The 144,179-nt window shown below is 38.9% G+C and overlaps 4 protein-coding genes, 1 long non-coding RNA gene and 5 other non-coding genes across 15 annotated transcripts in view; 9 read left to right on the top strand and 1 right to left on the bottom strand.

Moving 5' to 3' along the window:
• Positions 1-12,364, top strand: part of LOC108265946 (sushi domain-containing protein 3) — a 13,348-nt gene extending 984 nt beyond the window's left edge. The window contains exons 2-5 of the mRNA XM_017468826.3: positions 3,635-3,823; positions 8,656-8,800; positions 10,269-10,421; positions 10,610-12,364. Coding sequence (XP_017324315.1) covers positions 3,635-3,823; positions 8,656-8,800; positions 10,269-10,421; positions 10,610-10,700 — 578 coding nt within the window. The 3' untranslated portion in view covers positions 10,701-12,364. The remainder of the gene's footprint in view (positions 1-3,634; positions 3,824-8,655; positions 8,801-10,268; positions 10,422-10,609) is intronic.
• Positions 12,365-15,102: 2,738 nt separating this feature from the next.
• trnaa-cgc (transfer RNA alanine (anticodon CGC)) lies at positions 15,103-15,174 on the top strand. Its single transcript has one exon. It is a non-coding gene; the product is annotated as a tRNA-Ala (tRNA).
• Positions 15,175-15,673: 499 nt separating this feature from the next.
• Positions 15,674-15,745, top strand: trnaa-ugc (transfer RNA alanine (anticodon UGC)). The gene has a single exon. It is a non-coding gene; the product is annotated as a tRNA-Ala (tRNA).
• A 2,021-nt stretch (positions 15,746-17,766) lies between these two features.
• trnaa-cgc (transfer RNA alanine (anticodon CGC)) lies at positions 17,767-17,838 on the top strand. Its single transcript has one exon. It is a non-coding gene; the product is annotated as a tRNA-Ala (tRNA).
• A 1,627-nt stretch (positions 17,839-19,465) lies between these two features.
• Positions 19,466-19,537, top strand: trnaa-cgc (transfer RNA alanine (anticodon CGC)). Its single transcript has one exon. It is a non-coding gene; the product is annotated as a tRNA-Ala (tRNA).
• A 907-nt stretch (positions 19,538-20,444) lies between these two features.
• On the top strand, positions 20,445-20,516 carry trnaa-ugc (transfer RNA alanine (anticodon UGC)). The gene has a single exon. It is a non-coding gene; the product is annotated as a tRNA-Ala (tRNA).
• A 4,339-nt stretch (positions 20,517-24,855) lies between these two features.
• Positions 24,856-86,427, top strand: LOC108265865 (serine/threonine-protein kinase WNK2). Of its 3 annotated transcripts, XM_017468653.3 has the most exons (27): positions 24,864-26,446; positions 41,468-41,640; positions 42,600-42,820; positions 43,500-43,657; positions 44,958-45,046; positions 46,960-47,179; positions 52,018-52,282; positions 52,397-52,503; positions 52,844-53,626; positions 54,262-55,086; positions 58,042-58,140; positions 59,213-59,614; positions 59,816-59,859; positions 60,271-60,430; positions 63,708-63,824; positions 64,876-65,043; positions 68,643-68,694; positions 69,070-69,153; positions 70,430-71,067; positions 71,583-71,640; positions 71,815-71,888; positions 72,562-72,768; positions 73,296-73,681; positions 75,180-75,397; positions 75,639-75,842; positions 79,861-80,168; positions 83,226-86,427. In XM_017468653.3, exons 1-27 carry the CDS (start codon positions 25,787-25,789, stop codon positions 83,583-83,585), a joined length of 7,080 nt encoding a protein of 2,359 aa, XP_017324142.2. In that variant the 5' UTR covers positions 24,864-25,786; the 3' UTR covers positions 83,586-86,427. The 3 variants fall into 3 exon arrangements, with proteins under 3 accessions (XP_053536145.1, XP_017324142.2, XP_053536146.1); XM_053680170.1 differs by lacking the exons at positions 79,861-80,168; positions 83,226-86,427 and adding an exon at positions 76,501-77,622 and having other exon boundaries at positions 24,856-26,446; XM_053680171.1 differs by lacking the exon at positions 52,844-53,626 and having other exon boundaries at positions 24,867-26,446.
• Positions 86,428-87,702: 1,275 nt separating this feature from the next.
• On the top strand, positions 87,703-120,431 carry brpf1 (bromodomain and PHD finger containing, 1). Of its 2 annotated transcripts, none has more exons than XM_017468669.3 (16): positions 87,703-88,750; positions 96,402-97,153; positions 99,892-100,081; positions 102,973-103,260; positions 103,957-104,444; positions 105,739-105,913; positions 107,964-108,095; positions 108,197-108,325; positions 110,412-110,811; positions 110,915-111,205; positions 111,412-111,690; positions 113,109-113,256; positions 113,571-113,704; positions 113,779-113,894; positions 115,873-116,027; positions 119,639-120,431. In XM_017468669.3, the coding sequence occupies exons 2-16, from the start codon at positions 96,432-96,434 to the stop codon at positions 119,820-119,822; spliced, it is 3,831 nt and encodes a 1,276-aa protein (XP_017324158.1). In that variant the 5' UTR covers positions 87,703-88,750; positions 96,402-96,431; the 3' UTR covers positions 119,823-120,431. The 2 variants fall into 2 exon arrangements, with proteins under 2 accessions (XP_017324158.1, XP_017324160.1); XM_017468671.3 differs by lacking the exon at positions 87,703-88,750 and adding an exon at positions 88,885-89,015.
• Positions 88,535-88,951, bottom strand: LOC124628180 (uncharacterized). Its single transcript, XR_006982533.2, has 2 exons — positions 88,867-88,951; positions 88,535-88,778 (listed from the first exon to the last, which is right to left on the bottom strand). It is a non-coding gene; the product is annotated as an uncharacterized LOC124628180 (long non-coding RNA).
• A 13,535-nt stretch (positions 120,432-133,966) lies between the features above and the next one.
• LOC108265628 (interleukin-17 receptor E) overlaps positions 133,967-144,179 on the top strand; it is a 21,906-nt gene continuing 11,693 nt past the window's right edge. Inside the window, exons 1-4 of one of the 3 annotated variants that reach the window (XM_017468181.3) lie at positions 133,967-134,317; positions 142,379-142,394; positions 142,535-142,627; positions 142,778-142,878. In XM_017468181.3, the coding sequence (XP_017323670.1) occupies positions 134,213-134,317; positions 142,379-142,394; positions 142,535-142,627; positions 142,778-142,878 (315 nt within the window). In that variant the 5' untranslated portion in view covers positions 133,967-134,212. The remainder of the gene's footprint in view (positions 134,318-142,378; positions 142,395-142,534; positions 142,628-142,777; positions 142,879-144,179) is intronic. The other 2 variants (XM_017468180.3, XM_017468179.3) reach the window with 2 other exon arrangements.

Here is a 144,179-nt window from a genome sequence, read left to right as displayed (position 1 = left end):
GTTAGTTTCAATGACTTTAGACAGATTTCAGTATTGTAGCTGGGCGCCTTCATACAGCAGCCACTCAGACCCAGTGGTTTCCAGTTAATATAGTTTTTGTTTTTTGTTTTATTAAAATAAATGTTTAGTGTTACAAGATGAATATGGGCAAAAAACTAACAAACACATAACTTATGATCTATACAACTATCCCTTAGGTCATTCTACAAAAGTGGAAATTGAAAATGTATATAAAATTCAGATTAGAAATATTTTCTAAAATACTGTCCAACTGTAAACTTTTATGGTGATTATGAACATGGCTTATTTTCAGGGAACAGAAAGTAAAATGCATCAACACATTGTTTAACCAAGTAACAGGATTTATGTATGCAAGTTTTTTGTTCATATTTATTAAGGGGAAAAAAATAAATAAAATAAAATGGGGGGTCAACTTCTTGATGGATATCAAAAGAGGAAAGAAAAACATGAAAAATAGGAGAGATCAATACGGGGAAGACAGCCAGTCACCCAGTTTTTCCAAAAAATAAGGTGATTTATGTTCCCTGTTTTGTGCTATGATTCTGAAGCTAGCCAGTATAAAGGTGTTAAAATTAACATCAAATAGAAAAAAGACATTCAAAAAGGACAGAAAAGCACCAAGCGACCATAAAACTAGTCCAGTGTTGTATGTATATTCAAGCTTTCCGAAGCCTTGCAACAGCTTTCTGTGAGGAATCGAAATTTAATGTAATCATATAAATCTGGTTGGATTGTCCCGAGTGAGTTTATGAGAGAAGTGTAATGATGTCCAATTCGTGAGTGAATCGTTTGTTTGAGTCGGTTCAATAAAACCTGTTGATAAAACCAGTCTGAATGATTCTTTCATGAATAGAACTGATTTGATTCTCAAGTTCAACTTACTGATTCAATGATCCCGTCACTGTTTTAGCTAATTTCCGCATTTCTTTCTGGAGCTGCTGGTGTGTGAAACTTATTATTCACTCAATGAATAATAATAATATTAGTAGTAGTAGTAGTTGTAGTAGTAGTAAAGTTCATTGTTCTTGGTACTTGGGGTATAAGTAATTACAAGTCGACAACTTAAAAAGACATCCAGACAGAGTTTCTATAGTGTCTGTGTATGAGAGAGAGAGAGTACAATGGTGTTAATGACTTGTACTGTATATAGTTATAAATGCATAATTTCAGTTATTTTAATAAAATGTTCAAATTTAGTTCTTTATAGTCTCTTATTGAATATGCAATAATTGTTATGCTTATTGATAATGATTGTTTTTACACGTAGCAATAAGAAAAAATAATTGGAGGTTGGGGGCTTGGGAGTACAAATTAGCCAGGGGGCCCAGAAACACTATCGGCACCCCTGGATGTGTTTGCCATGTTTTCTCTTAAAGTCCATTGTAACCTTGTGAAAGATTCCTAATCCAGACATGACAATGATTTCAGTATGTTATTTTTTTTTGTCAAAGCCATTCTTAAAGGCTATTTGAAAAAAGTATATAATATAAACTAAGTAGGAAAAATTTTAGAAGACATTTTGCTTAAAAAAAAGTGTTAATTTCCTCTATATATGGAGACTGGTAGTTCAACAGTTTGGTAAGACTTCAGAATCTGTACGGACGCCCAGCCTAACCAACAAAATAATTAGTGTCATTGGAGTCAGCCAATCCTATATTTATTTCAAATCGTGCAAACAATAAAAACTCTATTTTTACAGACACATGTCTTTGCTGAGAGCCAAATTTAGGAAGGACAACCATATTTCCCTGTATTTTTCTTTGTTAATGAAGAAAAAGGTTAGATCATTGGGATTTGGCCAGTAAGGCCAATAGTTGCATCCTCAACTCCTGAAATGGCTAAATTTCTTAGCTATATTTGAAGGATCTTTCAAAATGGCCAAGAAATGTAGCTCAGCTGCAGTCTTATCTTTGGGACACAACTGAAAATTCAGCTTTTGTTATCACTCGCTTTCAGCTTCCTGCTTCCAGCATTTTCAAATAGATTAAATGGCATATAACATTGTTTTCAACCAAAATATTGAATGATTTGGTGACGTAACACTCAAATTTTCATGGTATGTTTGATCTTTATAAATAGGCTAGCCTCCTTTAAAATATATATATATTTTTCAGGTTTCTCCTGTGTATACATAACACAAGTGTTTTGTCTGAAAAGTGCTCTCTTCTGTAATATGCTGCTTTCTTTACTGACATACAGAAAAATGTTCATAACATTTAATTTTGTGCTGGAGAACTAATGTTTGGAAATCTAAAATATTTTTTATTTTGTATTGACTCGGCAATGTAGGAGTCATAAAATAAAAATCTACAACAAAGTTTGTACTCAAAAACATAGGGTGCCTAAGAATTTTGCACAGTACTGTATGTATTATTCTGTTATTTGCTATGCTGTTATGTATATGAAATTACATAATGTATCAATCTTTTCATTATATGATTAGTTTCAGTGTCGTTTCAATATATGGCTCTGTATTCTGTGTTTCCCACGGGTGATGATAGTGTATGGCTCCTGCTTTTGCAACTTCCTGTGGGCAACCATTTTAAAGAGCATGTGAGGTGGCAATGAGCTGTGGGAAAGGAAACCGTTTTTTGACTTGCATATCAGAGTACCCCTGAATGGCTTAACTCCCTTGTTTTTAGCTTTGTGAAATCTTTAGTCCAATAAAATGTTAAGATTTTCTCTATTTGTTTCAAGTAACGTCAGATACTCTGTCCCACATGGAAGTGGTGATATTTCACTGAAAGGAAATCATAATAGTTGTGCATGAAGAAAATCTTTTATGCTAACCAGTCACTGTATTGGGAACATCTATATACCTGTTCATTCATTCATGCAGTTATCCAGTCTGCAAATGCCATTCATGTGGCTGATTGGATAGAGTAGAGAAGAGCAGTATGACCAGACTGATTTGCGCTGACAGGAAGGCTAAGGTACTCTTGCAATGTTGGAATGGCACAGACTATCTAAGTATTGTTGCTCATTATGTGCATCTCTTTACGGCCACAATTTACTCATCTTATAATGGTTAATTCCTGCATGATAATGTGCCATGTCACAAAGCTTAAACTGGTTCCATGAAAATAAAAGATAGCTGCAAGCGATGAACAAATAATTTGTTTAATTGTTCTTGATCTAAACTTTAGACTAGATCAAGGATAAAACTTTGGATAAATTATTTGGATATTATTATTATTAAATATTACATTACAATTTTTATTTCTCATTGTTTAAGAAACTAGTTTTGTTTATTTGTAGATCACTGATCACTTAAAAAAAAAAAAAAAAAAACTTTCCTAGAATGAATCAAAATATATGGTCACAATTACTTCAAATTTAATCCACTCTTGTGATTGTATCTAAGGATTTATTATTTATTCTATAATTCTTGACGTCAACAGGTGATTTGACATGATTTCATTCGAAAATGTTTAAGCTGCCTGCAAGCTGACATCTTTGAACATTGTATATTCCTCTAAAATGCTTTACTTTCATGTCTCTCCAGAACTGTGGTGATGTAAGAGTTTTAAACGCAGTTAATGTTTTTCAAGAAACTCTAATCTACAGCACTGTTCATTGTTTCATTTGTTTTGATCTGTGTGTCATTTTCTAGGTCTGTGCACTCCTATGCCTACTCCACGTTTGGGGACATTTAAAATAGAGGCAGGAAATGGAACAAATGTGGGCACAGTGATGACTTTACAGTGCCCTTTTCTGTACCGTGCTGTCAGTGGTGGCTTGATTTCCTGTGAGCAGGGAAATAGCGGCGCACAATGGACTGGGAGTATCCCTGATTGTAAACGTAAGACACACACTGAAGCCATGACACAGTTCTCTAATTTACCTTAGATATTCATGAGACAACAGCTATTGGTAATTATGCAGCTATGATATGATAATTATGACGAGTGTTAACTACAGTGCTCATTTCTTCTGTTTTTGTGTATATCTCTTACTAAATTGTTTCAGAAATTAAAACAAAATCTAAGATAAAACAAAGGCAAGTCTGTGTATTTAAATAACATATTTAGGACCTGCTACTTGTCTAAGAAAGAGGACACAGCACTGCTTGAGTTCAGTATAGTTGCTTGATCTGTGCCTGTAGCATTTACATATAAACTAGGAAGAGACAGATCTATTATGTGTCAACTTGACCAAATAGCTTCATTTTGTCAAAAACAATTTTACACCTATTGCTACTCTAACATTTTTTGACAGACATTTTGGGGCCATGAGGGGGCAGTGGTGGCTTGGTAGTTAAGGCTCTGGGTTACTGATCGGATGCTCCGGGGTTCAAGCCACAGCACTGCCAAGCTGCCATTGTTGGGCCCTTGAGCAAGGCCCTTAACCCTCTCTGCTCCAGGGGCGCTGTATCATGACTGACCCTGCGCTCTGACCCCCGTTTCCTGACAGGCTGGGGTATGCGAAGAAAACAATTTCACTGTGCTCGACTATATATGTGACCAATAAAGACTCATTATCATTAAAAAAATCTCCTCATACTCTGCAAGTAAAGGTTTTAAAGCACAACACGGGCCCCATCTTCAATGACAAAAAAAATAGCTTGTGCATGTTTTTACTGCTCCATTGTATTTCAGGTTGAATGTCTGTGCCAAAAATCTAGAACTGTTTACTTCCTCTCACTTCCTGTGAGTCTTAGGAGACTGTGCATATACAGAATGTTGATTTCGTTTGACAAAATGATTTGCCTTTCACACTCTTCAAACAGTCACCATAATATATAAATACAGACTGGTGCATAAATATTTGGTTTATCACAGTATATTGGAGTTGAAATTAAATAATGATTATGAGCTCAAAGTGCAGAGGGGTATTTACATCCAAATCAGGTGAACAATGTAGGAAATGCCTCACTTTTTATATACAGTGCTGTGAAAAATTATTTGCCCCCATCCTGATTTCTTCTGGTTCAGAAATTAAAACAAAATTTAAGATAAAACAAAGGCAACCCGAGTAAACACAAAATACGGTTTCTAAATGATAATGCTATTTATTGAAGCAAAAAAAGTTATCCAATAACAACTGGGCCTGTGTGAAAATGTATTTGCCCCTGTAGTTACTAATTCCCCAAATCTATGAAACTGCATTCATAATGGGGTTGAGCTGGTCTGGACACAACCAGGCCTGATTACTGCAAACCCTGTTCAATCAAATCAACACTTAAATAGAATGAAGCCTGACGTCATGAAGCATGAAGTCATGAAGTTGGTTAAAAGGTAACACACTATGCCACAATTGAAAGAAATTCCACAAATGATGAGGAAGAAGGTGATTGAATATATCAGTCTGGGAAGTGTTACAAGGCTATTTCAAAGGCTCTGGGACTCCAAAGAACCACAATGAGAGCCACTATCTAGAAATGGGAAAACTGCACAGTAGTGAACCTTACCAGAAGTGGCCGACCTTCCAAAATTCCTCCGAGAGCACAGCAACGACTCATCCAGGAAATCACAAAAGAGCCAAGGACAACATCAAAGGACCTATAAGCCTCTCTTGCATTAATAAAGGTCACTGTTTATGACAGTGATGACAAAATGGCATCCATGGAAGATTAAGGACATTAAGGCTCGTCTGAATTTTGCCAAAACACCCCTTGATAATCCTCAAACCTTTTGGGAGAATGTTCTGTGGATTGATGAGTCAAAAGTGGAACTGTTTTGAAGACAGGTGTCCCGTTACATCTGGTGTAAACCTAACACAGAATTCCACAAAATGATCATCGTACCTACAGTCAAGCATGGTGGTGGAAGTGTGATGGTGTGGGGATGCTTTGCTGCTTCAGGGCCTGGGCAATAAATTGAGGGAAGCATGAATTCTGCTCTCTACCAGAAAATCTTAAAGGAGAATGTCTGGTCTTCAGTCTGTAAGTTGAAACTCAAGCATAACTGGATTATGCAGCAAGACAATGATCCAAAGCATAGTATTATGTCCTTAGTCCTAGAAGTAAGTGAAAAACTGATCTGCAGTTATTGGAAGCATTTGCTTTCAGTTATTGCTGCTAAAGGTGGCACAAACAGACTTTAAGTCTAAGGGGGAAATTAGCTTTTCACATGGGTGATAGGTGTTGGATAACTTTTTTTTTGCTTAAATAAAAATAAATGAAAACTGTTTTGTGTGATTACTCAGGTTGCCTTTGTTTTATGTTGTATTTAGTATGAGACACAAAAACAGAAGAAATCTGGATGGGGAAAATACCTTTTCACAGCACTGTATATTGGTAAGAATTCACCTTTGAGAAAAATACACTGATGCAAAACGCAGCAGCCTTCCTTATGGTTTTTTTTTGTCTGAAAAGTGGCCTTTTACATAATATGCTGCTTTCTTTACTGACATACAAACATTTTTCTGTAACCTTTCATTTTGTGCTGTAAATCTAATTTTTTAAAATCTAAAATGTTTTTTTTTTTGTACTAACTCAATAATGTAGAAGTCATAGATGGATACATAGATGGATGGATGGATATAGAGCAGATATAGACCCCTTTGGTAGTTGTAAACAAAAAGAGAGGTGCAAAACCTGGTTGCAAAAAGAATCGAGTAGCCTAGTAACCTGATGCTACACTCTATCAAGAATTTTATTTAAAAATCAGATTTACATTTGATAAAATGTTATCCACGTATTATTATAGATTACCACTAAAAGACAGTGAGTGCTACTGGGCTGAACTAACCCTTTCAAATGGTGTGACTCCAGAAGATAATTATAGCTTAGCACCCTGTCAGTCGCTTAGCAATGGTCTAGCCTGTAAGACCAGATATACACTTACTATTCATTTTATTAGGAACATCTGCACATTCATGCAGTTATCTAATCAGCCAATCATGTGGCAGAAGTGCAATGCAAAAAATCATGCAGATATAGGTCAAGATCTTCAGTTAATGTTCACATCAAACATCAGAATGAAGAAAAAAGTGATCTCTGTGACTTTGATCAAGGATGTTGATACGAGTTGGCCTGGGTTGAATATTTCATAACCGGCTGATCTGCTGGCATTTTCCACACACAACATTCTCAAGAGAAAAGGTGCGGAAAAAAAACAAAAACCACTGAGTGAGTGACAGTTCTGTGGCTGGGAACACATAAGAGAGGTCAGAGAAAAATGGCCAGATTGGTATGAGCTGCCAGGAAGGACTCATATAAGCACTCTTTACAACTGTGGTGAGCAGAAAAGCAACTCGGCATGCACAAAACATTGAACCTTGCGGTGGATAGGCTACAACAACAGAAGACCACATCAGGTTGCACTCCTGTCAGGCAAGAGCAAGAATCTGAGTCTATCCCTTACAGGCACAGTCTTACCCAAACAGGACAGTTGAATATTAGAAAAAAAATCACCTGATCTTTTTCCAGTCCAGTTTTGGTGAGCCTGTGCACATGATAGCCACAGATTCTTGTACTTGGCTGACAGGAGTGAAAACTGATGTGGTTTTCTGCTGTTGTAGCCCATCCACCTCAATATTTGACATGTTGTGCATTCTGAAATGCTTTTCTGCTCACCATGATTGTAATGAGTGCTTATTTGAGTTAATATAGACTTCCTGTTAGCTCAAACCAGTCTGGTCATTCTCCTGTGACCTTGCTCATCAACAATCTGTTTCAGCCTGCAGACTCTCTGCACACAGGATGTTTTTTGGTTTTTGCTCAATTCTGTGTAAGGTCTTGTGACTGTTGTATGTGAAATTCCCAGGAGATCAGCAGTTTCTGAAATACTCAAACCAGCCCATCTGACACCACGGTTAAAGTCACAGACATCACACTTTTTCTTCATTCTGATGTTTGATGTGAACATTAACTTAAGCTCTTGACCTGTATCTGCATGATTTTATGTATTGCGCTGCTGCCACATGATTAGATAACTGTATGAATGTATAGGTGTTCCTTGTAAAGTGGAATGTGAGTGTATATACATCTCATATATCTCATAGAAACGGTGAGCCTTTGTACTAGAGAGAAATTGATGGCATACCAGTCTCTTGATGCTTACAATTTAGTTTTTTGGTTTTTTTTGCATGTTCAAGTGTTTAGCACGGTCGCCTCAAACCTCCAGGGTTAAGGGCTCGATTCCTGCCTCTGCCCTGTGTACGGAGTTTGCATGTTCTCTCCGCTGCAGGGGTTTCCTCCCGGGACTCTGGTTTCCTCCCCCAGTCCAAAGACATGCATGATAGGCTGATTGGCATATCCGTAGTGTGTTTATGTGATTGTGCCCTGCGATGAATTGGCACTCCGCCTTGCCTCCCATGCTCCCTGGGATAGGCTCCAGGTTCCCCATGTAGGATAAGCGGTACAGAAAAAGGATGGAACTAAATTAATTAATTTTTGTTTTGTAACATGGAAATTAAAGCCAATTTACAAGCTATATAGTACAATAGAGTACAATAGATATTTGAATTAACAGCCTTTCATAATAGTATGAAAATTATTGTTATATGGAATTTTATATTATAACTGAAATGTGGTGATATTCTCATTGTTTTCTTTACAAAAATATTTAATTGTTATTAACAATGGTATTTTTTTATGAATGACACTTCTCTTTTGGTTCTTTATTTATTTCACATATTTTCCCTCTTCCCTTCTCTTATTTTTATGTTCTCCTAAATATCTTCTATTAGCACTCCAATATGATGAAAAGAACTTACGCCTGGCTCTGCTTTTGTCTACTGTAAGCATAGCCATCATACTGTTTATGAGCATAATCTTCATCGTTCCGTGTTTGCTGAAGCATGTGAAGAGAGACTATATGAGACAACTAGAAAGGTGAGATTAGGGAACAGAACATGAGTGGGGAAATGAGGAGGGGCCTGTATCCCAGAATTCATATAACTTGTACAAAACACATTTTGTACATATGCACAATTTATTCTTATACATATGGGTAAAATCTCGTGCTAAATTTGCCCTCACTGCAAAAACGCAGTAGAACGCACAAACTTCTACGTACATATAGGTTCTGATAGTAAAAGTAATTGGACATAATGGCTGCTTTTAAATAATGGCTTTTATTAAACGCCTTATTGAAAGTACATTAACCTACCTCATTCAGTCAGATAGAAATTTCCCTGGCCTCAATTGCTTTGTTCTATTCTAGTTTAGGTGTACACATGGACATTTTCTATTCTTGAGCTATTGAGCTGTCAGTGGGATTATTAATGGAATATTAAGGTGCATGTAAAAAAAACAAACACAAAATAAAAACCGCTGATGTTGTGGATAAGGCCTGACTAGCAGACTTCATCCCAAAGATGACTCTGTCATGTCTAGTCATGTTCTTTTAACTATTCTCTGTACTATACTCTTATACTATACGCTTTCAACTATTAAAATTGTTTTAAACATGTTTTTGTGAAAAATTAACCTAAGAGAAGTCATGTCAGATCTTCTTCCACCTTTAATGTAATATAACAACCAACAAAATTCAAGTAAAAAAAACAAATAGAGACATTTTAGGAAAAAAAAATTCATCTTCTTTTGAAGCCAAGAAATGGATTTGTGGTTTGGGTCGTTATCCTGCTGGAAGATGAAATGTTTCTTCTTCTTCAACTGTCTAACAGAGGCCTGCAGGTTTTGTGCCAAAATAGATTGGTATTTGGAGCCATCCATTATTTCCTCTACCATGATTAGAACCCCAGTCCTGAAGAGAAGCAGCACCTTAACATTATGCTGCCAGCACCATGCTTCACAGGCGTATGGTGGTGTTTGGCTGATAAGCTGTCCTGATTTTGCACCAAACATATCATTTAGAATTATACCCAAAAAGTTCTACATTGGTCTCATCAGAACATAACACATTTGCCACACGGTTTGGGGTGATTTAAGCTGGGATGTTTTCTTTTTGTTTGTTTGTTTTTTTCTTCCTTCTGGCCAAGATTATGTCAATAAAATCCAGAGAAACTTTATTTGGGGTTAAGCGGAATCACTTAATTGACGACAAGTGTATGATAATTACTTCTGAACATGACTTTGAATGTGATTGGTTAATTCTGGCACAGTCACATACCCAGTTATAAAAAAGTCTTCACACTTATACAACAAGATTATTGTACGTTTTTTTTCTTTTTCTTTTTTTTTCTCCATAAAACATTTGGATGTATTTTTCCACTTGAATTTTGTTGGTTGCCATATCACATTAAAGGTGATTATGACTTATCATTGTTTCTTGCAATTTTAATAGTGGTTTGTTGACTTTTTATATCTACTGTATGTGACTGGTTGTGCATGTTTATAGGGAAAGGAATAGGGAAGCAGCCAGACTTTGGCACCAATTAAATGAAGAGGAACAGAGAGAATCTTTCTATAATCAGAATGGCAGAATCAACAACAACAACAACAACAACAACAACAACAGCAGCAGCAGCAGTAGACAGGAGCAACATCAAAGGTACTGTTTAACTCAGTCTGTACCTAGCATTTGGCTTTTCACATTTAGGGTTCTGTGAGCTGCATGCAGGTATGGCACTATCCATTAAAACACACAAACCCTAGTAGACACAACACCAACAATAATTTTGCTAACAATTCTATAACAGTCAGACCAGCTCTCATTGAGTGTATCTCTCTGTTTCATAGGTGTTGTCAGAAAAACTACCCTGATCCTGTAACCATCCACCACTTGCAGCCTACCCTGAAAAAAAGCCCCCCCCAACTGCCCTGTGTATAACCAGATATATTAGCTGTACCATACAACCTCATATATCACACTTTCCACCCATTTTCTATGGTGGGATATGATTCTAACTTTGGACAATCACCATGGAACTGAGCCATACCATCAGCACACAGGCGGGTCAGGTCTCTGCTGAGACTGGGCAGAGAAACTTTGAAAAGGGAAACATCCGCATGCCCCACAAATCTGGGCTGTATCTGTATCTGTTCTTCAGCAATTATAGATGAACCATTAATATAGTTAATGAGATTATTAAAAAAAAACAAAAAAAAAACAAACAAACTTATAGCTATGAGCCAGCAGACAGCTTGAACTTGACCAAGAATGAAATGTGCATTAACACAGTTGTTACATGATGTTCTTGTAGCCTAAGGAAGTTGGACAACCTGAAAAAACCTCCAAAAATCTGAACAAATGTCCATATTATGTGTTGCTTGCCCCAATCTGAAGAAATATTCAACTGCTATAATGACAATTTTACTTATGTATTTTTGTTCCTAATTATTTTATTTTGAGAATCATTTAAATGTTCCCTATTCTTAAACTACACTTTTCTGTACAAAGTTCTGTACAGTTATGACATGAATCGACATTGCTATGTTGTTACAGTGACCTTTCAGTCCTTTACTTTATAATTGTTGTACCATGTTGCAGTGTTATTGTTCCAAAATTCCAGTGAGAAACAAAGCTGTTTTGAGAAGCGTTTGAAATTACACTATATGGCCCATATGTGCTTGCTGAACACCCAGTTCCAATTATTATGGACTTGGGGCCCTATTTGCCGCTATTAAAACCCTTTACTCTTCTGGGAAGGCTTTCCACTAGATTTTGGAATGTTGTTTGGGGATTTGTGCCCATTAACCCACAAGAGCATTAGCAAGGTTGGGCACTGATGACCGGCAAGAAGCCCTGGTGTGGAGTCAGTGTTCCACTTGAGCCCAAAGGTGTTCAGTGAGGTTAACCCTTGTGTGTCCTAATGGACATTTTTATCTCTTTCATTTTTGTTGTGTTAATGCAAACAGCACAACTTTTGCAAAGGGTGGTTTTTATATTGGAATTTTAATATTTCACTCTCATTTGCTTTCATAAATCTATTTTAAAGTAGGTACACAAAATAGTTACACTTGAGGACTAAAATGTCCTCAATGAAACCCATTCAAACTGCAATATTTAATCCCTGTGACATTTAAGCGTATGTAACTGGTTGTTGTCTGCGTTGTGTTTTCTTTTAACCAAATAAATAGGTGGGCGGCAACTGGGTTGACTCTCCATTTACTCTCTGACAAAGAGATAACATACAGTATGTCTCATTCGCCCTCAACATTTCTCTCCCATGCAAAAATTTCTGCAGTCAGAAAATTAAAGGGGAAGATGCACACATACAGACAGTCACTTCAGGTATACATTTTTTGTGTAATTCTATATATTTAATGTATAGAATAATTTCCATACCTGTTACACATAAAATCATGCATTCTGTATTAATAGGCTTTTATTTTGTTGACAAGGTTTCAAAACATTGAATTTTTAAGAAATTTCTGAAATGTTTACTATTTTCTCAGGTTTTGCCTCTGGGGAAAATCCATGCTTTTCCTTTTTTCTGATTCTGCTGTATTATAGAGCACTGCAGACCAACTGAATAAATGATGCAGCTATAATTGTGTGGGTGTGTTTGTATGGATATCAGAGTTGTGGTCTGTATGTATGTAGATATTTGAACAGTTTGAAAGAAAGAAATTATATTGTACTGGAAATCACAAATCACACCACATGTACATGAGTCAAAGGTTACTGCTCTTTGATGATTTTTGTATCATGTGAACAAACCAGGATTAATAAAATCTACATCAGTGAAAGTGGAAAAAAAATATTAATATTTTTATGACAGTTTTTGGACATGTACATTTTTGTCCTCTATGTATCTATGTGTAACTTTTTAAATTGACGTACAAGGGTTAAGGTCAGGACTATGCAGGCAACTTGAGTGCTTCTAAATGAACCTTGGCAAACAATGTCTTTATGGACCTCACTTTGTGCTGAATGAACATGTTTGGTTCCAGCGAAAGAAAATCATAATTCTACAGCATGCATTGACATTCTAGACAATCAGGTGCCTCCAGCTTTGTGGAAAGAGTTTGGGGAATGCTCACATATGCTGTAGGGGTCATTGTCAGGTCTCCACATACTTTTAGTATGTGGACATATACTTGTAGTGTAGTTTTGCATTTTACTTTTTGAAAGTCATCAATCACCAAAATGAAATAAGGGGAAACGTAGTGTAATACTATCAATGCAAAGGTGCAGGATCCTGATAGATATGAGGTCTTAATAATAATTCCTTTATACAACATAAATTTTAGACAGGAAGAAAGAAAACAGTGAAAATGTCAGCTGCAGCAAGAAGACTAACAGATTAATTTATACTTTTTTGTGCATAATATACAATACATGTACATTACACCGGTGCAAACCTTCAACTTTCAGATTAAAGACTGGAAAAAGCAAAAAGTTTTCTGGTTCATTTTGCCCTCATTCACTACAGGGAATCATGAATCAGGAGGTTAGGCTCATTTGGGGCTCTACTGAGGCATGATGGCCAAGTTGTAATTAATCAGTCTCATAAACAGAATAAGCAAATAGCTTTTTGTGGTTACTTTTCCACTCAGTAAATAAGTCAATGTGATATTTGCAGACTTGATCAAATTACTTGCATAGGGGATGTAGCTTAGTGGAACAGTGCATGCTTTGCATATATGAGGCCAAGGGTTCAGTCCCCTGTATCTCCTGTGTTTTGGCCTACTACTGGTCAGCCAGAGTGTGGTGCTACTGAACGAACACTTTTGTCTTGCCCTTATTGCCCTTATTCCTTCAATTTAAAACCCATAGGGCAAAGGCTCAGGTAACTTCTGTCATCCTTATTAGCACTTGCTTGGCATATTGATGTAGTGGCTGTAACTCAGTGGTAGGGCGCTTGCTTGTCATGTATAAAGTCGAGGGTTCAATTCTCTTCCTCTCCAATTGTGAGTTTGGCCAAAGGGTGGTTAGGTATCCAGCAAGAGTCTGGTGCTAGTGATGAAGTACTTCTCTTCTGCCCTTGTTGCATGTGGCCATCTTCAATTTAAAACCAATAGGGCAAAATCTGTGTTCCAAGGTGCAAAACGTAAGGGTGCTGCAAGGCTTTTTCTTGTTTACTGTTGATGAACATCTATGGAAACCCAGTAGGCAAGGCGTGTTAGATGCCTTATGGCTACAAGTTTCATTGACACCCCATTGTGTGCAGTTAATATCAAACATACTGAATATTGTTTGGTTTTATATCACCGTATCTGTATGGATTGTGAAAATTGTTTTGCTGTACTATGATATGCTAGTGCTGGGACATTTTCAACCAGATGGCTCAATTAAGTCCACTGTGTCAAACAGCGTGTCATGAACCCAAAGTTAAGGCCCAGGTGACCTGTGTCATCCTTCTTAGCACTTGCTTGTATTGTTTGTGTACGGGATGTAGCTCAGTGGTAGAGTGCTAGAGGTTTTATCTCATCGCATCTGTATGGATTGTGAAAACTGTTTTGATGTACTATGATGTGCTAGAGCCGGTACCTTTTGAACCAACTGCATCAATTTCGTTGTGTCGGAAAGGGGGTCATGGACCTGAAGGTAAGGCTCAGGTAATACTCTAAGGTAAGGCTCTATCATACTTATTAGCACTTGCTTGGTTTGCTGGTGTAGTGAATGTAGCTCAGTGGTAGAGCACTTGCTTTGCATGTATGAAGTCTAGGGTTCAATCCCCTGTATCTCCAAACAGTTTTGTCCTGCCCTAGTTGCATGTGGCCCTCTTCAATTTAAAACCAATAGGGCAAAAGGCTGTGTTCCAAACAAACAAACTTTCTAAACAAAGCCCCCTAAGCTTGTAAATCAGTGTCAAAAGAAGAGATAAGAATTCCAGGAGGAAAGAACCAGATGAGGTTATAGGGTGAATTATGTGACACAGTAAAAAAAACAGGTCTGGTAAAACTTTGAAAGAAAATACAACTGACTACACATGCGCCACAAATAAAGGTATCATATGGGTGTGAATAATTAGTTAAGGCGATGGACATTGGTTTGTTTCCAGAAAGAAAAGGTGAATGCCCCACCTAGGGATAATTTTACTGCTTCAGAGAGGTATAAAAAGACATGTATGTGTATGTATGTCAGACCCTCTGTAGACTGTCTCACTTTATTGTTTCAATAAAGTTCATTTACTTTTTGACATCTACAAACCCTCTGTCTCTGAAGTTTTTTGAGTTAAACTGGAAGGATTGATTTTCCTCGACAAACGGGGGTCATGAAACAGAAGGTAAGGCTCAGGTAACTTCTGTCATCCTTATTAGCACTTGCTTGACTTGCTGATGTAGGGGATGTAGCTCAGTGGTAGAGCGCTTGCTTCGCATGTAAGAAGTCCAGGGTTCAATCCCCTGCATCTCCACTTGTGAGTTTGGCCAAACAGTGGTGAGGCATCCCAGCATTTATAGGTGTCCAGCAAGAGGCTGTTATTACTGAAGAAGTACTTTTGTCCTACCCTTATTGCATGTGACCTCCTTCAATTTAAAACCCATAGGACAAAAGCTGTGTTCCAAGGTACACAACAGAAGTATCCTACAGCTGGTCTCAGCTGCCTTATGAGTACAAGTTTCATTGACACCCCATTGTGTACTGTTCTTCTAAGCATACTGATTATTGTTTGGTTTTATCTCATCACATCTGTATGGCTTGTGAAAATTGTTTTGATGTACTATGATATGCTAGAGCCAGTACCTTTTGTACCATCCATCCATCTTCTATACCGCATATCCTTCCGTCAGGGTCACAAGACCTTTTGTACCAACTGCCTCAATTAACTCCGTTGTGTCAGAACGGGGGTCATGAATCAGAAGGTAAGGCTCAGGTAACCTCTGTCATCCTTATTAGTGTTTTTCTTGGTGTAGGGGGATGTAGCTCAGTGGTAGAGCACTTGCTTTGCATGTATGAAGTCCAGGGTTCAATCCCCTGCATCTCCAATTGCAAGTTTTGGCCAAATACTGGTCAGCCAGAGTGTGGCACTAATGAACAAACAGTTTTGTTCTGCCCTTGTTGCAATCAATTTAAAACCAACAGGGAAAAGCTGTGTTCAAAGGTGAAAAACGTAAGGGTGCTGCAAGGCTTTTTCTGGTTTTCTGTTGATCAACGTATATGGAAACTCAGTAGGCAAGGCGTGTTAGTTGCCTTATGACCACAAGTTTCATTGACACCCCATCGTGTGCAGTTCATTTCAAACATTCTGATTATTGTTTGGTTTTATATCACAGCATCTGTATGGATTGTGCAAATATTTTGATGCACTATGATGTGGTACAGCCGGTACCTTTTGTAACAACTGCCTCAATTAACTTGGGGACATGAACCAGAAGGTAAAGCTCAGGTAAGATCTGTCATCCTTATTAGAACTTGCTTGGCATGCTAATGTAGGGGATGTAGCTCAGTGGTAGAGTGCTTGTGCTTCATGTAAGAAGTCCAGGGTTCAATCACCTCATCTCCAATTGTGAGTTTGGCCAAACAGTGGTGAGGCATCCCAGCTTTCATAGGTATCAAGCAAGAGTCTGGTGCTAGTGATGAAGTTCTTCTCTTCTGCCCTTGTTGCATGTGGCCATCTTCAATTTTAAACCAATAGGGCAAAATCTGTGTTCCTAGGTGCACAACAGAAGGGTGCTGCAGGTGTTCTCACCTGCCTTATGAGTACAAGATTCATTGATACCCCGTCGTATACTGTTCCTTCTAAGAATACTGATTATTGTTTTGTTTTATCTCATCGCATCTATATGGATTTTGAAAACTGTTTTGATGTACTATGATGTGCTAGAGCCGGTACCTTTTGAACCAACTGCATCAATTAATTCCGTTGTGTTGGAAAGGGGGTCATGGGTTCCAAGGTGCAAAATTTAAGGGTGCTGCAAGGCTTTTTCTTGTTTACTGTTGATGAACATCTATGGAAACTCAGTAGACAAAAATTGTTTTGATGTACTATGATGTCCTAGAGCCGGTACCTTTCATACCAACTGCCTCAATTAAGTCTGTTGTGTTGGAACGTATAGGATATAAAGTGTAATCAATGTGTGTAACTACAAAGTTTACTAATGTTTGGATATGTTCATCAGGTATAATCTGTTATGTATACCAAATGTGTACCCAACAGTTAAGAATTACTTGTGGGAAGCATTATATAAACTCATAGTACACTTGTTGATCAAGTTATAAGTGTGTATTGAGTTAGAAGACTTATGTCTTACTAAACAGTAGGCCTAATTGTTTTCTGTGTCAATCCGTACCTCTCTACAGCAAGCATAGTCTAAAACTATAAAACACTTCTAACAAGTGGTATTCGAGATGTGTACATTAAGTGCTTTGTGTTTGTCTAAAGCAGCTTCACTCTATGGCAGTAAATTAAGAACCTTATGTTTGCCCTTGTTGCATGTGGCCTCTTTCAATTTAAAACCCATAGGGAAAAAGCTGTGTTCCAAACAAACAAACAAACTTTCTAAACAAAGCCCCCTAAGCTTGCAAATCAGTGTCAAAAGAAGAGATAAGAATTCCAGGAGGAAAGAACCAGATGAGGTTATAGGGTAAATTATGTGACACAGTAAAAAAACAGGTCTGGTAAAACTTTGAAAGAAAATACAACTGACTACACATGCGCCACAAATAAAGGTATCATATGGGTGTGAATAATTAGTTAAGGCGATGGACATTGGTTTGTTTCCAGAAAGAAAAGGTGAATGCCCCACCTAGGGATAATTTTACTGCTTCAGAGAGGTAAAAAAAGACATGTATGTGTATGTATGTCAGACCCTCTGTAGACTGTCTCACTTTATTGTTTCAATAAAGTTCATTTACTTTTTGACATCTACAAACCCTCTGTCTCTGAAGTTTTTTGAGTTAGACTGGAAGGATTGATTTTCCTCGACAAACGGGGGTCATGAAACAGAAGGTAAGGCTCAGGTAACTTCTGTCATCCTTATTAGCACTTGCTTGACTTGCTGATGTAGGGGATGTAGCTCAGTGGTAGAGCGCTTGCTTCGCATGTAAGAAGTCCAGGGTTCAATCCCCTGCATCTCCACTTGTGAGTTTGGCCAAACAGTGGTGAGGCACAAAATTTGGCCAAATATTGCTCTGCCAGAGTGTGGTGCTACTGAACAAACACTTTTGTCCTGGTGTTGTTGCATGTGGGCCTCTTCAATTTAAAACCAATAGGGCAAAAGCTGTCTTCCCGGGTGCACAACATGAGGGTACTGTCAGGCATTTTCTTGTTTTCTGTTGATGAACATCTATGGAAACTCAGTAGGCAAGGCATGTCAGCTGCCTTATGACTAAAAGTTTCATTGATACCCCATCGTATGCAGTTCATTTCAAACATTCTGATAATTGTTTGGTTTTATATCACCGCATTTGTATGGATTGTGAAAATTGTTTTGCTGTACTATGGTGTGCTAGTACGTTTTAAACCAATTGGCTCAATTAAGACTGTTGTGTCGGACAGGGGGTCGTGAACCAGCAGGTAAGGCTCAGGTGACCTCTGTAATCCTTGTTAACACTTGCTTGAGCTGCTTGGCTATGGGATATTGCTCAGTGGTAGAGTGCTTGCTTTGCATGTATGAGGTCCAGAGTTCAGTCTCCTGTATCTCCACTTGCTTGTTTTGGCCTAATACTGGTCAGCCAGAGTGTGGTGCTACTGAACAAACACTTTTGTCTTGCCCTTGTTGCATGTGGCCTCCTTCAATTTAAAACGTATAGGATATAAAGTGTAATCAATGTGTGTAACTACAAAGTTTACTAATGTTTGGATATGTTCATCAGGTATAATCTGTTATGTATACCAAATGTGTACCCAACAGTTAAGAATTACTTGTGGGAAGCATTATATAAACTCATAGTACACTTGTTGATCAAGTTATAAGTGTGTATTGAGTTAGAAGACTTATGTCTTACTAAACACTAGGCCTAATTGTTTTCTGTGTCAATCCGTACCTCTGTACAGCAAGCATAGTCTAAAACTATAAAACACTTCTAACAAGTGGTATTCGAAATGTGTACATTAAGTGCTTTGTGTTTGTCTAAAGCAGCTTCACTCTATGGCAGTAAATTAAGAACCTTATGTTTGCCCTTGTTGCATGTGGCCTCTTTCAATTTAAAACCCATAGGGAAAAAGCTGTGTTCCAAACAAACAAACAAACTTTCTAAACAAAGCCCCCTAAGCTTGCAAATCAGTGTCAAAAGAAGAGATAAGAATTCCAGGAGGAAAGAACTAGATGAGGTTATAGGGTGAATTATGTGACACAGTAAAAAAAACAGGTCTGGTAAAACTTTGAAAGAAAATACAACTGACTACACATGCGCCACAAATAAAGGTATCATATGGGTGTGAATAATTAGTTAAGGCGATGGACATTGGTTTGTTTCCAGAAAGAAAAGGTGAATGCCCCACCTAGGGATAATTTTACTGCTTCAGAGAGGTATATAAAAAGACATGTATGTGTATGTATGTCAGACCCTCTGTAGACTATCTCACTTTATTGTTTCAATAAAGTTCATTTACTTTTTGACATCTACAAACCCTCTGTCTCTGAAGTTTTTTGAGTTAGACTGGAAGGATTGATTTTCCTCGACAAACGGGGGTCATGACACAGAAGGTAAGGCTCAGGTAACTTCTGTCATCCTTATTAGCACTTGCTTGACTTGCTGATGTAGGGGATGTAGCTCAGTGGTAGAGCGCTTGCTTCGCATGTAAGAAGTCCAGGGTTCAATCCCCTGCATCTCCACTTGTGAGTTTGGCCAAACAGTGGTGAGGCACAAAATTTGGCCAAATATTGCTCTGCCAGAGTGTGGTGCTACTGAACAAACACTTTTGTCCTGGTGTTGTTGCATGTGGGCCTCTTCAATTTAAAACCAATAGGGCTGTGAGGGATATTACTCATTTTTACTTTATAATAATTTAGTTCTTGTTCTGTTCATGTTTATCTGAGGATAACGCCTAAGAAGGCCATGTCATGTCACTGAGATCAGTACAGAATGTTTATATGCTTACAGAGACACAAACATGTTATTCTGTTCAAGGTTCGTCTGCACATCTACTAAGACCCTAAAACAAAGCCTGTTTGAACTGCCTCAAACTGCTTCTTATCGGTACACAGAAGTGCGTCATGCTCTGCATTTCATATATATAGTACTGGTTCAGCACAAGCACTTTAGAGTGCTCTCATTATTCTATCCTGCTTTATTCTATCCTGTATTAACCATCTTTCTGTAATAAACCTTTTTACCTTCAGAGTTCGAGTCTGGAAGTATTGTCTAAGTTCCATGACAGGGCAAAAGCTGTGTTCCAAGGTGCAAAACATAAGGGCGCTGCAAGGCTTTTTCTTGTTTTCTGTTGCTAAACATCTATGGAAACCCAGTAGGCAAAGCATGTCAGCTGCCTTATGGGGTTTCATTGACACCCCATCATGTGCAGTTCATTTCAAACATACTGATTATTGTTTGGATTTATATCACCCCATCTGTATGGATTGTGAAAATTGTTTTGCTGTACTATGGTGTGCTATCGCTTGTACTTTTTCAACCAACTGCCTCAATTAAGTCCGTTGTGTTGGAAAGGGGGTCATGAACCTGAAAGCAAGGCTCAGGTAACCTCTGTCATCCTTATTAGCACTTGCTTGGTTTGCTGGGGTAGGGGATGTAGCTCAGTGGTAGAGCGCTTGCTTTGCATGTATGAAGTCCAGGGTTCAATCCCCTGCATCTCCAATTGCAAGTTTTGGCCAAATACTGGTCAGCCAGAGGGCAGTGATAGTGGTATGCAGGTAGAACATGGAGGACATGCTAGTAACATGAATAAGCAAAACCTGACATGATCTTCAAGATCATGTCTTGTTTAAGGGAGGAACACTACAAGAAGCCCACTCCTAGGACAGAGTGAGCTACTGGGGTCTTAGTGACATCGAGCTGCTAGTATAGGACAAATATATGGGGAGAGGCCCAGCTCACAGCAGAACAGATGTCCTGAGACTCAATGAAACAGACCCAACGAGGCAGTCACACCCCTAGTAAACTGTGCTCTGAGGCCCTCTGAAGGCTGCACTCCCTTCAATTCATATGACAAGGTGATAGGTTCCACAAGCCAATGGGATAGGCATTGCTTAGAAATGGAGTTCCCCATCTGCAGGTAGGGCAGGAAAGGAATAGCTGGTCACTCCTACTGAAAAGGCTAGACACAGAGCATTCAACCTCTGATCCTCCACAGAGGAGGATGAAAAGCGGAATGAATATGAATGCCCCAAGGGTAGTGCCATGAGCATAAAACCCAGCGTTCCTCCAGTGGTGCAGGGGTTCTGAACATGACACTGTGATGGAGTAGTTGAAGTCGCGTACAAGACTGAAGTGAAGTGATAAAACCCATTACATGAATGCCCTCATTCTCAGAAGGCCCAGAGGCAAAACCTGAATGGCTGATGCCATAAGTCCCTGTAGTCTCAGACATGTGCGATAATGCACCCTCGCCCCCTCCCTGAACTGTGGAATACAATTCATTAGGGAGCGATTGCACGCTCATTATGTCTGACACATTATGTCCTTTTTGTGTGTTTATTTCTTGAGAAATAGAAGAGAGAAGCTCAAATGTACAGCAAATGTCCAATATAAACCCAACCCAACTTTAACACGGTGTGCGCGATTTACAAAACTGAGGGTACGGATTGCAAAACCGAGGGCACGGATTACACACGGCTGTTTTTTTGTTTTTTTTTCTTACCTGACACTAGGGGGGCTTGGTATATTTCCTTAAATGTTTGTTTAATACTCTGAGATCCAGAAGAACACGAAGTGAGCCGTCTTTTTTTGGAACCAGGAAATAACGAGAGTAGAACCCCTGATGATGTAGGGGAATCACTCAAATCGCCCCTTTCTCGAGGACGGAGGAGATTTTGTCTTTCAGAATGTGAGTGGTACTCTCCTCTGTTTCAGAAGAGATAGCTCCACTGAAATGTGGGGGTTTATTTGCAAACTGAAGTCTGTAACCTTTGTTACAGTTCAAATCACCCACTTGGGGCCTGGCTCACACTGCCAAGCTGTTATATGACTCAAGAGTGTTGCCACCTAAGCCAGAGAATCGCTCAGAATTGCGCATGCGCCCAGTTCGCCCATTTGTGATATAATGGCACCATCTAGCGGACAGCTTGGGAGCGACATCTGGGGCTGCCGTCTCACGGAAATGAATTCGTCTGATTTGTTTGATTTTTTTGTTTTTTTGTTTTGTTTTGGAGAACACTGGGGCCGAAGACTTTATTAAATGCATGGAAGCTGTGTGTGGGAAGCTGTGTGGGGGAACTGTGTGGTCACACTGCTTGTGCACAACTCCCTGGATGCCCAGCCGATGCAGGGACTCCCTCCACCATTAACTGGGAGGGGAAAATCAGACTGGGCAACACAGGGAATGGTGAGGCCATTAAGAACACTGAATGGGCCCCCACTTATGGGGGCTGACCCCACTGACAGAAAGCCTCCTTTTCTTGGACGGGTGGGATAGGAGGGCAAAACTCGAGTCAAGAGCAGGGCTAGGGCTTTCTTGGATGCAGCTGTGGTGAAACACATTCTCCCCCAAGGCCTGGCAGAAGGGGGATTACCCTGCTAATCTGGTGGTTTGTTACCAGGTTTCGGCCTGCCGGCATTCTGGAAATGGTTTCCCGCGGAGGGATTAGGTAGCTGCACAAGGAGGCCTGGCACAGTACGGATTTCCTCAGCAGACACAGCTTGAGAGCTTCGTCCTCCTTATTTTTGTCATCACAGCGTTGTTGCATCAAAGTGACTGTGGGACAAAAGAGGGCCAGCCGTGCTCCACCGGCACTCCTGCAATGCGCTGCTTCTCGCTATCGAGGAGAGCCGATAAATTAAGCCAGAGCGCATGCTTGCCAATCACCGAGAGGGCCATGCAACACCCGCTCACCTGGCCTTCTTGGAATGCATTGCAGAGGACAAAGTCATTAATGGTGACTATCTCCTTCTAGAGCGAGGGCGAGGGACAATCATTCTCTAGTTGCTGCCCCATTTCAACCAGTAGCTCAGCTTGGTAAGCTGATAGAAGTGAGGAAACATTGAGGGCCCTGACAGCCAAGGCCGAGGCCTCATCAGAGGCCTGGTGGATGGATGTGGAAAAACTGTCCATTTTGCTGGGGAGAATGGGCTTTGGGTGTGCGGAGCAGGCTGTCTTGGGAGGGGTTACGGTATCTGCCGATGGAGCGCTCAATGGTGGTGGTGGTGGGTGGGGTCAGGCGCGCGACTGGTTATCCTTGGTGGGAGCCGAAGCCGGTTTAGTGTGCACCATGGTGGCGAAGCACAGAGCTCATTTGGGTCCGTAAGGTTGGCAGCCGTGGGACAGGGGGAAAAAAAGGGGGAGGTGGGTAGCCTAACAAGCAGTGTGAGTGTGGGTGGCATGCAGCGAGTGACACAGCTAACCTGGCTAGCAAAACAAACTTATTGTTTATGATTGACATACAATAGCTTATGCTTGTCAATGAGGTCTAAAATATTGCTACATTTGATTGCAACAGTGAAGCCTGATCTATCACAGGGTTTTTCTAATCAGAGATGAGCTCCAAACTCCAAACTTACCTGTCTGTTATTTTCAGGCTTGGTGCAATTGGATCCTTCTGCAGAGGTCAGGGATCCTCTTCCCATAGGTGGATCTCGAAGATGAGATGATGAAAGGGAGCATAATTACTGCAAAATACTATTCATTTTCATTATTTGTTATATTATATCTGTTAATTTCTCAAAATGTATGAATAAAGTAGGCTTTTCCCCAGATTTCTACCAGCTCTAGCTCTGTAACCAGTGGAATGTAATTTTTTATTTTTATTTTACAGCAGAATGGTACTATAGAGGACTTGTTTCTGTCAAAATTTCAAGCTTGCATTTTTGTCCCCCACCAGAGATATTCAACCCGGAAGTGAAGGGATTTTTTTTTCCAATGCACTCTCACCTCCATAAAAAAGAGAGAAGTCTCAAATATGAAATGCTGTGCATGCACACTACACTTACCTAGGTACCACCTAAAAAAAAGGAAGACTGAAACTCAAACCCTTCCCATTATAAATTGACCTTAAAAGTGGAACTGAGAGCAATCTTCAGCATTACATTTAGACTTTAGTTCTCAGTCTAAAGAACAAGAATATGCTAAATGTTTATACATGTCTATGTACCATGTAATGTTTTGCACTGCCGATAAAGGTAATCACTCAAAACTTTTAAAAATTACAAAAAGGTCAAGCATCCAGCTTTACAATTATTGGACCACTTGGGCTGATCCTCCAAAACAAACAACAACTAAAAGAAGCTGTGGTAAAAGCCTGGAAAAGCGTCACAAAAGACAGTTTGTTAATGTCAGTGAGTCGCTGGCTTGACACAGTTATTGAAAGCAAAAGATATGCAACAAAATTTGTTATTTACCTTAACACGATCTGTTCCAATACTTTTGCTCACCTAAAAATTGGGTGGTCTGCAACCAAAGGTGCCATGTTCCAAGTTGTTTAACACATCTAGATGTAAATAACAGGAAATGAAAACTGAAATTCTCATCTATCATCTTATATTCGAGTTTTGATCTCAAACCCAAATGTCCTCAGTGTATAACAAAAACATAAGAATCGTCTTTGCTGTTTCAATACTTTTGGAGAGGACTGTGTGGATATATTGGAAAACTGACTGCACAGCTGTCCCATGCGCCAGGTGTATGTTATTCCTGCATTATTTCTTATACAAACAAGCAGATAAAGGGTCTAGAGTTGATTTTTAATGTGAAATGTTACATGCTGTATTTCATTATTGAAATTATATTGTAACATATAGCTGTACTGTTTGATGTATAAGTGAAATTTAATAGTATTTAAGTGCACCCTGCTTAATGTAATGCAAAATATATTGTGTTAATTAATTCATTAATTATATAATTCATTTTATTTCAAAGACTTTAGAACTGGAAATGAAATGTCAAATTTGTTTTTGTAGGCCTACATGCGTTTAAAATGAATGGGATTAGTTTAGATTGTCTTAGTAGCAATTTTCTCCCTAGTCATTCACAGGTTAATTTTTCCTCATCTCCCGCCTCACCTCTGCTGTTGTCACCGAGTCGCAAGTCTAGCGTGCTTTCCTATTGGATTATTTCGCCACATCGTTATTATGGGCGTGGAGGCGATAGAGCCCTAGAAACCCCTTGCTTGGCTAGAAATAAAGAAGGTTTTGCGTAAGAAAATTCGAGGGATCTCGAAGCACAGCGAAACAGAAATTGTAGACTATTTTATCGCATACACACGGAATGAACACGCAAAAATTCATGTTCAGCCGCGGGTTCGGACAAATGAGGTCTCTCACAAAAAGACAACGCAAAGCGTTATTTATTCTTTAAGGACGCCAGGAGACAAATCGAGGCAAATGGTGGTCTACTGATCTGTCGAGATGGCTTTCCAGGGAAAAGAGCAACGGTGTTAACTTCAGATGACATCAGATGGAAAGTGGCATTTGATTTATGGTTATTAGTAGCAGACTAGCTGCGGATGTAATTACAAGCCATTTCATTGAAGTCGGCGAACTGAAAAGGCTACAGATTCTGGCCGTCATCTTCATTTCATTAGCTTAGGCTGGCAGCTTGAACGTTTGCCGGTGCTGACTGGGCATTAGAGGTAGACTGTGCGCGTGCATGTACGCACCTGCCTAAATTAAGCTAGCTGTAATTGCGCCAAATTATCACTCATTTATTTTTGCGCAGGCAGCGTAAGCGAAACGATAGCTGCGTGCGTGTATATACAGCAAGGCGTTCCGTGCTTATTGAGTACATTTCCAGATCAATTCAAGTTGTTAAGCCTAGATATTGTTCCTTGGGAAAGTGCGAAATCGTCCCATGTTGCACTGCGCCAGAGCGCGCACGCTGCATGAACTCGGCCGCTGCGCCTCCATGGTGGAAACGACGCTGCTTCACGTGAACTGGAAACGCTGTTAGAAACACGCTTCGGAGAAGCTCAATTAGCATGGAGACCGGCAGCGGACCCAAACCCGCTGACGGCCCCTCGATCTCCAAGTGTCCCTCCGTTCCCAATTCGCAGTGCGAGCTCAACGGGAACATTTATGAGTCCGTCAGCGAGGGCAACGTCAATATGATGGACGGCTCGGGCGCGGTGCGCGGTGGAAGCGACCCGAGCGCTTATCCGCCGCCCTCGAGCTACCTGCGAGTCTCCGGTCGCCAGCGCTTCATCCGGAGGAGTTTGTGGTTTGCCGACGACGAGCAGGCGCACGAGGCTCCGGAATACGACGTGCGGAGTGACATGGCCACCGTATGTCTGCGAACAATCGTGGACCGGACCAGGGGCGCTTGGTCAAGCTTGCAGGAAGGCTCGAGCACTGAGAGTCAGGCTGGACAAAAGGACAGCGCCACGGAAAGCACGAGCGCAGACGAGGATAAGGACAGGGCCGGTTCTAGTGTGATTACAGGTGCACCAAACGGCGGAAAAAGCAGCATGAAGACCGCGAGCGAAGAGAACGAAGAAGAGGCCGAGATGAAGGCTGTCGCCACCTCTCCCAGTGGCCGTTTTCTCAAATTCGATATCGAGCTCGGTAGAGGCTCTTTCAAAACCGTCTACAAGGGCTTAGACACGGAGACCTGGGTGGAAGTGGCGTGGTGCGAACTCCAGGTAGGTAAAAGGTGGATTTGATGGCAATAAAATGTATACAAACCCATTGCATTTGACGGTTGCAACCTTTTATTTAGCTATTTAAATGTTTTTTCAGAGGATAAATCATTAATCATAAATCATTATGCTTCAGGCAGGCAGCTGGTTTCTGCCTAGAAACTAAATATGCTTGCATTGGTCATGATCTACCTGTTGCAAAAAGCAATCAGGATTAAAAGATTTATTATCTTAAAAGATTTATCCAGCTACAGTGTAGAAAATATGCCATGATAACTTTATCCACAAACACTGCCAAACCCTGCATTTGTCAGACAACGCATAATCTCAGTAGTAATAAAAAGAACTTCACAGCAAGGATTTGTTCTGGGGCTCAGCCAACAGCTCATTAGCAGTCCATGGTCAGGACCAAAAAAGGTAAGTAACTTTTCTTGCTTTTGCTTGCACGTCAATGCCGAAAGACCTGTGGGTGCAGAGGGGAGACGGCAGAAATGTGTGAAGCAAAATGCCATGTAAAAGACACAGTTTCCATTCTGGACCATTTTCATTATGATCTTATGACGTATTGTATAGCAACTGTTCTCAAACCAGTCACCATTTAGTGCCACCAGAAGGAATTGGGTTAGCACAAAATCAGTAGATAAATACGCAAAGTATTAGACGCACCTGTTCCTAATTTCCAGAAGTTGTTTAACCAATATGCATGCATTCATAAGTGAAAACTGTTGATCTGGTGTTGTAATATGCTGTAACATGCAATGCTGTGAAGCAGTCAGGAAGGGGAAATTATTTGGTAATATTTCCATAATCATTGATGCGTTCATGGTGTGGTAATACTTCAAAAAAAAAAAAAAAAAATGTCATTCCAACAATGGTACGATTAGCATCCCTGCTGGAAAAAAACAATTAGGAACACTCATAGAATTTGCACTGGTTATAATTGAAACTGTAATGGGCCCTGTGGGTCTCTACTTGTAATTTTATTGCCTTCTATCGGTGGCATGTTATGTCTAGTGGATACCATTAAGGATCAGTAATGGTTAGCTGATGGCTTCCATTACAAATACCATTACAAACCATTAGAATTTCTGTGATGGTTTCTATATTTTTTTTATTTTTTATTTTTTTCCAGCGGGGATGTATTAAATACAATAGGCTACAGTAGGGCTGGATGAGACTGATGGGTAAGATTGCTATTGTGACAAACTATCACAGTAACTTTTGAGATAATGTACATATTGGGATTAATAAAGACTGGAAGCTGCTGATCTGATGTTAATTTTGTACTCAATCTTTAAAATGCAAATTGTGGATCCCCCCCCCCCCCCCCCCGCTTTTTCACCATTTAATACACTATATGGCCAAAAGTACAGTATGTGAACATAAGACCATCACACCCGACAACCCTACTGAACACTTTTGGGATAGACTGGAATGCTGACTGCACCCCAGGCCTCCGCACCTGACGTCAGTGCCTGACCTCACTAATGCTCTTGTAGTTGAATGGGTAAATCCCTGCAGCCACACTCCAAAATCTAGTGGAAAGCCTTCCCAGAAGAGTGTAGGTTATTATAACATTACAGAGAAGACTGGATCTGTAATGGGATGTTCAAAAAGCACATATGAGTTTGATGGTAAGTTGTCCACAAACTTTTGGCCATGTAGTGCGAATTTGAAAATGTATTTTATAAATAAATATTTTTGTAGAAATTAATAAAGCATAATTAAAAAATGCAACACTTTTTGTTAGCAGCCTTATGTTGTAATACATATAGTGTATCGCAGAAATTTCTGAGAATCTTGATGTGAAATTTTGTCACATCACCCACCCCATGCAGTAGAGTGGAGAATGTTAATTCAGGCTCTTAACAGCTGAAACTGCAGCCAGTACATTGCTGGAGAAAGGAGTAGAATGGACAGTTGGCAGGAAATCAATTTATCAGCTGTTGAGAACAGGTTGAAACAAATGTACAGCTAATTGTTTACTATTGTTGCTATAGTGATATGAATGAATTTGCAAATGTCCAATCTCGTAAAAAAAAAAAATTACATTTAAAAATATTTTGTAAAGTGCTGGGAGGAAAAAAGAGGGCAGTGCCTAACATAGTAACTGTAAACAATAAGGAACAGGTTCACATTATTAATTGTATTGTAAAGAGATTTACACATGCAGTATTCTATTATCATAATACTATTCAAACACTAAATATGAAGCTGCCCATGTCCTAGAGATGTTAGCTTCGACCGAAATTTTTTTAGTCATCGGTTTTAAATCTATATATAAGCCTCCAGTATTAATTTATGAATGTATTAATCCTTACCTGATAGAACTTTCGGCCAGAGAGCTGAGTGCAGAAATCAGTACATTTTGGTGTCACCTCCATAAGTGTTTTTTTTTAAATGGGATTGCGGTTCTGTGATTTTGAAAGCCTAGTCAAAATGTCCCCAAGTTTTCTCATCATGCTCGGTGAGATCATACACAGATTTTTGTAGCCTACATTTGTTACCTAAAAGCTGTTATTAGGAGATGGGACTAATTTTATATTAGGGGGAGCTTATAAATCCATATACTTGGAATGCTGATGTACTTTTCCCCTGCCTTCATAACATCCACATGTTTTTTGACCAAGCCTCAAAGCCATACAAATAGACTGAAGGCCTGTGTGGTGCATGTTTTTGTTAATACACCAAACAAGAATTTTACATGCCTACTCCATAAGCCAATTCAATTTCAAAATCCTCCTTTCAGTTTAGGCCAAACTTTAATTATGAACACACACACACACACACACACACACACACACACTCTGCAATTTGATAATCTGGGTTATAACTCTCTGGGCTAAAACATGTATATTGCCTGAATACATGAGTCTGGTGATCACCATTTGGCTTGTGGTAAACAACACTGTTGATTCATGTCCAAATGCTTGTCAGGAAAGTTGCACACTGTATCTTGATGATCATAATGCCAAGGTATTTAGAATGGTCGATTAAATCTTCACTTTTTTTTTAACGGGAGAAAAACAACTTGTGCAATATTTCCATTTATAGTACGTAAGATTTGAGTAGTTTCTTTGTTCAAGATGAACTAAAAATATTATTGTTCATTCAGGGGCCAAAATACTTAATTTTATTTCTATGCATGATAGAATGCCTCTGAGTCACCCTGACAATCTTTGTAATAGTAATTTACAGTCAGCTCTGTGTCAAGGGTGTTGTGTTGGATTTGGCTAGAAATTTGTACACATACACCAAAAAGCAGCTCAGACACGTCAGATGACCTCCTACTTTAGCCATGAAAAAGTTCCACTACACAATGATGGGCATGAGATGGCATCAAGGGACAGTGAGTGAATCAGTAACAAACCCCTGGGTTCAATTTCCTCCTACCTCCCAAATACATACTGATAGGGGGCTTGGCCACGCTAAATTGCTCATAGTTGTGACTGTGTGCGCGCATGGTGACATGATGGAACGGCATCCGATCCAGGGTGAATTCTCGCACCTTGTGCACAGCGTTGAGGCATTTCATGCAATATTTGAAGAGATTCACAATTTACCAAAAAAAGTGTCCTTTCCTTGGAAGTGTTGTCTTCCAAGATAAAGAGCTTATTTACAGGTGTAATTGCCATGGTTGGATATGACCCTTGATCCATTGACTTGGTTAGATTCTGAATTTCTGATGGTGGAATTCTTCTTGCTGATGAAATGGCATACCACAGTTCATCATTTGAAGAAAATTCATATCAAGAGGCATAATTTCTTTGCTTGATGATGCTCCATAGGTTCTTAATGAGATTCAAATTGGGTTAAAATGCTGGTCACACCATCAGATAGCCATTTTCAAGCACCAAAAAAACCTTGTTTATTTTTTGGTTTCAGTGCTAGTGGCTTACTTTTTTCCATGGAGCATGGATTTTATTTGTTGTTGGAAATTCAGTGTAAGCATCTTGTAATCAATTTTTTATACTTTCAGGAGCACTTATCAATCAATTATTCCATGCCAAAACATTATTGTCGTAGCAGTCTGGCCCAACCCTTGTTCCTTCCATCAGGTCCATAAAGAGTTTTGAAAGCCACCTTTACGTATGTCTGGGCCCATTCACCTTGGGGATGGCCTTCAGTGGACGTTGAATATCTGCCTTTACACATTTTGTAAAGTGTCGGAGCATCCTGCACATTTTGATCTGTACACTCTGCATACATGTGCTCACAGATACCCATGGTTATCTAGTGTTGCTTTGACAGTGGAGAGAGAGTGTGCCATTCTTCCCAAACAAAACTATGGACAATTTTGCTGCCTTCCTGGCCACTGATGACTGTGGCATTGTAGGCGGTTCACAATCTTCTGACAATGGGGCCAATGCTTTTCTGACAATGGGGCCAATGCTTTTCTGACAATGGGGCCAATGCTTTTCTGTTGTGCCTCTTGAGATCCACCTGCATGTATCCTTAATGGATTATGCAGCAGTAACCAGATATCAAATGATTGATGGCCTGTGGAATAACTGAATCTAGTGGCCATAACAGCAATATCTTGACCATTTAAAATCCAAAAAAATAAACAGCTGAGAAAGTGTGAATGTGTGAGTTAGTCTCGCATACTGATGGGTTTGTTTAAGCTATGCTTATGTGTGTAAATGTCTCATGCTTTCTTTCTCTTAATTCCGATCACTATGACTGATCTCTTGCACTTTATCTGCCAAGATGCCAGACTGCTTTATAATATAAAGTAAATGGTAAATTCTTTTAGCCTGGGAGAAACGCAGTTGGGGTCTTGCAAGATTTTCTTCAAAAATTAATTTTGGTCCTGATTGAATTGCTAGTTTGAGAGTTATAAGAGCACTGCAGGAGATGATATTTGAAATGGCAAAAATATGTTCCTATATTTTTGGTTATAGGAAAGCAACTTTTGCTCAAGTCATAAAACCTTTTATCTTCTTTCTGTATTTCTTGCCTGTGGCTTTGTTCATGACTTATGAGTTCTTAAACCTCTGTTGCTCGTTTCTCATGCTTTTTATTATGTAGTATGTTGTAGTGGACTGTGAATTATGCTCATAAAGTACTGTCCAGAGAAATGCTGCACAGTGGAATGCTGCTGATACTGATATTGGTGCAAACAGGTTGAACATGTGGATGTAAACTAACATATAGCTTAGGATATGTTGTAAACACTAGGAAATTCCTAACTTTTTAAAGAAAATGTATCTCTTAATAATAATTTCCGATGGGAGTGTTCTATATTGTCCTAATTTTAATTTTAAAAGGTCATTTAAAGTAATTGTAGCAACATGCTGTCCCACAGCAGTGCACCATAGCAAATAAGTTTCTTGTCATACAAAAGTATGCATACATCACTGCTAAGGCATTCCTCATGAAGGTGTATTGGAGGGCTGTTATCTGTGACTTGTTTGGCCTGTTGAATTGTAGTTGTCTCTCTCTGTGAATACTAGCATGCACTCGGTATGAAGATGGCTTTCCACTTTCACTCACATTCAGCTTCCATATGGTTGTCTTCTCATTCATATTCTTCACTTGTTAATACCCACTTCTGTTATCTCAGTACAGAGTTTGAATGACCTGTTAAGATTAAACTCTTGGCATGTGGAAAGGAAGAATTTATAGCGGAATTCAGAGAAATGTTCTCATTGTTGCTTTTGCCTACTAGCAATAGGTCATATTGTTAAAGCCTGGCTAAGGACCATTTTACAATTTTGTGGTTAAACTGTAGTTCACATAGACATGATGCAGAAATGTAAGTATTTTTAAACATTTTCTTTATTTGGCAGCTGTTTCTTAGTAGAATCCAATTCAACCTGGTAAATGCAAACAGCAATACATGGACTTCAATAAGCCTATAAGAAACCTGTTTTAGAACATATTAAAAATTTATCAAACAAAACTATTTTAACGTTTAAAATTACAAGATCTTCAGATTGCATGGATTCTCAAGTATTGCCCCATCCCATATGTTATATTTGACCCTTATGTTTGGGCATGGTTTGGACTTTTGACATTTATTTGCTTCACCCCATCTTTTAAATAAATAAATAAATAAATACACACACACAACAAAAAAAAACCCTCCCTGAGTCCCACCATTAAAGATTATCATGTTTCATTTTGCTTTATTGCTAAATCTTAAGGCCGATCCTTATAACATGATTATAGTAGTGCTACACTTGGCAGAGTTTATTATTTTGATCGATTGGATGTAATTTGGCTTCTTGTCCATAGAGTACTTATTGGATGGTCTTCATATTTATTTTTGAGAGCGTATAGGCTTGCATATTGGCCAGGGGTACTTGGTTACTGCAGGGTGCACGTGAGGAAAGTGGAAACTGACATTTAGGAATATATCACGAAAATAGGCATTTGTAACTTTTTAAATATAAAATTAGGACTAAACTAATATACATTGAAAATGAATTCATCAATTGAAAATGTATTTCAATTTATTAGTTATTTATTGAGCACTGGATATATGGCATCAGGAGCAGAATCTGTACAGCAGTATTGTAGGAGAGATTGGGACAAAATGGACAGGTGGCTTCTTAAAAGAGGACAATTTCCTCAGATAGGAGACAAACATACTAAAAACCAAACTAGAGCCTCAAAAATACCGCCAGTTTTGTGATGAATACATAGGGATGGGATTTACATCTACTTCACATGACCCTCCCTCAGCACAGTGCTTTTCATGCGGTGAGCTGCTAGCTAACGGCGCCATGAAGCCATCTCATCTTCAACGGCGTCTCCGGAATAAACATCCACTTCAGGTCAGGAACTCGATGGGGTTTTTCAGAAGAAAACTCATACATTCACATCATGTCGAGAACATGAAAAAAACCACAAGTACATCAGCAAAAGCACTCGAAGCATTGTATGCTGTTTCTTTACTTTTAGCGAAAGCTAAAAAGCTATTTAGTCTAGCTGAGGAACTGATCATTCCTGCTGCAGCTGTTCTCACTGAAACCATGGTGGATAAAACGTCAGCAGACAAGATCAAAACTGTACCGCTGTCAACTGACACCATTTCGCCTAGAATTGACTAGAAGGACATTTGATATTGTTGAGAAATTGGTGGATAACCTCAGGGCTGGCGAGTCATTTTCACATAAATTGGATGAATCGGTTGATATCAATAGACCAGTGCAACTGATTGCTTTTGCAAGATATGTGGAGACTAGTGACATTTGTGAACACATACTTTTTTTGCAAAACTCTGGAGTGGAGAGGAACTGGACGGGATATTTTCAACTTGTTAGTTCGTTTTTCTCTGAACATGGAGTCCACTGGAAATCCTGTACCAGTGTGCGTTCCGACGCAGCATCAATAATGACTCGTATGAAAGGCCTCATGGCGCACATAAGAGAGGAGAATCCTGAAGTTCTGTGGACACACTGCAATATACACAGAGAAGCCCTGGCATCAAAGATGATGAGCCAAGAGCTTAATTCCGTATTTGAATGACGCTCTCAAGGCAATAAACTTAAAGTCGAGACCACTGGCTTTCGAGGGGCAATGTATGGAACAGGCTGTTTGAGCTGTGAAATGAGGTATTATGTTTTTTGTCAGACAATATGCTTTGTTTAAGGACAATAATATGATTACCAAACTAGCATATCTAGCAGACATTTTTACTAAATGGAATGAGTTGAATCTCAGTCTGCAAGGCAATGAGGCTACAATTGTGAAACTTTATGACCGTGTCAGTGGTTTTCTCAAGAAAGTGGAGCTGTGGAAGAGACTGTGTGTAGAGGGTGATTTTTATTTATTTATTTATTTATTTATTTATTTATTTATTTATATTATTTTAAAATCATTCTTTAGCTGTTTTCCCGCAGTCTGATGCTTCCTCGTCAGTGAGAATATAGTTGTAGACAAATTTAAAAACCTTTTTGGATAGACACTTGGCCAACGTGATTTTTTTTTTTTTTGTTTGTTTGTTTGTTTGTTTCAAATCATACTTCCCTGATGTTGGAGAGAAGTCTGAGCAACTGGATTTTGTTAGAAATCCATTTACACTTTCACAAAACAACTGTATCACACTACCTGTTCACCTGAGGGAGGATCTATTGGATTTATCCACAGACCGTGGGTTGCAGACTACTTTTGAAAACTGTTCCCTGACAGAGATTTGGGTGTGTGTGAGGAGAGAGCACCCTGAGCTAGGGAAAAAGGCTTTGGAACACCTACTACTATTTGGCTGTACCTACCTCTGTGAAACTTCATTCTCAGTAATGATTTTTTAAAAAAAATTTTTTTTTTTTTTTTTAAATAGTCTGATAACAACTGCAGCTTCCCTGCCACTAAGAATGTCAAAGATCTTAAGAGAAGAACAGGCCCATGTATCCCATTGAAAAATTGACAAATTGATACAAATAGGCATACTTGTATAGAGACATGTATGAATACTGAACTGTTAACACATTTAACACTTAGTTGAATCACACAGGAAAAAAACGACTCACAATTAACTTTTTATGGATTGAACTGAAAATAACTGAATTACCTTTTACTGTTGTACCTAACTTTTAATTACATAAAACTAGAGTTGTGTAAGGCTACTGAAACATTTATAACAAAAAACCTTCTCAGGAGGCATCAGATATAATAACTGTCTGTTATTCTTAGTCAGGACACAAATTGGCACCTACACGTCCTCTCCACCCTCCAGGGTATTTTAATACAAACCGTTATCTGGTCAAGCGGTACTTAGCTTGAAAAATCAGAAAAAGGGGGTACTTAAGCCAAAAATGTTTGAGAACCACTGTCTTGATACATTCTATAAAACTATTTAGTGTTCACACACTATTTAATTTTTTTTTTTTTAAATATACATGGGTAGTATCATTTTAAGCTTGCTTATTCTAGATCATTTCCCCATATTTTTTGCATGCTGCATTTTTAGGAGTGACCCATTTAGAACCATTGCTCTCACTTGTAATTTAGCTTTAGCACAGTACAGGGTATTCTGTGAGCACTGCTGTCTTTAGTGCTCATTTGATGAAACAAAGATTTTGTGTGAGGGGTGATGAGGCAGGGTGGGCTTTGACCTTGACTTGTGTTGTACTCTTGTTGGCCTCAGTGTTGACTTGAACTTAATTGCTTCCACTGGGTACTTTTGCTTTGATTTTTTTTTTTTTTTTTTTTTTTTTTTTCTTTTTCAGCAACATATCCAACACACATTTTGCTTAGTTTATTCAGTAATCAGAAGAATGAGGTTTTCATTGAAGGAGACTTTAGTCTTTTTACTGAAAGACTAAAGTCCTGCTCAGTTTTAATAGGGCATTTGATTTTCAGTGACACAAAAGTGATTACAACAGAAAAATATCATAACGATATTTTTGTTGTGATTATATTAGAACTTTTTTTTTTGTTGTTTTTTGCATATAGTGACCTGTGCAACATAAACAAGGCATCTAACTGACAAATTACTAAAACACAAAAGGAAATACACATTCTTGATGAGAGAGTGGGGCTATCTCCTCTGTACTATCCGGTTCCACTGCGGTTTGCAAAAATGGAGGGCTACAGCATTGTCGGCTTCTTATCTTTCCATTGTCTGAGTTACTTTAGAGCAGAGAATCCCACTTCGCATATATCTGTAGTTGTAAAGAGCAGAAGCAATAAATCACATGCTATACTCAGCATTGGGTAGTCACCAGAGAGGCCAATCCAAAATTTGGACAGTTTCTCATTTTTGTGGAGAGTTTTCAGCATGCTGTCACTAGTGAGCTGCAACATTTCTGATTCCTCCCTAAGGATTAGGTTTAGTGATGCTATTGATTCTGGGGTTTCAACCTCGAAAGGATATTTAACCACCTCTCATTATTTAAGTCATCAAACTTCCCTGGCAGAAAATGGTGAATAAAATTCTGTTAGTCAAGATGTTCCTCATGCCAGGTCAATGTGTTTATTCACTGTGGGAAACGTAATAAGATGGGGGGGTTTTATATGTACAGTTGCCACAGCTTTAGTCAGTATGTTTACGTGGACAACAATAATGCAACATTAACCCGATTAAGACAATACTCTAGCATATAAACTAGCATGTAAACAGCGATTATTGATGACCTTAATCCGATTAAGGTCATACTCGAAGTAAACACAAATTGAATTAAGACATGTGGAGTACTCCTGTTTTAGTCGCATTATCGATGTGTATTACAGACATGTACATATCTTAATCACACTATTAATGTCATGCAGGAGTTTTCACCGCATTTTGTGACAGGACACGTTCACACACACGGCAGTGCTCAAGCGTTTTACGGCAAACGAGAGCACGGCTGCGTCCCAAACCGCATACTTACCTGCTATATAGTAGGCGAGATGCATGTATTTCAGCTACTATATAGTAAGTAAGTACGCGGCTTTGGATGCAGCCCACAGCTTCAAGCAGTTGTCTATTTGCACGTACAGCATGACAAATAATTAACCGCACTTGAAGCTTTCGTAAAAATTTAAAATAAAAACACCCAAAATTGTATACGGTAGCATGTCGATACGTGAAATTCTGGAGGGAACGTCGGATGGCGTGACACAGTGACGTAATGCTGAGTGCTGTTAATAGCTCTATGTTCTATAACACGGAAAACAGGAACATGAAAGGAGTATTCTAAATGCGACTCATGTAAACACATTAATCACAATATTGTCTTACTCCGATTAAGGTCAATAATTAGATTACTGCTGTCCATGTAAACGTGGTAAGTGACTTCTGGAAACTTTGAATTTCTTCCCAGCCTGTTCAATGACTCTCTATTTACATACAATAAAGAACAACTTTAACATTTAATTAACCACTTCACCTGGGCTAGCCAGATTTAAACTATTCTGGATTGCAGCAACATTAAACGTTTTACATAAATCAAAACCCACTGAAGTGGGTGGTCACATGGCACTTTATTTTGTGGTTATGACTGACATGCATAATGTCCAGATGACATGTTATCTTTGCATTAATAAATGCAGCATGGGTTGTTGACATGAGTTGAAGATCCATTAGGCCAGAATAGGCTTGACAAATTGTTTTTTGCTTTCTGATGGAAGTTGTCTTTGTTTTTTGGACAGATCTACATATACAAGGTCCTTAACGATTAAAAGCGGATCTCTGGGAAATAGCAATTTAACTTTACATCACATCAAACATTACACAAAACTCAATGAAAGGCAGTCACTGTCAGCTTAGAAGTTTAATCAAAGCTCAGTGTGCATGTTTAAGATGGTGCAGCTTATTTGCCTGCTGCGAAATATATGGTCATTTAAACCCCCCCACCCCCACCACCACCACCACCACCCCACCCCGCCTACATTTTTTAAGTTTGGTCTAGTATGTTCACTTTTTGTCCATATACTGAGTATAGAATGGGGAGAAAAATCAGTGTGTGTGCTTTTATTCAATAATGTTCCAATTGGGTGAGCAGATGACTTGGTCAGAAAGCCCAGAACATGCTGTTAATGCAATGGATTGTATAGTATTCATAATGTGTGTCACATGGTCAGCTTGTCTTCTCATTTGTGTGGTTGTTTCAGGCTCTATTCTGTCTCATGTATACCATGTATGGTCCTGAGCTTGGCATTCTTGCCTGTTTTTCAGTTGGTCATCCCAGTCAGTGGGTCAAATGAAGATTGTGGTGATCTCTACAAATTAAACCACATTTTCTCTACAAAAATAACATGCGCGCACACACACACACACACACACACACACACACACACACACACACACACACACACACACACACACAAAATTATTTCCTTTTGGTTTCCACATACCAATTTGCCTAGCTGCCAGATGGAAAACATTAAGAAGGAGAATGGAAACATACAGAAGAGTCTGTTTATTTCTGCTTACGGCATATAGTTAAGTATTGATTCTTAATCACCTGGCACACTTTTGTATAGCTGATTTAAAAGGTGTGCTAGCAATTCTTTTTGGCTAAAGCCAGCTGTTGGGGCTGCATTATTAAATCACACAATTGTGTATTTTGATGTTGTGGTGGTCTTGTATTAAATAAACATCAATATTTTAATCATGATCATTTTATGTGGTTTGTAAAGCATTTTTATCCAAAAAGATGCATGTATGTGCCCATATGCACAGTCACTGGCTATTATAATTGAGGTTAAGCCCGCAATCTTGCTTGAGGCTGACCGAGTGGAACTCGGTATAGATTCTGTTTTTGTGACCGACCATATAAAAAAAAAAAAAAAACATTATTGTCTAAACCTAGTTACAGGGGAAGTGTGGTTGTGTACTATAATATTATTGTATTTATAGTATTTAATAGCTATAGGCTTGATATGAAAACCAATATTTTATCATAAATAGGCTATAAAAAAATTATATTTTTGACTGCAATAAAAACAAGTCCTGAGCATTGGGTTATTCCTACATTAAAACCCATCAACCTCTCAATAAAATGCTTTCATAGTCATATAAACTGCTTTATACGAGTTTAGGATGCCTGAGAGCCAGATGCAAAGCCAGCTCTACACAGCTCACCAATCCATACAAAAGTTGATTTGCCTTAAGCATGAATACAAGGTCACTGAATTTTGTTCTCCCCCCAACACCTTATTTGTCATCCTCCCCCTCCATCCCCTTCATTTTGACAGTTTTTATTTATAGACTTGACTTTAGAAATGTATATACCTTGTGACACGGTGCCATTACACAGAGGTAAACAGTGTGCCAGTGTACAGGATGTTATTGTGCTAAAATGTTAATGTTTTTGTGGAATTTAAAAACTATATCAGAAAAGGTTCCAGTGTTAGGTTTGTATTAGGCTGGTAAACTAGAATGAAAGAAAATGTAGCCTTTTCCACTATACAAATACACATCTAATGTACAGTGAAATATTTTTGTTTGCGTGTCCCAGATTTGAAGAAAGCTGGGTTCAGTGTGCATGGTAAGCCTTGCTCAATAGTAGTATCCTAAAGGTAGTGGGTTTTAAAATCTCTAAACTATTGCAACAATCGTATGCTTAATACATAAAGTTTGACTGAGATTTTCCATCACATATAGAAATTGTCACCTATATAAATTAATTTCTTGACCTGGGGGAAAAGGGTTTGGTACCTGCAAAGCAGTTATTTATTAATTTTTTTAATAAACCTGTTTTCAAAAAAGGTAGTCTTGAAATGCAGCTGCTGCAATAGTCTCATTGAAATTTGTGCTTCTTTCCGTGAGAGGTTTATGATCTTTGTCCTGTTAGAAACTACTAAATAATGCAGTGATCCCCACGGGTCCACTGAGAAGCCCGCATAGGGAGAGGGGAGGAGGAGGATGGAAGAATTGCAGAGAAAGAAGGAGGGGAGGGAGGCAGGCAAGAAGAGGTGCCAGGATACATATGTAGCATATGGGGACAGCTTGGGCACATCAGCTCAACTGTGTGCAATAGGCTTTCTGCAGCATTGCATAATTTATGAGTTTCAGGATCAACTGCTATTTGAGCATAACCATACACTTGCACTCAACACATGGACAACCCATAGTAACCATAAGAATTTTTTTTTTTTTCCCATGAATATTCAGATCTTTCCATATGACCCTCAAGATTGAGCCCAACTCATCCCATTTTCATTGATCATCAGTGAGATACAACCACAGAGACTACTACAATTCTTACAACTGATTTCCAGCCACAAATTCAACCAATAAATCTCTGCAGCAATCCATTAAGGCCTTTCTGGTAGATTAGCCAGATGAAAGTAAAATTTGCATGAATAATTCATTTGGTGTTTGACAAAAGAGACGTAAATATTCTATGGTCTGATTGGTTTTAAATGCCAAGCATTATATCTGGTGGAAACCTGGTCACCTGGCCAATTCTATTCCTACAGTAAAGGCCACTGGCAATATCATGTTCAGTAGGAAGGTCTTGTCAGTTTCAAGGGAAAGTAGACCCATCACGATAACTATATCTATTTTTGCGATATATTGTCTTGGAAATAATTGTGATAAACAATATTATTGTCATTAAGACCATTTTATGCCACTGATATAATGATAATAGCATAGATTTTGTCTTCTGATGAAAACATCTTTTTACATTTAGTCAGTATTTTGTAATGTCATTTATTAATTAGTCAAATTTACTGACTAAAATGTTATTGAATATTAGTCAAGGGCATTTTAGTTAACAAGAAAATGCAAAAATGAAACCAAATATTTACGTGTGTTTTTTTTTATATATATATATATATATATATATATATATATATATATATATATATATATATATATATATATATATATATATATATATATATATATATATATATATATATATATATATATATATAAAAAATTATATATCTCGATCGTATGTGTGTTCTGTCTACTGATTTTAATTTTGGTTCATGATTTGGATTTATCTGCTTGCCTCTGAAATAAAACGCTTAAACTGCATTTGCATCTGTCGCTACTCATTGAACATGACATGGTGACATTCATTCTTATGTAATCAAACGTACAATGTGCAATATCAAGGTCATGTCTATATATTGTACGCTAAGTCGATAACAGATGCCATGCCTAAGGGAAAGGTTAACAGATTAATCCTAATGCACTTGCATAGCATGGTCAATGCTGCTTTCAGCCTCAAAATATTTGCAGACATGGCTTTTCGATTTCATATATTCTCACTGACATTCTGTGGACATAGGGCAAAATAAACACAGAATAGTGATTTTCAGTATTTGAATACTGATTCCTCAAATGCCATTTGAGATTGCACCCATACTCTGGAAACCTAGAAATAGTGGTACAGTGACATTCTCCATCCAGTTGAGCTTGAGATGTTCTGTAATGAGAAATTGGTAAAGATCCCTAAATCTAAGTGTGCCAAGCTTGTAGCATGGTACCCCAAAACATGCTGGGCTGTAAAAGCTGTAGCTTAAAGAGGGAATGAGGCACTACTTAGTACTTTGAAAAGAGTCTCCGTGGCAAAAGAACAGTTTTGCCACTCTAGAGTTGAGATACATTTTCTTTTTCACCACTTTGCTTAGGACCGGAAGCTGTCGAAAGTGGAGAGACAACGCTTTAAAGAGGAGGCTGAGATGTTGAAGGGTCTGCAACATCCAAACATTGTACGGTTCTACGACTTCTGGGAATCTCTGCTCAAAGGAAAAAAATGCATCGTTCTGGTGACAGAACTCATGACCTCAGGGACATTAAAAACGTGAGTTGGATCTACAGATGTAGGGTTTGGCTTGGGACATATTGATTGCTTGCGTGTCAAGACCTGAACTGAGTGGAAGTATGCCTTAGGTTTTTTGTTTTAAATTTCTTATATAGTGTGTGTGTGTGTGTGTGTGTGTGTGTGTGTGTGAGAGAGAGAGTTTAACAGCTGCTCTTAGTCCTTATCAGTGGCTGTGCATTTCAATGTGAAACCTTTTAACGCTGATTTGATCTAATAACAATAATAATAATTTACATAATGTTTATATTTTAAGAGTACAGTCACAAAGGAGTTGATTCCATTGGTGACATCTGCTGCATAGCCCAGTTAGGCTTTGCAGACCATAGCAATACCTATATGTCTGGTCTGGTTAGTCAAGATACCCAAGAGAACCACTGTTGTGCACTGATGTAATAAAGGTCCACAAGAAGTTTATTTTTGGAGCTTCCATGTGAATGATTGTTCTCAATAACAGCTTATTTAATCATGTCCATTTGGAGATGATATAAGATCAATTATGTTGACCGCAGATGTACAAAGAGTAGGTTGGTATTTGTTCAAGGATAACAGCAAGGCTATTCCATATAAGTAGAGTGACTGGACCCACTGTACAGCACACATCCTGTATTCAGCCTGTTTGTGAAACTTGTAGTAATGTGACTATCTGAAGTGTTTCATTGTTTGAAGATTGGAGATAACCAAAGAATATTGATGACGTCTAGGACAAGTGACTTCAAATTATTTGGGAAATGTAACTGAATCTAATTAAAGTAATGAACAGGGTGATGAGTCATGAGTCTGTCTTTTGCTCGGTTTCAAAGGGATGCAGTAATGATCACTGGCTTTAATGGAGACCATGTAATTTGGTCATGAATACAGTGATTCCTCTGTATTTTTTCCTTTGACATGGAGGGGAGGGGAGATTTTGTGATTATTCTTTTTATTGTTTTGCTCTGCAGCTATCTGAAGCGCTTCAAAGTGATGAAGCCCAAAGTGTTACGCAGCTGGTGTAGGCAGATCCTGAAAGGCCTTCACTTTCTACACACACGTGCCCCTCCCATCATCCACCGGGACCTGAAGTGTGACAACATCTTCATCACTGGTCCAACAGGCAGTGTAAAAATCGGAGACCTGGGTCTGGCAACACTTAAGAGAGCCTCTTTTGCGAAGAGCGTCATTGGTGAGGATACCAGTGCAATACAAGTATGATTGGTGAGGGTGAACAATCCGTATAGAACTAGTAGGTATTACTACCATACCAAGTTCAATTTCACTGGCAGAGGTGGAGAATATTGCTATGCTATCTTCTATGCTATGCTGTGACATTTATTGCAGTCCAGGAGTGACTGAAAAAATCAGTTTCTCAAGTGAAGTCTGAACAGTAAACAGAACAACGTTTAAGTCGTTGCAGCCTTAAGACATGTTTTGCCAAATTCATGCCAAATTACATTCAAATTGGAAAAGCTTTCATATTCATAGTTAGGGATATTACAGTATGTATCCTGTAGGACAGAGCTGTGTTCTTTGCTTTTTTTTGGGTACCAATGCATAAATATTCATACTCTTCTTTTGTAGCATTTTATTTATGCATTGAATAAAAATGTATTGGACCACACAAGGTAAATAAAAAAAAAAAGTATTATAGCAAATATCAAAGCCAATCTAGCACCATAAACATAACCACGAATATGGACATCTCATTGGCTGTAAAATGCTGTAATTTTTCTGCATGAAACATTTAATTCAGTGTTAAAGCAATAATGTCAGATTCTGAACTGTTGCTGGAGCCTGCTTTTCCATGTTAACTTGGTGGGTTTGGTTCATCCTTATGTTTTACCTTTTTCCCCCCTTGCTTTCAGGCACTCCAGAGTTCATGGCCCCGGAGATGTATGAGGAGCACTATGACGAGTCAGTGGATGTGTATGCCTTTGGCATGTGTATGCTGGAGATGGCCACATCAGAATATCCCTACTCAGAGTGCCAGAATGCTGCCCAGATCTACAGAAAAGTCACCAGCGTGAGTCCTACCTTTCCATTGCTGACACCAGGTCTAACCTGTGAGGCTCTTCATCATCATTTATGAACTATATACTAATGTATGCATTGATGTATGTGCTAATGCTAGGAATGTCACAGTGAATAGGTAGGGCACCATTTATGTGACATGTCTCCTCCAGGCAGCTCTTTTGAGTGGCTGGGCAGTATAATTTTCAATCCAATTATTATACCACCTATATCCAGACATGCAATGTTTGGTTTTTTTTTTTTTTTTTTTTTTTTTTTTTTTTTTTTTTTTTTTTAAATTAACTCACCACATGGTGTTTGAATACTGCAGGTGCAAGATGGCTTAGCTATTGATTGATTTTTGTGGAAGTGCTCTATTAACAACTGCATTATCTGTTCTGGATACTTTCTTCTTTCATCCATGCATTTTCCTTCTCATTGTTCTCTCTTTCTCATTTCGGAGTATTATGCACGGTGTTCCAAAGTCTCCATATATATATAGGAACTTTACATTTTGCTGAAGTGTTTATGTATGTGTGTGTGTGTATGTATGTGTGTATATGTGTGTGTGTGTGTGTGTGTGTATATATATATATATATATATATATATATATATATATATATATATATATATATATATATATATATATATATATATATATATATAAACACACGTGTGTATGTGCGTGTAATATAAACAAAGTATGCAAATTTTGGTAGACAATAAAAGAAAACATAAAAAGTGCTAATTTCCCCAGTGTCTGGAGACTTATGGGACCCCCTGTAGTGTGCTTCTTGCATGTTGCTATTTTAATCTCTAGCATTCTGCTTAGGGACTGGTTAGGACACTGCACTTTCAAATGGATTTGTTTGTCCATTTTGTCTGTCATGTCTCTCCTTATTTGTAATTTCGGCACACTTTAAATTGCAGACAGCTTCCAGTTGTTTTGCTGACAGACGTATAATAAGTTAGAGATAACATAATGGGAGAGTCTCCTATTTTTTAAGGTGTAACTTTGGTTGGACCAGCAGATTATTTTTCTCTTCTCATTACTTTTTCATTACCAGTGATATCCCGCTTTTATTAGAATAGGTTTCATTGTTATATGGAAAAAAAACAACAACAATTATTTTATGATCTACTGCTTCACATTGCCAGTGATCTACCAGGAACTTAATCAGGAAGATTTTCACTACTCTTTTTAGTATTGAGTCCTGTTTAAACAAGCAGTGGAAAAAAAGTTATCACAACTTAACATCTTGCACTCCCCTCTTTCTTTGCAACTTAATCTGTCATTTGTTTTTCTTCTTAGGGTGTTAAGCCTGCAAGTTATAACAAAGTCAAGGACCCTGAGGTCAAGGAGATCATTGGCGAGTGTATTTGCCAGAATAAGGAAGAGCGGTGAGTGAAGTGTGTGCATGAGTAAGTTGGTGAGTAAGGTGGACAGGAAGGGAGAAAGAGTAGTGAATGATGTTGGCTGGCTTGCTCTTCCCACTGCCCAAGGTAGCCCTCTATATATCCACCATTCTGCTGGCCTGTAACAGATGGACACTTTTCCACATCATCCAATTTCATTATCTCCACTAGCCAAGAACAGAAACTACTGCTTATGTAACACTTCAGTAAAGGAAGGGTAGGGGTGGTGAGGGGAGTGGTGAGCCCTAATTTTGATTGCATATGTGTCCTTGTGCCTGATGAACTTGCATAGAATGTATTTCAGAAGTAGGTGGTACTTATTATATTTATTTATTTATTTATTTATTTATTTATTGTATTTAATCGCTTGTGTATTTGTACTATTGTATGGTTCAGTACAGTCGCTTTATTTAACAGTAGTCTGGTGAAAGCGCTACTACAGAGTAAACTATATCTACATCCATAGCAATATGTGCTATTCAGATGCAATTTAAAAATTCTATGCTATTCAGGTACAACTGAATCTCTCTAACTCCAAATTTCTTTAACTTCACTTTCGCATAAATTAATGCATAAATGCCTGCTTTGCCGGCATCCCATTGCACTGATTGATTAATTTAGTGGCACAAAGTTCACTTGTTAAAGTTTAGTTAGTATTAATATATTTAAGTTCTTTCTGATCCACTAATTTGATTGGTCGAGTGGCATTCCAAGTACCCGCACTGGGACGTTTCACTGTGTGCATCACTCCACTCATCCATTTTTCGGCACATAAAATTCCACTTCCTATTTCGAAACGGTTCCTACAGTAGTAATGGTGACATCAGTGGACATGGCAAATGATACTTTTAAGAAATATAACTTTTCCTTTTAATTTATTTATTCATTGTCATATGATTCATTTTCATGTGATTCATTTACTGATTTGCTTCTCTTTAAATCCAGTTTTAGACTGTGATATTACAAAGGTCTTTCCAGATTATTACTTTCCACACTGTATGAGATAACCCCAATAAATTTGCCCGAATTCTATAATATAATTTGTTCACCATGTTGGGTTTAAATCCTCTAAAAACAGATTCGCAATTGACAAACATTACTCTGTTCCAATTCACATCCTTCAAAGCATTGGCATGTCTTGTTTGCTCTCACAATCCCCCAAACACACACACACCCAAAGTCTCCATATATACAAAAGTTATACAGAAATATAACTTTTGAGTTAAAATATAAAAACTCATCAGATGAAAAAGGGATGGCAATTTTATCGGAAACACCTTTTACAGGAATGTACAGATAAATGTGAGCGAGCTGGCCATCCATAGACGTGCTATAAAGTGAGAGGCTTTTTTTTTTTTTTGCATCCGTTTCTGCTGGTGGAGCAAACATTTACGGAACATTTGGTCAAATTTTGTCCAAAATGTCACTTGATATTAATTTCTTGTTTATAGAACATGTATAAAATAAATATCGCATTGCAGTCATGCAGTTGTACTAAATATTGGCACTGCCGTGATTACCTATGGCTAAATGACTCAATTCAGTATAACCTCACTCATGTTGCTCGTGTGATATTGCTTAATTATATTGTAGCTTATTAAATTTTAAACCACAGCACTGTTGAATCCTCGAAGCTGATTGGTCAGAGGATTGCTTTTCTGTAAAAGCATGGCTCTGACAGTAGTTCTGGCTGTAATTCAAATGATAGATTTATATTAATGTGCTCATTCCAACATGTTATTGTTTCTGTAGTAACTCATTCAGAGTGACTTGTATATTGGATCCTCTGGCTAATCTAAGGCTAATAATAAATGGATTTTAACAGAAAAGCTTAGTTGTAACTTGACCGTAGCTCACTATAATAATAATATTTATGACCCTGTGACTCTTCTCTTCAGTTACTCCATTAAGGACCTTCTGAATCATGCATTTTTTGCGGAGGACACAGGCGTGCGAGTGGAACTGGCTGAGGAGGATGATGGAAGAAAGGCCTCCATTGCACTCAAGCTGTGGGTGGAGGACTCGCGCAAGTTGAAGGGCAAGTACAAGGACAGCGGTGCCATAGAGTTTACCTTTGATCTTGAGAAGGAGGTGCCCGAGGGCGTGGCTCAAGAGATGGTGAGCAATGTTATGTTTTTTTTTTTTGTTGTTTTTTTGTTTTTTTTTAATTGTAACAGTTAAATTATTATAAAACCGCCGCATCATATTTTTCTGATTTGTGCCAGTTTGACTGGTTTTATGAGCAACAAGCTCATTACGTTCTCATTTTATTACCTGCATCAGCTTGATTCTGCTGGGATCTCACCCGCACACTCTCGGCTCTGTCATGCCGTCTGTCTGTCTGATTGGCTCCTGGAACTGACATTACCACTTTATCTGCATTTCCTCGCATGGTTAACTGCAATTGTAATTTAAAATCAAACTAATATCGGCATTTCATTTTGTAGTTTATTCAGTTTGTGTTAATTCAGTGTTCCAGGTTCTCTATGTTCCCTGGGCATGATTGATCCAGATTGCTTCAAATATTCTTTCTGGTTCTATTTTTAGTAAGGCCAATCTATCAAATACAGTAGATGCAAAGCAGGTGCAGAGCTTCCTTTCTAGCATATGGGTGTAAACCTAAATCATACAGATTTCCAACCATAATTTTAATCTATAAAAATTCTAAATATATGCAAGCACAGTCAGAAACCAGGGCTCTCCTGCATTGATGGAAACAATACTCCAAATGTACAGGGTGTCCCAAACATCGCCATACATAGAGGACTATGTTTGTTAATATTGTCATGATTCAGAAGGTCCTCTATGTTTGGACTATGTTTGTTTGCCAGCACCATGTAAGTTGTGCTTTCATCAGTGGGTGGTTGTGGATGTCTGCTTCTCGGTTGGTCTGCAACACTTTCAGTCTTTTTGAATTTGTTAAGTTTGGCAACAATGTCTTGTGTGATGTGCTTGCCGTGTTTCCTGTTAAAGTAACAACCTTGCGACAGCTCCCCAATCCAGCCATGAGAATGAATACCTTTGACAAAAGAACAACGTCTTTAATTCAAAGTGTTAATTTCCCCGATGTATGGAGACTTTTGGGACACCCTGTATACCAACTCCTTACTTTCTTTCTTCTTTTTATAAATTTTTATTTATTTTATTTTTATTTATTTATTTTTTAATAAATAGGATGTCCCCTCATGGGTCTATCATACAGATAGCTACAGAATTGCTGTCTGATCGGTTTTCAGACGGTGATACGAAAGTCCTCATAACAGACACTTTATGCCTTGGTTTCTTCAGCCAAGCTTCATAACTAGCCTGTTAACTCGATATGATGAAAGTGTTGAGAAGCTTCCAGGGTATAGAAGCCATTATGCATTGTTCTGTTTAGTGCACAAGGTAGCATGCATAATTTGGGCACAGTTCAATTGCAAAAATGTGCACTTGCATTTTTGTGCACGGCAACATACGATGGCTAGTGAAATGAAATGGTAAAATTATTGTCTAATTAAATCTAATTATTTCCTTTTAGATTTTTTTAACTGGTATGGTTGTGCCATATTAAAAACATAATAGTAATCCATCCATTTGCATCTGCAAATTCTCATCCTCACCCTATAACTTGGCAGAATAAAAAAGTGTCATTGCAGCCCCATTTGTACGTGCATTTTAACTGTTCATGACGTAGACCTGTCAATCATATGTTGTAGACTTGTGGAGCAGGGATACTTTGGAGCAAGTTCTTTTTTTGGAGGGAGGTGAATTCGGTTTTAAATTTAAAAGGTGATGGTGACGTGTGCTCTGTGCTGCCATAGTTTATGAGTAGAGCTTTCAAAGTATATTATTGACGAAGATTAATTATTAATATTTTTTTTAAAAAATAGTTAAAGGCCCACCTCTTCCGTGAGCACTTAACTAACTCCTAAAATGCCAACACCCACATTATTATAAAAAAAAAAAAAAAAACTACTGTGGCTCTTACACCTCTACTCTGCACACTTTACTTCTCTAGAACTCAATTATAAATCTTGCATGGTAACACTACTTGTTCTCCACTTGATATATATCGCTTTGCTTGTATTTCCTCATTTGTACAGTAAGGGGAAAAAAGTATTTGATCCCCTGCTGATTTTGTATGTTTGCCCACTGACAAAGAAATGATCAGTCTATAATTTTAATGGTAGATTTATTTGAACAGTGAGAGACAGAATAACAACAAAAAAATCCAGAAAAACGCATGTCAAAAATGTTATAAATTGATTTGCATTTTAATGAGGGAAATAAGTATTTGACCCCTCTGCAAAACATGACTTAGTACTTGGTTTAAAAACCCTTGTTGGCAATCACAGAGGTCAGACGTTTCTTGTAGTTGGCCACCAAGTTTGCACACATCTCAGGAGGGATTTTGTCCCACTCCTCTTTGCAGATCTTCTCCAAATCATTAAGGTTTCGAGGCTGACGTTTGGCAACTCGAACCTTCAGCTCTCTCCACAGATTTTCTATGGGATTTAGGTCTGGAGACTGCCTAGGTCACTCCAGGACCTTAATGTGCTTCTTCTTGAGCCACTCCTTTGTTGCCTTGGCCGTGTGTTTTGGGTCATTGTCATGCTGGAATACCCATCCACGACCCATTTTCAATGCCCTGTCTGAGGGAAGGAGGTTTTCACCCAAGATTTGACGGTACATGGCCCCGTCCATCGTCCCTTTGATGCGGTGAAGTTGTCCTGTCCCCTTAGCAGAAAAAAAACCCCAAAGCATAATGTTTCCACCTCCATGTTTGACGGTGAGGATGGTGTTCCAGGGGTCATAGGCAGCATTCATCCTCCTCCAAACACGGCGAGTGGAGTTGATGCCAAAGAGCTCCATTTTGGTCTCATCTGAACACAACACTTTCACCCAGTTGTCCTCTGAATCATTCAGATGTTCATTGGCAAACTTCAGACGGGCATGTATATGTGCTTTCTTGAGCAGCGGACCTTGCGCGTGCTGCAGGATTTCAGTCCTTCACGGCGTAGTGTGTTACCAATTGTTTTCTTGGTGACTATGGTCCCAGCTGCCTTGAGATCATTGACAAGATCCTACCGCGTAGTTCTGGGCTGATTCCTCACTGTTCTCATGATCAATGCAACTCCACGAGGTGAGATCTTGCATGGAGCCCCAGGCCGAGGGAGATTGACAGTTCTTTTGTGCTTCTTCCATTTGCGAATAATCGCACCAACTGTTGTCCCCTTCTCACCAAGCTGCTTGGCAATGGTCTTGTAGCCCATTCCAGACTTGTGTAGGTCTACAATCTTGTCCCTGACATCCTTGGAGAGCTCTTTGGTCTTGGCCATGGTGGAGAGTTTGGAACCTGATTGATTGATTGCTTCTGTGGACAGGTGTCTTTTATACAGGTAACAAACTGATATTAGGAGCACTTCCTTTAAGAGTGTGCTCCTAATCTCAGCTCGTTACCTGTATAAAAGACACCTGGGAGCCAGAAATCTTTCTGATTGAGAGGGGGTCAAATACTTATTTCCCTCATTAAAATGCAAAACAATTTATAAAATTTTTGACATGCGTTTTTCTGGATTTTTTTTTTTGTTATTCTGTCTCTCACTGTTCAAATACAACTACCATTAAAATTATAGACTGATCATTTCTTTGTCAGTGGGCAAACGTACAAAATCAGCAGGGGATCAAATACTTTTTTCCCCTCACTGTAAGTCACTTTGGATAAAAGCATCTGCTAAATGAATAAATGTAGTAATTAATTAGTTTGACTAAGAAACAGGATGTGTTATGCTCCCAATAGTTAAATCCTAGCACCTGTTTGGTTTAATGCAGTGGTTAATAACGTGTTTGTGATTTTATAAACAACATTTGCTATAATCTGGGGGATTGTCAGAAATGTTTGTTGTTTGCCCATGGCCATGTACTCTGCTATAGCAGCACAGTTTTTAAGATGTTTTACAGTTTGAATTTACTAGCTAGGTCCCAATGTCATAGAATTAACAGGGAAGTATAACCTTTACCATGTTCATCAGGTTCTATTCTGTTCCTTCGGTCTCATTAATTTATGCTGTTATGTTTTATCTACTGAAATAAAATTAGAAGAATCTCTACAGACAATGCAACTGGGTGTAAAGACCAAATGCAGGTTGTAAGCTGAGCCTGTCTTATCTTAGCTTGCTGAAAAACAATTCCTCAGAAACGTGGCACATTCCTTTCTGTTTATCCTTGCATAAAGTTTCAAGGAAGTTTGTTGGTTTATTTCCCTGTAAACACTGCTGCAAATTCAGACTTCATAAAAAGAGCATTACCTGGAAATCTGAAGACATGCTTGTACACACACACACGTTTCTGACCTAAAATGCTCCATTTGGGAAAAGGTTGGCAGTGGTTAATGTTTCAGGTATGCGTGAAAGTCATTTTTTTCCCAGAGAAGATTTGGAAAAACAGACTGCCTAAGCTAGACCTCACATGCTCTACCCACATAGGGATGATAGTCATCTCCTAGGTTTTGATGTTATTTCTCCTTGCTCCTCTTTGTTTTATCTGAGTGGCTACTTCCCTGGTGATTCAGGAACCACTGTAAAGACCTTAGGGACTAGTGTAAATCATTCTGCATCGGTATGTTTTATATTTAAAGGTTTAGGCTTTGTTAGGCACTATTTATCCATCTATAGCTTCTTATTGGCGATCATTTCAGCAATAATTGGCATGTAATACCTTAAATGATTGCAACTCTGTCTGATGCAGTTTTTTTTTTAAACAAAGTCTGTTTGGTGTGTGTGTTCAAGCTGAGTGCAGCATGATTCTATTTTTAGCATCTCTACTTTTGTCACACGCGGATGCAATCTTCTCTCCATACGCTTTGAAAAATGTTTACTTCAGTTCTAAGCATCTGTCCTTTTATTACCAGAATCACCCACACCGCATAAGTGTGTACTTATGTTATTTTTGCTCTTTTTCACTCACTCTGTCAGGTGGAATCAGGTTTATTTCATGAGAGTGATGCAAAGATAGTGGGTAAGTCTATCCGGGACAGAGTGGCATTGATAAAGTGGCGAAGAGAACGGACAGTAACCTCAGCCATGCAGAGTGGCGTGGCTCAGACAATGCAAGTCCAGGTACCCCTTGGCTCCGTGCCGACTGTGTGTGAACCTATTGGCATGTTAGAGCCTGAGGAAACTGAGGCAGACCAGCATGCCCAACTGGCCCAACTGAGCAGCAGCACTACCTCTGCTACATGTGAGTTTGTTTGTTTGGGTGTGTGTTTCACAGTTTCATCTTCTTGCAGAACATGAAGTGTGTTTAAATGTTTATTCATTTAATGCCTCTGTCCCTCTTGCTGCTTTTCTCTAGCTGACAGTGGTATTGGCTCGATCATATACTCTGACTCCCACAGCAGCAGCTTGCACAGTGTCATTTACCCGTCACTGCAGGAACCCGTTTCCACAGCAGTGCAGCAGGTTTGTATCATTGCTTTTGCAAGAACACTGTTAGCCAGTTAATTTAAAACGGGAGTGTTATTAAAACCTGCTTATAAAAACTTGAATGATATTCCAAAAATATAGGCTATCTGCCAATTAATTCTTTACTTATATTTCTTAAAATTTGCATGGAAATGTATTATGATGCACACTCCTTCTCTAGTACATAATTTGACTCTCTCCATATGTTGAAAATTTCGATATATTTAGTAGATTTTGTTACAATACAAACACACACCAAAGTATATAAACTGAGTATGTATGTATTTATTTGCCTCCCTTACGTGTGTTTTGTGTCTTTCATGCTATGTGGTGATAGTGCCATGTGACTGGCCGTTTTTTGACATCTCATGACCCTGATTTTGAAGTGTGGTCTTGCTCCCCTGGAGCTGGGTCTAAAACAGGTTTCCGTCGCCAAAGCACCACTGTGATTGACACTCTCAGAGACCATTCATATATCCAGTCAGTTTTCCAGCCAGTAAGTCCAGACTCCAACCCATTACCGCAGTTGGAGTTGAAGGAGATGAAGGGGAATGATTCTTTTACGGCGAAGTTGTTGCTTTCTCCATTACCATCTGATACTCGACGCCATAGTGACTCATCAGTGCCGCTTTCACCTGAGAGTGAGTCGGACGGCATTTTTTCGAAATCACTGGGGTGTCGATATTGTCTAAATCATGCCCCTTTGACACCACATCCCTTGTGCACATCCTGCCGATTGCTTTTCTTATCTAGGACTAGGACAACAAAAAGCTCCATCCCATGTGTGTTTGTCCCCACTCCATGTATATGTGGTGACCAACTTGTTTCTCCAACTGGACTTCTACTTGGAGTAGGTGGGCACAGAGGTTCTCTCAGTGAGGACTCTGCCCTGTCAGAGCTTAACAAATCCCTGGAAAACATCACAGGCAACAAACATGTCCCAAATCCTGCCTTACTAAGAGTCCCGTCAATGGTGTTCAAAACTGGGCCATCACGCTCTGTGCGCAGTCACGGTGACGAGAATGAGTTGACAGAGTCTCTGAGTTCTGAGCAGACGTCAAAGATGGCAACGCACCGCAGAGCGAGTGTGTGCATGGGTGACCGTACTGTCATGTATCCGGTAGGTTGGACAGTAGGCATACTTAACTCTCTGTGGTTAAAGTGGGCACTGTGCTGCTGCAGAAGGAAACCCTGCAATTGGGGCTTTTAGAGGGTTTTTGCATTCCTCCAATCCCCCCATTTTTCTCCTTATCTGTTGCTTCTTGGTGCTGATTGCATATAAGCTTTTACCCTGAATCTCTTGAACTCCAGTCCAAATTCATACCTTATTTCTGCTTCTTTCCAAGGATGTTGCCAGGTTTAGCCAGTGCATATACATGCATTCTGCTTAGTGTAACATTCCTAACTTTCAGCTGCTTTCTAATGGAAAATAACCAGCCAATCCCAGTTCCTCTTAAAATGCTAATCCCAAGTTTTCAAAGTATCTCTTGGAACTTCCCTGTAATTGAACTCTAGCTGGTTGATGCTTGGCTCCTAACATTGGTACATCTGTCATTTATCACTGTTGTGAACTGTATGTGAGACTGGGCCTTACTTGCCACTGGTCATTTAATAATTTGGGTAAGAAATGAATAATTAAATATTTGGTGTTATTGTTTAATGTTTTATTTTTTTAATAGTATGTGATACTTTTATTTTTTTTTAAAGTATATGTAAGGGAGAGAATTTTTCTGTTTATGCTCTTCTGTTTTGCAGTCCAGCACACTGGGTCTTCAGAGCCAGCCAGCATCAGCTGCGTCTCTACAGGTGCCTGGTCATCTGCTCCAGCCCTCACAAAGTTATGTGCAAGCTGTTCCAAACACTGTACCTTTGCAACCTAGCTATGTGCCAGCATGCCAGCCTGTGCAGCCACAGACTTTCTCTTCACTGCCCTCCACAGCACAACAGCAAGCAACAATCATCCAATCAGTACAGTCTACACCGGCACAGAGTGCGTCAACTATACCCCAGATGGTGAATGTACAGAGCTGCCCTCTTACAAGACTGTCTGGGCAACCAATTGCTCAGGCAAATGCCACGGTCCCACAGAGCTACACTCCTGGTGTTCAGCAACTTGCAAGTACGCACATTTTACCACCCTTGCAGCAAGCTGAAGCTGGCCAGACATTGCCATCATTGCAGCAAGCCACCCAAAATGTACTGCCTGATCAACAGTCTGCCGGTTCAACTGTGCAACATTTGACGAATGTCCAGAATCTCCCAGCCTCGCAGTGCAGTGTGCAGCCCATTTCAGGCTACATAGCAGTACAGCATGCCTCCACTGTGCAGAGTTTCCAGGAAGCTGCAGCACTGAAGCTAAGCATGCAAGCATCTCAGAGGGGAGCTCCCAGCCTTCAGCACGGCTTGTCTGGAGCCACAACGATGGGCCAAGACGATTCTCTTCTGTCTGGGCAAGCAACAAAACAGAAAGGTCTTCATGCAGCTGGCATGATAGCTGCTGGAAAATCAGATTTCAAAGAATCTGCTATTCTAACTGCACCTTCACAAACAAGTCACAAGATTGAAGTTCCAGCCCAACTGGTAAGTTAAACATTTCTCCAAGATTCATAGTTTTTTTTTTTTTAACTACACATCTGCATTATGACCACTATCTGAGCCACCATCCCAGCCAATATAATAGCTGAAAATGAAGTTTAGTTTATTATGGGGCTCGTCATACATGTCTAAGGACTGTTTTTAATTTATGTAAATTATTACTAACACAAATTTTATATTAAATGTAACCTAAGTTTTCAACGATTTGCGGCATGTGATATTGCAGAAAAGTCTTAGAATGTTTTAAAACCTTATTGCTACCCTCAGTGTGACAAATTTAACTGTTACTACACCAAAAATGGTTTTTGATCACTCATGATTGATTGACTTGCCATCATGAAAGTGGTTCCAATGGTTAGAATCACCCCAGTTTTTAAAAACAAAACTAAAAAAACCTCCAATACCCAGTTTGCGTAAGTGTGCACACTCTTTTATAACTGGGAATGATCTCGCATTCAATCACATTCAAACTCGTGTTTAATACTAATTAGTATACAACTGTTATGAATTGAAAAGACTGACCACCCCCAAGTAAAGTATTTCCACATCTTTTCCCCGAACAACTGGACAACTCTCTGATCCCACCTATGACTACTGCATGCAACCTTGGGATAACCATGAACAATCAACTGTCCTTTTCCTCTCACATTGCTAATCTGATGTAGTCATGTCCATTTCTTCTTTACAACATCAGAAGGAATCGTCCATTTCTATCCATACAGGCCACTCAGGTGCAGGTTCAGTCTAGTCATTTCGAGACTAGACTACTGCAACTCGCTCCTGGCAGGTCTGCCTCAGAACACCATTCGGCCTCTGCAATTGATCCAGAATGCAGCTTCTTGATTTTTCAAACTTCCTAGGTTCTCCAACACTATCCCATTGATACGCCCCCTCCAGTGGCTTCCTGTAGCTGCCCGCATCAGAACACTGATGCTTGCCTACAAAGCCAAAAATGGACCAGCACCCACTTACCTCAAATCACTTATCATACCCTGGCCTGCACCACGCTTCCTCCGATCCTCTAGCACTAATAGACTGGTGCCACCATCTCTCAGGGTACAAGGAAGACATGCATCAAGACTCTTCTCTGTTCTGGCACTGAGGTGGTCAAATGAACTTTCCCTAGATGTCTGAACAGCTGAACCACTCGACATCTAAAGACCTACCTCTTCCTAAAGTTCTTAAATTAGCACTTTTCATAAAAATGTGTTGTCTGTGTGTTTTTCTTACTATATTACCTCCCAACAGAGTTTTTAGACCGATTGACATTCTTAGTCCGTGACCTAGTGAACCAGTATCGGGTTGTATTTATTGATAGAAACTTCAAAGCACTCCTGTAAGTCGCTCTGGATAAGGTCGTCTGCCAAATGCTGTAAATGTAATCAACAAGTGGAGAAAGCATGTCACAACAGTGACACTACTAAGAACAGGAAATATCTCTAAAAGTGATGAGAAGATCAGGAGAAAACTGGTCAGTGAGGCTGCCGAGACCTACAGCGACATTAAAATAATTGCAGCAAGTACTGGTTGCTCCTTACATGTGACGACAATCTACTGAATTCTTCTATGGGGTAAGGTGGCAAGACTGAAGCCTTTTTTAACCAAAAAATAAAATAAAAAATCCAGTCTCCCAAAACTGTGTTGAACTTTTTGCTCATAATACTAAAACCTATGTCTAGCACAACCCCCCACAGCACCACCAATAGAACACCATTCCCATGGGGAAGCATGGTGATGGCAGCATTATACTTTGGAGCTGTTTTTCTTCATCCAGAACTGGGGCTTTAATCAGGGTGGAGGGAATAATGAATATCTACAAATACCAATTAATTTTTGTGCAAAACATGAAGGCTTCTTTTAAAACACTTGAGATAAAGAGGAATTTCACCTTTTAAGCATGATAACGAGCTCAAACCAAACCTCCAGATCAACAAAGGAATGGCTTCACCAAAACAAGTTCAGGGTTTTGGAATGACTCAGCCAGGGACCTAAATCCAATAAAAAAAAACTTGAAGAGGGCTGTGCACAGGAGATGCCCAGCCAATTCGTCAGAGTTAAGTCAAGATGTGCCAGACTGACTGACTCTTTACTCAAAAAGATTGAATGCTGTGATAAAATCTAAAGGTGCTTCAATTAAGTATTAGTTTAAGGGTATGCACACTTATGCAACCAGGTTATTGTACATTTTTTGTTTCCCTAAAATGATTTTTCACTTTAATAGGTTAAAATTTCACAATAAAGGTAGAAAAGATTGACATGCTTTATCTTGGTTGAATTTTTTTTTTCCACAAACACCTACCATTTTAACAAGGTATGTGTAGACTTTTATATCCACTGCACAGTATTGTGCAGTTGTAGCTCATTATGTGTAGTCAATATATCAGGTTAGTGCATATAGCAACCTGATTGAAGTGTTTAATTCCTATTATTAGTAATATTAAATTACTAAAAATAAATAGCATGTAGTCTAGGCCTTTTGACACATGGCCACGGCTTCTGCTGGGCAAACACTATGGATCTTTACAGACTATAATTTGTACGAAAGGATTTGCTTTAAATGGAATATTATTTTTGCTTTGCTGGTTTGTTAACATGTATCAAACATGAATTTATACCAACAAGCACTGTTGTTGGAAATTGTCAAATGTTTGGTGTACAGCAAATATTTGTACATAGGGTAGTCTAGATTCTGACATAAATTTGCCTTGTATTGGTGGACACAGTGGCAGGAAAGCAGAAAGCCAGAGTATGTAGGTCAAAACAAAAAAATGGCAGTGTTGCAATATGCTGCAATTGGCTTTTTGTTTTTCTCCTATAAATTTACTCTAAATTTCTGTCATTTTAATTTTTTTGTCTTTTTAATTTTGACGCTTCTTTCTTGTCACTTCTTAATGGACAAATGCTGCATGGTCTCTCAAATCATCGACATTACCTACGCAGGCCCCAACTTCTCAACAGTCTTTAGTGCAAAGTTTTGCTGCTCAACAAGTGCAAATACATCAGACTTCCTCGTCTCAGAAGCAAACTCATCTCACACAGGTAACCTTCACCTACGTCACACAATTTTAATTCAATAGTCCATCAGTTATGCAGTTAATGTACCAGGTACATGAAATAATATTCTGAAATTAATTCTGCCTAATTGACTACAGTTTTGTTTTGCTTTTTAATTTGAGTTAACACAAGCAACTTGTGCGACAATGACCTTTTTTGTTTTTATTTATTTATTTATTTATTTTGTGTACATTCAGTTGGTAGGACTGTTGTTGTCTCCTCCAGTTTTCCTCATTGAACCTTGCCCATTGTGTCAGGGTTCCTCTTCATGGACATGATTCCTTTTGCTCATCCTTTCCTTTTTCTGCGCAGTCATCCTTCCCTCCGCTCTATCTCTCCACTGGCCAACCTGTGCCTGCCCCTCCCTCTGTTTCACCGGGGCCCGACTTGCAGATGGATGGCACTGTGCCAACACCCCACCCACTCCTACCCGCTGCTTCCTCTGCACCATCACACTGTTCCCAACAAGCCTGTGCACCTCCTATGTTCACAAGTATAATACCCACACTACAATACTCCCAACAGAGCTACAGTATGGCTCCCCAACAAAATACAATCTCCATGGCCACACCTTGTTTGCACCCCCTCATGCAGACCACTTCCCCAGTTTACCCTTCCCATCTTACTTCACCGAGCAATGCTTCTGTGCCTGCAGGAGCTCCTCCCATCTTTCAGGCTATTCAGGTAGTGCGTGCGTGCGTGTGCGTGCGTGTGCGTGCATGTCCCTTATGGGATTTAAAACTGCAAGGATCTGAGAATAGATATGGCTGCACTGTCTGCTAATTTGACTTCAGACTGTTTATCTTGGCAAAATGTGCTCAATTTAGAATTCAGACACGCAGAGTTAGAAATGCAAGGCTAATCAATAAATCCATGTCAACAACTGCAGTATCATGACTCCTCTCTGCAGTCTAGGCTTTTTGTGAACTTGTGCAACTAAGCGTATGGTGGAAATGATCAAGGAAAACAAACAATTTTTGAATCTTTGGACTTTACCATTTGCAGGTTGGCTTTTGGATCATGCTTTTTGGCTTTTCTTGTTTGTTTTCCCCTTTAGGGAGCTCCCAGCAACAATAACCAGTCCCAAGTTGGGCTTCCAGCCCTGGTGAGCTCATGCCAGAGCTCTGCTCCAGTCCATACCACTCTGACCATTGCTGTTCCAGTTCATTCTTCTCAGACAGCTGTCACGGTGGCTCCCCATGCTACTGCTGTCCCTGGCCACTATGCACAAACTGCCCCCGCTGCCCAGCTGACAACTTCTGTGCCGAAAGGCATTGCACCAGATCCTTTGAGCACTGGGGAGTCTCTGGATATGAACCAGGAACTTCAGGCCTCTGCAGTCACCACTAAAATGACTCAGCAAACACAGCCCAGCAGTAACATCACGACTCCTCACATTCAGCAGTGCAGTGAGGGTGGAAGAGGAGCAAGCCAGCCAGCCACTGAAGTATTTGCGGAGGTTAGACAAAGCAGTAGTTTGCTTCAAAAAGTAATTATTTGTCTGTGATCTCATAATAAAAATACTGCTTGCCCTTCTTCCATGTCTTTGGATAAATATTGCTGTCCTTGCTGTCTCTCTCATGCTTTTCGTCTCCTTTTCATTTGTTCATTCACTTTTTCTCATTTCTGCCTTCTCTCTCTCTCTCTCATTTGTATGTAGGAGTGTGCTCTAGATAAGCAGACAACAGTGGCTGCATATGACAGGTACAGAAACTCCTACTATAGGTATAGATAAAGTTGATTATAGTGCCTTGCATTACTATCCCCCACCTTGAAGTTTTACAACCTGAAAATGAAATGGACTTGATTAGAATTGTATAAGTGATGATAAAGAATTGCATGATATTAACACACTTTCCCAGTAGCCAACTTTACTTAACCCTGATCCCCCCCCCCCCCCCCCCCCCCCCGTTCAATAAGAGAATAGCTCTTTTCCTTAATCTTTCAAGTCATTTACAGTCTATAGGATGACTTTATTTAGAACACTGATTCTAAATTCATTTTGGGGGCTGGATTAAAACCTTTATCAGGTTGGTTTCAGCCCACAGACTGCAAGTTTGACACTGTGACAACTTGAAACAAATATCTGAAATCCAGCTGTCTTTCCTGTCACAGTGTGAACTCGGATGCCACCTCAGGAAAAGAGATGAGTGATGGGAATGAGGGAACGCATGGTGGAAGGAGCGAGTCGAGGGTCCGCAAACATCATCGCAAATCCTCCCGCACACGCTCCCGGCAGGAGAAGACTGGCAAGCCAAAACTGAGCATGCTCAACGTGAGTCTGCACCAACAGTCCAAACTTAAACAAATCATGCCCACTTGCAAGCTCAACTTGATGCATAATAGTAATTTTCATATGCTGCTGCTGATATCAACGATGATATGATGGTTGTACTCTGGCAGGATCTGGCTAACTAAGTGGCACCAAAAGTTAAATGACGCTTACCTGTATGCAAATGAGTGCTTTTGCCATAGTGTATAGCCTGTTATGCTTTATGAAGGGAAAGGGTCCCCCCCCGTCATCACCAAATCTAGTTAACCTCATAGAAGCGCTTATCAGCTATGAGAACAGCGAGGTAACATGCCGCCATGGTATTTGCAAGTCCTGACTAGTTAAAAACAAGAGGTGTGAAATAGTCATGTATCAGGACGGGGATCTCACACGAACAAGCGCAAGTCACTGGATTGGGATGTTTTTACTCTCTTATAGGTGGGAGTAGGCAAACGGGCCTGAAGCTTGTAGAACAAAGAGAGAGAATTTCCCAGCTAAGTTTAGTAATACCCTATTAAGTGGTATGTTAAATGAAAAATAACGTTAAAAATTAAGACACATCTGCTTCATACAAATGTTTTTCTTTTTTTTCCCATTCTTTTTTTTTTTTTTAATAATAATAAAAAACATAACATGATGACATGATACACATGGAATTATGTATTGACCAAGAAGTATGTTAAATCATAACGGTTATGTTTTAAAACCCTGATGAAGCTCTGGACACTCTTCTGGCATCTTCTGCACTAACTTAATGAAGGAGCTTCACCCAGGAGTCTTTGTTAAAACTCCCAAATAGACCAAGCTTCTCAATGCTACTCTTATATTCTAAATGAAACTAATTGTTTGGGGAACCAATGTAAATTTAAGTAAAAATGACTTCTTAAATATGCAGTTTGATTCAGAAATAAATTTGCACATAGGTGTTAATTTCATTATTTACGTTACGTTTAGTATTTATCAAAATGTCTTTAAAACAAAGAATGTGCCCAATCTTTTTTTTTTGTTTTGTTTTAATGATAATGTACTTGGCTATAATTTTGTCTCATTTTGTAAGTTTAAAAATGCTCAGTAGAATAATTTTTTTGTACATTGTACAGTATATGGGTAAATGAGACATTTGGACTAGGGCTACACAATTAATCGAATATTGATCTCGATTACGATTTTGACTGCCCGCGATTACATGATCATGATCGAGTGTGATATTGACGTTTAAAGTTTGTCCTCTGCTCGTAGAAAACTCCACTGCAGATCAAGTCAAGCGCTTCCTAAACTTACAGCCAATCACATAGAGCGGCCCAGGGGTGACGTCATTTTGTAACGGCAAAACCCGGAAACGAGTTAGCATTTTAGCGCTCGCGCTGTGAGCTTCACTTCAGGTTTCAGAGCGTGCTGTGTGCTCCAGAGCTTTGTGCGAAGGGAAATCATGACACTATCAAGTTGCTAAATGGGACTACAGACGTTGTCGGGGACATTAAATGACATCATCATGAACAGGAAAAAACTTTGCAGATAAACTGGTTCAGGTATGCTGTGCAACATTCCCAAAAAAACGTGGCTGAAGATTCATACGGTATACGAGCATACGGTTAGCTGTTTATTTCTGGCGATTGTATTGAGGCTTCAAACTTCATAAAAGTTGTGTTTATTTGTGAAAATTATCTTGATGGACAAAACTTGTTAGTATTGTAAGCTTTTTTTGATCAGAGATTATATTTTTGCAAGAATCCAAAAGTCTGTGTGAAAATCCTATTGGGTTTTTGTCGAGGGAACCGGTGTGATGCTAACTTCTGGGTTCCGGTACAAAATGACGTCGTCCCTGCACCTCTCTATTGGGTGATTTGGCTGCGTCTCTCCTCCTGTAAACACTGTTATTGCCTTTTCTGCATACGCCTGAATTGTTTTCATTTAGTTGCATATTCTTATATTTGATTTCATATTTTCATTTGGTTGACCTTTTTATTTTTATTTATCCTATATTTTGGATAGAATTTTATTTATATTTTGCTTCTACAAGATTTGATGCACTTTAAGGATCAGTCTAATTTGATGCAAAGATTTGTACATTAGCAGGAATGTAGCACAACATGGAGGTGAAAGCAGTGGTCTGTTTATTTAAATGTGAAAGTGCAATAAATGTTGTCCCCAAAATCAATGAATAATCGGGATCTCAGTATTGATCAAAATAATTGTGATTATCGTTTTGGGCATAATCGTGCAGCCGTAATTTGACTGGTGGTTGTTGAATTGAATAGGCAGGAACTGAACTATCTAAGCTGTTACAATAGAAAGATACAATAGACTAGGGGACAAATATTTATTATTCAGTGACTAATTTTTAAAAAATAGGTTTTTTTTGTTTTTTGTCTCCCTCCATAGTTAAAGTAAAAACTGTTTCAGGACATTGGTATTTTTAGGCTGTTTTGGGCTACACTATTAACAAAAAAACTAAGTAAATTGATGGAATAAATGTGCAAATTTTTCCATTATGAACCTGAGAGTGCAGTGTGAGTGGAAGCTCCTTCTAGCTTAATGATGAATGGAGAATGTTCAACTCCAGACTCAGTCAGACTGTACAGGTTTTCAGTTGTTTTTTTGTGATTCTTGTGGCCAAAACTGCTTGATTTTCCTGTGGCTTTCTTCAAGATTCAATTTTTTTTAGCGGAAAACTACTAGAATTAGCGAAATTGCTATGATATGCTTTGGCTGAACGTGCGTTGTGATAACATCACGTGACGCATCTTGGCCCAAATTTTAGGAAAATCTTCATTAAATGATTTTTTAAAATTGCAAGCTGCTCTGGAGTTTGCTTGATTTTGCGTTCATTTGTTATCACAAAATGGCGAAAACCTGGCACGACTGTACAGTAGCATTCACAAATGCAACCTGCTTCTTTGAAAGCGCTCTTTCACACATTGCTGTTCACAGCAGGATTCACTGTACCATAGTGGAAAGATTTTATTTACATTTAATTTCACTGAAAAGAACTTTTTATTTGAATTCTAACAACATTCTTTGTAATACATGTAAATGGGAATTCCCACAAAAATCTGAAATCTGTGCCAGAAAACAAGCCATAATCACTGTTTAAAATGTGCCTAGTTAGTAATAGTTGGAGTTTTCATACTCATTGCAGATATTTACCCCAACTGTATATTGGGTAGTGGCAATGACGCAAAGACCTTCATTTATTTTTGAGTCTGTAAATATTAATTGAAGATTAATTGAACCAGTCATGGTGACGTGTAAAATACTGAATTTCTTTGGCGTGCTGTAGGTGTGTAACACGGGTGACAAGATGGTGGAATGCCAGCTGGAGACTCACAACCACAAGATGGTCACCTTTAAGTTTGACCTTGATGGAGATGCTCCAGAGGAGATTGCCACATACATGGTAAGTTTATTGCTCTCATTAATCGGCCGGCTTTATTTCCCCCCATTGACATGTTTTCCTTGTTCTTTTTATACACATTGATTTTTATCTTCTTATGCATCATTAAGTTGTATATCTTGTGGGTTTTTTTTTTTTTTAAACATATTTTTTTTTTGTATAGATCTACACACAACCATCATTGTAAAAAGTAAATCTGTTAGATGAATACACTGCCCAGTTTTCAGAGGTTGTGTCAACCTTTCTTTTGCTCTGTGTGCTTTATCCTGTTAGTTTTCCCTTCTTGCTTTGATAAAACTACCCATCTGTCATCTCTGCTTTGCATTTGTATCTGGTCCTATTTCCTCCACTCTTTGTCTTATGAGAGATGCATTTAAATATTAATTTGTCATCAGTTCTCTTTCTTAACCCAGCACTTCTATAATTCAAGACCTTCAGCTGTATAACAGTATGACGGTGTAGCATTATATAATAGTCTTCTTACTTTAGATCACAAAAAAGTTCCCACCCCTGGTCTTGGAGTACACTGATCCTGCATGTCCCTGTGCTGTAACAATATTTTAAATGTATATTTATGTTTAAAATGATCTTTTTGTTTAGTTTTTTTTTAATGGTGATAAAAAGATATTCCCCTTGCAGTACCACTCTTGCCCACTGGGGGGCTGCAACACAGATCATTTTGTGATTTATTTTATAACTATTTTTCTTTGATTTTTCTTGAATTATTCACCTCTTCAGTTTGATTTCTTTTTGTATAGTGCTTTTAACAATGGACATTTTCACACAGCTTTACGGTTATTCAGATTTGCATCTAAATCCCTTTAAACATCTATAGATGATATTTTTTTTTTATTGTGGTAGGGTCTGTCCCTCCATACCACAAAATATCGCTTGCTGTTCCTGACTGCCACAAAATTGGGGAAGAGATTTGCCATTTACTCCTTCTGCTGACAGCTGTTCCAAAAGTTAACTGTCAAACTGTTGTCTGTTATGTTTAAGGACAGACTTAATGTTCTTTGTATTTTCTTTAAATTGGTACATATTTCTCCCCTAGGTTGAGAATGACTTTATCTTGCTGCTTGAGAAGGAGATGTTCATTGAGCAGCTGAAGGATATAGTGGAGAAGGCTGAGGACATCCTGAATGAAGATGCTGAGGGAGAGAAGAGCTCAGGACAGCTGTCACAGCCTCATCAGAACCTCAAAGGGGGTTCGGGTTTTGAGGTGAGCCTGGAAACACTAAGACATTTTGTCTGTTCAGTAAATGCAAAGGCATTTGAGTCACAGTTCTAATTATTTTTAGGGAAATTATTCCAGTTTGCAGAATTCAACACAATTACAGTTGCAATCAAAATTATTCAACCCCCATTGCAAATCAGATTTATTGTCAAAGTTTACAGACTTTCAGCTGTTTGCAATGAACAAATCAAATAAAAACAATTGAAACAGTTCAACACAATGAATGATTCAAGTGGTTTCCCCAAATTCAGCTGAAAATGCAACTTGATTTCTCCAGTTTTAAAATGATTCACCCCTTCATAGCAAGCATCTTTAGTACTTAGTAGACACCCTTTTGCTGTTATGACCTGCTGCAAATGAGTTGCATAGCTTCTGGCAGCATTCCTGAGGAATTCCTCATGAGCAATGGCCTCCAGTTCAGTAATATTCTTGGGTTTGTGTGCTGCAACCACCGCCTTCAAATCTCACCAAAGATTTTTTTTTATGGGGTTCAAGTCAGTTGACCATGATGGCCCGGTAGAATCTTCCAGGACTTCTTCTGCAACCAAGCCTTGGTTGCAATGGGGGTTGAATAATTTTGATCGCAGCTGTATATCTGCTCATAAATTCTAGGAACGCGCCGATCAACCGGCCGCCAATCGGTATCGGCTGATCACATTCTATGATTCGATCTGTAGTCTCTGAATTTGGCTGATCTCACAAACCAGTCACAATTTTGATGACGTAAAACGTGAGGTCGTAAAACACATGATGATAAACTTTAGCGCTGCAGATATGTCAACCCCAGTGTGGAATTATTACGAAGTCTCAAGAATCATTGAAAAATTCAACATTTGCCATGTATGTTTTTTTTTTTTTTTTTTAAAGGCCTATTAAAATGTTAATATTTGTTGCGCTTATTTATTTCATTCTCAATTAAAACATCAGCCTACAACATTACTGTAAATAATGTAACCAAGGCAGCATCTGTGGTATTACTTTATTTGGGGGGGTTAATAGTGACTGTCAACAGAAAGCTTACATATCACTTGTATAAAGCTTGAACCCTCGGGATCAGTATCGGCCAATCATGATTACAACAAATCGGTAATCATATCGGCTGCAAAAATCCTGATCGGAGCATCCCTAATAAATTCGATAACGTGTATAGTTGTACAACTATTTACTCAAAATATATGTGGGGTTATCAGTAGAGGTGGACCTGTTGTGGATTTTACCGATACTGTTAACTAAGCTGGGCGGTACCTGCCGATAACTGATTAATAAACCGATAGTTTTTAAAATTTATATTGACTGAAAACACAACACTCAAAGTAAAATATTGTTGAACTTTATTACAAAAGTAAACAGTACTGACTGTACCAAGAAATAAATTAACACATTAGTAAATAACCGATCCATCCAAACGGAACCAAAAAGTAACACTCCAAATAATAAAAATCGAGACATCCAAAATTAATCAAAAACACAAATAACTCAACAAAGTTTCAGTGATGGTTTTTTATTTCACCTCTAGAGGCCGCTCTCGTATTTCATAATGACAGCGGATACTTCTCAGCCGCTCCCGCAACTGGCACAACTAGGAAAAACTCAGTGTGGATAACCAGTAGTTCCAGCAATCGGTTATCAGTGCAAATTTATCGGAAAACCCGGTCAATCAGTCGACCTCTAGTTATTAGGACTGAAGTGGGACGGAAGTGGGACCTGATGAGTTTTCTTATACGCTGTGCTGTTAAATATTCTCCCAGTGCCTAGAGGGTGCCATCTGTCTTTGTGTAAGATTCATCATTTAATGCCTGACAGCCAGTACTCACTGTTTCCTTCATCCATTAAAGATTTAAGAGTCAACCTCTTTTGATGCATAGTTATTAAGCTTCCCCCAGTGAGCACTTTTCCTATGGTAAGGAAAATAATGCTGACAGGCAAAATGTGCAGAGAGGAATGAAATGCAAATGTCCTCCCCATGCTTAACAATAAACTTTAATACTCTTTGAAGATTCTTTTGCCATAAAAAACTAATGCTGAAGGCATAAATGAATGCTGTGCTGTAAGTAAGGAATAATAAACAGGCTCATCCTGTTATCACCCCAAATGTTTTTTATTCCTCTTGTACCACATCAGTTGACAAAAATGACCTTTTTTCAGTTTATAGTTAAACAATTGTTGTTTTACTTTGGTCTTTTTTTTTTTCTCCCCCTCCCTCTTTTGATGGTAATTAGGCTGTATGGTTAGGCTGTAAACTGTATGGTTGTGAACTTACAAACACGCTTGGGGAGTAACGGAATATACGTAACGGCATTACGTAATCAGGATATAAAAAAAGGGGGGGGGGATACTATCAGGATTACAATTTTTTTTTTTTTTTTTTTTTTTTTTTTTTTTTTTCCCTCCCCCTTCATTTAAAACCAAAGAAATTAATCTTTTGACGTAACACACTATAGACAGCTGCTCGATTGTAGTTCTGGTTCAGGTTGTGACTCACATGAGCAGCCAATGTATTTATTTTATTAAAACAAATCCAAACACCGAATATGTTTTTAAGCGCTAAACTAAGCTCTAAATAAAGGTATTTTAGATCATATTGCTTTTCTCTTGACTTTTACATGTGACCTTGAAGTAATCCAAAAATAATCAGATTACATTACATAATGCGAAACTTGGATTCAATTTTTTTTTTTTTTTAATGAAGTAATTTGTAATTAACGGAATACATTTTTAAAGTAACATTCCCAACCCTGCTTAAACAACTTTACCACTGACTGTTACAAAGTCTTTAATTTAATTTATTAAATGGCAACAATATGTATATTGTAATATATGTAATCCCTTTGAATTGTTACTATAGAAACAATTTACGAACACATTAAAGTATGCTTGAGATTTGAATTACACTAAGCCAGCACTAAACACAACCTAAATCCTGCCTCCTGAGCTCCTAAATAGTCATATTTCTACCATATTTTTGTACAAAACAAAAGAAATATGCTTTCAGCTAACCCAGACCACACATCGTGCACAGGGTTGCAAATCTCTGCTGGTGCTCCAAGAATAATCATTTTATTCATTTGAATTAATAAATGAATTTTTATTTTTTATTTTTTTTTAAATTTCTGGACTGTAACCAATCCAAAAACTGAAGTAAATCTGGTACAGTATTATTAGATGACTGTTAACTGTAGCTTGAATAACAGATTTTTGGGAAAGACCGTATGGTTTTGAAGCATACTATAATTACTCATGGGTCACATTATGTAGAATATATTGAACAAGTTTATCAGAAAGCTCCACAGGGTGACCGATTCAGGGGTTGAATAAAGTTCTGTTCTGCAAATTTTATTTATTGTTAATTATAAATCAAAACTGACTTTTACTTGCAGTCCTGATTTTTCAGTGTTTCCAAACCATAGTGGTAGGGTTAACAAATAAATAAATAAATAAATAAAAACCTGTTCAGCTATAGACTGATATAAATAACTTGAGCACTAAAATGATAGTGTGTATATACGGTATATTGGATATATAAATACCTGAACATGTATGTAATGTTTAACTGAAGTAGTTGCTTTTCATGTTGGTTGTTCTAGGGAGCAAATCCCCAGCAAACTCAGTCTAATCAACTGGTATACCAGCAAAATGGTAAGACAGTTCTAAGCATTCATGTACAGTATATCCTTGTTTATGTATGTATATGGTTATGTAACCTATGTAAATACATTTTAGAAGAGCCATGCTTCTAGTTACACATGGCCACTGGCTTTATAAATAAATAAATAAGCATTGTGTAACGAATGGGGACACTGCACAAATTATATAGTACAGTCTGGTGTTTTACTAGAAAGGGTACATATGCTCTGGACAATATGATAATGGGAAGCTTTTAAAGAGAGAGTAATGTACTGTGCGACATGTCACAGATGTCAAATGTTCTCAGTTTCTGAGATTGATTTTGACCAGGAATGCATGTGTGGAGCTGTTTGTGTTGTAATGGATGTGTGTGTTCGTCTGTCTTAGTACTTCACACTGGAAAACGTTGGTTCATCATCTGCCCTGTGGCGGAGACCACAAATAACGGTGAAGACAACATCACAGCCAAAGGTATAAATCTATACTCACGTCAAAGGTACATATCTGTACTCGTGTGCTAGTACAATGACTGTAACCAGGTAGCATATTTTCAAAACAGTGGAATTAAACTGTAGACGTATGACCAAGAATAAACCAACATCGAGTCTTAGTAAGTTGTGGGCCACCAGAACAACTTGAGTGCCCCTTAGGATAGATTCTGTGGAACTGTACTGGAGGGGTAAAGACCATACTTCCAACAGATATTCCCTCAGTTGATGCTCTAATGATGGTGGTAGAGAGTGCTGTGTAAATGCATTGGTCCAAAAGCTCCCGTAGGTGTTCATGTGGGTCAGGAGATGGCATATTTTACATTATTTTCATTCTAATTAAACCATTCAGTGAGCCCTTGTGCTGATTTTGTCATCCTTGAAGAGACCACTCCTATTAAAAGAGAAATGATTCATCATATGTTAAAGCTGATGAGTCAGACTAAATGTATTAATTTATTGTAATCCTGACACGTGGACCCCAAAGTGGCAGCAAAACAAATGCCTCCATAGCATAACAGTGACCAGTTTGCCTGTCTGTATTTTTTTCATTTGCCTGTATTTTTGCATAAATTACTGAGGATAATAGTGATTAACAAATAATAGTAAGTAACTGTTATTATAAAAAAAAATTAAAGAGAAAAATAATCAACCTTGAACAAAGTTTTGAGTGGATTCCATGCATAGAGCGACAATTGAGATTAAAGCTCGTTTCCAGAGAACCACCCTGTGGTGGGTTTTTTTTTTTATTTTTTTTTTTTTTTTTTCTTTTTTTTTTTTTTTGGCATCACACCAAGCTCGTGCATAAGGTATGTAGGGGATTAGAGCATAAACTGCTTTGCTTTCTTGCACTAATCTATGTTCAAGTGTCAGATAATCATTAAGAACAGGCATTACTATTGTATATGATCTTAAGTTTGTTAATCCACTAAGATTTTCACATCTGCTTCATGGCAATAATAATCAGTGACTGACTGTGTGCGTTACAGGCTGGATAGCTTGTGTGCTGCAGAATATAGCATGAATGTTGTATTTTGTAGTGTTTCTGGGCTAGCAACTCAAGTTAAGTATATATGCATGCAGTGCAAGTTGTAAGGTCATTATATTGTGAGTTTATCAGGCTGTTCCACACTTAATATGCTCACACAAGGGTTAGCTTGTGGTGTTCTTGAATAAATGCAGCTTGCTGAGTCAGTACTACTTGTAAATTTGGTTTATCTAGGTTAATCTTAATTTTTTCCCTTCTCTCTGACTCTCAGACCCAGAGGGCACACCTGCAGCTCAAATGCAAGACATTAGCATAGGCGAAGCCAGACCTCTCCAGAACAAACCACTACTGTCTAACGCCGCCCTCAGTGCCCCTGAACACACCCAAACAGTGGATGATCCTCAAAGCACTCATTCAGCAGGAATGTCCATGGTTGCTGACATACCATGCTGTCCTATCGCCCCTCCCACTTCCCAGGCTGATATCGTTAAAAATGTACCCCCTTCACAGCCAGCCAGTCATGACCCCAACCCTGTCTCAGACACATCTTTGAGCCAGGTTCAACCAGTAGTGCTTCAGCAGCCATTTTCCACACCTGTTCCACCTCCTACGCAGTCACAACCTCCGAGCCCTGCCCATCAAACACAACAAGGTCCTCCTACTACGTCAGGGCCTACCACTTCTCATACACAGCCAGGGAGTGGACCAGCGGAGTCTGATGGGGAAGGGCCTCCTAGACTAGAGTTCACCGATAGGACGATAAAGACACTTGATGAGAAACTCAGAAATCTTCTGTACCAGGAGCATAATCCCTCACAATGTACAAGCTCCACCTCAGATCCTCCTGGCTCACCTCCAGTATCAGACAGCCAAAGCAACGATGGACCACTGAGAAGAGGGGAGGTCCTGGTAAAAAAAGAAAAAAAATACCTCTAAGCATTTAGTTATCAGCATTAGCCATTCAGTGAAATGACACTAATTACAGAATGATGTATTTCTTTTTAGTTGTTGTTGTTATTCTAAGAGTAAATTGACAAAACACTTATCACATGTGCCTAAACATTTGATTGGTAGTTTAGTTTCTGCTTCTATACATGCCAAAATAGTTTTCAGTGATTAATAAGCAGAGAATACATCTGAAATCCATGTTTCCACAAGCTAATTAGCAAGGATGCCATTTCATTACTTCATAGAATTCAAATACTTTGATGTAAACAAAACATAGTCTGTGCAATAGCACAAAAAATTAATTTGTTAAAGAAAAGCCAGAACATTTTGTCCTGTGGTGAATTGCCAGTGAAGACAAACCTGCTGAAATGCAATGATCAAATAACAGTTTATTTGGTTGATCTGTTGTGGTACTTATCCTAATATTCTGCCTCAGTTCCAGTGTTTGATTTTCCCCTTTTGTTCCCTTTCTTCAGCCTCAGATTCCAGAGAGGGGTGATAGTCTCGGTACCTTGAGTGACTCTGCTGTTGCCCGTAAGTGGTGTGTCTGTGTATGTTTTTGCATTAGTCTATGGAGAAATTTCTTTAGGATTATTTCAAACCAGGTTTACTTTATTCCATGTTAAAGGAAATAATTAGCCTGAATGAACTGAATGTGAGTAATCAGTAAATGACTGATTTATGAACAAACTCGTATTTGTTCGTTAGCCTTAAATAGGCAGTTGACAACTGATTTAGAAGGCAACTCTGATGGACACCGTACCTCGAAAAGCCGTTTCCAGGTAGGAGGACTTTTTTTGCTATCTATTGTAGAGGTCAACTGATAGTGGCCGATAACTAAGCTGGGCAGTACCTGGCGGTAACCTATTAATCAACCGATTATTAAAATTGATACTGAATGAAAACATAACACTCAAGTAAAATATTGCTGAACTTTATTACAAAAGTAAACAGTACTGGCTGTACCATGAAAATGTACTGTACTTTTTAAAATGAAATAAATATATAAAAAATGTATATATTGATGGTTAGTGTGTGTATATGTATGTATATGTGTGTGTGTGTGTATATATATATATATATATATATATATATATATATATATATATATATATATATATATATATATATATATATATATAAACAAACTATTGATCAATAGTCAAGTAAATAAAAGATATCTATCCAAAATGAATAAGAAAAGTAATACTCAAAATAACACAATAGAGACATCCAAAATAAATCAAAAACACTTCAAATAACACAACAAAATTCATCAGTGATTGTTTTTATTTCGCCTCTAGAGGCCGCTCTTGTCCTCTATAATTACTGTGGAGCCTTCTCAGCCGCTCCCACAACTAACGCAACCGGGAAAAAGTTGGTGCGAATTTTTGCCGATAAATCTGTTGACCTTTAATCTATTGCATTTGCATTTACTGGAGTCATTATCTCTAGGTTGTTCCAACGGCACCAGATATTGTCCAGAGTTTGGAGTGTGGCAGAAAGAGCAGAACTTCCTGCAGTTCTGCAGCACCTGGCCACACAGAAGAAGAGGCTGCAGTGACCACAAATGTTGGAGTTTCCACTGTAAATGAGAATGGAGGCCAAACCATGCAAATGCGCCATAGTAATCGTTATTCAGCTCCTCCAAACCTCTATCAGGTGTGAATGAGAGTTTTCTAATGAAACGTACGCTTCACTGTGTTCTTATTGCGTCGGTTGGGGAAAGTGTTTCTGCTGAATGCTGAGGTTTTCAAATTGATGTGCTTCCTTGGATTCTAAACGATATAATCTTATTCTAGATAGGACCAGTGTAAATAATCCTATTCTAGATAGAACCAGTCCATATAATCCTATTCTAGATAGAACCAGTCCATGTAATCCTATTCTAGATATGTCCAGTGTAAATTATCATATTTTAGATAGGACCAGTGTATATAATCTTGTTCTAGATGTGACCAGTCCATATAATCCTATTCTAGATATGTTCGGTGTAAATAATCCTGTTCTAGATATGCCCGATGTATATGATCCGATTCTAAATATAACCAGCATACCATTATATTCCTGGTTTGAACATTTGTCCTCTGGGTGGCACTTCTGGTCTCTTTTTTTTTGTTTTGTTTTGTTGTATATAACATAGGCTTTCACTTATGTAGTTCAATTATTGCTTCTTTTTTCCTTGGTAGGACATGCTCACTTCCAGTGTGGTGGCCCTGACCTCAATGCCTCATGCTCAGACCTCCCTGTCTATGGATGCAGCAGCACAGCATGGCCTCCACCTCTCTACAGATTCGGGTGAAGAGGACAACCTGCCCCATAAACCTGCACAGGCCATTACCAGCCAATCAGAGCACAGTGGAAGTGATCTTGTAAAGCGTGCCGTGGCTTTCTTTCGTCGCTCTGGCCGCAGCAGCAGCGTGCAGAGCTCTGATTCGCCCAGTCGTCCACCAGTTCTTAATGGCCATGCTCCACGTGTTTCAAGCCATGCTCACTCTGCATATGTCAGCAGTGATAACGATTCTGAGTTTGAGGACGCCGACATGAAAAAGGAGCTGCAGAAACTCAGAGAAAAGTAATTAAAGCGTTAATATACATGCTCCTGTTTCTTCACCAGCTCAGAAATTGATAGGCACAACCTCCAACTTGTACTTGTTTACATAATTTAAAAATCTCAGATGCATTTATTGCCATTACGCTTTTTTTCTGAACACAGAGAATGCACGTTGTTCATACAGATACTTGAATGTCTAAAAAGAGTTTGATTTCTAAAATTGATTTATTTCAGTTTGAAATATGCCAATATGCCTAAACACCTCCAGTCAAGTAAATGATGTTCAGCAGAGCATCATGTTATAATGCTGTCATAATTTGTAATTTTCCACCGATGATAATGCAAACAAGGAAACCCTTAATAAGGGTTTGTGCTTAGTGAGCCTGCAGTGCAAAATATGTTGTCAGTGGAGCCAGCTGTAATGCCAGCTGTTAGCCCCTTTAAAGTGTTTCTTAAAAGCACTAGACATAAAGCATAGTGACAGATGGCATCATCAAGTATGATTACCTAATTGCTGACATTGTACAATTATATTTGTCTGCCAGTGCCTAAAAATTAGTTGCAGGCCATATTAAAAGCGAGGCACGTTCTTCAGACAAGAAACACATTATCTTCAGGGCAAAATGGAATAAATAACTGTCAACCGATACCGGATTTTAACGATACCAATAAATAGTTGGGCAGTACCTTCTGATAACCTATTTAATTATCTGAAAATTGATACTGAACAAGAACATAACACTCGAAGTAAAATATTGTTCAATTTTGTTACAAAAATAAACAGTACTGACTGTACCATGAAAATGTACTGTAATTTTTTTAAATGAAATATATATTAAAGTAATTAACATATCCATCCAAACTTAACCTTAACACTCCAAATAACAAATAAACATAGACATCCAAAATGAATTTTACAAAAACAACAATAAACACTTCAAATAACACAAGAAAATTTTTCAGTGGCCTCTAGACACCACTCTCGTATTGTATCATGACAGCAAACCCTTCTGAACCGCTCTCGCAAGAGACGCACCCGATGTGGATTTTTGCCAAAAACCAATATTTTTAGCAATCGGTTATTGGTGTCAATCAGCAAAACCGATCAATTGGACGACGTTTACTTTTTGAGTATTAAAAAATTACAGTCTGACAGCTAGTATAACATTCGTTAACCAGGTAGTTATGTACATGTGTCTGTATGTAATTTGGGCTACAGGGTGCACTGTAGAGGTCTGTGTGGGACTGTTTGAGTTTCACTCCTGAAGGAATTCCGACCAATCCCACTTGCTCCTCCAGAACATCCTACTCTCGTAAAAAGTTTGACAAAATCACTCTTGCTCCTGCAATTATAAGTTCTACTTGTACCTGCAATATTTTGAAACGAACTTATTTGGTTCTGTTAATCATTTAAGCCACATTGTTCCTGATCAGTGCGCACTCTACAATGGCGATTAAACTTAAAACCCTATACGCTTCATGATAGAAACATGGGTCCATATCTCCTTCTCTTCCTCAGGCATATGAAGGAAATCTCTGAGCTGCAAGCCCATCAGAGAAGAGAGCTCGAGCAGCTTTATTCACGGCTTGGACGACCCGTGCCTCCTAGTGTGGGATTCCCGCATGCAGTACCTCCCACTGGCCGCCGCCGCCGAACCTCCAAAAACAAGCTGAAAGCGTGCAAACTACTTAATCCAACCGTGCAACAGCTCAAATCTAACCATGCCAGCAGCCCAGGCAAGTCTAAGTGCATGCTTATGTAGACTGTATTGTTCATTTTATTTTTCTAAAGCTAAATCTCTCTCTCTCTCTCTCTCTCTCTCTCTCTCTCTCTCTCTCTCTCTCTCTCTCTCTCTCTCTCTCTCTCTCTCTCTCTCTCTCTCTCTCTCTCTCTCTCTCTCTCTCTCTCTCTCTCTCTCTCTCTCTCTCTCTCTCTCTCTCTCTCTCTCTCTCTCTCTCTCTCTCTCTCTCTCTCTAGCAGAGACCTGTTCCAGCATATCAGGATCTCCAGCTAAAAGCTTAGTTCTAGGTAACAGCTCTGTGGCTTCCAGCATGGCCGCACTGCAGAGTCCAGTGTCTGAACCTCTACAACCAGTCCAAACACAGCAGCCATGCTCGCTCAAAGTCTCACTGTCCTCTGATAACATCTATGACTCAGCCCCACATGCGCTCCAAGGGCAAGGTAACACACACATGCGTACGCATACTCTGCCCATATATAGGCCCTTGCTGTGTCTGTGTATAATCTACATTTGTGTCTCTCATACTCACTCACACACATGCTCATATAAAGTCTTTGTCAAAGTGCTTAATACATGAATTTGCATGATCACATATTACGCAGCATTCTTAAGGGCTCCCTTCATCTGTGTGTCACACACATCTTAAACACACATGTACATTCACACAGCCCTGTAAGAAGGCTGCAAAGTATTAGCTGCATTAGGAGTTTAGATGCATTATCAGTTACTGCATCTATATTACACGAACGCGGTCACACAACACGGCAATTTTCATACCTTGCATACAAGTATTATAATTCTGCTGACAGTTATGTATAATTTAAGAACAAGGAGGTACTGTTGGCCAGCTTAAGAAGTTCAGTGTTGCCACATGGTGAGCAACAGCCCCAAACACGCAAACCAAGACACACCATGAACATGACCATTATTCCTATAATATTTGGCTGTGCCTTACTGTCTATGCTGAGATGATGCGGGTCTCTAAAATCTGATGTATTCGCTGTTACACCACTCTCCCTCTCTCTCTCTCTCTCTCTCTCTCTCTCTCTCTTTTTTTTCCTTTCTTTTTTCTCTACCTCTTATATTCGTTCTTCACAGGCTGGACCGTTTACCACCAAACATCCGAGAGAGTCACCTATAAATCTAGTAGCAAACCACGCACTAGATTCCTCAGTGGACCTGTGTCTCTGTCCATCTGTTTGTATTTGTTTTTTCCTACTTTACTTCACTCATCCCATCTGTCTTTACAGTCCCTTTTTGTTTCTCTCTCTTTCTCTCTCTCTCGCTCGCTCTCTCTCTCTCTCTCTTTTTCTTTCTTTCTTTCCCAATGTGTAACTTGTCTTAATTTCCCCCCTGTACACACAACAGCTTTTTCATTGCAGAGATTTTCATCCATTCTCATTTGTCCATCATGTTTCCTTGGTCATTCCTGCACCTATTTTTTTCAATCACTTCATTCATACAAACGCTTTGCGCTGCTTCTGCGTATCAAATAACATTAACTGTGTCTTCCCCCAAACATGGGCTTTCCAAAACCTTGAATCTTTTGAGAACACGAAAGAACAATTAAATATGTGTGTCTTGCCAAAGCCTTTGTATCTTCTGTACATGTAGTTTCTTTCTTTTCACTGATTGTCCTCACATGTAAAAAGCCCCATACCGGCATAAGAGGACGATGGGCACGCTGTCTCATGTTTGGAATCGGAAGACGTGCATGCCAGAGGCACAAGCCAGGCTCACTTTGGAGACCGTCAGGGCCGTATTTCAAATTCTTACCTTACTTCCTCATCTCTGGCTCTACACTGCATGACTTTACATATATATTTTTTTTAAATTAAAAGCTGCCTCTGCTACTCTTGTAGAACAGTTTTTCCCTCCCCAAACAGTTTGTGCTTCAATTTGGTTTTAAGTGGAACTTGATTTCAACTGTTTCTCGATTTGTTTTTCTTGAACACCTCCAGCTATGATGACTGACGTGCAGTACCCACGAGTATACACAAGTGTATTCAATGTGGAGAATATATAAATATATCTTTACACTCCCATTCCCTTAGCATATTCAAGTTGTGTTCATTCTTAGTTGTATTGTAACTCTTAGTTAAGTGATTGGCCTAGTATTATACAGAAGTCATGTTCCCACTAGTGGAAAGAGGTTTAGATGCATTGCAAAAATGCACCCTGTCCTGTTTTGACCTGTTTAAGGGAAAAGATTCATTCTTTTCTTTTCTCCCTATCTTTTTTGTTTTTATATATAATCTTAACGATTATATAATCTTCTTGATATATATTAAGACATCGTTAAGATGTTTTTTATATATATATATATATATATATATATATATATATATATATATATATATATATATATATAAATATAAATATAAATATAAATATAAAATAAATATCTTAACGATGTCTAATGGACATGTTAAATTTTTCTTAATTTTTTTTTCCATTGATTTAATTATAAAAACGCATGGGTCCCTCTTTAAAGTTACCAATCCCAGTCCTCATCTTGGAGAACAAGATTTTAGTGTGATTTTCTGCTAAAACTATGCCCTGGATGCTACTAAACATGGACAGCCATAAATAAATAAATTTAGTTCCTAAATAAATGGCTAAAAGTATGTTTTCAACATAATTTGCTGAGTCGCAATAGAGAAACGGAAATCGAAAATACAGTGTGATATCATGTTTCTTTTTTCGAAAATGGAAATCAGGAAATTAAGTGGGTGTAAGTGGTGCTGGGCCTCATAAGGTGGAAGCATATAACACAACGATATCAAAGGCACAAATTGCTGTAAAAACAAAAAAAAAAAACACCACCATTCTGTTGTAAGAGAATTGTGTGCTCAATATAATATTGAGCATTAATTAAGCTGGTTTTTCTTATGATACAGATCAGGGACAGTATTTATAAAGCCTCTCAGAGTAATTGTGTGAGACACAATTTTGATCCGACTCTTACAAAAATAAAAATGCGTGAGCAACTTCCAAGAGATTGCATACCCCTGCTCATACCTTTCTGAGGATCTAGTCTGTGGTAGGGAGTTGGAGTTGATGCATTTTTTCTTTGTCCTGTTTTTCTTGAATTGTAGAGGTCAAAGCTCCTTCATCAGGTGTGAGTAAACAAATGTGTTGAAATACACATTCAATTCAATTGTTTTATTTTTATAGTGATTTTAACACTGGGCATTGTCACAATGTCTAGACAGGGCACTTTGAGTTTTGACATAATTCTGTGTTAAAAACATAGAAGGAATTTAATTAATAAATTTTGCTACACTTATCCTGGATGTGCAGTTTTAGAAGGGGTGTTTCCCTGTATTCGCTAGATGCCCATTTGGATATCTTCCAGAGTGCATAGTAAAGCAGAAAAATGCAGAAAGTAAACACACATTGTTTCCAGTATTGCGTTTACCAGTGTTCTGTATAAAAATTAATCAATAAATTTTATGTAAAAAAAAAAAAAAAAAAAAACAACAAAAAAAACTTTAAGTAAAAAATTAAAAAAAATTTTTTTTAAAAGGACATTGGTTAATTAATTTTTCTGTTTTCCATTTTCTGTTATCCATTTTACATTCCAGTTTGAAATAATTTTGGGCCCATCCTTTTCACCAATAATTCACATGCTCCCAAGCATACAGCCTAAATAAATTTCCCCTCACCGCCTTCTGATCCTGTATTTATTAACTGATTGGTTGCTGCCTGTGGCTGTCCACCAGTTTGTCCAGTGAGCAAAGGTGTGCAGCGTCTCCCTCCTTGCCCCTAACCCTGTGTCTGTATTGTTCTGCCTCTTTATAGGGTCTACTCTGAAACGACTATGTCTAGGCAAAGAGCGCTGTAGTAGTAACTATCCCATTTACTCTTACTCTGTAGCTCCTCCTTCCTTTCGTTTGTTATCCCTTTTATCTTCTTTTTTTTGTTGTTGTCTCTTGGCATGATCACAAGAGTGAGCGTTGTCCATATCTTTTGTTTGCAGAAGAGTGTAAAAATGCAACAATGAAGTGTGTTGTCACTTCATTGATTTAACTTCCCCCCCCTCCCTAGTGCATGGCAATGGATGGTGTCACTTCCAATGAAGTGCTGCTTCTGTTATTTTTGTCTGCATGTTTGATTATAGGTTGTGAATCAGCAGTTATATGGGGGAGTTTAATCTTTTGGCTGCTTGTTGTCTGGGGGAAAAACTAAATAGCTAGGTAAAGTGACAATAACAGGCATGTGTGCACTAGTAGAAAGATGGACAGATTCACATCAATAAGCAGCCAACCGATTACTCATAAGTCATATCCTTTTCTTTGTGTTTTCTTCATATTTAAGGTGTCCTGTTTCTCTCTCTCTCTCTCTCTCTCTCTCTCTCTCTCTCTCTCTCTCTCTCTCTCTCTCTCTCTCTCTCTCTCTCTCTCTCTCTCTCTCTCTCTCTCTCTCTCTCTCTCTCTCTCTCTCTCTCTTTTATAGGGTCATCGCATTGCAGTGGCACAACTTCAGCAAGCTCAGCATCCAATCAACCATCAGCCCTCTCTCCTGTGGCCATGCCTGTACCTGATCCTCAGCCGTTTACAACACTAGCTCAGGCTCAGACTAACAACAGCAATAACAAAAAGCGAACATTCACTGAAGACTTGCACAAGCTGGTTGATGATTGGGCAAAAGAGACGCTCGCTGCTGGCCCTCAGTCCCGCCCTTCCCTTAACCAAATCAAGCAGCTGCAACGGCATCAGGACTTGAAGGGCATGCCTACGCATATGAGTGGAGCCACAGTTCAGGTACATCCTGCAATTTTTCCCCTGAATGGTGGTCCTTTTGATGGTCCAAAATCAGTATTCTTTTCAGATTTAGATATTTTTATTATCAAACAGTAAAATCTTACCATAAATAGATACAAGAAAAAGGAAAAAAAAAAAAAAGAGCTAATGTGTTTTTTATAAAAAAAAAAAAATTATAAAAAAAAAAAAGCTGCAGTGTTAATTGGGAAAGTTTATTATATTCTGCATTACTCGTACTGTAGCAGTTGCATTGAGGGATTTTTAAAAAATACATGTTAGTTTTAATTTACCACTGCTATGCACATGACAGATTTTCAATAATTACAAAAGTATGACACAATTTTGGTCCTTACTCTTAAAAGAAATGAAAAGCTGTGAGATGATTTATGCACAAAGGGCACTTAACTTCGCAAAAGAGGGCGTTATAGTTGTCATCTTGTGTTTGACTTGCAATTGCGAAGAAGTTGGGACAGTATGTAGAATGCTAATAAAAATAAAGAGGAGTGATTTGTAAAGATATTTTGTATTTAAACAAACAAAAAAAAACTACATAAAGACAAGGTCTTTGTTTTACATAATCAACTGCATAGTTTTTTTGAAAATAAATGTTTATTCTGAAATTGATGCATGCAATATGTTCCAAAAAAGTTGGGATAGGGGCAGTTTAGGACTAATCTCGATGTGACAAGTTGAAATAAGAAGGTGATGTGAAACAGGTGAGGCAATCGTCTAATCATAGTATATAAGGAGCCTCCAAAAAAGGCCTAGTCCCTCAGGAGCAAGGATGGGTCGAGGCTCACCAATCTGCCAACAGATGCATCAGTGAATAATCCAACACTTTAGGGAATGTTGTAATCAAAGACAAATCGGTAGGATTTTGGGCATTTCACCTTCTACAGTGCACAATATAATTAAAAGATTCAAGGAATCTGGTCAAATCTCGGTGCGTATTGGGCAAGGCCGAAACCACTTCTGAATGCGTGTGATCCGTCATGAGTCTGTAATGGATATCCTGACATGGGCTCGGGAATGCTTTGGTAAATCTTTCAGTCAACACCATTCGCCGCTACATCCACAGATGTAAGTCAAGGCTTTACCGTGCAAAGCAGAAGCCGTACATCAACACTGTCCAGAAGCGGCGTCTACTTCTCTGGGCTCGGTCTCATCTGAGATGGACAGTAGCACAGTGGAACCGTGTTTTGTGGTCCGACGAGGCAACATTTCAAATAGTTTTTTGACTAAACAGCCGTCGTGTTCCCTGGGCCAAAAAGGAAAAGAACCATCAAAGCTGTTATCAGCATCAGGTCCAAAAGCCAGCGTCATGGTATGGGGGTTTGTCAGTGCCCATGGCATGGGTAACTTGCACATCTGTGAGGGCACCATTAATGCAGAAAGATATGTACACATTTTAGAGCAACAAATTCTGCCATCCAGAGCAGGACAACGCCAAACCACATTCTGGACGGATTACAAGCGCATGGTTGTGTAAGCAGAGAGTGCGGGTGCTAACATGGCCTGCCTGCAGTCCTGACTTGTCTCCCATTGTGTGGTGCATTTATGAAGTGCGAAATAAGGCAACGAAGGACCCGTACAGTTGTGCAGCTGAAGAAATGCAGAATGGATGAATGGGGGAAAATTCCACTTGCTGAACTTAACCAACTGGTATCTTCATTGCCCAAACGCTTAAGTGTTATTAAAGCACATATTTACACTTCTTTACACTTGTTTACACTTATTACACAGTCGTAAACAGTCGACTGTCCTAACTTTTTTTTTTGGAGTGTGTTGCAGTGATCATATTTTAAATGTGTATATTTACAACAAAAAATATAATTTAATTCACAAAGTAAAACATCAAATAATGTGTTAATAATGTGTTTTCATTGTAGTACAGGGTGAATTGAATTTTCAAATGACTTTTTTTTTTTTTTTTTTTTTTTTGCATTTGCAATAATGTCCCAACTTTTTTTGGAATTGGGTTTGTATGTATTCAAGAGAACAGGTTTTTCAAAGATCCTTATTCAGGTGTGCATACATTAAATAAATGGCACAAGTATTATACTGTATGTCTAAGTGTGACATTAACGCATGACTCTTTATTATACCAGAAATTTCAATCATGAATGTCAGCCCTATACCTCACTTTAAGTAGGTCTAGGTTTGAGAAGTCATAGTTTCTACTCTAAAAACCTGAGTCTTGATAAGAAATTGCTTACTTGCTTCTTACTTTGGTGTATAATCGCTGACCATTTTAAAACACTAAACGTCACGTGTTTTAACGGGCTTGATGCTTTTGCCATGATTAAAGTTTCTCATCGCTCAAATTCATAGGAAATTAGTGGTCACCTTATCTCTATCGGTACACTATATTGCCAAAGGTTTGTGAACACCTGACCATCACACCCATATGTAGGTCTTCCCCAAATTGTAGGTCTCCCACAAAGTTGGAAGCACACAGTTGTATAGAATGTCTTTTGAATACTGTAGCTTTACAATTTCTTTTCACTGGACTTGAGGGGCCTGAACGTATTCTGGCATGACAATGCCCCTGCGCACAAAGTGAGCGCCATAACGACATGGTTTTCCAAGTTTGTCATTGAAGAATTTGAGTGGCCTGCATCGAGCCCTCATCCCCACTGAACATCTTTAGGATGAATGCTGACTGCACCCCAGACCTCTATGTCCATTATCTGTGCCTGACCTCCCTAATGCTGTTGTGGCTGAATGGGCAAATTCCCACAGCCACAAATCTACTGGATAGCCTTCCCAGAAGAGTGGGTTATTATAACAGCAAAAGGGAGACTAAATCTGGAGTAGGATGTTAACAGTACATATGAATATGATGGTCAAGTGCTCACATCCTTTTGGCCATGTAGTATATAATGTTAATGGTAGAACTATTTCAGAATATCACCGTGTATGCTTTCCTAATTTATATGTGCCAAAAAGATATCTGTATCTTTTGACTTTTTTTTTTCTCTCTTATATTATATAAGCCTTATATTAACTGTACCTTTCTTTCTCTCCCTCTCATCTTTCTCATTTCTGTGCATTCAGATGAGGGCTTCTGTGCCCCCAAATTTGCTGCCATTCCAGCTGCCTCTCCCGTGCCCTCTCTCAGCTGCTCCAGGTCCCAGCGTGCCCCCTACCCTCAGTAAAACCCCCTCACCCATTCTCCGTCCATCATATATGCTCCCCACTGGCCCTTTTGGAGGGGCGATGCCAGCTTCTGGGTACCAAACCCAGTGGCCTCAGGTCCCCTGTCCAGTTGGCACAATGGGGCCAGTGAACATGATTGGTGCATCGGGTATTGGTGCACCCCTCCCTCCTTTGGTTAACCCTGCAGTGCAAACCTTTCCCATGGCATTGAATGGCTCGCAAAACCCCACATGCAGAGGCAGTGCCAGAACTGTATAACTATACCATCGTTACCATAACTGGTGTTCCTCTGTAATGCAAAGCTTTCTACTATGCTATATGAGTTAGAACTATGCCGATCATTCAGTGACTCCCTGGTTATATCTGTAACTTCCTTCTTAGCTGGTTTTGTTGGCTGGTAAATGATCAGTGTCTGTCATAGACATGCTATGGTGTGCAGGTTCCCCAGGCCTCACTCTGAAACTGCAGTACCCATAGTCCTGTTGCATTGGTCCAGTGTTATTGATGTCAGCAACAGTCTGAATTTGACAGCAGACACATCAGTACATAGCCTCAGAGCTTGTAAATAGTGTGTATGTTTGTGTGTGTGTGTGTGCTTGAACAAGTGCAAGTAAGTCTGCATTTGTCTGGCCTTTATGAATTCTACAGCCATAGTGAGTCATAATTTTATGGTCTCTGTCAGTCTTTTTCACAACATCTCAGCAATCACCGTTTGCTAAGGTTAAGATGGACAGAAACACATTTACCAATGGCTGCAAGAGTGTACATGCACAAAAATGACACACACTTCAAAGAACAAATCAGAAATAAAATGAAATTTGATTACGTGCCTATTTGTAATAGGAAATAATCCGTACTTGAAATGACAAATCTATGACTGGTAGTTACAGTTCTACTTTTTAACTGTCGGCTGATGAAATTGTTTGCACGCATACACTGAGTGCTGTGTCAGACCACACTGAAGACACAGAAAAAGAAAAAGCATCAAGGGGAATGTAGTGCCTTGAGAGTTTAACAATTTCCCCATGAAAATCTGCAAGTTAGCCTTCAATCAAGATGGTGCATCCTTTTGAGTCAGTAGAAAACTGTTTATTGTAATAACTATTTTTGTTTCAACCTTTTTTCATTTTTTTTTGTTTTGTTTACAATTTAAGGCTTTTCAGACAAAGTACCACACAAGACTCATAGTCGCCAAAAAATGTCTGAAAAGCTCTTTTGGTGTTAGTCCTCTCATTACAAGCACAGTAGAAGTATTCACAGATCTTTATTCCACAACTGTGACCTCAAACACTGGCCACTTGCATGTCTTTGATATCTTAATATTGGACAAGCCTCTGTTACTGCAAAATTTCATTTGATGCAGTGCTTGAGAATGTTGTCCATAGGAGGGCAAGTAAACTTTTTGCATGGTCACTGTAAAGTTTACAAAAATTCAGTCCAGGTTTAGCTTTGTTTGTAAAGCGGGGGGGTTGCGGGGTTGAAAAGCTGCGTTCACAGAGGAACACGCTACTCAAAGTAGCAGTGAATATGTAAGATGGGACGGGGAGTCTGGCTTCACGTACTTAAGTGCAATTTAACTCTAAATCCCAAGAAAAGGAAGGGGCTGAGGATAGCCTTGTCATGAGCCTTATACACTAACCAGGTGAAAGAGGAGGACCTGTGGTGACTTTAGCATGCCACAGAACTCTGTAGCGAGCCATACACTAATTCGAGTGAGTTTTGTTAAGTTATTTTCATTTTTCCCCATTGTGAGTTCTTTTAATGGTGTATGAATTGTATGTATTGTATATTTTGAGGTAGGAGGGTGGTGCAATATTTAGTTTACACTTGTTAATATAATTTTTTAGCTTTTTTTTTTTCCTCTTTTTTTTAAAAATGCTGCTAGAATGACACAGGTGGTCCAGTATATGGAAAAACTAAGGAGAGCAGCATTGACTATACCAACCACCCAAGGTACAAAATTCAGCCCCAATCAAAATCTACCAAAAATAAAACTATATTCTCTGCTGCTGGATGAGAGTGATATATTATTGAGTATTAGACATTAAATTACTCATTAAGGTGTTTGTCTGGGTTTTCTTGTTTAGCTAATGTTAATTTTCAATAAGGGGTTCACATTTTTGAGAGATTTGGCCAAGCATACTGGTGACTTTCCTGTTCTTGCACTTCCCTCTTCCTTAATCTGATTTGCTTTTCGGACCAGCATAATTGGCTTTGGCCCTGCACACGTCCTAGATGGAGTCACCTTTTCTTTTCTTTTTTTCTACACTGCATTTAAACAGCAATACACTTAGTCAAAATCCAGCAAACTACCCAAAGGTATAAAATCCAACCCTACTCCAAGCCTGCAATCTTGATACTGTGATGCCACTTTATCGTTATGCTGGGGTATGAGGAATTAAACCACACAAGTGCATCCATTTGTGACACTCAGTAGTCAGAATTTTCTTGGTTTTTTTTCAAGTATTTTAAATTAGAATATCGAATTGTGATAGGGATGGCCTAGACTCTTTGCTACACTGGAACTTTTGCACTTGCCCTCTTTTGTAATTTCAAGTTCGTCACTTGGACCAGCATGTTTAGGCTCTAAACTACACCCTTCAAAATCGAGCCACATTTTTTACCCTGCATTCGAAGAGGTTGTGAGCCATGGTTCTGTCAAGCTGTGAATTATACAGGATGCTTGTAATTAATGTATGTACAGTTATTTTGCTTTGTATTATTCTTTTTTTTTTTTTCCCCCTAACATGTTATTCTTCCATCAATTCTGTGTGAATTGGATTTTTTTTTTTTTATGTCGGCTGTTATGCAGAATATTCTGCTGTGGATGAAATACTTTTTATAGAACGAGATTTCTGTCCTCTGTTACTTGTATTTTTGATCCAGTTGCCATGTCTGTACAAGTATTTAGCAGATGTGGAACTGGATTATTTGTTGTTACCATTTTCTACATGAAAGCCATGTTTCATTGCTTCTGCTTCGAATTGTCCATGCAGTTCATTACTTTCTTTAACCCAGCCTAAAAAAAGCTGCACTCTGATCACAAAGACTGTATATGTTTAATGAAAGAAATAAATAAACATTATTTTGTGCTTGATAATAGCATTTCTTACGCGTGTGCTAAGTCTTACCTTAGTAATTTTAGTGTAGCCCTGCATAATGCTAGATTGGTTGAACTGTAGTCAACACAATTGGCATCTCTAAATCAGTGGTTCTCAAACTTTTTCAGCAGGAAGCCCCCCTTGAGTAGGGTGCATCCCTTTGTGACCCCCTAGAGTCTTCACATTTTTGCAGTTAAAATTTTTTTTTTATTTTATTTTTTTTTTTTTTTATTTATTAACAACACTAGGCTCTTCTGTATGAACTTTCTCAGATAAGAGACTGTCCTCTATCTAAAAATTCTGTTTTACATAGTCTTAGGTTTTATCAGTGTGTGGTTAACAGTACTGTACACTATTATATCAACAGCTGTCTCTGTTTGGTGTGTCTTAGTGTGCTGTTTAATTGATTTCATGTGTTAATCATTATCTCATTTTTATGTACATCATAGTGTACAGGTTCACAATCCTGACTTGCATACAGGTTAAATTTATTTTTTAAAAATGTTGTAGGATTTCTATGTGGCCTTCCTGGTACCGTCTGGCAGACCCCCAGTGGGCCACAGCACCCAGTTTGAGAACCACTGCTCTAAATTTTAAGGGTGCGAATGGATGTGTACGATTGTGCCCCAAGTCCCCTGGGATAGGCTCCTGGCTCCCCTTGACTCTGTGTAGGATAAGCCATACAGAAGATGGATGGATGAATTTCACCAAGTACCAGGATATTTTACCCTCCTGGCAGAGGCAACAAGTATTTGGGCTAGGACTTGGCCATAGATGGAGTTTTCAATAGCATAAAGACCAAACCTGCATCTGAACGAATATATATATAAAACCTGTGGTCTGAATGGAAAAGGGAAGTTCTAAAGAAACCTAAGAATATAAAGAAGAGATTTAGATGAAGGCAATCCACCTACAAGTGCTTGACAACCCATGGGAAGAGCCTATTCTTTCTAGGAACGCTTCACCAAATATTATTGCAGCTGCTGATACTTTTGCAACCAGCATTCTGCAGAAAAAAAAGTACTACTTAAGAAAACTTAAATAAAATTACCCAAATAAACAAAGTTTCTGAATGTTTTTTTTTATTAATTTATTAATATTTAGATTCTCATTTTCATGAAAGGTCCCAATAATTCTGAAGTTGACTGTATATTTTTGATGAGCCTTCAAGCAGCAACACCAGCACATTTAAAATATTAAGTAGGTTTACTGACCAAGATTACTTAATATACATTTTTACAAAAGATGAGAATATATTGATGGTTTGGTTTAGCAGTTTTTTGGGGTTTTATTTATTTATTTTTACAAAAACTACTAAATGTACAGACTTAAGTGAACAGTATTACATAACTATATACAGAACACATACTTAATACAATAGACTAATGAAGCACAATTAATTTTGCTGCTGAATGGAGTCCTTAAGCATGTAACACATTGTGGTGGTAAGTGTGGATGATGTAGGCATGTGTATAAAAGTAATGTTAATAGACGGTGTAACTCGATTGCATACTTTAAAAGCGGTGATATTTTCCCATCTTAATACAATGTTAAACATGCATTACTCTTTATTTGACCCATTAGTATAAAATGATAATGTGCATTGACAGCTGTAGATCCATTTATCAAATGTTATCACAATGCCAAAATAAGCTTTAAAGCTATATCAATTTGACTTAATTCTTTTGTGCATTATATTATACTGTATTTTGGTGGCTTGTATTATATAAACCACGCCCCCTTGCGGCCCGGCTCGAAATGTCCTGGTGTTAAATATGTAACGCAAGGCATCTGTACAATCTACTGATCCGCGTTGGCAGATTCGTTTGCCATGTTCATAAATAAAAGGAACTAGGCAGGCACGACGAAATTGTTTTATTTTAACCATATCCATTTTATTGCGAAATACATGAACCGATCTCCACCCAAATTTACGTTACAGCGTTTCATCCTTTATAAATATTATCTTTCTATACTAAAAAAAAACAGCGAATTGAATATCATTAGAGAGAGTTTTCTCGCTAATTCGCCAGAGGCCATCGTGCTGTAATGGCGAATGTGTCAACACGCGCTCATGGCTCCTATACCCCCTTTTGTTCGTCATAGCCAGTTCCTGTATTATTCTCTTTACAGTTAAATCAAACGCGTTGTTTTATTTTACTTTATCCTTTTTATTATTTAAATAACAGTTATTTCAGCCACCCTTGACCAGATTCATAGATGTACACGGAAGCGACCTGAATGTGAATTTCTTTGTGATTATCCTTGATCGGAAGTGGCGACTGGAGCTCGCGCTGCGCTCGGTGACAAGCGCCTGGAGTAGTGAGTGTTGTTCCGTTCATACCTGCATCTGTTGGGAGAATTATTCTGTTAAAGAGCAAATATTTAATGTAACCATTATGCATGCGCAGTTTAACCTCGGTGTATGTGGGACGCACGGGCATCAACTGCAAATGGTAGATTTTGCCGCGAAGGAAAGCAGTTAGCCTGACTGTTAGCCACTCTATATAGTAATGCGGGTTGACGCAGCAAAAGCATGTTTGGAGTTGCAGTCTGTTTCCAGGACAATATTGTGGGAAAATTCCAGGTTAGGATAGTAAAGCATTTCACTCACTCACTCACTCACGCACGCGTGCACGTAGGCACGCGCGCGCTAATTCAAGCAGCAGCCGAGGGGAAAGATTATTACGAGATGTCGCTCTGCTGCTTTGTAGTCACTTGTAGTTACAGTATACTGTTAGATTAATTACTATGTTGATGGTTACCATTCTGTTTAAGCACGAACTGTTTTCGTTTTTATGCTAGAAGTGTACACAAGCTGAAAAAATTAACCGAGTGATTTTCAAAACTTGGCTTACTGTTTGTTTACATGGAGCTCGTGGCACGCCAGACAGATCACCTGTTTAACTTCATTCAACTGAAGGAATAGTGTCAGGGCTAGGGTCCCACTAAAACCGCCTCGGAAATCCTTTCCGAACATTTGAACCCTATAAGAGGCCTCTTTTCACCCCCGTGATATCTTTTGTATTTATATCTGAATTGTTTTTGACGTTTCGAAATGTCTGTTGGAGTAACGTTAGTCGAGTACGTTTAGCTTTCTTCCCTGAATGGTATCCCATGGTTGCTTCAGTCTGAGGTAAAAATGTATAAGGGATTATTTCTAGAAAATAATTTCAGTCAAGTTAATTTGTTCATCCGTGTTTTATTACTTCCCTAGTAGCTTGCTAGACACTTCAGTATTCGTTGTTGAACCAGAGAGGACAAAGGAAATTTTCCTTAGTTAGGAAGACTTTGGTTTTAAGATTGGATCATTTATTTAAAACTCACTGATCATTACATATTTGTTTTGGTAATGCATATTGCTGGATCTCATTAAAACCTTTTTATGCCTTTTTTGTTTCCTTAAAATGTCACTTTCACCCCTCTGGATCCAGTCCCTTGAATTGTTTATGATTGACAACAAACAATAATTGACTCCACTAGCACACTTGTACATAGGGATTTGTCGGTCCTGATATTGGTATCAGACGTATATAGTGGTTATTTGCTAATAGTTGTAAAAACTATTAAACTGTTTTTTTTTTTTAAATAAATAAATAAATAAAAGACGCTCAAATACCACGTGATACACTGTAGAGCTGCAACAACTAATTGATAAAATCGATTATGAAAATCGTTGTCAACGAATCTAATTATCGATTAGTTGGTCTGCGTGCAGCACCAGGGAGATTTACTCGCTACGTTACTTCTGTTCCGAAAACACACTTCGGAGAGTGAATACTAAAGTTGTGTCTCAAATGAAGTACTGTACACTTACACTATGCACAGCGTACCGTCTAGTGTGTGGATTTTAGAAAGGTAATATCATCTCAAATATAACACTAGCGGGTTTTTTTTACTAACTGGAAGTATAAGCCGCTTCCATACGCACATAATGCGACACCGCTAGTTTTAGCCTAATACCCAGAGTTGCCGATACTGACTTTCTTCACTTTACTGTTCCTGTCAGCGTTATATTTTATTCCCAATATGACCTCAGTCTCCAAAAGACGGAGGGGAAATCGTCACGTGACTGAGGGAGAAAGTGTGCGACCTCTAAGTCTTCTAAGGCAGGGGAGCATTTTATATTAAACACCGCCGAGAAGATCAAACTTTACAAAGCGGTGTTTGTGTAGCACGAGCATGACAGTGATGTGGTCGCGAGTTGCTTAAAAGGTTTAGTTTAATTTCAGTTTATTGTCATTATATGCTGTATTTGCACGCTTGCAGTGTAACTTGTCGCTTATTGTAATGGAATTGATGTGTTAGTAACGAGGCCGCGGTGATGGAGTGTAGCGCGAGTAAGATCTGTAATGTCTAATTAAAATATTATGATCAACAGTAAACACAAGTAAAATAATATTCCTAAAGACAGCGAGTAACAGAAACCACAAGTTGCAGTGAAAGTGAGTTTTTATGATTAATTTAGGACTGTAGTTTAATTCTGTGCTTTTTGTGCATCCATAAAATTAATGCATAAATACTTTTTTTTATATATATATATATATATATATATATATATATATATATAAAAAATATAGTGTGTGTGTGTATAATCTTATTTAGTTTATATTATATAAGTACTTATGCATTTTTTATGGATTCACATAAAGCACCGAATTAAACGACAGTCTTAAATTAATAATATATATTCCTGTGTGTGTGTATTGGGTTCTTTTCTGTTTTGGACAAACCGTTGTGTTAAGTTTTATTCTGAAGTTTATTTGTAACACTCAGTTTGTGGATTTTATTTTAAATAACCAAAAAAAAAGGTACTGAATGTTTGCCCCGCCCCATCCGATTAATCCAAATAATAATCGGCCAACTAATCGATTATGAACATAACCTTTATTTGCAGACCTACTACACTGTATGGCTGAAAGTATGTGGAAACCTGACCATGACACTTGGGTGCAAACAGACCAAATGTGGGACAAGTAGTAAGATTTTGTGGGACAATGCGGGACATATTTCTGACACCCAAAGGCCAACCATTTTGATATCTATCTAAATAAGAAGCATGTACACTCAGCCCATTTATATTTTTATCTTTTGTATCAAACAATGCAACAAAGAGAAACATTACTCCATAAAAAAAATTAAGTGAAGAGGGGCAAAAAAAGGATTTCTATGGCTTGACGTCACATGTGCCCAGTTTGAGTGAAAGCTGATGACAGGCTGCAATGCTTTCTTCACAGCCATTGCATGAATGTCAATGACCTCTCTTTGACAAAGGGGATATAGAACATGTACCGTTTCTCTGAAGGCGAGAGGTTTTGCAGCCGTTATTTCCTGGTTCACAGAAAAGACTGGGTATGCGGCCAATTTTAGATATGTGTCATCTGAGTATGTTGTCCTTACTCTTCAGACTGTCGTGGAAATTAGACAACATTCGCAGACTCGTCCTCTGGAGGTAGTAAAAAAAAAAAGAAAAAGGTTTATTACAGAAAGATGGTTAATACAGAATAGAATAAAGCAGGATAGAATAATGAGAGCGCTCTAAAATGCTTGTGCTGAACCACTACTATATATATATATATGAAACGCAGAGCATAACACACTTCTGTGTACCGATAAGATGCGGTTTGAGGCAGTTCAAACAGACTTTGTTTTAGGGTCTTAGAAGATGTGCAGACGAACCTTGAACAGAAGAACATGTTTGTGTCTCTGTAAGCAGATAAACATTCTGTACTGATCTCAGTGACATGACATGGCCTTCTTAGGCGTTACCCTCAGATGAACATGAACAGAACAAGAACAAAATTATTACAAAGTAAAAATGAGTAATTTCCTTCACAGGACATACAGGTTCAAGATGTTGACGCTCAAACTTATCATTCCACATACTCAGTTTGAGGATTGGTTTCTGACGATAGATCTAAAAGAAGCCGCATATTCCATTGTCCAGTCACAGGAAGTTCCTGAGGTTCAGGTTTGGACGCAACACGTATCAATATCGGTTCTTCCTTTCGCTAGCTGTATCCCCTCGCAACTTCATGAATTGCATGGGTGCTGCGCTGACTCGTTTGCGACTCCAGAGCATCCGTGTGCTAAACTGCCTGGACGACTGGTTAATTCTAGCACGGTCCAGGAACTTGGCAGTTCAACATCAAGATGTTGTTCTCGACCCACGTGAGGAACTTGGGGCTCAGGTTGTTATCTAAGGGTTGTACTGGATTCAAATATGAGGGCGTGTCTATTCCTAACAGGCCTAGGGCAATCCTATCAGCATTGAGCAAGATAAACTTAGGTCTGGGCATCTCCTCCAGTCTCTACGGAGACTGTTGGAGCTTATGGCAGCAGCAGCCAACGTCATACCATTGAGATCATTGCGCATGAGACCGTTCAGTGGTGGCTGAAAGTAGGGGGTTTTGTCCTCAGACAAAACCCCTGAGAGTAATCAGTGTCATGCGGTGATGCCTACATGCTCTGAGAACTTGGAGGTGTCCCTGGTTTCTAGCCCTCATCTAGTGTGGCATATAAATCACCTAGAAATGAGGGTCATACTCCTTGCACTGAAATTCTTTTCCTCAGCTGAGAGCTCACCATGTGTTAGTTATGTTAGAAAATACAGTGGTGGTCTCATATATCAACCACCAGGGAGGATTACGTTTGCACCCCTTGTTCAGGCAGGCTCAACTACTTCTTCTCTGACACAGGGGAAGTTTTTTTAGTGAGTGCAATGTACATTCTGGAATAACGGGAATGTGGGGGAAGACATCCTGTTGAGGCAGGGGCTGAGGCTTGGGGATTGGAGGCTCCATCCACAAGTGGGTGAGTCCATATGGCGGAGGTTCGGCCAAGCAGAAGTGGACGTGTCCGCCTCCGAGGAGAAAAGACGCTGCCTGCTGTGGTTCGCCCTCACTCCTCCCGCACCAAAGAAAAAAAAGGCCAGGGCTGGTCGCCATGGTACATACGTGGCTGAGGCCATGTCTGTACACCTTTCTCCTGATTACTCTGCTCCCACAGGCTGTAGCGAGAGTTCACCAAGATCGTGCTACATCTGCTGCTAGTAACACTGGACTGGCCAGATTGAATTTGGTTCTCGGCGATATCATCTCTAATGGACGGCACTCCCTGGGGGATTCCTGTTCGCAGGGATCTATTGTCTCAAGCCAGAGGGTTTAAATTATTACCCTCGGCCGGAACTATGGAAATTGTGAGTCTGGCCCCTGAGGGGCATCAGCTCATAGATTTCGGTCTCTCAACCGAGGTTGATAGACGCTAAACTGCGCAATGGCTACAGTCCTGGAGTTCTTACAGGAACGTTTCTCAGCAAGGTTGCCTCCATTTTGGCCAGCCACGCCCCTATTGATGGAGCCTCTGTGGCAGGCCATACCCTCAGTATGACAGAGTGGGTATACTCATTCCCAGCATAACGCTGAGTTCCCTATGAAAGCATGTAACCCTGATAATTGAGAAAGGGAACGAGACATTGGGTAGCTTTGTCATATTGGGGTATGCCTGTAAATTGCATCTGCTCTTCAGACAAAAAGAAGCCGATGACGTAGTTTACAGGTGGTGTTTTATAGTCACGCAACGCCCGAAATGCCACATCACCTGACCACGGCAGGTCTATAAATAGGCCTGATTTTACACAGACTTCAGATACCGGTCATGCGAGAGGGCGCTTCCCACAACGTGAAGCTCTCGGGGAACAGGGTTACATGCGCAACCCAGACGTTTCCGTCTATTTCAGTTTATAACTTACTGAAATATTATTATTGAAACACGAGGAAAAAAATGACTAAAACCTTAGTGTAACACTTTCCCAGATTCGGGTAGGGAAGGAGGAAGCTTGGAACAACTCAAAAGGAGCTATATTGTTAATCTTCAGCAGTTTAATTCTCACCTTGGCTCACTGCAACACAGAATATTAATTAGTATAATTCCTCGCCTTTGTTCAGTCCTTACCACTCTCCTTCTACGGCTCTGCCCTCCATTCACAAACCGGTGCTCGAGCACGCCCACGCTTCCACAGTTAGTCTGTTAAATTTGAGTTAACTCTTTATTCCCAATCAAAACATCATCTCAAGATGCGGGACAATGGAATAAAATTCTGTGAATTACAACAAAAAGCGGGATGTATGGTCACACTACATGATATCCAGATGTGCTTGTTAAGCATTCTATTCCAAGGGCATGGCATTAATATGCATCCACTTTTCTGGGAAGGCTTTACACTAGATTTTTGAATGTGGCAGTGGGATTTGTGCTCATTCAGTCACTAGAGCATTAACGAGGTCAGGCACTGATGTCCGGGGAGGAGACCGGGTACATATGGTGTCCTACTTTATCCCAAAAGGTGTTCAAGGTCGGGGTTCTGTGCAGGCCACTTCAGTGCTTCCAACCCAGCATCTTTATGGTCCTTGCTTTGTACACAAGGGCATAGTCATGCCGGAACAGGTTTGGGCCCCTTAGTTCCAGTGAAAGGAAATTATAATGCTACAGCATACGAAGGCATTCTTGACAGTCATCTGCCTCCAACTTTGTGGCAAAAGTTTAGGGAAGGCCCACATATTATATACAGCCCACACATATCCAATACTGTGCAAAAGTTTTAGGCACATGCAAAGAAATGCTGTAGAGCAAAGATGCCTTCAAAATAATGAAATTGAATGTTTCTACTTTTTAACAAAATACAGTTAAGAGCAGTAAACAGTAGTAAACGAAATGAAAGTCAGTATTTGGTGTGATATAAAAATAGTAGTCTCCGGTATAATTTGTGCAGTTTTATGCGGAAATTAGCTGGTAAGTTTTATTGAGCATCTTCGTTGTGTTTGTTTTTGTCTGAAAAATGGTCTCTTATGTAACATGCTGCTTTCTTTACTGACATACAAACATTTTTCTGTAACATTTAATTTTGTGCTACAAAAGTAATGTTTGGGAATCTATAATGTTTTTTGTACTGACTTGATGATAATGTAGAAGTCATAAAAAAATTCTATAACAAACTTTGCACTAAAAAAAAAAAAAAAGTTTGCCTAAAACTCTTGCACAGTACTGTACATACTTTTGGCCCTATAGTGTGTGTGGAGTAAGCCTAGAGTATGTTGTCATGCTAATGAACAGACGACACAAAGTGACACATCTGGATGTATTTCACAATTAATGATGGCAATAAAAGCAAAGCAGACTGCAAGTTGTGCTTTGTGAAAATATCACGGCATGTCTACAGCATCTTGCTGTAATACATATAACCTGATAAAATATCTTATGCCATTCAAGCAGTGTCTTTAATATGGAGCGTGAAGGTGCACATCTGAGCACACACAGCAGTATCAGTGAGGGAAAGATATTTCTGAAGCATGGAGCAGTGAAGTGAGCATAGGTGCCAAAGTGTTTTGTGTAAGAGCACTTCAATGTTGCAAGCACTGAGACACATACATCGCTTGCATGTCAAGGTGCCTTGCACACATTTTTAATGATCCACCTTCGCTGTGATACTGCTCTGTTCGGTCAATTTTTCCACCCTTGTTCTCTCTATTAAACATAGAGTTTAAATGGCATAACATCTTAAACGTAAAACTCATCATGTGGAGTTAATTGCTAGCGGCACATGGCAGCAAAGGAAGTAAGCATGGCTAAACTTTCATGACACCTCCTGATTGATTAGTACTTATTGATTAAGTCGGTTACTCATTTTGATATCAGTACTGACGAGTACCACAAACACGTACATGGTCTGCAAAAAAAAAATGGCATTGATGCATCCCTACTTATAACGGTTAGTTATTGATATAAATTATTATTTTTTATTTAATGAGAAGAAGACCGGAACGAGATTAGTATTGTCTCCCACCTTTTCTCTCTCTCTTCTTTCATCTGTAAACAGGACTGTTATGTAGCGGTCAGTTTTTAGTTATCGATGATGGTTTCATTTTAATGAGAATCAGCCTCGAACAAAACATTCTTCCTTTTATTCATCTTTTAGATGTAAGCTGAAATAACGTGCGCCAACAGCATGGGGCTGGACTTTGATGTGAAAACATTCTGCCACAACTTGCGTGCCACCAAGCCACCGTACGAATGCCCGGTTGAGACCTGCCGTAAGGTCTATAAGAGCTACAGTGGTATCGAGTACCACCTGTACCACTATGACCACGACAACCCACCTTCTGCTCAAGGAACGCCACAGAAGAAGCGCAAAGGTCGCCCAGCTCGTTCCTCTCTACCCACCTCTGGAGATGGCTCTGAACTTGGTAACGCCCACACTATGCCTGGGCATGGTGGAATGCCGGGTAGCCCAGCAGATAACTCTGACCACTCACGTTCCCCTGGGAGAGATACGATGACCTACGCTCAGGCTCAGCGCATGGTGGAGCTGGAGATCCACGGCAAAGTGCACCGACTCAGCATCTTTGAGGACCTCGATGTGGTGTCTGAGGAGGACAGTGAGGCTGATGATGGAGTAGGCGGGTCCACAACATGCAATGGTGAGAATGGTGTCAGTGAAGGTGGGACCAATGGAAAGGACAGACCCGACACCCCTGCTGCAGCCAATGGGGGTAAAGGAGCGGGGGCAACACCCAAAGCGGGTAAGCACAAGAGTAAAGAAAAGAAGAAGGATGGCATGCATCATCATGGAAATCCACCAGGGCCAGCTGTCAAGTTGCCTGAGGCTGTGTTTCGAGAGCTGGATCAAGATAGGCCTGATGCACCACCAAGACCGACATCTTATTACAGGTAAACTTGTGCAATTTGTTTCCACTGTCACAAAGATGATGCTGTTTCAGAGAGCCAGTTAACATCTTTAATAAACATGTGCTTGTATTGATTCAAGAGCTAAATGTATCAAATTGTCCAGATATAAGAAAATAATGGATAAAGCAGAGTTAATGAAAGCAGTAGGCCTGTGTTTCTGTAGACTTCTGAATTCCAAGTCCTCTGGCCTCTATCATGGCCATGTAACTGTGCTTGACACACAAAGTTGGCTGATATCAGTGCTAGCCCTCGGCCTCAACATTTTGTAGATGTTTTATGATCAGGAAAAGCTGGCTGGTTGGTGAGAATTGTCAAATTGACAAAATTGGGGAGAAAGTTGGGGGGGAAATGCGCATAAAGAAATGGTGAACTCATTGCTTCATCTTAACAGAAATTATACTAATTACGCTATGTTGTGAGAGGGAAGACTATAAAGTTACTTTCATGCCCTACTTTCAACCTAAAAGTCATTCTTTCAGCAAAACATTGAGCAGCTTAGTAGTATAGAACATAGTCCCTCACAGCTCCAGGGTTGCCGTCTCCAGGTTACTACCTGTGTAGAATTTTGCATGTTCTCCCTTCATCAATGTTATTTTGCTCCAGGTTCCTGCCACCTCCCAAAATGCAGGTAGGTGAATTGGCTACATTAAATTCGCCCTTACGTGTGAAAAAGTGTGTCAGTGTCTGTGTGCATGGGGCCCTGTGCAGTGTCATCCCATTCATGGCTCCTGCCTAGAGCACAATGTTCCTGGGATAGGCTCCGGATCCACTGCGATGAATGAATGATATCTGCATTCAGCATTTCCACTGAGGTTGAAATTTGATAGTGAAATAGACAAGGCATGTTTTTATGTTGGCAAGCAAGTCGGCGATGTCAGCATCAGGACAGAGAAAGGAGTGTCATTGCAGATCAGGTCTGATGTGGTGTGGATGACTGGATTCCTGCTGCTTCCCATCGCTCACACATTTGGTAATCTAACGATTAACAGTGATGTTAAAATCCTTGTCAATCTTTTGTCTTATTTTCCACACGGGGAGCAAAAGCAATCTAGCTTCAACTGTTTAGGAGCACTGGTTTATACTTTGATTTCTATTGATTAAGTTTTTGCCAGAAGCTGCTTCAGAAGTTCTGATGTAAGCACTTGTATATTCTTATACAGTCCTGTGAAAAAGTATTTTCCTCCATCCTGATTTCTTCTGTTTTTGTGTATTTGTCATGCAAAAAAATTTCAGGAATTAAAACAAAATCTAAGATAAAACAAAGGCAGTCTGAGTAAACACAAAATACAGTTTTTAAATGATAATTTTATTTATTGAAACAAAAATGTTATCCAATACCAACTGGGCCTGTGTGAAAATGTATTTGCCCCGGTAGTTCCCCATAATTCCCCAAATCTATGAAACTGCATCAATAATGGGGTTGAGCTGGACTAGACACAACCTGGCCTGATTACTGCAAACCCTGTTCAATCAAATCAACACTTAAATAGGATTTTTTCAACAGAATGAAGTTGGTTAAAAGGTCTTACCCAGTAACACGATATGAAGAGTTACAAGCTATTTCAAAGGCTCTAGGACTCCAAAGGATCACAGCAAGAGCCATTATCTCCAAATAGAAACATTTGGCAAGTAGTGAACCTTCCCAGAAGTGGCTGACATTCCACAATTCCTCCAAGAGCACCGCAAATACTCATCCAGCAAGGCACAAAAGAGCCAAAGACAACTTTAAAGGACACACAGGCCTCTCTTGCATCAGTAAAGGTCACTGTTCATGACTCCACTATCAGAAAGACACTGGGCAAACACACCTTGATGATCCGCAAACCTTTTGGGAGAATGTCCTGTGGGCTGATGAGTCAAAAGTGGAACTGTTTGGAAGACAGGGGTGCCGTTACATCTGGCGTAAACCAAACACAGAATTCCACAAAAAGATCATCGTGCCTACGGTGAAGCATGGTGGTGGCAGTGTGATGCTTTGCTTTTTCAGGGCCTGGTCAACTTGCAATCATTGAGGGAAACACAAATTCTGCTCTTCAGCACAAAATCCTAAATGCGAATGTCCGGTCTTCAGTCCGGTAAGTTGAATGCAAGCCCAACTGGATTATGCAGCAACACAATGATCCAAAGCATAGGAGTAAATCCTAGTCCTAGAAGTAAGTGAGAGAACGATCTCCAGTCTCTCAGAAGTGTTTGGTTACAGTTATTGCTTCTAAAGTTGGCATAACCAGATTTTAAGTTTGAGGGAGCAATTAGATTTTCCCATGGGTGTTGGATAACTAAAGCAAAACTGTATTGTGTGTTTGCCTTTGTTTTATGTTGTGTTTTGTTTGAAGCTCTAAAACTATTTAGTATGAGATATACACAAAAACAGAAGAAATCAAGATGGGGCAAATACTTTTTTATAGCACTGTATGTACTTCTAATTATATATCCTGATATAATGCACACCTGCCAGCCAGCCAGAAACAGTATTTTTTGTGGCAATAATATAATTGTCCTAAATGTGTTGTGGCTGCCAGGAAATTTAGTTGTTATTAACACTACAGCAGATATTTATTTAGTTACAATTCCTGATAAAGCAACTGTTTCATCCATAGATCAATCATATTAATTAATGATTGTATTATATGATATTGTATTAAAATTTTTAAAACCCTCCTTTTTTTTATTAGGTTATAAATGGTCGAGTCATGTTGTGGTGGCTTTTCGCCCTCTCACAGGTACATAGATAAATCTGTGGAGGAGCTGGACGAGGAGGTGGAGTATGACATTGATGAGGAAGACTACATCTGGCTGGACATTATGAATGACAAACGGCGTAGTGATGGAGTGACGCCGATCCCTCAGGAGGTGTTTGAATACCTGATGGATCGGTTAGAAAAGGAGTCCTACTTTGAGAGCCACAACAAGGTTTGACAACCTTTTTGTATGATTGTTTTGCCATATGTACACACAGGAAGATAAGTGATGGCAACTGAAGCCACCAATATATTTGATGTGAGCCAAGGAAATTAAGTTAGGCCTACATTTTGGAAAACACATTTTCTACTTTGAAAATGTCTGATTGGACATTTAGACCTGAACAGAACGGTTAATTTTGTAGCGCTGACTCCGAGAGCCACTTCTTCCCGATTGCTTTAACAATTAATAGCTCTGACTGTCTGCTCTTGGTCTGAGCCCTGGGTTTCACCTGTGAAGACTACATTTTTTTTGTTCAAAAAGATAAACCAAGATGAAGATCAGAGAGCTATCTATGGGAGAAAAAGGGAAAATCAATCAGAGCCATTGCACAAACATTATGAGAGCTAAGAAGAAAAGCCCCAAACCAACCTCCAAAACAATCACCAACAACCTCACAGGGCAGGGGTGACGGTATCACGATCCACCGTTCAAGAAAATTTCAAGAGCAGAAACATAGAGACCATACCACAACACGCAAACCACTCATCTGCAGTATGAGTCGTAAAGAAATACAGAGATGAGGCACAAAAGTTCTGGAATGAAGTTTAACCTCTGCCAAAGTATGGAGAAGAAAGAGGATCCGCTCATGATCCAAAACATATGAGCTCATCTGTGAAACATGGTGGAGGTAGTGTCATGGTTGGGCTTGCATGGCTGCTTCTGGAACAGGTTCACTAATCTTTATTGATGATGTAACTCGTGAAGGTGGCAGCAGAATTAATTCAGAAGTTTACAGGAACCTTCTGTCTGCCAATTTACAGAGATGCGCATCCAAGCTAATTGGGAGGAACTTCATACAGCAAGGCAGTGACCCAAAATACTCTGCCAGCTCAACAAAGGTCTTTATCAGGGGTAAAAGTGGAAGGTTTTAGACTGGCCAAGTCAGTCACCAGACCTTAACTCAATAGAGCATGCATTTCACCCCCTAAAGACTGATTGGAAAAACACCCCAAAACAAATAAGAACTGAAAGAAGCTATGGTATAAGTCTGGAAAAGAAACACAAAAGAAGATTGCAACAGTTTGGCAATGTCAGTGGTTCACCAACTTGATGCAGTTATTGCACAAGGGATATGCAACCAAATATTAAGTGTTATTTGCTTTCATTTACTTTAATTTTTCATTACTAAATTTAGCTCACCAAAAAATTGGGTGGTTTGCCATCAAAGGTGCCATGCTCCAAGTTGTTTAACACGTCTGGATGTAAATGTCAAGAAATGAAAGCTGAAATTCAGGTCTGTCGTCTCATATTCATCTTTTGATCTCAAACCTAAATGTCATTAGTGTATAGTATGTAGAAATGGCCTTATATTATAATATTGGCAATCATTCTAACTAGAGACGCACCGATACTAAATTTCTCAGCCGGAACCGATAACCGATTATTCAGAGTGATATCGGCTGATACAGATAACCGATACCGATAGTTCTGCCTTCTTTTAAATTAATCATAATTAATTCCACAATTCTGAAAAAAATGCAAATGAAACTTTTATTCTCTCCATTTCAGCAAGTTGTTTCACAGTAACTGGTCTCATAAACAGAAAACACACGACTCTAATTAACATTAACACATGAACTGAATTCTGACGATTAAAGTAAGATTTCTTCACTTATTGATTATTAATTCATATTAACAGAATTAATTGACTAAATTCTAAAAAACCTCCTGTTAGACTCACATTCACTCACCACAAACAAAAGCATTTCTACTTCATCATTGAACTTCAATCTGGTAATATATAATGTCAACTTTTTTATACATTAACTCATTAATATTAACTCGATATGAAATACACTACTGTACAAATATGTTTTTCTGTGCAAAATATACTTTTTTGTCCACTCATTTTCATTGAAATTTTTCACTGGTGTACTGGCGCTTTAATTCGGCGCAAGTAGCGCGGAAAAAAAAAAATCAAAATTAGACTCGACGCAGAAACTCCTGCTTCACTGCTGCAGCGTCCGGTGTAAAATTTTGGTGGTGCAGAGATGACAAAGATTACAAACTGCAGTTTTGTCGTCATTTCAGACAAGAGACACCTTCTTTACACACAGCACGAAATCGATGTGTTTTCCCGCCCTCATTTGATTGGCAGGATATAATCAGCCCTGATCATGGGATGTTTTTAAATTTTTTAAATCGAAATGACAAAGCGTTGGAATTAGAGATGCACTGATGTATCGGTCAATGAAGGCGATTTTTCACGTTATTGGCCGATACATCGGTGCATCTCTAATTCCAACGCTTTGTCATTTCAGTTTACACGGTGACTTGGGTAGATGCTCAAAATGGAAGGATTTTGTGTATACATGTAGTCGTGTAATTGTTTATGGTGTGTAATTTATATGGTTATGTTGTGTGTGAAGTCTATCTATCTATCTATCTATTTATTTATTTATTTAGCATTTTTGGAAGGATTCTCCAGTGTCAGCTCTTTGTGACAATCAGAGGTAAAGCTGTAACTGTTTAAGTTTAACCCAAACAGGACGGTCTTCAGGACACAGCACTGAAGGTGCCTTTTATTTGTCTTATTAACTTTGAGAGCCTGTTGAGGGAATGACAGTTTATAGATGCTAGAACGAGGGCAATGACGGGAATTAACAGTTCTCAACATTCCACGAAACCATGTAAATCCACTATAAATGACTAATCATTCTTTAATAAATGGAAATTTGTTACTGTTGGCAAATTGATGTGGTATAAGTGGAATAACAATGTGCTGTTATTGGAAAATAATCATAGTGTAAGTAGAATTTCTTAACCTTTCAGTCCCTCTCTCTCTCTCTCTCTCTGTCTCTCTCTCTCTCTCTCTCTGCTCTCTCCTATCACCGGATCAGGGCGAGCCGAATGCACTGATTGACGAGGACGCTGTGTGCTGCATTTGCAATGACGGCGAATGCCAGAACAGCAACGTTATCCTGTTCTGCGACATGTGTAACCTGGCCGTGCACCAGGAGTGCTACGGCGTGCCTTACATCCCAGAGGGCCAGTGGCTTTGCCGTCGCTGCCTGCAGTCACCCTCACGTGCCGTCGACTGTGCTCTATGCCCTAACAAGGGTGGAGCCTTCAAGCAGACTGATGATGCTCGCTGGGCACACGTCGTGTGTGCGTTGTGGATACCCGAGGTGAGTGTGTGGTGTGTAGGCATACTCTGGCTCATGTGTTTAGATAAGTGGAATAATGATGCACTTTTGATTATGAAAACGTCGGACTGACACATTTTTGTTGCATCGCCTACTCCTACTTTGTAACGCTGTCTAAAAGCATGCAGCAGTGCACAGTTTGTCGGTGTGCAAAATGTGTGAGTCTGAGGAAGCCGACAGCTATGATATATGATGAATGCATTATACCCCCACTTCCTGTCTTGCATGAACATGCTGTGCAATGATTACCATTTTTGTCTTTGAATATAAATTCACTTTACTGGTGGTCAGGAAATATTTTCATTTACCAAGATTAATACAAAGTTTGACCAGACTGCTTAGAAGCAGTTGGCCTTTTCAATATGACTGTCACACTCAAGACAGCATAGTTCACTGTATTGCTTAAATATTTTGTTTGGTAAATTCATTAAAAACAATTACCCATACAGAATAATGGGTTTACTTCTCTGCCATTCTTATATACATTATGGCCTGTTGCATGATATTTCGCATGCCAAGCCAGCACAACAAAAAAGCTGGGTGTTTTATAGTATGCAATATTTTTTGCAATTACAGTAAGATGAAGAAGCACCGTTATCCTGTTATAGTGACAGTCAGACATCTCTGTTTTGGCAAATTTGAACCATTTCCCATCTGTCCGTTCTTCCTTTACTGCAGGTGTGCTTTGCCAACACGGTCTTCCTGGAGCCGATCGACAGCATCGAACACATCCCGGCGGCGCGCTGGAAGCTGACATGCTACATATGTAAGCAGCGAGGCGCTGGCGCATGTATCCAGTGTCACAAGGCCAACTGTTACACAGCTTTCCATGTGACGTGTGCACAGCAAGCCGGGCTCTACATGAAGATGGAGCCTGTGCGCGAGACTGGCGCCAACGGCACCTCGTTCAGTGTGCGCAAGACGGCTTACTGTGACGTTCACACTCCACCCGGCACGGCCCGTCCGCTGGGGGGTGGAACCGGGAGTGGCTCCTCTCTCAGTGAGGCAGAGGACGAAGACGAGGAGGACGGTGGTGGAGTCGGAGAGGAGCGGGCCAAAAGGGCAAAGGCCAAATCGAGGCGGAAGCTAAAGAGGGCAAGGAAGATCCTAGCAGAGAAGAGGGCGGCTGCGCCTGTGGTGTCTGTGCCATGCATACCACCACACAGGTGTGCTTAATGTTTGTGTGATTCACTATATACAATGTATGTATATACAATGTACAATGTGCTGTCATTGCTTCAAAAATGGCATTCCAGTTTTTTCTTGAAGAGGTATAGAGGTTGACCGATAGTGCATTTTACTGATATTGGTAAAAAAAAAAAAAAAAAGCTGGGCAGTATCTGCCGACAACCGATTAATCAACAGATAGCTTTTAAAATCGATACGGAGTGAAAACATAACACGCAAAATGAAATATTGCTGAACTTTATTACAAAAATAAACAGTACTGACTGCACCATGAAAATGTACTGTTATTTTTTTAATGAAATATATATTATCTATTAATAAATATTAAAAAAAAAAAAACATATACATCCAAACTGAACCAAAAAGTAACACTCCAAATAACAAAAAAAAATAAAGACATCCAAAATGAATCAAAAAACGCTTAAACAAATAGCACAGCAAAATTTGTCAGAGGTAGTTTTTATTCTGCCTCTAGAGACCGCTCTCGTACTGTATAATGACGGCGGACAACGGACGCAACCGGGAAAAGTTATCCGTGTGGATTTCTGCCGATAACTTATGTTCCAGCAAACGGTTTTCAGTGCCGATTAATCGTCAAAACAGATCAATCGGCCGACCTCTGATTTAGTATACCGCAGGCAGAGCATTTTCAGTAGTGCTACTTATGTATTTCTATCAGATAAACCAAGTAGGGAGGAATGTTTGCTTTGTAACAAACAAAAAAGTAAATTATAATCATAAACTTTAATGTTTAAGATTCATTTTTATTTTTTGTTACCATTACTTCAGTTCAGCATTTCTTACAAGATTCAAGACCTACAAAAAAAAACAACAACAACAAAAAACAGCTTTAGCTTGTCTTCATGCAGGTATTTAGTAGTTGTGGGTGTTTTTTTTTTTATTATTTATATATATATATATATATATATATATATATATATATATATATATATATATATATATATATATATATATATAAAAAGTCTTTTGAAACACAGAGTTAGGCCAAACCTCAAATAGCTTCCTATTTAATAGGAACACTAAATATGGGATAAAATAATAGAAAATGCACAGAAACGACTGTCTCTAATGAAAGCTTGTTGGAAATTATTAACCGCTTTTATATACGGTCACTTCTAGGAAGCATTTTTGTCGTCACTGTATAACTAATTCACCTGTTGCTGATTTTCCAAAGTCCCATTTTTTTTGTTCCTCTGCATTGTCCTTTATCTCTCCTCATCCCCGACTCTCTCCCTCATTCCATCTCTGTAGGCTAAGCAAGATCACGTCCAATCTGACAGTACCGAGGAAGAGTCAGTTCATGCAGAGGCTGCATGCCTATTGGACCCTAAAGAGACAGAGTCGCAACGGTGTCCCTCTGCTGCGGCGCCTCCAGACACACCTACAGTCCCAACGCAATGTGGAGCCTGTTCCTTCTATAACCACGGTTTGTAAACACACACACTTATATAAGCCTAAAACTGTTTGTACTGTAATAATAGTCAGTAGAGAAATGCAAACACACGCCCTACATTTGCAGGTCTTTTCATTCCGACGAGCTGTGCTATTTCCAAGCTACCTGTTCAGTCTGTTGATAGTTTGAGGCTGGACTACAGCAACTCACTGCTGTCAGTTTGTTCATTGCTGCATTTCCCTCCACTGGTTTCCTGTATCTTGTTTACAACACTGATGCATGCTTGCAAAGCCAATAACAGACCCTGTCTAGCAGAAGACCGTTATCAAACCCCGTTCGGTGCCAGTCGCTGGCTTGATTTAACGAGCCATCCCTCAAGACACAAGGAAGTCATGCATCAAGCAAGCTTTTCTATCCTGGCACCCAGGCGGTGAAATGTAGCTTCCCCAGGCTGTACAATCAGCTGAGGACAAAGACTGAACAACTACTTCTTCAATAAACACTCAAACGAGTACTAAATTTAGGGAGGGAACCTTTTACCCAAACTCCTCTTTAGCATGGTTTTAACTTAAAGGGGTCATAATATGATTTTTAAACGTTCATTATTTTGTTTATTGGGGGAAATAGAATAGGTTGGCATGTTTAAAAAACGCATCGTTTGTCACACAGTGTACATTATTGCAGTACCTCTATTCCCAGGCTGCCTGAAACGCACCGATTTCTCCAAAGCCCCTACTTCCGAAAAACCCAGAGTGCTCTGATTGGCCAGCTGACCCGTTGCGTTGTGATTGGCCAAAAACCTCAAGTGCGAGTCGGAAATGTAACGGCACTTGGGTTAGCTTCAGCCTCCATGGCTTCTAAAGCAATTCTAAGCTCCTAAGCAACATGTCGTCGGTTTACCTTATCAGTTCGAGCCCGAATCAGATTCAGAAAATGCGGATGATCAAGCGGAACCAACTTTACAAACACGACTTGATCAGAAAGTTTCACAGTGGTAAGTGTTTAAAAAAAATAAAAATTTTGTAACTCTCACCGTTCAGATACGATGTAAATTCCGACGCGCCACCGTCAGGCCTAAGTATGCTGTGTACACAGCTTCTGTGATATATCTTCATGTGACATATCTTAGGAAAGCTAAGATTCTTGTGATTCAAATGATATAAACCATTTCAAGATACAATCACAACAGTAGCTACAATCAAAGTCTCTGTCAGACCACCGACATACAAACAAACATTTACAATAAATGTTTGTAACTTTTATTGTAACTTAGCAAACTTTAGCTAGCACGTTAGCAGAGGTCTACAACTGAGCCACAACAAAAAAACTCTGCATTTGAACAGTCAGTAGCAGATACTTCATATTTACATGTTCTGAATCAGAAGCACAAGATTGTCTGAGCAAAGTGGGAATTGCCCCACTTTTCAGGAGTAGCCTTTGTGTGTAGCCTGTGTTCTCCCAGGTTCAAGAAGCTGACCTCTGTAAAATGTGCTGTGCACAAGTAAACGTATGGGTTGTACTGCTCAGGAACAGCGTTATAAATAAACAGTAACCACTGATTGCTATTTTCGTCCGTTTTCGGCAGGCTAAACGACAGGGTTTTGCTTTCGCTCTGAAACACACAGCGCCTCCGCGAAACACACAGCGTCTCCACGATTATGCTAATAGTGCATGCTGTGACGTAGACGTGTTACGGAAGTAATATCTGGAAAATAAATCCCTTTATGGGAGACGGAGCTTTGTGACTTTGCAGATCTTATTCATGCACAAACCGACACCTTACACACCCAAAGAAAAGGAAAACATTAAAAATCATCATATGACTCCTTTAATGGTATTGTTAGATGCTGACCTATTTCTTCTAACATGAAGTTAAGGGGTTTTTGTGTTGTTGTTTTTTTAAATGAGAAGACAATGTACTGGATAAGGATGCATGCTAAATGCAGTAAATGTAAACTGTAAGCAAACATAAGCTCTATGTAAGTCACTGCAGTGATAAGTCACGAAAACCTTTACTTTAAAAGAAGTATGAATCAACCGAATGTTTACTTGTGCGTTGTGTTAAAACCTGCATGTGGTGCAGAAAGATGGCGAGGAGAAGCATACAGCGCTGAAAGAACAGCTGAAAGCATGGCAGAGACTCAGGCATGACCTGGAAAGAGCCAGACTTCTGGTGGAGCTCATCCGCAAGCGAGAGAAACTCAAGAGGGAGGCGGTGAGAGCCTGTTTCTAAAATCCTGCAGTTAGCTTTTGTGATTCTGAAATTTTGTATGTAAAAAAAATAAATAAAACCCCACTGTTTTGTACTTTTTGTAGCTGAAGATTCAGCAGTTAGCCTTGGAGATGCAACTTACTCCATTCCTGGCATTGTTGAGGAGCACACTGGAACAGCTGCAAGAGCGAGACACCAGCAATTTCTTCACTGAGCCTGTGCCACTGAATGAGGTACACACATACAAAAATATTACTAGTCAGCTTAAGTTGATTATTTTTACTGTTTCATCTTTAGGAATAGACATAAAGGATTTTATTATTCACCATCATAAGGCCAGACATCCTGCCAGTAGGGAGTGTATACGGTCTTGAAAAAATAAGAAAAAAATATTAAGTACACCCCATGGAATTTATTTTTTATTACATATTTGGACTAGCAAACATTTGATCCTCTTTGAAACAGTGCCTATTAATAAATGATACACTATATCAAACAACACAACATTTTGTAGTAATTTTCACAATTTAAATGAACTAATTCCATAAAATTAGAATCAGGTGTTCAAGGTTGGGTGCCAGTAATTAGAACCTGCTTAGGGAGTGCAGGTGGAACCGGTCTTATTTATACCCCTCTCATATCTAGTGTCTGGTGTCCCTTTGTAATTGAGGTGTGTGATGTCATCATGCCAAGATCTAAAGAGTTCTGTAAGGACTTCTGAAAAAAAGGTTGTGGATGCCTATGAGTCTGGCAAGAGATTTAAAAAGACCTCCAAATTATTTGAAATGCATCATTACACTGTAAGGAAAATAATCTACAAATGGCGCAGATTTCAAACAACAATTTGTCCAGGACTGGCCGTTCCAGCAAGTTCAGCCAAAGAGCAGACCGTCTGAGGCAAAATGAAGTCTCCAAGAACCCCAAAACCTCACCACAGGATCTACTAGTAAGTCTTGCAACTGTTGGTGTCAAAGTGCATGCTTCTACAATCAGAAATAAATTGCACAAATTTGACCTGCATGGGAAGCGTGCCAGGAAAAAGCCTTTGCAAGACTACAGTTTGCTAATGAGCATATTGGTAAAGACCAGGCCTTTTGGTATAATGTGCTCTGGACAGACAAATCAAAGATAGAGTTGTTTGGCCGCAGTAACAGCAGACATGTTTGGTCCAGACCAAAGACAGCATTTCAGGAGCATTTCACCTCATACCAACTATGAAGCACGGTGGTGGAAATGGTATAGTTTGGGGTTGCTTCACTTCCTCAGGGACTGGACAGCTTACATTCACTGATTCAACTACGAATTTCAAAGAGTGCTTGAACATAATGTGAGGTCATCTGTCCAAAAGTTGAAGTTGAACCGAAAGTGGACCTTTCCAAAGGATAATGATCCTAAGCACACTAACAAATCCACCGAGGAATGGCTCAAAAAAAAAGAAATGGAGGATTATGGAATGGCCTAGTCAAAGCCCGGATTTGAATCCCATTGAAATGTTGTAGAGGGATTTGAAACGGGCAGTACATGCAAGAAAACCCTCAAACTGAAACTGAAAGAATAAATTCATGGAAGAGTGTTAAAAAATTCCAGCAAGCCTGGTGGACAATTATGAAAAACGCCTACAAGAAGTTATTTCTGCTAAAGGGGACAATACTAGCTTCTGAGGCCAAGAGTGTACTTACTTTTTCCACAGAGGAATGTCACATTCATTGATATTTCTGATGAATAAATGATTGAAAATGCTCCTTGTGGTTTTGTTGATCAAATGTTTGCTTGTCCAAATATGTCAAAAAAAGCAATGAACAATTTCCATGGGGTGTACTTATTTTTTTATTTGACTGTATATATTTTTTTACTGATTTTATTTGGATGTAGAGTATAACTAATACCAGGATAATAATGTCAATTATCAAATACTGGTGCCTCAAATATTCTAATGACTGTGTCCACCATATATTTAGAATATAGACTTTCAATAGACAGAAAAAATATGTGGTCTTATGGGTTGTGTAATGATAAAGTCTGCCTGCAGCTTACTAAATTCAATGTCTTAATTCTGTGTGTACGCAATAGGAGTTTGATCATTTACCAGTATTTTTTAGAACAACAAGTCTTTAAAAAACATATTCTAGCATTTTCCTCTCAGCAAATAAGCGAATAGCTGCTAAAAGCAAAAAGTTGTACGCAGATACAATGATAGAACAAAACAGTGAAAATGGATGTACAGTTATTTGTAATGTTCCACTTTTTTAATTGCGCATGCTGTGTATCTGACACATAAATTCACATGTATACAAATGTGTGTGTGTGTGTGTGTCTCAGGTCCCTGACTACCTGGATCACATTGAGCGGCCCATGGATTTCCAGACCATGTGGACAAGTCTGGAGTCGCATCACTATCTTAGCTTCGATACGTTCGAGGCCGACTTCCTGCTTATCGTCAACAACTGCCTCAAATACAATGCCAAGGACACTGTGTTCTACCGGGCAGCATTGAGGCTGCGGGAGGCAGGCAGTGGCATCCTGCGACAGGCTCGGAGACAGGCCGAGCGAGTTGGCTATGACTTTGACACAGGCATGCACCTGCCCCGAGAGCCCAGCCCCGAATCTCCACGTGAGCGAGAGAGAGAGAGGGAGAGAGAAAGAGAAAGGCAGCGGGAGAAGGAGAGAGAAAGAGAGCAGGACAGGGAAAGAGAGAGGTCCCCTTCTGTTAATGAAGATGGTAAGTTGCGCCTTGTGGTGATCTGTGGAAACGTAGTTTTTAGTAGTATTTTTTTAGATTCTGACTGATGATCTACTGTTTCTTCTGTCTCCCTGTATCTCAGACCTGCGGCGTTTGCCGCTGGAGGAACAGTTACGGGTCTTGCAGGCACGTTTCGATGATGTCAGCTCGGGGAAGCACAGCATCGGCCGCTCGCGTCGAGCCAAAGCCCTGAGGAAGGAGATGACAGTCATTAAGCGCAAGCTAGCGCATCAGCGAGATGGTGGGTCAAGTGGGGGCAACCGAGAATCAGGAGCATCCGGAGAGCGTGGCTCTAACCTTGCACACCATGCTTCAGGAGCCACGTGTCATGACGAGGGAGGAGAGAGCAGCAGCCAGGAGATTAGTGGAAAAGGTGGGACCAAATCTGTGCACACAGTATAGCAGTATGTAGTTTTATAAGTGTAATTTGACTGATTCCTTTCTCGACTCTGTAATTTTTGACATGCACTTAAGTTAATAGTCTGTGAACAAAAATTTTTACCCCATTTTGGGAAATGCATGCTAAAAGTTTTCAAACTACTCTTCTCTGTCTCCCTTTATGACTTTCGCTCACACTAGATATCACAGCTGCTGCCTCTACACTGGCATCTGAAGTGGGCCGCCGAACCTCGATCCTCTTCTCCAAAAAGAACCCGAAAGCCACAGGACCTCCGAAGCGTCCAGGCCGCCCCCCTAAAAGACGTGATGCAATACACAACTCTGGCGCAATGGGCTCCAGTCCTGTAGGACCTCCACAGCTCCCTCTGATGACCACAGCACGTCAGCGCAAGAGACCACGAAGCCCTCGCTCCAGTTCCAGCTCCGAGAGTGAGAGTGACAATGATCATGTGGGCCTCGGTATGCACACACATACAAAACTAATACAACAAACGGTCATTGTTACTGCATCTGTGAAGTCCCCAAATCGTAACTTTTTTGATTTTTCTAAAAAAAAAAAAGAGGCTTTTTCCAGTTTTCTTAAAACTTGGGAAACATTGCTTTATTAAATGTTCCCGTCAGATTAAAGCAAAATGCACATGTTCTTTAGATTTTAAATTAAATAGAAATGTCCATATGTTACAGTTTAACTCTTTAAGGGTGAAGTGTTTGATGGTTTCCCATTAGGTTCAGTTTTAATGGTGTATATACGAAATCAAATAGTTTTAAATTAAGCATAAGATATTGAAAGTTTGATGTCATCTACATTACCAGTCAAAAGTTTAGACACACTCATTCTTTATTTTATAAATAATAAACACACACACAATGTAGAATAATACTAAAGTCATCAGAACTGTGGAATAACACAAATGGAACTATGGGAATTATGTTGTGATTAAAAACTCCAAAATAATTTAATATTTTAGCATCTTCAAAGTAAACTGAATTTTTGCCTAGAATTTCCAGAAATGTATTCTTGGCATTTTCTCAAACGATTTTGAGGAATTCCACTGAGATACTTTTTAAACAGTATTAAAGGAGTTCCCACCTACGCTGGACACTTACCGGCTGCTTTTTGGAATATTTCGCTCCAAATCATTCTTTAAAATTTATTTTATTTTATTTTTTTGGTAAATAAGTTTTCTAAGGAAAGAAATGAATATGTTGGCACAAATTATATTTTTGTCTACATCACCGATTTACATTTAATCATACACCTTGAGATCAAAAGGTTTTTAAAATCATGAGAAACATTTCAGTCAAGGGTCTCCAATCTTTTGACCGGTGTGTATGGCTAATGTGGATGCATTCTTGGACAAAATGTATTCATTTCATTATAGCACTCTTATGTCTTGCTACTAATTGTAAGCTTTGTAATGATTTAAAATGATTTTGTTAAGCTTTGCTCCCCAATACTGTCTAATCTTTTTTCAATGCTACATAATTCCTGTCATGGGTAATGATATAATATTTCTTTTCTTTTTTGTAAAAAGAAAAAAATTGTTTACCCGAAATATGTGACGGTATATTTAAATTTGGCCAGCATAATTAATCTTTCTACACAATACTGCATTGGTCCCTGATCACTATGTCAAGGTTTATTTTATGCTAATGCTCACCTGGTGATCACATTATCCTTTAGTAATTTGAGTGGGCAGCATGCACACATATTCACATGCTCATTCAGATTTAGGGGCAATTTAGCAATCCAATCTGGCTACCTTCATGTTTTTGGGAGAGGAAATTGGAGAACCCAGAGGAAAGCCACACAGACACAGTTGTGAATAATCTCTGTAGAAGTGGTTTGACAAGGTTATCTTCACATTATCTCTCAGGTCTGCCTAGCAATGGTTTCGATGGTGGCAGTAAGCCTGTGACTGAGAGTTTCCTGGTGTATAGGAATGAGCCACGTTATCCCCGCTCCAGCTCTGACTCAGAGTCTACAACCAGCAGTAGCAGCAGTGCCGCCTCTGACAGAACAAGGTATACACACACCACAGCTAGTGTGTATATAATCTATAACCTTGTAGTGGGAGGTTCGACAGTTGATCTGGTGTACTAGTTGTAATCCTTCTTAAGGTATGGATTTTATCCATACTGTTATACTGGTATTAAACATTTTACTGGATTAAACAATGTATTCTTCAGCATATTGGCTAGTCATGTGATGAAGAGTTGTAGAGCCCAAAATACTGTCAACATATATTTGTATTGATGGGGGGGAAAGCATAGTCTCTGCTAATGGATATATCTCATTCTGAGCCTTCTCTCTATCTCGGTCTTTCTCCCCACATTAGTACCACTCCTTCAAAGCAGGGCCGTGGGAAGACTGCATTCTCGCGCTCAACCTTTCAGGAGGACAGCAGTGAGGAAACCTCTGGAACAGAGAATGACTCCTATTCAGTGGGAGGGACCAGAGGAGTTTCACACTGTGAGTATAGCTACACGCCCACACACACTGATGGTCACAGAACTGTGCTCATTAATATGTGTCTGCGTCTTCAGTGGTGCGAAGCCGGAGTAGATCAGGTTGCTGGATGGGCCCAACGGACTACACCACCCTAGATGCCCTCGATCTCGTATGGGCCAAGTGTCGAGGATACCCCTCTTATCCTGCTCTGGTACATCTCACACATAAGCACACAGACTTACTGACTCGTATAATGGAAAGAAAGGATCTGCTCATGATCCAAAATATACAAGCTCATTGTTCATTGTCATGGCTTGGGCAGGCTTGTCTGCTTCTGGAACAGACTAATCTTTATTGATGATGTAACTAATGACGGTAGCAGCAGAATGAATTCAGAAGTCCACAGAAAAATAAACAAACATAAATAAATAAACAAGTCATGTGTGATCAGGATATTGAGATGTGTTCAGATATTCAAAATCACCTCTGAGCCACTGAGTGTCGCTGTAACAGCAGGTTTGGACATGGGTTGCATTTTGTCTGTGACCTAACAATCATTTACACCAATTTGAACAAACAGACTCTCCAGTAGACTAGTATACATTAAATATCAAAATGCCCTAAAGCTACAATATAGTCCCCTCTAAAACCGTTGGAACGGCAAGGCCACCTTGTTTTTTCTTCTTCTCCTTCTTTTTTTTTTTTTTTTTTTTTTTTTTGCTGTAGATTGAAGACATTTGAGTTTGATATCAAAAGAAGAATATGGGATGAAAGTTTAGTATTTCAGCTTTTATTTCCTGGTATTTACATCTAGATGTGTTAAACAGCATAAAACACAGAGACCACCCACTTTTTAGGTGAGCAAAAATATTGGAACACGGAACCGACCACTGTTTCTTGTTACCCAGGTGTGTCCTGTTAGATTGATTATTTAAACAATAATTACAACCCCAATTCCAAAAGAGTTGGGACACTAAGTTAAATGTAAATAAAAACAGAACACAAGGATTTGCAAATATCATAAACCCATATGTTATTCACAATAGAACATAGAAAACATATCAAATGTTTTAACTGAGGAAATGGACCATTTTAAGGAAAAAATAAGGTAATTTTGAATTTGATGGCCGCAATACGTCTCGATAAAGTTGGGACGGGGTCAATAAAAGGCTGGAAAAAGTAAGTGTTACTAAAAAGAAACAGCTGGAGGTTAATTGGCGACAGGTAAGTAAGATTATTGGGTGTAAAAAGAGTATCTTAGAGAGACAGAGTCTTTCAGAAGTAAAGATTGGCAGAGGTTCACCAATCTGCAAAAAACTGCATCTACAATTTGTGGAACAATTTCAGAATAATGTTCCTCAACGTAAAATTGCGAAGACTATGAATATCTCATCATACAGTACATAATATCATTAAAAGATTCAGAGAATTTGGAGAAATCTCTGTGCGCAAGGGACAAGGGTGTGAATCAATATCACATGCCCATGATCTCCGAGCCCTCATTCGCCACTGCATTAAAAACAGGCATGATCACTGCATGGGCTCAGAAACACCTCCAGAACTCATTGTCTGTGAACATAGTTCAGTGAGACACAAGCTTTTTGTAGTTATTGCAAGCAAGGGATTAGAAACAAAAAATTAAGTGTTATTTACTTTCATTTACTTCAGGACTTTATTTTTGCTAATCTAAAAATTGGGTGGCCTGGTACAAAAGGTTCTATGTTTTCTGATGTTTAACACATCTAGATGTAAATACAAGAAAATACCAGAACCTGAAATCCTACATCTTGTATCTTTTGATCTCCAACCCAAATGTCTTTTTTTGTATAGCACAAACAAATGAACTGGCTCTGTAGTTCCAATAGTTAAAAAAAAAAAAAAATTAATGGAGAAAAAAAAAATCACTATCGAGTCATACGAAAAAATACATTACTATAATCTCAAGTTTCTAAGAGCTGTTCTGACTCACCCTGGCACTTCTCTAACAGTAAGTCAGAATCAGTGCTGTGTCAGGAAATGACAGGAAATTTGTACACGTATGTCAGCTCAGACGCATCAAACAATCACAGCCGAACTATGTAAAACGAAAGAAGTCCAACCACAAGATTAATTACAGTTGGGTTGATTACTATATTTAAGATGCAGCTGAAGATTTAAAAACATCTCTGTCAATCTCCTCTATCTCTCAGATTATTGATCCTAAAATGCCGCGGGAGGGCATGTTCCATAGAGGTGTGCCGATCCCTGTTCCCCCTCTGGAGGTGCTCAAGCTGGGGGAGCAGATGACCCAGGAAGCACGGGAGCATCTATTCCTAGTGTTGTTCTTTGACAACAAGAGGACTTGGTGAGTTAAATCATAGTCATATTTTAACACTGTGTGTGTGTATGTGACCTTTCACAGTTGCTCACTAGAGCAACCAATACAACATAAGCATACACCATGAACAGAACAACTACAGTCCCTCCAGAAAGTATTCACCCCCTAATGATTATTTCTCTTTTTGCAGTATTGCAACATCCAATTTAAAAATGTGATCTTTTTCTGTTCCTTTTGAAGTGACTCTCTAAAGAAATAAAATTATATATGCATTTGCCTTGCACCGTTGGGGTTGAGGGATTGAAACCCGCCTCTGCCCTGTGCTTCGGAGGTTTCCTCTGGGTACTCCGGTTTCCTCCCCCAGTCCAAAGACATACCTTGTAGGCTGATTGGCATTTCCAAATTGTCTGTAGTGTGTGTGTGGTTGTGTGCGATTGTACCCTGCGGTCGGTTGGCACCCTGTCCAGTGTGTTCCCCTGCCTTGTGCCCCCCCATGAACTTGTGTAGAATAAGTGGTATGGAAAATGGATGGATGGATTTAGATGTCCTCAAAATTTTTTAATCCTTGTGCATCCTTATGGACATTTTTGTCTTTTTCAGGTTTTCTTTCTTCATTTTTTTTTTTTTTTTTTTTAAATCATTTTGTCTGTGTTAATGCAAACAGCATAACTTTTGCAAAAGGTGTGTATTTTTATTGGAATTTTCATATTTCACACTTATTTGCTTTTATAAAACTATTTTAAACTAGGTAAATAACAAAATAGTTACGCTCAGGACCTGAAGGACAAAAATGTCCCCACTGAAACCCATTCAAACTGCAATATTTAATCCCCGTGACGTTTATGCATAAAATCATGCGTTCTGTATTAATAGGCTTTTATTTTGTTGAAAAGGTTTCAAAACATTGAATTTTAAAGAAGAATCTGAATTGTGTAGTATTTTCTCAGGTTTAGCCTCTGGGGAAAATCCATGCTTTTCCTTTTTTCTGATTCTGCTGTATTATAGAGCACTGCAGACCAACTGAATAAATGATGCAGCTATAATTGTGTGGGTGTGTTTGTATGGATATCAGAGTTGTGCTTTGTATGTATGTACTGAAAATGATGTGTGTGTGAACAGTTTACAGAAAGAGATTACGTTGTACTGGAAATCACAAATCCCACCCCATGTATATGAGTCAAAGGTTACTGCGCTTTGAATATTTTTGCATTATGTAAAGAAACCGGCATTTAAATGTTTGATAATTGTGATCAGAACTGATGCTGGTAAAAAAAAAAAAAAATCAAAGTCAGATTTTGTCACATGCCTTAGAGCAAACTCCAGGCATGCCTTTACGTTAGTCTATCTCAGAAGTAGCTTCTTGGCTACACTCCCATAGAGGCCAGATCTTTGAAGAGCTGATGATGATGTTCTAATCTTGCACAGGTTCACCTATTACAGCCAGTGAGCTCTGTAAACCCCTTCATTGTTGTAGCTGGTGTCTAACACACTTCTCTGACAATTGCTTATCAGCTTCTCACTTAAGGCAGGGGCGTATCCACAAAGGGCCGTTGTGGGTGCAGGATTTCGATCCAGTCAAGCAGGAGCCACACCTGATTCGACCTGTTTAATTAGTTGCTCTTGGCTTTCAAAAGACTATCACGTGTGGCTTCTGCTTCCTCATTGGCCCTTTCTGGACATGATTGGACACCCCTGACTCGAGCGGATTTTTAATTTTTAAATGATTCTGAGGACATCTTAATAATTTTATTATTTTATTCCTGCAGAATCATTTCAGAAGGAGCAGAGGGAAAAAATCCCATTGTAAGAAAAATAACGAACGCGTGATGTGGTGCTCCGCATTGACACAATATAGACAGTTGTTTCTGGGCTCTATTTTCTCTTTCACTCTCTCTTTCTCTCTCTCTCTCAACATTTCTAAGACAAAAATGCTTGTTGTGCTTTGTGGTTTCTCAGTAACATAAGACCTCCGCCTTGAAGATTTCCTTCCACCCTGCTTTACCTCTGACTGTCACAAAACTCCTGCCACAAATGTTAAATAAACATCTCCTTGCAAAAATGCTTCAAAGCAACGGATGTCAACAGTCAATTTATTATTAGCCTTAAATTATGTGGCATGTCCTTCGTACTGTCCCTGTGTGAGTTGTTATTATAGATACAGTATTGCGTTAGAATGAGCGCATTAATATAAACCTGGGATTTGAATTACAGCCAACACAACAACCTTTCAGAGCCGTTTTTATATAAAAATGAATCAACATCTGACCAGTCAGAATCAAGAATTCAACAGTGCTGGGGAATGATTGACTATAACAAATGTACCAACAAAAAAAAAATAAAAAAATTTGCATGTGTTTTGCACATTTGATATCAGTTTAACTCAACTGTAATAGTGACTACTAAGTAAACAAATATGGAATAACACAGTGGGTTAAAACATAAGAATTCTTAAATCCTGGTATTTTAAAATATCAAATTAACCAGCTTGCACTTCAGCAAGCCAGAAGGGAAATGCTGATCAAGCTCTACAACATGGCGTCGCAGCCAAACTTTCTATCCTTTCAACTCTGATTAGTGATTAACTCAGTATATTTGACCACTTATTAATAATAAATAATCATAATATTGCTGAAAAAGAACCACAGAAATCAAATTCACAGTCATGCTGACATTACCTTGGGTTTCCAAAAAATGTTATGTAATCTCAGCTCCAACTACCCCCCAATCTCTCCAAACCCTCCTCCCCCTTGCCCTCCACTTCACTTTTGATTGTGGTTTCTTGATCGTGCTTCCAGGAAGCTTAATGCAATATTTTCCAAATGACTGCCTTTGAATCATCTGTTGTGTTGTACCGTTTATGACTAGGATTGCCTACACATGACGCCAAAGGGACATGTTCTCTAAATTCTGAGAATTCACTTTCTTTGATAAGCCTTGAAGACCAAACCTTGTTTGGTCTTCATGACTGCTTTTTAAAAAAAATTTCAAATCAGTGGTTAATTGGTTTTACCCTCATACCACAGTATCTCAGTTAACTGTAACCAGAATCAGAACAAACTAATTGTCCATTTACTGTATTTTCATCATATATACTTGTTGAATTGTCTCATTGTTATATAACAGAATACTGATTACAGGAAATGATTACTCGCAGGTTTATGCATTTTCAAGCACAGAACTCGGAGTGCAGGTGTAAATTTAACTAATACTTAAATAACCGAGAAGTCCATAAATAAACGCTAGCAAAACCGACGGATCATACCCAGAGATAATAGGGAAGTAAATAGTCATTTCCACTGTTGCTTGCATGACTAATTCTTTGAGAGACATAAACTATTTTTTCATCTGTTTTGTTTGCTTTTCATGATTTACGAAGTCTTTTAGGTGTTGTTGCCATTTGAACTTTTGTAAGACATGGTTCTTTCACACAGGATGTTGAAGTAGTCAAAAAAAAAAGAGCAGTAAATAGGGCAGAGGAAACAAGTGTGACACAAAGTGCTGAAAAGTATCAAATGAAATGGAACAGTGTGGTTTGAAAACGTGCCTAAACTGTCATAAACTGTGTGCAAGTGTGGAGAAATTGTGTGAGTGTGTGTGTGTGTGTGTGTGTTTTAACTGTTTTATCCTTTTGTGTGAAGGCAATGGTTGCCGCGCTCAAAGCTCGTACCTCTGGGTGTGGATCAGGAGCTGGATAAGGAGAAGATGCTGGAGGGCAGGAAATCCAACATCAGGAAGTCGGTGCAGGTGGCGTATCATCGCGCCATGCAGCATCGTAACAAAGTGCAGGGTGATCCCAGCAGCGACACGAGCGATAGTGACTGAAACACACACACACACACACACACACACACACAAGCATACATAAATAATTGTGAGAAAGCATGCATGAACACCTGATATGATTAACTATTTACACAGATGTGACATGCATCACTGATTCACACACAAAGATGGTATGTGTACCTAGGTTTACATTGATGGATGTCATAAAGACACACACACAAATTCCAACACAGTAATCCATCTCTCTGGTGCTAAATATCTTTGGGCATGGTGTTCGGTGTGTATTGTGTTTTGTCAAGTCTCTAGTCTGTATGTGTTTAAATATATAAACTGGTAGATTGTGTAGAGTCTCTTCTCCATGCCGGAAATAAAAGCGAACGGAAACACACTCGCAGTCACACACCTCACCTCACACTACATTGTTCAATGGAAATTGGTGAACATGTCTGGAAATGGACAGCTTAATGATGGAAATAAGAGTTATCGAGCTCATGAGTCATGTGAGTTTGTATCAACAATCACCAACCCGACTCCAACAGAACCTACAAACATAGCACAACTTTCATGGTCACACCTTTGAAAGAAGCTGATCAACACAGTACACAACAGAAAGTAGTTCAAGTGAAACCAGCCTATACAGATAAATATGAGCTATATGTGGGAACTGTGTCTGTGAGGAGGGAGAGAGAGAGAGAGTGAGTGTGTGTGTGCGTGCATGTGCATGTGAATGTCCACATATGCAGGCTTATGTTGCAAATTGTAAGATAGAAATACTATCTGCAGTTGTGTGTGTAAGAGAGAGGTTGAGGGTGTGTGTGTGTGTGTGTGTGTGTGTGTGCGCGCATGTGTGAAAGGTGAGTGCGAGACACAAAGTGTGAGTGAATGGTTGTGGATGAAATTGAGATGTAAGTTAATGCACAATGTGCTGTCCTCACTTTAAACAGAGGATGCAGCTAATTCCAGACTGAAGAATCATTGTTTATTTATTTGATCACACAAGCAACCCCCCCATCCTTATGTGCACTCGCGCACACTACAACACAAATACACTCACACATGTCTTGTGTCACAGTGTACCTGTTGTTGTTCATTCTGTTTTGTACTTTTCTCGTGCTCTTGGTATTATGTATTGAGAAGGACTAAATGGTGTATTCACTTTTCTGGTTATATGCCAATCCTGTCACTGTAGAACTTTTATATATTAAAAGAAAACTTAAGATAGAATTTAATAAAAAAAAATTGAGTTTTGTACAACCGTCTGTAATGATTTTTTTCTTTCTTTCTTTTTTTCTTTTGGGCATGATCTTGGGTGAAAGTGAAATCTTATCTTTACAACATGGGGTATGTGTGTGGCTTTTTGTTTTGTTTTGTTCTTTAATGCAGGAGGTGTACAAGGGTTTATCATTGGGTAAGGTGACACAGAATGTGGTGTGAAGCCGTGTCACAGGCTACGTTATTTATGTTACAGTCTGACTGCGTCAACCATGTCAATTCACTCGAATACCTTAAAGGAACTTGATTCATTATGCACTCGTTCATTTCACAGATCAGGGCCTAGCTTTTCAAAAGCATTGTTTTATGAGTATCTTAACTGATACAGAGACTGTTCAATGCAGTGTTCTCTCTAGCAGTTAATTAGAGATAATAGCTGTGATGTGATGCCTGTGGGAAAGTAAGCCCTGAATAGTGGCATCCTGATAGTCCTAGGTTTCAAATTCTGGATCTTCTGGCCAGTTGCACAATACTCTGACACCTAATACAGTACGAACAATTATTTTTAATTTTTTATACAACAATGATATAATGTTATAAAATAAAATAATCTACTAGACGGTGGTGGAAGTTAGAGGGCACGGTGGCTTAGTGGTTAGCATGTTTGCCTTGTGCCGCTGGGGTTAGGGGTTTGAATTGAGTTTGTACTTTCTCACCTTGATTCAGGGGTTTCCTCTGGGTACTCTGGTATCCCCCCCCCCCCCCCCCCCCCCCCCCCAGCCTAAAGACATGCGTTGTAGGCTAAATTGTGTGAGAATGTGTGCGTGAATGCCTGGCTTCCTGTCTAGGATGTCCCCCACCTTGTGTCCCAAGCTCCCCGGGATAGGCTCCAGGCTCCCCCGCGATCCTGTGTAGAATAAGCGGTATGGAAAATGGATGGATGGGGTGGTAGGATTTGCCCTGACACAAAGTGGAGGTACTGTTACCACTGTAAAGGTTTTTTCCTCTTACAATTTTTAATTTATTAATGATCAACACATCATACTTTTTTAAACTGTTTGTTATCCCATATATCATAATAGCTTTAAACAGTTGTTCTCTATGCAGCCTCTCTCTCATTCTCCCTGTTGAATTTAATGAGACGAAAAAAAATACAGCTTGTAGTCATGTTACAGAGAAACCCAAAAGTGTAAACACCTCTGTCCCAAAGATTTTCCCATAATGGAAAACTTCTTGACCATCACAAAGCGCTGACATCCAAAAATCCTTGCATACAGTTGCAATCAAAATTATTCAATCCCCATTGCAAATCAGGGTTATCGTCAAAATTTACAGACTTTCAGCTGTTTGACGGCCAAGCTTCAGCTTCCTCACAGACGGTATGACGTTTTCTCCTAGGATTTCCCGATACTTCAATGAATCCATTTTGCCTTCCACACGCTGCAGGTTTCCAGTGCCAGAGGATGCAAAGCAGCCCCAGAGCATCACAGAGCCACCACCATGCTCGACTGTGAACAGAGTGTTCTTTCTTCATTCTTCTTCCTCCAGACATACCGCTGATTCATCGTGTCGAAAAGTTTCATTTCATTGTTCCACAGAGCCGAATCCCAAAACTTCCCTGGCTTATTTATATGAATTTGAGCTGACTTTTCTTGTGCTTTTGGGTCAGTAGAGTTTTGGCATATACACCATCTGTACGCACCATGCTCACTGAAACATCAGCACCTGTTGCAACAAGTCTTGCTGCAGGTCTTTTGTAGTCACTTGAGGGTTTTTTCACAACCTGCCTACTCAGAAATCTGGTTGCAGCTGTTGATAGCTTCCTTCTTCTGCCCCATTGAAGTATTTCATAAATTTTCTGCCCCTAGCCTTTTCAGGTATTTCATGTGTTCCAGCTCAAACACACCTGGTGCGACTAATGAAGTCTTCATTGCATCAGGTGTGCTTGAAACATTTGTTTTGCATATTTGTGCTGTTGTGAGGGATTTTATTCAGGGGGTTGAATCATTTTGAAACTAGAGAAGTCATTATAAGTTGCATTTTCAGTTGAATTCGGGGAAACCACTTGAAGCATTCGTTGTGTTGAACTATTTCAATTGCTTTTGTTTGAGTTGTTCAGCGCAAACAGCTGAAAGTCTGTAAATTTTGAAAATAAACCTGATTTGTGATGAGAGTTGAATTTTTTTAATTGCAACTATATATTGAATGCTACAGCACAAACCTGTGTAGCAGGTTCTCTGACAGCCCTGACACTGACACAGACACTATCAGAATTGTGCAAACACATTTATTACCTCGATCTCGCCTGAGGGAGAAATGAGCTTTTATAAGGACTGGACAAAATGTACTCTGTGTTGCAATACTATTTTAACATGGTCACATGACTGCCATCAGCTTTTACTACTTCAGCACAAGAGGAGGATTCCATGGCTAGTAGATTTTGGATTTGATACAGTTTATTTCTTTTCAGTAATATAAACTTTTACTGGCTAGCTAGTGTGATATAGTGCTGGTTGGCTAATTAGTTAGATATTTTTACATTTACATCCATCCATTTTGTGTAGCACTCATCCTACACAGGGTCACAGGGAGCCTGGAGCCTATCCCAAGGAACTCCGGGCACAAGATGACATCCTGGACCTTCTGCACACCCATCGCAAGGCACATTCACGCACTACGGACAATTTTGAGATGCCAATCAGCCTACAGTGTATGTCTTTGGACTGGGGGAGGAAACCCTCAAAGCACAAGGAGAACATGCACACAGGGCAGAGGCAGGAGTCGAACCCCCAGCCCTGGAGTTGTGAGGCTATGTGCTAACTGCTAAGCCACCATGACTGTGACATTTACATTTTATTCACTTAGCAGATGTCCAAGTGTATCCAAGTGTAAAGTGATATATCAAGCAGAGAGGTGGGTCTCTAGCCATTTTTTGAAGACAGTGACTGATTCTGGTGCCTGGATTGAGGTTGGAAGTTTGTTCCACCACTGAGGGGCAATCAGTTTGAAGGTTGTGGAAATCGACCTCGTGCCGCGTTGAGTGTAGGCACTATCAGGCATCAGTTAACAGATCGCAGGTTGCTGGAGGGAACATAAACTTAAGGAGAGTGTTGAGGTAGGTGTGTGCTGTTCCAGACAAGGTGTTGTACGTGAGCAGCAAGGCCTTTAATTTGATGTGGGTGGCTACAGGAAGGCAGTGGAGGGAGATGAGGAGGGGTGTAATGTGGGTCCTTTGGGGCTGGTTGAAAACAAGGTATGCTGGGTTTGAAAACAAGGCATCTGAAGGGTTTTGATTGAGCTGGCTGTGAGGCCCAAGAGCAGCACGTTGCAGTAGTCCAGTTTTGCGATTACAAGCGCCTGGATTAGTAGCTGTGTGGCCTGGTCAGTGAGATACAGTCTGATTTTTTGACGTTATACAGAATAAACCTACAGGACCGTGCAGATGTTGAAATGTGGTACGATATAATGACAGATATAAATGACATAGATGGCTACACGATACCCACTTTGTATTGTAGACAGTCATTTTTAAACACTGAGTGCTCTGTTTTGTGCTATAAATGCTGTCAGTATTGTTGAAACGAATTTGGCCCAAAATTACACTTTCATTACTACCTCTTGAGACATCATCTTAACACAAGACTCAAGACATTTATTCTGGGTTAAACCAAAGATTTAAAAGTATTGCCCCCTTTCTCATAAACCAGACTGTTTTTGCCACTCCTGTATGTTTTTCTTCACCAGGTTACGGCTGATACAAAACGATACAGATTATATTTGCCTCACCCACACATGCCAACTCAACACTGTTCTAATGTATTTTTGTGTATGCTTTATATCCAGAGAAGTAGCACCATATATATTCATCCAGTGTTTTAAAAAAAGGATATTTCAGCAGATTGCAGTGCTTTCTACTGGTAATGTTCTGCTCTTGGAGTCTGTAGTATCGATGGTATTCTTCAGCTCTTCAAGGAGTCGCCTAGCAAATTGCGCTTTAGGATTTGAAAAAAACAAAAAAAAAAAAACAAATCTCACAAGAGGAAATTGCAAGTTGAGAAATGTGTGTAAAGGAATAGTAGGCAAAGCAGCCTTTAGGTCATGTATTATGAGTAATACTACACAAATAGTACAAGATTTATCTATATAATACTATATAATCTATTATAGTAGATATATCTAGTATAGTAGTCAGGAATATTATATACTCACTTTAAAAAAAATAACATGCCACCACACTGTACACTCTGGCCACTATATTAAGACCTAGAGGTTTGACGTGAATTCTAAGATGCTTTTCTGCTCATCACAAATGTAAAAAAGTGCTTATTTGAGTGATCGTAGCTGTCCTGTCTGCTTGAACCAGTTGATATACGCCTCTGATCTCTTTCTTAAGCAAGGTACAGTATTTCCACCCACAGAACTGCCGCTCACTTGACGTTTTTGTTTTTCAATCCATGTTGTTTATATTCTTGTGTGAAAATCCGATCAGATCAGCGGTTTCTCAAACACTCAAACCCAGCCCATCTGGCACCCATGACAACCATGAACTATCAAAGTCACTAAGATCTCCATATTCTGATGTTTGTATTATTCACATTCACAACCACACGAAGGGCTCACCTTTAGACTGTTGACCAAATGTTGTTTGGGTGATAGACCATTCTCTGTGGTCATGTGTCAGCAATGACACATTCTCTATTTCCATATTAGATTTTGGAACAAATCTGTAGGAGTGTGAGTATGCATAATAGAGCGGGTTGTCCACTAATCGCAGGGTTGGCGGTTCGATTACTGGCCCACTTCTCTCCACATGCCGAAGTGTCCTTGGGCAAGACACTAAACCCCAATTTGTTCCCGATGGCAAGCTAACGCCTTGCATGGCAGCTCTGCTGTCATTGGTGTGTGTGCGTGTGTGTGTGTGTGTGGGTGTGAATGGGTGAATGAGACAGTGTAAACCGCTTTGTAGAACTGCTAAGGTTAAAAAGCACTATATAAGTTGAGACTATTTACAACATCTGTTTGCTTATTGCAGAACATATTATTATTCAGTGCTGTCCGGTCTGAACTGAAAGACTATTGCCAGCAGACACAAATTTTCTATTTTCTCAATATTTTCTTTAAGGACACAATATGATGTTGATTTTTCGAAGATAAAAATGAAGAATGTTTTGGATTTTCAGTTACAGTAAAAAGATCTTAAAGGGTAGTTGAGATAATGATCTAGTCATCTCATATATAAATGATTTTAGACTAGTTTCATTAACGTTACTTCTGATGAAGACCTTTGAGTCACAACGTCTGACTAGCAAAGTAAAAAAAAATCCTTTTTCCATTACAGTTTGTTTTGTAATGTTGAAGATGCAACTGCTATGCTACAGAATTATCTTTAAAAGCATTTTTAGTTGTAATAAGTTTACATATGCCTTGCAGAATCTGCAAAATGTTGATAGTTGTTTTTTTTTTAATTAGGGTTCATAAAAATTTTGTTTTTGCATCTTGTTTTTTATTTAGTACTGTCCTGAAAAAACTATTTCACCTAACAGATGTTTATATACAGTCCACAATATGCAATAATAAGCTAATCCAAGCAAACATTTGATCATGTTTGAAACAGTGCCTATTACTGAAGTTGATATACTTGAACTAAACCACAAGGAAAATTAACTTTTTCAATCATTTATTCAACAGAAATATCAATAAATGTGCAATTCCTCTGTAGAAAAAGTAAGTACACCCTTGGCCTCAGAAGCTAGTATTGCCCCCTTTTGCGGAAATAACTTCTTGTAGGCGTTTTGCATAATTGTCCACCGGGCTTGCTGGAAATTTTTGACCACTGTTCCATGCATTTATTCTTTCAGTTTCAGTTTGAGGGTTTTCTTGCATGTACTGCCCGTTTCAAATCCCTCTACAACATTTCAATGGAATTCAAATCCGGGCTTTGACTAGGCCATTCCATAATCCTCCATTTCTTTTTTTTTGAGCCATTCCTCGGTGGATTTGTTAGTGTGCTTAGGATCATTATCCTTTGGAAAGGTCCACTTTCGGTTCAACTTCAACTTTTGGACAGATGACCTCACATTATCCTCAAGTACTCTGTGATATGATGCAGAATTCATAGTTGAATCAATAAATGCAAGCTGACTTTTCCCTGAGCCAGGGAATTATAACATTTCCACAACTATGCTTCACAGTTGGCAAAAGGGGCTTCTTGAGAAAAGCTGTCTTTGGACTGGACCAAACATGTCTGCTGCTACTGTGGCCAAACAACTCTATCTTTGATTCGTCTATCCAATGCACATTATTCCAAAAGGCCTGGTCTTTACCTAAATGCAAACTGTAGTCTTGCAAATGCTTTTTCGTGGTACGCCTCCCATGCAGGTCAGATTTGTGCAATCTCTTTCTGATTGTAGAAGCATGCAGAGTTGCAAGACTTACTAGCAGCACTTGTGATGAAATTTTGGGGTTCTTGGAGACTTGATTTTGCCTCGGATGGTCTGGTCTTGGGCTGAATTTGCTGGGACGGCCAGTCCTTGAAATCTGTGCCATTTGTAGATGATTTTTCTTACAGTGGAATGATGTGTTTATAAAAAATTCAAATTAAAAAAATTTTAATCCCTTGACAGACTCATAGGCATCTGCAACTTTTTTTCTGAAGTTCTTACAGAACTCTTTAGATCTTGGCATGATGACACCACACACCTCAATAGCAAAGGGAACGCCAGACACTAGATATGAGAGGGGAATGAATAAGACAGGTTCCCCTCTAAAAATGTTGGAATATACACATACACAGAGTTTCAGCCCTGTGTGCATAGGCTCATCATAACTGCCACAAAGCACGTTGGCTTAGTGTTTAGCAGGTTTTACACGTTTGCCTCGCACCTCCGTGGTTGGGGGTTTGATTCCTGCCCCGCCCTGTGTGCATGGATTTTGCATGTTCTCGCCATGCTTTGGGGTTTCCTCTGGGTACTCCGGTTTCCTCTCCCACTCCAAAGACATGTAATGTAGGCTGATTGCCATTTCCAAATTTTCTGTAGTGTGTGAATGTGTGTGTGATTGTGTCCTGCGATGGGTTGGCACCCAGTCCAAGGTGTCCCCCACCTTCTGCCCTGAGTCCCCTGTGTAAGATAAGCAGTATTGACGATGTATATAAATAATATTCTATTGCCAAGAATATTGCATTCAAAATATTGAATTGGTCAGACGTGTGAAGACTGCATTTGTTATTGGGAGTCCCACTGTCTTCCACTGTCTATGGGAGAAGAGAAACCATTTTGAAGCTGAGAAAAGGGAAAATCGATCAGATATACTGTAAACATACACTTCTGGTGGAAACTGGTGGAAATGATCATTGTTGGTTCTTTAATAACAAAATGTTTCAGTTGGGCTCTACCTAATAATTCTAATAATGTGTCAAATGTAAATCTACAGAAACAACAGTCATTGTAATTTATGCGCTTAAGGAGAATGTAGTCTGTGAGATAAAGGCACTATTTCATTGATAGTATCTAGTGGTTTAGAAAAAACAATATTTGTTACAGCAATCACAATTTTGTGGCAGGATGAAGCCGCTGATTCCATATCTGAGAGGTTTCTTTGATGCTAGGATAAAAAGGTCGATCAGAAATTCATTATAAAGTGAAAATCAACTACAGTCCTCTCCAGAATTATTGGCACCCATCAATAATTCTAATATCTGTTATATATTTTTTTAATATAAAATATATAAAAAGTATAACACAAGTGATGCATGACATTTTGAGCTCGAACTGAAATAATTAATCTGCATGTGTAAGAATGATTGAGCCTTTAGAGACACATCACCAGTGACTGATTACTATTAGTCCTAAATAAGCCAGTTATTTATAGCCTAATTAAGTCAAGTGCATTTTTGATCTCATACCATCCATACACATGTATGATGTGGGAAGAGATACTATGCTTCTAGGACCCTGATGCAACACTACTCTGTAAACACAACTACATAAATATATTAAAACAGAAGTAAGTCAAATGCAATGTACAAAGCTACAAATTTGGTAGGATCACTCTGACCACATCACCATACATCAGGCCATGTATTTAACAAGGCAGGTCTGAAATGCAATCTCTTTTACAGATCGACATTTTCAAAGGAAATTTTCTTTCAGCCACGAAAAAAGTTAGTTTGATCCAAAAAGAAAACCAGTGTCTTAGTGGCATATTTATAGCTATATACCATGAAAGAATCCACATACTTTTATCCAAAGACACTTAAAAATGAGACCAGATACAATCCAAGAATTTCGTTAAGGAGTCAGAGGTAAAGAGTGGCTTGTTGGCTGTCCTGGGGTTTGAACTCTTGAACTCTTCTGGTCTTTACAGTGCCATAACCAACAAACTTCCCTTATTAAAAGTATATGTAAAAGCAATATGTAAAAAAGCGTTTTTCTAGGTATAGAAGTAGATCACAGCTGATGAAGTGTGGCACCGCTGTGGGACAGTGGCGAAGAAGTTCAAAGATATATGTTGTGCGATAAGATCAGTGCACGGCTCATGCAGTCTTGTTTTGCTGTTGTTTGTTCTAGTTATAAACTTTGATGTCGTTGAATTTGCAAAGTTTCACAGCAAGCTTGATGTACATGTTGCAAACGTAAGCAAAAAGAAATGGGTGTAGGTGTGAAAATATTAGCTGCATAAAACAACTTTTTCTGAGTTTTTAGTATAACGCCTTCATGATTTTTAGCATAAAGTTCAAATGCTTCCTTGAGGCCGTTGTCTCAGACACTAGCTATGGCCATTATAACAGATATTAGTGAGTCAGTTCTCTCGACTTGTTTTACTATTTGTAATGAAGCAATTTACTTTGTCTCTATGGTACCGTATAGGACTTCCTTTTTTGTGATAATAATTCCACAGATAATAATTCCAGTCGAAATGCTAACACATGGTATATAACCATATGCACCATGTAGACAGTGTTGTAACCATGATAAAATGTGCACAAATGTGATGCACTTCATATTTAATAAACCACAGTGTTGAACTTGAAATTCGAAACTCTGTTCTAAACTCTATGTTATCTGTGCATGTGCTAGTCCTCCTTTTCTTTCTTGCTTCTACTCACTGATTACTGAAAAAGCATACATTAAAAATGCCAACACTGGGTACATCAGCTAACATGATGCAACATGTAAGTTGTCTTGCTTAGCGACTTTACAAGTAGTTTTTAACAAACACTCACACTGATATCCTGCATTCTAGCATAAACTCACATGTCATGACTATTAGCATAATGGGCGCTGCAGGTCTCTCAACAAGAAGTTAAAGTCTGGAAGCTTAGTGTCTCGTCAGAGTTAAACATAATGCAAACTTCACAGCTGCTGCTTGGATCTTGACATGCAAGTTTAGCCACATAGTAGACTACACTGCCACTGCATTATCAGGACATCGCTGTCTCCTAGTTGAATTTGACTGGAGACAAAAATGAATCATACTGCCATGCAAGTAGAACACTGTCTTGACAAGTCATGGCTGACTGTAAATTTTGGCCAAAATATCAATGCAAGGGATATTGGCTTTGGGATAAGCTATTGCTTGGGACCCCAGGTCTGTCAATAACAACCTGAAAATGTGTCTGGGAATCAATGTCCTTAATCTTTGCTAAAGGATTAAGCGTCACTGTTGTCAGGGTAGGCCCTCTGAGGTAGGCCTCGTTATCTTCTAAATATGCAAACTTTCAGAAACCCCCCTGTTTCCAACACGAAAATAAAAGTAATTTGTTTATATGTAGTTTGATCCGATGCTACCGATCAATGGACACAAGAATAACAAGTGAACTAAGTTAAAAAGCTTGCCCCTCTAGCATTGCCCAGTTGTGAATTTTTATAACTCACCGTCACTCAACATTGCCCTTTCATATTGATATTCTCAAAATGGAAATGTTGAGTGTAATATTGTGATACTGAATTAGCCATTAATAGTTAGATGTTTAAAAGATGACATAGACTGCCTAGCGCTACTTTATTCACGTCTTACACGGTTTCTTGATATTTGTTTCTAATGTAGTACTGAATAGGTTAGTCCGCTAGTGTTTGTTTTGCTGTGAAGTTCTGTCGGTTGATTTTTTTATTTTTTTATTTTTTTTTTGTAGCTGATCATCTCAAAATAAATCCTTTCTGGGATTTTCATAAGATCCAGTGACCCAGTGAGAGTTTATTTTGTGGTGATGACCACCCTGGCCTATTTCGTGCTATTTTTGTGGTGCTCTTCTGAGACATTAAGAACCATGAAAGAACATGTGTGTGTGTGTGTGTGTGTGTGTGTGTGTGTGTGTGTGTGTGTGTGTGCGCTCACTTATCAGAGCAGGAAATCACGTTTCTTGAACTGCTATACGCAACAGGTTCTATGAATTCACTAAGAAAGCGTTACCCTTTTTTATGCCCTTTGCTTTGAGAGTACACATTCCTGAACATGTCTTTAATGTATGTGGTACCTGTGTAGGTGGGTATGTTTCCAGTCACGGGTTTCACGATGACATTTTGGGACATGAAGATATGTTTGTTAACCCTGTCTGCTTTAGATACAAATATATTTTTTTTAAAGATCACGTCCTGTCACAGGAATTTTAATGTAAAATCTGAAGAATAAGGCTGTTAGGGTCTGTAATAAGTTAGTTATATCTGATCTTTTATTAACTAGTAGAAACATAATCATTAACTAGACATGCTCATTTTGGGTGGACCGGCAGCAATTGCACAGTGAATGGTTACACCAAGTGTTTGAGACTCGTATTTAAAGATGCAGTTTGTAACTTTAAAATGTCCATTTTTGTTGTATGTTTAGGTTATTGTTTACATTTTCCCAGCCCAGAAATGACCTCTCCCACTAGCCACTGCTCCGTGCTCAGAGCTTCCCCTTTTTCCCAAAAGGCTATTCACAAGGCATTTGTTTTAACCCAGGAGTTGGAGTGGTAAGGAGGGAGGAAAAGGCTTGTCAATGCTGTCGGCCAACTTCTTTAAGGAAATATCTGCCGATAGAACTGTATTGCTCTTAGTGCTAAGAACAAACTATCTAGCATACAGTAGGCAGTCACTATAACATTATGGTATAATGGTTGAGATAAACACTGTCAGTATATAGTTACCATAATGTTATCCATGCATCCCTTTACACCACTTTTTTTTGTTGTGGCAATTTTGAACATAGTAACCAGAGGATCTTCAGAAGCATTGGATTTTATACCCATACACTGACAAATTTGTATATGGTATTTTACTGAACATTTCTCTCTCATTTTCCACATATTACACTAATATGGCTTTTTTTTGTTAAATGTTTTTTCCTCTCCTGGGGTATTACATTTCTGAACTGGACTTCCAGAAACAACCCAGAAACTATCATCATAAATAATAAATACCGGTAACGTTATAACATCATATGCAATGTAAGTGTGCACTACCATATACCACTAATATCTCTCATGCATTTGCAACTATACACTGGGGACACTTGTAACCTTGTAACTTGTGGACTCTTGTAACCTAAAACCTTTGAATTGCAGTTCTCAGGCTGCTGTACATGTATATTGTTCAAATATTGCACCTTGCAGATATACACAATTCATATGAATATTGGTAGATATAAACAGCCTTTATTAAGTCTTTTACATCTACTGTATACAAAACATTCAGTGTTGCAAATTCAGACATATTGAGATGGGTTTTTGATTTTCAAATTGTCTAAGCTTTCTTGCCATTAATATAACAAATACCCCAATGCATGATACATTTCTGAAATCCTCAAGGTGTTGACTATACATATGCGAAGAAAGTAGCAAGGCTTACCCTTTTTGTCAAGACAGACTGAAAACAAATTTTTAATGACTGGTCATTTGGGATAGCATGTTTGGTAATTTGGGTCAGTTTCAATAAATACAACAGACTTCTCTAAATACATCAAGAACATTTTCTAATACAGAACGGAGAAGATTAAGTAGACTTCATTTCTTACAGTGATAAGTTCCACATAACTTAGACATGTCTGATCTCTCTCTCTCTCTCTCTCTCTCTCTCTCTCTCTCTCTCTCTCTCTCTCCCTCTCTTTCTCCTCTGATAGCCTGTACATGTTCTTATGTGAGTACACAGAAGTCCCTGTCCCTGTTCTGACACAAAAAAACTCTCTGTTCCTAGTTAAGTCAAGTAATGATCTAACTGTCAGACCTCCACCCTCGTCCTTCACCCTTCTCTGTATATATACTGACAATTTCATCATTAAACTAAGAACCTTTCACTGAACTCTGTGTCTATGTGACTTCTTCCCGAGCTCAGTACTGAGAAAGTAACAGCAGTGTGGGGCCAAGAATTTAATTCTGAGGCCGGTATCAGCAAAATCTTAACAGTTTCCTGGTGTCAGTAAGTGGGACATCTGGACAGAGGTAAGTCATCTTTAATTTTCTGCCTCCGTGTAGATGTCCTTGTATTCTTGAAGTGTGGGTTGAAAATATCACATCCACAAACACAGTCTGCTGTGTTTTCCCTAACAGTAATAGGATTAGAAAATTATCAATATTTTCCAAATTCATAAGCAAACTTAAAAAAAAAAATAATAATAATTATGAATAGTTTATGTAAAAAAAAAAAAAAAAAAAAAAATCACACACCTGAAACAAAAAAAAAGAAAATCTAAGCAAGTGAAAATATCTTATAGTCAAATGCATTTAATATTTCCTGTTATAAGGTTACCACAAACCAAATATATGGTTATCAAACCTATTTCTTGACATTTCTTTGACTAATTTCTCTTAGCAGATGATTCTAATTTCTAATTTCTTATTAACATATAACTTTCATTTACCAGGCCGGAATACAAATGCTGAAAATAACTGTTTCAGTTTTGTTGTACTTGCACGATGCTACATTTATGTTATAGTTTCATGTATTTTATTACACTAACATGCTTTTTTTTTTTTTTTTTTTTTCCACGCGTCTCATTGGTGGTGTTGGGAATTGCGTGGGCGGGGCTTCGCTTCAACACGCTTTAAACCTCCTCTATCCGCATCTTCAGGTTTACAGTAGATTTAGCAGAGCGATATGAAGGACGTCGACTGTACGACCGGCTCTTTGACTTTGTTCCACTTTGACTTTGACGGCAAGCTGTCCCGTCTTAACGCTCCTGAGATTCCCTAAACAACATGTGATTTTGGGCAACACGTCGTGGAAACACCGGAAACAGGTCCAATGCGCGGACGAGGCGTGTTGGCGTTTGCAGTCGTCGCGCTCCACTTGTTCCTTCTCGTGTCCGCGCTCGAGAGCCACCGAGAAAATGTTCTCGTGGTCAGAGAGGTAGGAATTTGGAATAATATATATATATATATATATATATATATATATATATATATATATATATATATATATATATATATGTAAAGTAGTTAAGTATTAATAACAATATTTGGTAAATCACCCTCGCGTAATCCCACGTGAGTAGTATGTGAATAAATTGTTGTAATCCGAGTTGTAATCAAAAATGCACGAGAATCAACAAATCATGTGTACTCACAAAAAAATAAGCCAGTAAGTGAAAATACATAAATCACGTGTAATCACATATTACTCACTTCATCACAAGTGAAATCATGTGATAAGTGAAATGTGTGTGCTTTTGACATGAAGATTCTAAAATCTTAGGTGTTTAAACACTGACTGAGTCTCATCATCATCTAACAATGAAGACAACATTTAACTACTGGGCTTAAAAACCGACTTAAATCAATACAGCAAACTTAAGGACTATATACAAGATACAGTCATTCAGAAAGCACTATAAGATTCTAACAATTTATTATATTCTAACAGTTTATATATCATTAGTATAGTAAAGTCAAAGGAAATCAGTAAAGCGTAGCTACTGTGTTTAAGCGAGGAGTGAGAAAAGTTAGTGATGGAGTGGAAAATACTGAAGGAGTTTTAGACCGTTTTCAAATTCCCCCTCCCCTGTTACTCTCAGTCTGATTACATGTTATGACTGACAATGAGTCAGGCAGAGGAAGCGGAGAGTTTACTATTGTTGTGCTATTTTCTGTTAATTGGTAAAAACCCAGCTTATACCAGATGCAGAGCATTATTGCCATGCGTGTTCATTTTAAATGACTGATTGCTATACACTGAAGACAGGTTTGATATCATGAGTCGAATACGAGACGACAGATCAAAATTTCAGCTTTCATTTCCCGATATTCACATCTAGAAGTGATCCAAAACACAGTACTGGAACAGATAAATAAATAAATACTATGAAAAGTAAATGAAAGTAAAACGTGATATTTGGTTGCACGTCCCTTGCTTGTGATAACTGAGTCAAGCCGGTGACTCACTAACATCACCAAACTGTTGTGTTCATCTTTTGTGATGGGAAGGGGTGGGGGGGGGACTCCCTTCAGTCTCCTGTTCAGGAGGTGAAATGCATGCTCAATTAAGGTTTGGTGATCAACTTGGTCAATCTAAAACCTGCCAATTTTTTTTTACCCCTGATGTAGTCCTTTGTTGAGATGTCAGTGTGTTTGGGGTCATTGTCTTGCTGCTTAATGAAGTTCCTCCCAGTTAGTGGGTGAGTGGTTTACATCTTGTGGTACGGCGTCTATATTTCTGCTCTCGAAGTCTTCTTCGAATGGTGGACCGTGATACGTGCCCTGTGGAGATTGTTTTGGAACTGAATGTTGTTTTGGGGTTTTTCTTAACACCTCTCAAAACGGTTCTGTCATGTCTGTCATGTTAAATTCTGTTGGTTTCCTTGGCCGAATTGTTCCATGTCTGGTTGTTACTACACCAGAGGTTTCTATCTTTTTCAGGACATTTCAAATTTTTGTATTGGTTATGCCCAATGTTTGTGCAATGCCTCTGTTTGATTGTCCCTCTTTTCTCAGCTTCAAAATGGCTTGCTTTTCTCCCATAGACAGCTTTCTGGTCTTCATGTTGGTTTATCCTTTTTAACAAAAAATGCAGCATTCACAGGTGAAACTCAAACCAAGAGTAGACATTCGAGCTATTTATAGGTTAAAAAAAAAATTTAACAGAGCATACCTGGTAACAAGAAACACCTGTCAGTCACTTGTTCCAATATTTTTGATAGCTTGAACAGTGGGTGGGATCATTCAAAAAATGCCATGTTTTTGCCATGTTTTTAACTCATCTAGATATAAATATCATGAAATTACAGATGTAATCTGATCTCTCGTCTCATATTAATCTTTTGATCTCAAACACAAAGGAATTTGCCTTGCTGTTCCAGTACTGTCAGAGGGGACTGTATCTCAATCAGGTGTATGCTGTAGCCCGTTCCTTACATTTCTAACCATTCTAACCAATTTTCCAATCTGAACCACTGACACATTTTATGCAGGGAACATGCTGACTGAGACAACCCAGATTATGAATCTGAACAGAAAGCAACATGTCATAAAGCATGCCACCATTTCATCAATCATGTTTTGCATTACTTTGTAACAGGAGCTTGCTGAGAGGCAGCTTGGGGATATGGAAGCAAAAAACAAGGACTTAAAGATTAGAGTTGAAAAGCCATTCAATTCTTAATAATGAAATTTTAAACACAATTCAATTCACAGCATTGAAATATATTACTTCAAAAATCACACATCTGTATTTAAATGTTTTAATCGCATGGCTGTTTCTTAACTTGTATTTTTACAAAGTAAATTTTGCTAGTTGAATTTGACTGGTTGAATCTGAGCACTGGAATGAGTCCCGAATACAGCTTTTTGAATACATGCAAAGTGAATGATGGAATCTGAATTTGTGAACACTGAAGAAATCTATTTGAATTCAGATGTTATATATAAGCATGAATTTTAAAATGTGAAAGTCGGAACACTAAAACTACTTTAAAGTTCAAGGACGTTAGTTCCAAACAAATTTGTACAGAGGTGCGATTTCATTCAGAATTTTTTTTTTTTAAACTTTGTTTCTCTTTTTTGCTTGCATACTCGGTTACTAGGACCACTATTTGAATCAGTATCAGATATTGACCCATAATTAAAGTTGTGATGTTGAAAAGTAGGACCGGTCCATCCCTTTCACACAGAATGACCTGCTTCAGGTCACTGTATGACTTATTGTAATCTATATACATGAACAATGTTCACTCTGTAGCTAAATGCTATAATATTACAGATGTAGACATCTTGGATTACCAGAATTGCTTTGTAATTTGGTGTCATTCAGCACTATAGGCCCTTTTGTTTGAAGGCAGTGTTTTACTGGAAAGATAGGAGGTCATACTGTTGATTCATCCATAAATTACTGGTTGATTTCGAGCGAGACTGACTCCCATTACTCGTTATCTACATTATGCTTGTAGCACCTCTGCAAAACTAAAGAAAGCTTCTTTTAAGCAACATTAATTCGTGGCTGATTGTGTAATAGTGTAAATGCAATTCATCGGCCAACTATTATTTAAAAAAAACAAACAAAAACGCACAGTTTGTGAGGATAAGTAAAAAAGAAAAAAAAGCCTAAAATGAATATGAAAAAGTGCAATACATTTAAATAACTAAAGTAAAATTAATAAGGGAATTAACAGTAATAAGTCAAATAAATATGAATAAAAGAGTCTATATAATTATTGGATGACCAGGCAAAAATTAATTCAATTCAATTTTATTTGTATAGCGCTTTTTACAATAGACATTGTCTCAAAGCAGCTTTACAGAAATATCAACATGGTATACAGATATTAAAGGTGCGAATTTATCCCAACTGAGCAAGCCACTGAGTGGCGACGGTGGCAAGGAAAAACTCCCTAAGATGTTTTAAGAGGAAGAAACCTTGAGAGGAACCCGACTCAGAAGGGTAACAACAGATAATGTGAAAAAGTTCATTATTGACTTATATGAAGTCTGTATGGCGTTAAGAGCAGCCGTAGTCCCAGCAGTCTGGAATTGGAGAAGATTTGAGCTCCATCCAGAGGCAGAAAGGATCTGGATCTCTAGTATCTCCATAAAATCATGTGTGGCTCGGCAGAAGGAGAGAGAGAGAGAAAAGATTATTAGGACTGGGAATTAGTATAATAGAAAGTCTAGTCAGGGTAGGCTTGAGTAAACAAATACGTTTTAAGCCTAGACTTAAACACTGAGACTGTGACTGTGAAAAATTATGTTGTAATACATCAGCCATTTGCTATAGACAACCTATAAAGAATAGCACATGATGCGCGTTAGAAAATATGTGATTCACCAAAATAAAATAAAAAAAATCTTGGCTGAAACCGAAAATTGGCTGAAACCGAAATTCAAGACACACTGGGCTGAAACAAAAGTGAAACGCAAGTGTTGGACTTTCATTAATAGTTATATATATATAATATAATAGTCTGTATTAATAGGTTGATAATTGTGGATATAGACTGTTGCGTTTCAAACGACAAAGTCTCTGTGTTTGTGACTCTGCTGCTAAAATATCATCATAAACTCTATACATGAGACAGAAGATAGGAAACACATTTGGTTAACCTGGTTGTAGTTTCTACCACTAAATTATCTATGCGAAATCTAATTGTATGTCATTGTGAAAAATTTCACTGTGCTGCACTGCATACACTCGCATTTTTATAAGCAATGAGAGGAAGTTGTTTAGATATCGCAGCAACACACCTCATGTGTTTATATTTAAATCCCATCACTTTTTACAGTTTCACAGCTCTTCACCACATTACAACTTGCTATAATCATTATAGAAATAGCAGGGACATACTATATAACACCACAGTATTAAATATAGTTGAACCAAGTTGTTCTGATATTCTGAGATTATATGTTACTTTCTTGTACAATTCTATGGCTTATTTTTTTCTCTTGAGCCAAAGTCATGATAATAGGGTCTTGTGTCTTAAAACCAACTTACATGACTATGTTTTTTATAATGACCACTTCCCATCCAATTCCCATCCAATAGATAACCCTCCCCTATCACACACCACCTACCAACCTCCCCTAACACATACACCAGCTACCATGTGTTTCCTCTAAGACATATGAACCCAGCCAACCGCATCTTTTCCCCTTTGCCCTCATCTTTTGCCCTATTCCGCAGACATTGAACTCACAGTTACCAACTTACGGCTAGTGTTGCTGTGATTGATATGCCATACCTCCCATGCAGAGAGGATGGTCAGCTTTGCTCACTTGGCTCCTGGCCACGGATAACTCTTTTGTTGGTGGTATACAAACTTGCTAATGAGCACATTTTATTACCTGATTAGACTGATCCTGTTTAATTCTCATTATTTCCGACTCAAAGTACGTAGTAAGCTTACTGGAAGCATCAAATAATTATGTAACACATATGGTAGTAGGAGGCCATTTCAAATGTTCTTTATTTTTACAACCAACCTTGGAGTCAAGGTGTTTTTTTTTAACTTACTTTCTCTAGTGCACACAATATCTCAATGTCAACTGGCTTCCTGATCAGCCTGATAAGGTTTCTGACAGGATATTGAACAATGCTTAAATCCACATTATGATTGAAGCCATCTGCTTTACTGCCTAGTTCATGGAATATTGTTTGCCACCGTAAATGTTAGTGCATAGTAATTACAAACCATGACGTTCTACACTACTAATAAAAAAAAAAAAGGAAAAAAGTCATCCGAATTGATGTCCTTCAGTAATGTCAAGTGACTAAGATTAGTACAATTACCTAGAGCTCCTGTTTATAAACAGCTTGCTACAGTATATTACAGCTAGCTAAATAGTGAGCTGAGACCTATTAGCACCTGTTTAACCCTTCATACTTCAAGGACCCCTGGGTAAGTACAGACTTGTATTTTCTTATGCTCATATCTACATCCTGAATTTTTTGTAGTGACTGAATAATTAGTTGTAGTTACTAGACAATATGTTTTAAGATGAATAACTGAATGATAAGCTTAGAGTGTAGGGGTGTCAAGATCTGTCACAACGGAGAGGAGGAGATGGTTACAAATGCAGTTTAAGCAATATATTTTAATAAAGTCCAGCAAACAAATCCAATCTGTAAGGCAAGTTAATGTAAACAAAGTCACTGTCATTGAAGACCGGAAAGCGTGCGTTTGCTAAGCGCTGGCGCATCTGGCTCGGGCACGGAAATCGTGGAAATCGTGACATCCACCATTTGTACCATTGTTTGTACCACGTTTGTAAATGTGAATTTTGATTTTTACATTTATTTTTTTTCACTGTGTCTTAAAGCATTTTTACTTTTTCACTTTATTATAAGAGTGCTGTCATTAATAATGTGACTTTATGGTGTATAAAGAACAACATGTGGTCTGTAATTTGATAGCCATAAATATGTTGTAACGTAGACCACATAATCAAATGAACTATAGCTGGCACTGAGCTGATATCCAGTATCAGTATCAGGCCACTATCAACAAGAAATCTGATATCAAATTAATGAACCAGTGCCAACTTTGAAACACATCTAGCCTGAAATAACACAGAATTGCTTGTAGTGCGATGTAACACAAGATGGCATGAGTAATAACAAGGCAACCTAAGTTACCATAGCAGCATTTTTGTGTAAGACATGTTGATAGCTAGATAATGCATTTGTTTCTGTATGGTAAAAGAGTGTTTGAGCAGTTTGGTTAAGGTAATTTTAGCTGGTCATTTTGAGTAAATCCCACTTTTTAACATAGTAGTTAAAAAAAAAAAACATTATCAGCAACTACTCAAGGTTTCAGTATCGGTATCATTATATAAAAAAATCAGTATATAAAAAGCAGTACCATGACATCTCTAATATGGGGGGATTACTGTTATGGCAAGCCATGAAAAGTAAAAACAAATCATTTACATTAATGATATAACATGCTGGCAAATGAGGCAGGACACAATTGTGTATACTCATTGTGGGCTTTATTTGAGCATCATAGTCAGTATTCATAGCGAAGGTCAGCACACATGGTAGGCAACATCAAATGAGGAAAATCCATGATTGGTAATGATAATACAGACATGAGTCGATAAACATACAACATGGACATAATAAACGCTCTGAAATACACCCAGCAAGATTGTGCAGTTATACTAAGTCACAACAGGTTATACAGTAAATAGAACAACTACTCAAGGACTTAACACAGAACAGATGAACACAATAGGGCAGCCAGCCAACAGCAATGATAGGACAAGACAGAGACCGGTCTAAAACCAAAATAAATGCTGTGTAACAATTCTCCTAATTTTACTATGCACTAAAAGTATGTACTCTTTTTGTGAAGAAAAAGTTTTGAGTGTGTACCAAAAGAGTATGCAAGTACTGGGACATACTAATACGTCATGTAATGAAAGAGAACACTGTCGCCTTAAACACACTCCTCGTAGCATTTCAGCTTTTCCTCATTCATTATTCCTTATATAATTTATTATAATATATAATTTAATTTACCGTTCCCTTCATTTTCCACATTTCATTTATACCTCACTCAAATATATCCTTGAATTCAGCGAAGCAAACTGTCACAAAACTCAGTCTGTACAGGTTTTCGCTGAGTTTTTTTTTTTTTGTGATTGTTGTGGCCAAAAATGCTTGATTTTGCTGCGGCTTTTTTCAAAATTTGCGATGCAACGTTCCTGCAAAGGACTACATGAATTGGCGAAATTGCAATTGCACAAAATTGTTTTGCACGGTCTTTCACAGTGATGTTTGTTGGTAAATGAGTCCTTTTAGCTGTATCATGGTCGACGCATGTGAATCGAAGCAGGCTTTGACTGAATGCGCATTGTGATGACGTCACATGACACGTCTTGGCCCAAATCTGCGGAGCATATGCGGTACTTTTTTAAATTCCAAGCTTTCAGAATATTGCAGAGTTTGCCATTTCTGCGATCGCAAAATCCTGGAGGGTTTGAAAACTCCTCCCTCGCGCAAGGAATTGTGGGCAATATTGTCTGAAATAATGTCCAAACTTCGAAAATCTACCAGAGATAGTAGACCATCCTGGTTCCTCTAGGATACTCATTGCAACATACTACGATTTGGGACACACTTATTCTATTCTCAGATACTATTTAGGACGGATAGTAGGTGAATTGGGATGCAAGAAAAGGCACATGGCAAAACAAACAAAAGCACATGACAGGAAATCAGTGCTTGTACTGCCAGGAAACACTGAGAAGGGGGACTCATCACAAATGATTGAACAGAAACACATGTATACATGGAAAGGTATATGAGTAGAACTCCATGTTTACATTAAATATTTAACAAAAGGTCAATATCATTAATGGATTGTGATGGAATGGAATGAAATTAAAATGAAAACAAATCATTTCAAACTTCAGAGATTATTCATGTGTTACTTTTTCTCACGTTCATTTTTCTTTTGTCTCCTCTCTCCCTCTTTAGAAATGGTCCAATGTTGGTAAGTATTGCCATGTTGAATGGTTATGTTTAAACAGCATCTATTTATGCACATCAATCCATTTTAGCTTTTGAAAGAATTAAGGAAAATACAGTATATTTCTTTGCACATTTTTTGCATGCTTTTGAATGTTTTCATAGACAAGAAGCAGAGCTTGCCGTGGATAAACCTGTCAGCTTTTTGGGTCCACGGTTCTGCGTGTGTGCGTCTGCGTCTGCGCTTAAAGCCCCTGTGTAAGTAAATGCAATAAAAGAGCATGAATTTACATGTGGAAAAACATACCTGATAACAATGACAATAAGGCTGATTGTGCTTGTATCACAGGCAATACTTCATCTGCTCATGCTTCTCTTTTTATCTGTCTGTCAACTTTTTCTTTACAGCAGCCAATGTAACCCTACGGTTCGAGTTCACTGAATTAGCTATTAGAAATTTAAGCACTCTTGTGATCCAGAGAGGTCATCATGGCAACGGCACTATTTGGGTAAGTCTTTAGCATGACTTCATGGAACGATTGATGTATTGATTAATCAGTCAGACCCCTTAGAGTTTTCATTTATAAACCTTTAAAACTAATATTTGAACATTTTATTGTGCTAGTAACATATGTATGTGTATTATAACTGAGTAAAAACCATAAACAATTTCTTTGCAGTCACTTTCCAGTCGATAGGAAATTATAGTGCAGTTATAGGAAAGTAATCCATGCAGGGATAGTGTGATACAGCCCATTGTATCTTATAAACATCAGGAGAATTAAATATGACATTAACTACAGTGCTGTGAAAAAGTATTTGATTTGATTTCTTTTGTTTTTGTGTATAGCTCATACTAAATTGTTTCAAAAATTAAAACAAAATCTAAGATAAAACAAAGGCAACCTGAGTAAACACAAAATACAGTTTTCAAATGATAATGTCATTTGCTGAAGCAAAAAAGTTATCCAGTACCAACTGGGCCCGTGTGAAATTTTATTTGCCCCAAACTACATTCATAATGGGGTTCAGCTGGACTAGACGCAACCAAGCCTCAACACTCAAATAGAACTTTTTCTACAGCATGAAGTTGGTTAAAAGGTCTTACCCAGTAACACATCATGCAACTAAGCAACTAAGTTGAAAGAAATTCCAGAAATTATGAAGAAGAATGTGATTGAAATATATCAGTCTGGGAAGGGTTATAAAGCTATTTCAAAGGATTTGGGACGCCAAAGAACCACAGTGAGGGCAATTATCTCCTAATGGAAAAAACTCGGCACAGTAGTGAACCTTCCCAGAAGTGGCTGACCTTCCAAAATTCCTAAAAGAGCACAGCAACTACTCATCCAAGAAGTCATAAAAAAGCCAAGGACAACATCAAAGGTCACTGTTCGTGACTCCGCTATCAGAAAGACACTGGGCAAAAATGGCATCCATGGAAGAGTGGCGAGGTGAAAACCACTGCTGACCCAGAGAACATTAAGGCTTGTCTGAATTTTGCCAAAACACACCTTGATGATCCTCAAACTGTTTGGAACACAGGGGCCCCCTTTACATCTGGCATAAACCAAACAGAATTCCACAAAAAGAACATCATACCTACAGTCAAGCATGGTGGTGGAAGTGTGATGGTGTGGGGTGTGTGGTGTGATTAGCTGCTTCGGGGCCTGGGCAAGTTGCAATAATTGAGGGAAACTTGAATTCTGCTCTCTACCAGAAAATCCCAAGGAGAATGTCCGGTCTTCAGTCTGTAAGTTGAAACTCAAGCGCAACTGGATTATGCAACAAGACAATGATCCCAAACATA

This window comes from Ictalurus punctatus, chromosome 5 (genome assembly GCF_001660625.3).
Source record: "Ictalurus punctatus breed USDA103 chromosome 5, Coco_2.0, whole genome shotgun sequence".
Taxonomy (NCBI): domain Eukaryota; kingdom Metazoa; phylum Chordata; class Actinopteri; order Siluriformes; family Ictaluridae; genus Ictalurus; species Ictalurus punctatus.
Note: the sequence above shows the minus strand (reverse complement) of the source record. Positions and strands in the feature narration are given on the sequence as shown.

What these genes read in the sequence shown, in the direction of transcription:
- LOC108265865 (XM_017468653.3), top strand. Translation starts at nt 25,787, where the DNA reads ATGGAGACCGGCAGCGGACCCAAACCCGCTGACGGCCCCTCGATCTCC. An exon ending in CAAAACTGAGCATGCTCAAC is followed by an intron (nt 60,431 to 63,707) that starts GTGAGTCTGCAC and finishes GGCGTGCTGTAG; the next exon opens with GTGTGTAACACGGGTGACAA. An exon ending in ACTGGTATACCAGCAAAATG is followed by an intron (nt 68,695 to 69,069) that starts GTAAGACAGTTC and finishes CGTCTGTCTTAG; the next exon opens with TACTTCACACTGGAAAACGT.
- brpf1 (XM_017468669.3), top strand. Translation starts at nt 96,432, where the DNA reads ATGGGGCTGGACTTTGATGTGAAAACATTCTGCCACAACTTGCGTGCC. An exon ending in GCCGCCTCTGACAGAACAAG is followed by an intron (nt 113,257 to 113,570) that starts GTATACACACAC and finishes TCCCCACATTAG; the next exon opens with TACCACTCCTTCAAAGCAGG. An exon ending in ACCCCTCTTATCCTGCTCTG is followed by an intron (nt 113,895 to 115,872) that starts GTACATCTCACA and finishes TCTATCTCTCAG; the next exon opens with ATTATTGATCCTAAAATGCC.